The 144,179-nt window shown below is 35.0% G+C and overlaps 8 protein-coding genes, 1 long non-coding RNA gene and 1 pseudogene across 11 annotated transcripts; 3 read left to right on the forward strand and 7 right to left on the reverse strand.

The window, feature by feature from the left end:
* The first annotated feature begins 2,708 nt into the window (after positions 1–2,708).
* On the forward strand, positions 2,709–5,932 carry LOC132629218 (uncharacterized). 2 transcript variants are annotated; one of them, XR_009578151.1, is made up of 3 exons: positions 2,709–2,952; positions 3,845–4,054; positions 5,691–5,932. It is a non-coding gene; the product is annotated as an uncharacterized LOC132629218 (long non-coding RNA). The 2 variants fall into 2 exon arrangements; XR_009578149.1 differs by having other exon boundaries at positions 2,709–4,054.
* A 17,805-nt stretch (positions 5,933–23,737) lies between these two features.
* On the forward strand, positions 23,738–29,000 carry LOC132625876 (protein TIFY 6B-like). 2 transcript variants are annotated; one of them, XM_060340473.1, is made up of 7 exons: positions 23,738–24,048; positions 25,915–26,012; positions 26,568–26,674; positions 27,191–27,281; positions 27,603–27,915; positions 28,153–28,210; positions 28,573–29,000. In XM_060340473.1, exons 1-7 carry the CDS (start codon positions 23,964–23,966, stop codon positions 28,703–28,705), a joined length of 885 nt encoding a protein of 294 aa, XP_060196456.1. In that variant the 5' UTR covers positions 23,738–23,963; the 3' UTR covers positions 28,706–29,000. The 2 variants fall into 2 exon arrangements, with proteins under 2 accessions (XP_060196456.1, XP_060196455.1); XM_060340472.1 differs by having other exon boundaries at positions 23,742–24,048; positions 26,496–26,674.
* Positions 29,001–38,544: 9,544 nt separating this feature from the next.
* On the reverse strand, positions 38,545–42,191 carry LOC132625877 (F-box protein SKIP28). Its single transcript, XM_060340474.1, has 3 exons — positions 41,679–42,191; positions 40,166–40,524; positions 38,545–39,130 (listed from the first exon to the last, which is right to left on the reverse strand). The coding sequence occupies exons 1-3, from the start codon at positions 42,048–42,050 to the stop codon at positions 38,872–38,874; spliced, it is 990 nt and encodes a 329-aa protein (XP_060196457.1). The 5' UTR covers positions 42,051–42,191; the 3' UTR covers positions 38,545–38,871.
* Positions 42,192–42,980: 789 nt separating this feature from the next.
* Positions 42,981–47,990, reverse strand: LOC132625878 (uncharacterized). Its single transcript, XM_060340475.1, has 2 exons — positions 47,586–47,990; positions 42,981–43,282 (listed from the first exon to the last, which is right to left on the reverse strand). Exons 1-2 carry the CDS (start codon positions 47,823–47,825, stop codon positions 43,127–43,129), a joined length of 396 nt encoding a protein of 131 aa, XP_060196458.1. The 5' UTR covers positions 47,826–47,990; the 3' UTR covers positions 42,981–43,126.
* A 7,788-nt stretch (positions 47,991–55,778) lies between these two features.
* Positions 55,779–56,245, reverse strand: LOC132624500 (uncharacterized). Its single transcript, XM_060339271.1, has 2 exons — positions 56,126–56,245; positions 55,779–56,045 (listed from the first exon to the last, which is right to left on the reverse strand). The coding sequence occupies exons 1-2, from the start codon at positions 56,243–56,245 to the stop codon at positions 55,779–55,781; spliced, it is 387 nt and encodes a 128-aa protein (XP_060195254.1).
* A 4,453-nt stretch (positions 56,246–60,698) lies between these two features.
* On the reverse strand, positions 60,699–62,983 carry LOC132625880 (protein PLANT CADMIUM RESISTANCE 2-like). Its single transcript, XM_060340477.1, has 4 exons — positions 62,738–62,983; positions 62,077–62,148; positions 61,729–61,941; positions 60,699–60,973 (listed from the first exon to the last, which is right to left on the reverse strand). Exons 1-4 carry the CDS (start codon positions 62,877–62,879, stop codon positions 60,897–60,899), a joined length of 504 nt encoding a protein of 167 aa, XP_060196460.1. The 5' UTR covers positions 62,880–62,983; the 3' UTR covers positions 60,699–60,896.
* Positions 62,984–66,332: 3,349 nt separating this feature from the next.
* On the forward strand, positions 66,333–67,373 carry LOC132624510 (ras-related protein RABD2c-like). Its single transcript, XM_060339281.1, has 2 exons — positions 66,333–66,400; positions 67,025–67,373. Exons 1-2 carry the CDS (start codon positions 66,333–66,335, stop codon positions 67,371–67,373), a joined length of 417 nt encoding a protein of 138 aa, XP_060195264.1.
* A 15,836-nt stretch (positions 67,374–83,209) lies between these two features.
* Positions 83,210–84,378, reverse strand: LOC132629219 (uncharacterized). Its single transcript, XM_060344933.1, has 2 exons — positions 83,808–84,378; positions 83,210–83,715 (listed from the first exon to the last, which is right to left on the reverse strand). Exons 1-2 carry the CDS (start codon positions 83,925–83,927, stop codon positions 83,413–83,415), a joined length of 423 nt encoding a protein of 140 aa, XP_060200916.1. The 5' UTR covers positions 83,928–84,378; the 3' UTR covers positions 83,210–83,412.
* A 6,070-nt stretch (positions 84,379–90,448) lies between these two features.
* On the reverse strand, positions 90,449–93,934 carry LOC132625881 (protein PLANT CADMIUM RESISTANCE 2-like). Its single transcript, XM_060340478.1, has 4 exons — positions 93,779–93,934; positions 92,132–92,203; positions 91,206–91,418; positions 90,449–90,700 (listed from the first exon to the last, which is right to left on the reverse strand). The coding sequence occupies exons 1-4, from the start codon at positions 93,834–93,836 to the stop codon at positions 90,624–90,626; spliced, it is 420 nt and encodes a 139-aa protein (XP_060196461.1). The 5' UTR covers positions 93,837–93,934; the 3' UTR covers positions 90,449–90,623.
* Positions 93,935–113,898: 19,964 nt separating this feature from the next.
* On the reverse strand, positions 113,899–122,433 carry LOC132624522 (receptor-like protein 9DC1; annotated as a pseudogene).
* Positions 122,434–144,179: the final 21,746 nt, after the last annotated feature.

Raw genomic sequence — 144,179 nt, forward strand, 5'->3', positions numbered from 1 at the left:
AAAAATAAAAAAATTTAAGCCAATGACAACAAGTCCTCAAACAAAAATGGACGTCTATGTATATAGAACACTTAACCTAAAGTTTTCAAACAAAACTTACTTTTGGGCACCTTTTCAAGCCCTAAAATAACGATCCGAACGTTTAAGTATCTTTGATGTATTGAGCCCACATTATTGTACGCAAAAAAAAAATATCAGGTTCTATATAAAATATTAACTTTTCGGAGTCTTGACACACGACTAATCGTTGGTCAAAGTATGAAAAAAAAAACACTAAGTGTTGCAAAAAAAAAAAGTTGACCAAAATTTTTTTACCAGGTCCTATAACGCAGTATTTTACTGCGTTGAAGGACTTAACCGCGCCGTTACGGTTAAGTCCTTTAACGCAGTAAAATACTGCGTTAAAGGTATTTTTTGTCACAGTTTTTTTTCTTAGGGTATTTTGGTTCAACCCCATTTTTTTGGGGGTATTTTGGTTCTGGACTCATTTACTGTTCGCCTAACTTAATTACCAGTAGTAGCTTAAATATATAAAATTTGTACACTGATGCGTTTGTCATGTTGATTTTTTTTTCTATTTGCTTTGAAAGCTTTTATTTGAGTCGATGATCTATCAGAAACGGTTTCTCTATCTTCCTAGGTAGCGGTAAGGTCTGCGTACACACTATCCTCCTCAAACCCCACTTGTGGAATTTCACTAGGTATGTTATTGTTGTTGTACACCGATATGTATAAATAAGTATAGTATATCTATATTATATGTATGTTATATGTATATATAAGTATAAATATACAAAAAGCTATTTGATTATTGAGTATTTTATAAATTAAATCACCCAAAGATATTGAGCCGTAATTTTCCAATTCTCTAAAACAAAGAAGTGAAACTTGTCCTTTTGCTTCTCATCTTTTTTTCTCTAACTATCTAATGTTAATTTTTCTCTTTTCTATTAGATTTAGTGACATTCATGGCTTTGGTGCATAATAAAAGCAGGAGAGAGAAGAATAGAAGGATGAAGTACAATCTTTATACACTTGGTAGCCTGATTGTTCATAATTTATGATCTCGTTCTTGTGATTTTGAGATAAATATATTTAATTTTTAGATAATTAAAGTATGTGCACATATATTTTTAATCCATTCACCTGTAGGGGAGGAATTAGGGGATGAAAGGAGGTTCAGAGGAGCTAGGGAACGCAAGAGTGTTTGGACGAATCTCTTTGCCAGAAAATTATTTTTAATGTATAATAGATGATGAATTATTATTATTTTAATTTTTTTTTGTCTCTACCACTATTCGCCTATGACTTTGAATAATTTTAATGATTTAACAAATATACACTATTAAACTAGCTATGTGATTGTCCGCATGCCATATATATTAGGTGAGAATTATTGAAATACATTTATGTTATACGTTCTACATGTTTAAAATCATGTGTAGATAATTTGACTTTTTGTACTGCAAAGTCCAAATCATACATGAAGTGAAACGCAAGAAATAGTAAAGTTGAGGGACCAAAATATTCTTTTCATTTAATAAAAGAAAAAAACACCGGCACCTCAATCATGTATACAGATAATAATTGTTTGACCAACACGTGAAGAAAAGTTAATCAGTTAGGCATGTCTAATGAATGTTTCACAAATTGCGTGTAAAGCTCAACTTTCATAGCACTAAACGCCACGTTCTTTATTGTATTGGAGATAGTTAAGAGTAATAGACGACAGAACATGGATTGCATTGAATTCTAAATACCAAATATTTAAAGAAAAAATATAAAACAGCAACATTGATATAGATATTATCAAATATTGTGAATGTCTATCTTTAGGAGAAATTTTAGGCTGTGTGACTTTGATACCAAGTTAACTTTCTTCTATAAATAGAGATGTTCTCTTCATTGTATATAATCTCTGAAAAGAAATAAGAACTCTCTTCTCTCTTTCTCTACAAATATTCTTGCTTTAGTTTATTATTTTATAATACCAAGAAATATTTGAAGGCTAAGGTACTATTTTTATTCTCTTTATTTTATGGCTAACCTTACAAAACTTGAGTTTGTTGCCCTCGATATTTCGGGCAAGAACTATCAATCATGGGTGCTAGATGATACTGAAATCCATCTGGATGTTATGAGTCTTGATGACACCATTAAAGAAAAAAATAAAGCATCCAACCAAGAAAATGTCAAGGCTATGATATTCATGCTTCATCACCTTGATGAGGCCCTGAAGATCGAATATCTTACTATTAAGGATGTTATAGCCCGTATTTCGTACGTCCAGAAAATTCAAGGTAATGGGGAGAAGTTAAGAACAAGACTATGTTTTAAAAATAATTTTAATACACGAGTTGTTGAAAATATTATTTATGAATATTGTTAGAGTGGAAATATTGAGGAAGACCAAGGGCGGAAAGGAAATTGGCAAAATGGCATTATGGTAATTTTGTGGAAAGGCTAGGGGTAAAATGGTCATTTTACAAATGTTCAAGAAATCTCTTGAAAAAGGTCATGTGGCCGAAAAAAAAAGGGGAAAAGAAAAGGGATTAAGTCATCTTTGGAAATTTGGAGAAAAATCTAGAAAAAAAAAGGAGAAAAAGAAAGGAAAAATCTAGAGAGGGGGAAGCATGTACCCCTCACATGACCTATACAACTATATATATATATATATATGTGTGTGTGTGTGTGTGTGTGTGTGTGTGTGTAGTCATATTATTAAGAGAAAAAGAGTGGAAGAAAGAAGAAGAAAAAGGAGAGGAGAAAGAGGAAGTGCACGGCCAAGGGGCAAAAATTTGGCCCCTTGAAATAGTGATCAAAAAATTATTCTCTCCTAGAATTCCAACCAATTTGAAGGCCCTCTTCGACATGGTATAGTTGTTTCGGAAGATAGGTCGTTCGTTTCATCATTTCCGCACGTTGGTCAAGGGAAGAGGTTGAAGAGAAGAGGTAATATTTAATCCTTTTTATGATGTTATGAAGGCTTGTTTACATTGTAGTATGAAGGAAGGGATAGAATTCATGAAAATATGGGAGGGTTGTATGGTATAGCCGTGTGCATGCCTATGTTGTGGAGGCAAGATTAGTTAATTTTTATGTAGTATTTTAATTGTTGTTGTTATGGAATTTATATTGGAAATGAAAGTTTGGTAATTTTGGTTGAATTTGTGGGTGTTGGAAGGTGGCCGAATGTGTGTGTGTGTGTGGTATGAAATGTGAATCAAGTTTTATGTAATAATTTAATTGTTGTCGATATGTATTTTAGGATGCAAGTGAGATTATGACGATTCTAGTGAAGTTGAAATTGTCGGAAAGTTGTTGTAGAAGTTAATGGGAATCGAAGGTAGACTTCTTGCATTGATGGAAAATAATGTCGTTAGTATTTTGGTTGTCCTCGTTGTGAGTATTATGATAGAAAATGAAGTTTTAATAATCCAAGTTAAGATTATAATCGTGTGGGCCGCATTGGAAGGAAATGTAGTCTTGATGTGGTTTCTTGAATTTATGAAATGAAGTTGTAAATGTATGTATTGTGACATAATGTGTGAATTTGGAAGGAAAGAATGTGTTTGGTGTTGTTCTCGGGCTTGGGGACAATTTCGGGTGAGTTGGAACCTTGCTCGAGTCGTTTTGGAAAATTTTGTGAATTGTTGGAAATGTTATGGAATCATGTTTGAATGGTTTTGGATTGATTATATATCTTGATTTGAACGTAATTGGAATATCGTCGCATTATGCGAAAGAAGGTTGCTAATGTTAAAGTGTGTTTACATTAACGGTCGATGTTGTTAGAATGTTTGTTGTCATTGTTGTTGATATTGTGGCCGGGTCAAATTCCCAGATTGTTGTTGTTGTTGATTGGGAGCCGAGCCGTATTCTCGGGGTTGGTATATTTACAGGGGAGGTGCTGCCGAAATTCCGGCAGGATACAAGTGAATGTGTTTGAAAGGTTAAGGCAGGTATATGATAATGAAACTAACGAATGGATGGATTCTCCTGCATGTAGACAAACAAATTGGATGCATAAGCGTAGCTGGAGGTCGCGGCACAGGTATGTAAGGCTTACCCTTCCTTTCTTTTGGCATGTCCTAGTTGTAAATAAGCTATGATACGAGCCTCGAGGGAAACTCTATTCCTAGAAATCCGAGCTTGATTTGGACCCCTATTCATTCAGTGAAATTGAACTAAGAACCTTATGCTTTGATGGAAACATAGTTTGAACGTCCGTAACTTCTACAAATGAAACCGGATTGCCCTGAAACCTTCATGGATGACTCTATAAGGCTAAATGTTCATAGTTTATATACGCCACCTCGACTTAATCCGAGGTGGGCCCATAATTCCCGAACCCCATTTGTATTGCTCTATTGGACTCATTTCCGCATAGTAATTAAGAGAAACTTGGGCTATTGTTCTGGATTTGTTATGAACTGTATGTACTCTCTGATATAAGTATCTGGAAATTCTGATATGAGTATTCCTATATAGGCATTTGGATACAAGTATTTTCGATATGGATATTTTGACAAAAGTATTTTGACGTAAGTACTCCGATACAAGAAATTTGACGTAAACATTTTGATAGAAATATTTGGATATAAGTATTTTGGATATGAGAATCCTGACATACGTATTCTGTTATAACTACTCTGATATAAGTATTTTGATATAAGTATTCTGACCTAAGCATTCTGACATAAGTATTCTGATATGAGTACCCCGACATAAGTATTTTAATATAAGCATTCTGATATGGGTAACCTGCTATGATTATTCTGATGGCACGTTCGATCATTCTATCGAGTCTCGATTTATGTGCATTTAGTTGCTCACTACTCTGCTCGTGCATGTGCTATGATCCCTTTCACCGGATCCCGGGCCGGTATATATATATCGTGCGGATGGTTCGCCGAGTCCTCTGTTAAGGGTCGGGTTCCATATATGAATTCCGAAGTATGATGTGTCCGGTTCCGGGGTACTGTGTTATATGTCCGTCCCCGATTACCGAGGATATATTATGAAGTATGATGTGTCCGGGCTCGGGGTGCCGTGTTATCTGTCCGTCCCCGGGTACCGTGGTTATGTTATGATGTGTGACGGAGATCGGAGCAAATTTTCTGAAATATGATGTGTTGTGGCGCCAAAGGTAGGAGTGGCGACCACGTTCCTACGTTATCGTGCGCATCCCTTGGCATTGTTCACCGGTTCCTCGGCGTGTTATCTGTCCCCAAGGTTATCATGTATATGATAGGATGTGACCGGTCCCTCGGCGCGATATTTGTCCCCGAGGTTACCGTATGTATGATATGGTATTTGTCCCGGCGTGGTATATGTCCCCGGGGTTTCCGCGTATGTGATATGATATCCGATTCCGATATGCATGACTTGTGTTGGAGAGTAAGCATTCTGACCTTCCGTATATTCTGTATCCCGTTTGCTATATGACATCATTTGAGTAATTTGTACGTTCTGTAATCCGTCTGGCATACGAGATGAGTAAGTATGATTCGTGTCTAGAAAAGAAAAAAATAAATAATAATAAGTGTTTGGTATTCTGGATAGGCCATTTGTATGTTGTTCTATCTGTCTCAGTCATGGTTTCGTTTTCTGTACTCATGTCTTACATACTCAGTACATATTCCGTACTGACCCCCTCTTCTTCGGGGGCTGCATTTCATGCCGCGCAGGTACCCACAAGTGGATAGACGAGATTAGCTGAAGATGATCCAGTGGATTGGCGGGCTCCATTTCCTCCAGGAGTGCTGCCGAATCAGAGTATGTATGCTGTGAAGTCTGATCAGTATTAGAGACTTTGCAGACAGCGTCGTGGGTAATGATAGTCAGTCTGTAAGCGGCTACATCAGCCGATATGTCATTTTGTGTTATGTAGTAAATTTCATATAATTACAGATTTGTTAAATTCTGGAAATAGTAAGCAGAAAATTTTGAAAGCTCAACATGTATTTTATTTGTAATTGACTTTCAGAATTCAAAAAAAAAAAAACATTAGGTGTGTAATCAGGGTCTGCGGGTTCGCTCGGCTCTGTATGTGGGGTCGAGTGCCCATCACACCCTAATAAGGTTAGGGTGTGACAAAGGATCCGCTTGTTTTATGGAAAAACTTGAAAGAAAGGTATGACCACCTGAAGATGGTCTTCCTCCCAAAAGCACGACACGAATGGATCAATCTAAGGCTACAAGATTTCAAATTAGTTATGAAGTACAATTCCGCAATGTTCAGAATTACTTCTATATTAACACTATGTGGATGATTAGTGATCTGATAAACTGGAAACGACGTTCTCCACCTTTCATGCCTCGAATGTGCTCCTGCAGCAACAATATCGAGAAAAAGGTTTCACGAAGGATTGTGATTTGATTGCTCATCTTCTTGTGGCTAAACAAAACAATGATTTGCTGATCAAAAATCACGAGAATCGGAATACTGGCGCTGAACGACTCCTCGAAGTGAATGAGGTGTACGCCTACTACTCTTGGTGTTAATCATTCATCAAGAAAAATCACTACCAGACGGGGAAAAGGAAGGATGAGAGGCATGAAGTGCCAGAAGCACGTGGCTCAGAAAATAAATGTTATCGATGTGGTGGAAGTGGACACTAGGTCGTACCTATCGTATGGCAAAGCACTTGGTTGAGCTTTATCAGGCATCAATGAAAAGGCAAGAGAAAAATCTCGAAGCTAATTTTATCTCTAAAAATCAAGTTGACATCACACACTTGGATGTAGCAGATTTCTTTGAAGGAAAGATAGATCACTTGATTGGTGATGGATCCGTTGTTAGAGATGATTGAGTAGTTTTATTTTAATTTTAGCTAGTCGTAGTAGTTGATGAATAAAAGACCATGTAACAGTAGTTGTTTACATGAGTACTAGTTTTAATTAGTCTAGATTTAGTGATTGTGTTATAGTTTGTTATTAATAAAATTTTAATCTAGTTTGTCTTTGGTTAAATAATGATTCAATATTGGAGTTAGTTGATTGTTTACAAAGCAGAGGACATTTAAAGACCATTTAAATATAGTGCCCTTTTTCCCTATTATAAATGATGATATTTAATGAGGAGTCTGGATTTGCAATTTTCAATATGATTTTGTATTCGTAAAGCATATTGAAGCTAATTAGTTATTACTGTTATATCTTCATTGTAAATTAGTAGTACGAATCTTTTAGTACGATATTAGGTAGATTCATTTAATTTCAATAAAGAATGAACTATACTTAAAGGGTCATTTGATTTGAACACAAGTTATGATAGGATTAATTATGTTGGGGTAAGTTATACTGAGATTATTTATGTTGGGATTAGTTATCCTGATATTGTTTCTTATTGATTGTTTGGTTTGTTGTATTAAAAGTAGCATGCATTGCATAACTTTTAAGAAAAAGTTATTTGTTTACAAAAATACCCTCCACCTTATGTAGTAGAAAAAGAGTTTTGAGAACCTCAGGGCTATTTTAGTTAATTTCATTGTTTTATCATGGGATAAGTTATCTCAGGATTATTATTCCATCCTCTGATGAGTATAAGTTATTCCAGCACTATTCTTAATCCTGAGATAACTTATTCCACAATTAGTAACCAAACAAAGGATAAGATGGTACTAAATTTCATCACTATTTTTTGCTTATCCATCATACCAAACCATCCCAAAGAGTATTGAACTCCCTATCCAAGTTTAAAACCTGTTACATTTGAGATGAATTGAAATACTATTCACTAACTTCAATGAGTGCCGTGGCTATTTTTAATTGAACATGTCACGGTAACAGTACTATATTCTTTCTACTCTATCAAAAAATTTATTGCTGACCATTTTTCTAATGGCTTCAGGAGACCTCAATGGTTGAGTTGGATTAGAAGTTAACTATGCTATTCATTAGATATTTTAATATTTATCGTTCCGTCATTTATTGGGTTGCTACTAGAATAGTCTACTATCCCACGTATTTTGTTGAGAGCAGACAACAGTGAAATTTATGGATACCATTGAAATATCTTATTAAATTTGTTTATTGACCATATAAGTTAAGTGAATATCCTACACGAATATTGGTTTGGATTATTATATTGAAACATTGTATTGCTGTGAAGTTCCATTTGTTTGTACGACATTATTGGTCTGTATTTACTTTCACTTGAAGTACTAATATTTAATATTTATTTTGCTTTGTTTATGTCATTCCATTTGAAGATATGGATAACTCTCAAAGCAAGTTTGGATTAAAATTTAATTATGAAGATATTTGTTTGATTGATTCTACTACTACTCACACGATATTCAAAGACCAAAAATATTTTCTCATTTACTTATGGGTAAGGTAAATGTTAATACCATTTCTGGTAATACCAATTTGATTGAAGGCTTCGGAAGAGCCACCATAATTTTACCTAAGGGAACAAAACTCATTATAAACGATGTCATGTTCTTTCCTAAATCCCGAAGGAACTTATTAAGTTATAAAGATATCCGTAAAAATTGATACCATATTACAACAATGGATGAGATGAATCTTGAATATATTAGTATCACCAAGGATGTCTCTGGCCAGAAAGTTATTATAGAAAAGTTTCCTGCTGTGTCTTCTGGCTTATATTGGACAAAAATTGGTGTAATTGAGGCACATTCTGTCGTAAACCAGAAGTTTACTGACTCCAATATGTTTGTACTTTGGCATGATTTAATGTCCCTTTATTACTTTTCCGATCGGCGCCTCGGGTCGGTAGCTGGGCTCCGAGGCATTACTACCACGGCTACTATCGACCCGAGCCCAAAGAAGGAAAAGAAACAACTGGGACACCCTGGATCTATAATGATGAGACGAATTATAGAAAATCCAAATGGGCATCCATTAAAGAACATAAAGGTTCTTTTAAATAATGAACTTTCTTGTCCTTCTTGTTATCAAGGCAAGTTAATTATTAGGCTATCACCTACAAAGGTTGGATTTGAATCTCCTGAATTTCTGAAACGCATATATGGGATATTTGTGGACCTATTCACCCACCTAGTGGATCATTTAGATATTTTATGGTCCTAATAGATGCTTCTTTTAGATGGTCTAATGTGTGCCTGCTATTATCTCGCAACTGGCGTTTACGAAATTATTGGCACAAATAATTCGATTACGGGCACAATTTTCTGATAATCCGATAAAGTCTAATCGCCTTGATAATGCTGTAGAGTTTTCATCCCAAGCATTTAATGATTATTGTTTATCAATTGGGATAAGAGTTGAACATCCTATAGCTCTTGTGCACACTCAAAATGGCCTTGCAGAGTCATTAATTAAACGTCTGTAGTTGATTGCAAAACCATTACTTATGAAAATGAGGTTGCCCACATCTGTTTGGGGTCACACTATTTTGCATGCAGCAACACTTGTTCTTCTCAAACCGAAAAATTATCATAAATTTTCTCCGTTGCAATTGGTTTTGGGTCAAGAACCTAATATATCCCATTTAAGAATTTTTGAATTTGCCGTATATGTGCATGTAGCACCACCACATCGCACCAAGATGGGTCCCCAAAGAAGATTAGGAATATATGCTGGGTTTGAATCGGCCTCCATTATTCACTACCTTGAACCATTAACAGGAGATTTGATCACTGCTCGATTTGCTGATTGCCGATTTGATGAGACAATTTTCCCAAAATTAGGGGGAGAGAATAATGAAATAAAAGGGAAATTATGTGGAATAATCCATCATTGTCTCATCTTGATCCACGTGCTTTTATTTGTGAGCAAGAGGTCCAAAAGATTATTCACTTGCAGAATCAAATGCCAGTCGCATTTACAGATTTGAAAAGGATTACCAAATCACATATCCCTGCCGAGAATGTCCCAATTCGGATTGATGTCCCTGTAGGACCATCTATTAGTGTCATAGCAAATGAGTCCAAAGCACGCCTGAAGCGTGGTAAACCATTGGGTTCTAAGGATCGGAATCCTAGAAAAAAAAAAAGAAATGGTCAAGATGACACTACCAAAGAATCTCATAATGAAATGCAAGATTTAAACAATTCCGATGTTGTTGAAGAAATCAATGAGCCCGAGACTCGAGAAAATGAGGAAATATCAATAAATTCAATTGATGTTGGGACTAACTTGAATCGCTTGGAATAAATGTAGATTATGTCTTTGCTTATAATGTTGCAACTAGAATTATGTAAGATAGTGAGGATCTTGAACCCTAATCTGTTAAAGAATGCCGAGAAAGATATGATTAGCCAAAGTGGCAAGAGGCAATTCAATCAGAGTTAAACTCACTTATCAAACGGGAAGTTTTTGGACCTGTAGTCCAAACACATAATGGTATTAAACCTGTTGGTTATAAATGGGTTTTTGTGCGTAAAAGAAATTAGAAAAAAGAGATACAAAGATATAAGGCACGCCTTGTTGCACAAGGATTTTCACAAAGGCCGGGTGTCGATTATGAAAAGACATACGTACTCACCCGTTATGGATGCAATAATGTTACGTTATCTCATTAGTTTCGTTGTTCATGAGTGACTTGAGATGCATTTAATGGATATGGTTACAGCCTACCTCTATGGATCACTTGAAAAATGAAATATACACGAAAATTCTTGAAGGATTTAAGATGCCTGAAGCATATAGTTCAAGGTCTCGTGAAATGTATTCAATCAGATTGCAAAGATCATTGTATAGTTTGAATCAATTCGGGAACATGTGGTATAACCGCTTTAGTGAGTACTTGTTGAAGATGCCCATGTGTTTTTATAAAGAAAACAATATCGGAGTTTGTTGTACTTGTTGTATATATTGACGACATAAACCTCATTGGAACTCCTGCAGAGCTAAAAAAGGCAATTGATTATTTAAAGAAGGAATTTGAGATGAAAGATCTTGGAAAGACAAAATTATGCCTTGGCTTGCAAATTGAACATTTGATAAATGGTATCTTTGTTCATCAATCTGCCTATACAACAAAAGTACTGAAACGATTTTATATGGATGAAGTACATCCATTAAGTACTCCGATGGTTGTTCGATCATTGATGTGAATAAGGATCCGTTCCTACCTCAAGAAAAGGATGAGGAAATTCTTGACCCTGAAGTACCATACCTTAGTGCAATTGGTGCGCTAATATATCTTGTCAGTATCACAAGGCCTGATATAGCATTTTCAGTTAATGTGTTAGCAAGAAATAGTTGTGCTCCTACAAAGAGACACTGGAACGAAATTAAACACATATTGCGATATCAAAAAGGTACCATCGATTTGGGCTTATTTTATTCTAATAATTGTAGTCCCGATCTTGTTGATTATGCCAATGCAGGGTAATTATCTGACCCGCACAAAGCTATATCTCAAACAAGCTATATTCTAATATACGGGGGTGCTGTCATAGCTTCGCAATCTATAAAGTAGTCTATCGTAGCTACCTCTTCAAATCATGCTGAGATAATGACAATTCATAAAGCAAGACGAGAAGTTGTGTGGCTAAGGTCAATGATATGGTTTGAAATGTGACAAAATACTCATAATATTATATGAAGATAATGCAGCATGCATTGCTCTATTGAAGGGAGGATTCATAAAAGGAGATAGGACAAAACACATTTCACCAAAGTTATTCTTCACACACGACCTCTAAAAGAATGGTGATATCAACAGGCAACAGATTCGTTCAAGTGATACTATGGTTAATTTGTTCCCTAAGTCTCTACCAACTGCAACTTTCGAGAAGATGGTGCACAAGATTGGAGTGCGAAGACTCAAGCATTTGGACTGAAGTTCTCATTAGGGGGAGTTAATACATGTTGTAATATTTTTTCCGTACAAGGTTTTATCCCACTACGTTTTTTCTTGTAAGGTTTTTAATGAGGCAACTAAAATGTGTATTATTAGAAAATGTGTACTCTTTTTCCTTCACTAGAATTTTTTCCACTAGATTTTTTTTGGTAAGGTTTTAATGAGGCATATTTTCTATAAAAATAGACATCCAAGGGGGGAGTGTTATAGATATTATCAAATATTGTGGATGTCTATCTTTAGAAGAAACTTTAGGGTGTGTAACTTTGGGACCAAGTTAATTTTCTCTTATAAATAGAGATGTTCTCTTCATTGCATATAATCCCTGAAAAGAAATAAGAATTCTCTTCTGTCTTTCTCTACAAATATTCTTGCTTTAGTTTTATTGTTTTATAACACAGAATTATTGATTTCTCAACCTTTTCATTTTATTTTATTTTGTTTTTTCCGAGGTCTGGTATCTGCATTGGAGCCCGACTACATTCAGATTTGCACCGTGTAGGGCCTCATTTGGCGGGAATCACTCCCTACCAAGGATTTTTCCATACCCAAGGCTCAAACTCGAAACTTTTGATTAAAAAAAAAGCAGCCCCATCCACTGCACCACATCCGCGGTGGTTCTCAACCTTTTCATTGATCAAGCCTATCAAACCCCAAATTCGAAAAAGACAGCAAATTCTAATTTCAAAGGGTTAAGCACGTGGTTTTATTAAATATAATATACTAGAATTTGGTGCCACCCAATTCCCAACCAAAAGAAATTTGAAAAATAAAAAAGAAGACATAGAAAATTAAGTAAATGTATTGTTTGTATTGAGCTTAATACATAGTCAACCCTTCAAACTTGTCAGCATATTCCATTTATACATTCGAACTAAGCTCTATTCCAATTGAACACTTCTGCTCCTAATGAAGTGTTCCAATTAGACACTTTCAGTTCAAATTTTGAAAAAAAGTTTACACATGTTTTCATTAGTCTATTTAAGTTAACCACATAGATATGTCATTTCCTTTAATCCTACGCATCAACATCAAGTAGACAATGATTGGAGTTTTACGACCTATTATGGCATGCGTATAATTAAAGGAGATGACATATATTATGTCTTAACTTAATTACCTAATAAACGAATGAGAGGACACGCAAAAGAAGTTTCAAAAGTTGAATCAAAACTGTCTGCTTGGAACAATTTATTAATAGTTGAGGTGGTTCGAGTGTCTAAATGAAAAAGACTAACAATTTTAAGGGGTTGACTATGTATTAGGCCTTTACATTATGGTTATGATGTGAACTTTGCTCTTTGAGACTTTTGCCTTTTTTATTTAATTATTTTTGGCTTAATGCATATGTGGCCCTTATACCTGTACTTTTTTTAATTTTATTTTGACATCTCAACTAAGTGTTATTCCTATTAAACTCATGAACTCGTTCATAAGTGTGTCTATCAAACCCCATAAATCTAATTTTTATTAGTCGCGGAAATTAAATTGGCGAACTAAAGGTGGAGTAATATTTTAGACAAGTGGTAAGCTATTCTTTAGGTCATGGTTGCGTCGGTTTTTGCAGGTTCTGCTCTTCCACTGTCAGCTTAATTAAGAGCTACTTTTTTCCCCCTCTCAATTGCTGCTATTCTTAGCTAAAAGATGGCATAATTAAATTATAATATATATTAACTTGTCGCTACATTGAAGATCGAATACTATGTAAGTCGGATTGTGTTTGATAGATACACTTAAAGACTAGTCCATGAGTTCAATAGAAACAACACTTAGTTGAGATGCCAAAATGAAGAAAAAAAAAAGGGGCACATATGCATTAAACCATTATTTTTCTGGTTATGTGGGGATGGGTATGGAATTTGAGTGTGATGAAATGTCCAACAACCTTTAAATTAGGCTTTTTGGATTCGTTTTTTCAGTATTATTCTCATATCCAGTTATTAACACTCTTCTTCTATCTAAAGATAGATATATAAGCATGATTAAATTTGCAGAGTCTAAACTCTATCATGAACTGTAGTTAGGTTACATGTATTGGCCAGTTGACTAAGCTGAGGATAGTTGCTTATAAGGTCCAACTTTTTTGATAATTTACCTTAATTACCAACAAAAAAAAATTAAAAAAATAATGGCTTAGATTAGTGCCTAGCGAAATTGAATTAGCTCGATTTGACTAAAACTCAACTCATATTCATATTCAAGTGGACGCAATTTCAAAACTCTTCACCCAGATAACTATAGACCTAACTGTATCGGTTGATTCAATTAATAATTTAATAATACCGGGACATTGGATATCTCAAGAAGAAAATGTCAAAGTTTTTATTGAATTTCTCAAAGTTTTTATTGAATTTCTCAAGAGGTAGTTCCTCTGTTCGCTATTACTTATCTATTATATTAAAAATATATTTTCACTTTTACTTATTACTTTTAGCATATCAAGAGAGAAACATATTCTTTTTCATGTTTTACGCTTAGCATTTATTACTTAGTCCCCAAATCATTTGAAGGGACCAAGACTAAATATTAATTAATATGAGTATCGTGCTAAAATAGCCATATCAATTATTGTTTCTTAAAAGATGCGTAAAGTCTAAATTGAATAAGTAAAAGTGAACGAATGGATTAGCTTATAAGGTGTTGATTATCCAAAATTATATATTTAAAAAAACTAAAAAACACACTCACTCCTATAGTACTATGCGGGACGTCCACACTTCCCCTCTTATACTCTAGATAAATCAAGAATTGAGAAGAATCTAGCTCTAATATCATGATAAGAAAAATAAACATTGGACCTTGACTTAGCTATAACAACTAGCTATTAAGATAGAGACTATTCCAGATCTTATAACGCGACCAAATAACTCACCCCAACATATACGAAACTCTAACAATAATGACCCGTAAATTAATTTTAAAAAAATTCTTATTACCTAATATTCTAATAACTAAACTTTTTTTTATACTTCCCATCTAAGATGATTGACTATTAGCCAACTTGTTGTCAAACTGGGCTGATTATTTCATAAAATAACAACTATACCACATCTCTGTTTTTTTTTTTTTTTAAATTCGCACGTTTTTTTGTACGAAAGACAAATTGGTCAGTCGACCATGACACATGGGACGTGGTCCCCACCTATCCCCAATAGTTATCCACACATCTAATATCTCGTACCAACATCTCGAGAATATTGGCTTCTCTTTCCTGTTCGACAAGACGAATATTTAGACCGTATTTATAATACAAATATAGTTATAGTTTTAAAAAAATTAAGCAACGTTCATATTTTGAGTTTTGTAGCAAATACATAATAAACAAGCATAAATATTTGCGCTGATACAGTATGTATTGATACAACTCTTTCGCACGATTCCGTTGATACAATTGATACCCGCTTGATACTGGGCTGATAAAGCTGATACGCACCGCTTGATTAAGCTCTTTCTCCGATACATGCAGCCGATATTCGCCTGATACTGCTCTCCATCTGATATAATAATTATAGCTATATTTCATAAATATATAAATTGGAGCCACATTTTTATAATTATGCTCTAAACTATTGATTTTTATGAAATTTTCTCCGAAAGAGAAGTGTCATCTTCAATGGTGGCATGAAAACTTGGCGCCTCTAGTAGTGACTCTAGCCAATGCTCCCTTTTAATTTATGTAAATCTATTTCTTCATTACTTTATATAAAAAAAAGATCGTTTTTTATATTTAAAAATATTTATATTTATACAATGATGTATAGCCATTCAAAATATATCACTTATTTAACACTAAAGTTTCTTTTTTGTTAAACTTTATATCCAACTAAATAATTTCAGAAATGGAAAGAATAAAACTTTTTAGGAACAAGAAATATCGAATAAAATCCTAAAATACTTGAGTTGTCTTGGGCCACGTGAAACTCACGAGTTTGCTGAAAGTGAGTGTGAAACGTTTCGATCTCTAATTGGATGAAATCACATTATTTTGTGGTACCACTGACAATTGGAGGTTGAAATGATAAGTATATTTGGTAACATGTGTTTATCTAAACCCACCCACGTGGTACCTTACCGGTACGACTGGTTATTAACCGGTTCTTTAGGTTAACCCCACTAATTTAGTAGCATTCCATGAAAAAAAAAATAGTTCCATTATGAAATGTCAAAGATAGCCTTAGTCATTTTCTTTATAGCAAGCGTTAAAATTCGCTTCATCTTTAATTAGAGATTTCGGATATGAATCTAAAAATGAAAAAGATTCTACTGTATTAGATAACGTTTTATCCGAGTGTTGTCGTAGTTTTATGTGGGAGAGACAGGGAGCTAGTCTCCTCTCTTTTCATCTTCTTCTTATCTAGTAGAGTCCGGAACTATAATACCCCTAGAAAAAATATTTTGAACCAAAATACCCCAATAAAAAAAAGTTACAAAACTACCTATAGCGCAGTATTTTACTGCGCTATAACACTAACAGAGACGGAGCCGTTAACTGCTATAGCGTAGTAAATTACTGCGCTATAATGTCTACACGGACATGCTATAGCACAGTAAATTACTGCGCTATAGTGCGTTTTTTTTTTCCAGCCCTTTTAGTTAACCCTTCTTCCATTACACTTTTTAACGTATTTTGACCATAGATTAATCATGTTTCGCGACCCCGAAACATCAATATTTTATATAGAACCCTACTTATTTTTTGTGCAATTAATAAGGTAGGATCAATACATCAAGGATACGCAAAAGTTCGGATGGCCGTTTTAGTGGCTGAAAAGTGCTCGAACGCCATTTTCGTTTGAAGGTTCGGCGACATTATCTTGAAGTTCTTTGCGAATACTTAAATTTGTTCATCAATAATTAATCAAAAGTTTCTCAAAATGACAGCATTCATACAAAAAAAATAAACTTAATTAAATTGCACCATTCATTCATAACCTTGAGTAGATGAAAATACTTAACATACTAATATTCTTCAAAATAACAGCATAATCATAAATTAAACTTAAAACTAAAATCACAGCATTCTTAATCATCATCAGAGTACAAGTCCTCAATATCGTCCTCAGAAAAATATTGACGGTTTCTTAAGACACATCTTTTTTCAGTAGCAGTTAGTTCTCTACCAGTTGATGATGCTTGTTCTTCGGCCAACTTTAGCATGTAAAATCTACAACGTCTTGCCAGCATTCTGTTGTTTTCCTTTCTAATCCTTTGCACGACAAGCTCGCAACTTTCTGGACCTACTTGAGGCATGGTTAAGGAGTACCTTGTTGGGATTGGAGCGTTGAGATTTTCCAAGTCATGAACAAGACGTTTTGATTCGGCAAGCCAATGTGACCATTCTCGACGTAAACCGCAATAATATTCCCGCGGATCTGAATATTTCACATTGCAGAAATCATCATTACGCTTTATAAGAAGGTGGGGATGTAGCTCATCTAGTTTGAAATCACTGGTATCGCTCGAAAAACTGCTATGATTTGAACTTTCATCATCACTACTATTTGGTTCTTTTGGAAGGAGTAAAGACCAAGGTGAGTTTCTACTGCTTGACATTGAATAATATGGTTTAGTCTATTAACAAAAGAAAGGGCTACTTATATAGTTGCAAACCCCCAAGAACCCTCCGGGGGGGGGGGGGGTCTTAAAGGCATTGACATAGCACGTTTTTTTTAGCGTTTAAGCCCTACTGACGCTAACTTGTGCTCCAGTGCTTCAGCTTCCCTAACACGCCAATCCACTCCTCTCTCATTTTATTATTGTATTCTCGATTGAATCTGTCGTTAGGGTTATTTGAGTAATGAAAATCATCATCACCTAGTTCCCAGGTCCTACCCATTGCTTCAAAGATGTTTGCTGGAGTGAACGATATAACACGATTAATATCTCTAAATTGGTCAAAAAATGACATTTTAACTCAATTTTGTGTGGAATGTTGTGTTTGTAACAGTTATTCGTCAAATTACGTTATATAAAGTTTGATTCGAATTATTTTGGCAGGTGAGGTGATGTTGGTGCAGCCGCATAGCGCAGTAAAGTCATGCATTGTAGAGTATAACGCATGATTTTACTGCGTTATTCTGACTCAATGCCTCAATAACGCATTAATTTACTGCGTTATACTAGTATAACGCAGTAAATTAATGCGTTATGCTGTTCTCCATCCATTATTTGATTTGACGTAACACTGCAAAACACTGTAATTGCATGCATGCGTTAGTCCTATTAATACCGAGTTCGTATAAGGCAAAAAAAAGCATAAAATTCTAAGTTTCAACTAGTTTTATCATTCTGTATTCCTCCTCAGTTATTCAAAATATGACAGATGTTCCAAGAATTAAAGTTTCTTTATTCTGGGACGGACAAATTATATTCGAGGAAAATAATTTGCGCTACGATTCTCCCCCAAAATACCATGTTAAGTTTCCACTTGACTTAAAATTCTCAAAACTACTCCAAGCCTTGTATAATAGACTACAAGTTAGTAGAAGTGATTTTGATCTAAGTATAATTGAAAAATATCCAGTGTCATTTACGCCGCAAGGTGTAACTAGTTATGGACAGTGGTACATTCAAGACGATGATTCTTTGACTGATTATTTGAAGGCGCCGTATGATTATAGGCGATGCATAACTTTAAACGTCCTTGAAATGTATATAGAAAAGGTGCCCATTAATCGACTTGAATTCATGGCTAGGGCTCCTCAGGAAGCCCGAAATAGACCTCGTCGGGAAGCCCCGTCTATAATTCAGGCCGAAGTCACTCAAGCAGAACCTACTTATCAACACAATTACCCTGACATGAGTACCTATGAAAGCATCTTGACTAGCCAAATGCCTCTGGATAGATTAAGTCAGCAATTTGACGGGCAGTGGTAAATATTCATTTTTTACAATATTATTATTATTATTATTATTAATATTATTATTATTATTATTATTATTATTAATATTATTATTATTATTATTATTATTATTATTATTATTATTATTATTATTATTATTATTATTATTATTATTATTATGTGTAGTGGCACTTGAATGCTGCTAATGATGTCGATTATATTATTTAGGGGTTATACACCTGATATGGATCATATCGGACGGTCTCCTCAATCGGGATGGACGAATCAGGTTGGAACATCCTCAGCCTATCCAACAACTCAAAGCGATGAACCTTCCTCAAGTTTCGGTGCAGTTGATTACTATCGGTACGTCTATTTTTTTTAACATCAATAGTGTTATTTGATGTGTAGTAGTTAAAAAATCCTAATTTCTAATGTAGGGAGAATGTGGTGGTTGCACCAAATTATAGGCAAAGGATTGCTATGGATGGTCCGGATTATCCGAATTATATAGTGACATCACCCAGCGATAGTGAGGAAATACCTAATGCGGAGGAAAGTGACGATGAGCAAAGTGACGATGAGATTGAGGTTGGAATTAATCCTCAACATCAATTAGAACTGTTGCAAGACATGATGGACAGTCCGGCACACGAGGAGGAACTGAATTCACAGCAACCATTTGAACAGCAAGAGTCGACTCCGGTTCAGCCACAAAGCCAATTTCAACAGCAAGAGTCGACGCCGATTCAGTGGCATTCCGATGAGATCCCCTATCTTGATCATCTTCAAGATCGCCCAGATGCCTTTGTCTTTACTAGGGATGATGATCATATTCGGCGAAGTTTGTGGAAAGAGCCAGTGGATCTTTTAAAACATAAGGTTCATATTGAAAAGGGGATGATTTTCAGCTCAAAAAAATCATTGCAAAGGGCTATTAAGATTTATTGCATCCAGGGGATGAAGGAGTTTAAAGTTGACGATTCCACAAGAAAAGTTTGGCGATTGGTCTGTAAGCGAAAATATCTAGGCTGCGAATGGATGCTTCGTGGTAAGGAAACTGCTGAAAAGATGTGGACTATTTCAAAGTTCTACACAAAGCACACTTGTGATATAGGTGACCTCCCAGATGATCATTGCAATCTAGATACTAATTTGATTGCGTGTGTATTAGTTGCCGACATTGGAAAAAACCCAAGGTATCCCCTTCGCCTAAGTTTATTTTATTTTTGGTGTTAATATAATGTTCGTCGTTGTTAATTTCAACTTTTTCAGGTACCCTATTAAATATTGTATTACAGCCGTCCTGAAAGTATATAGTAAAACTGTTACTAGGAGGAAGGCGTATCTTGGGCGTAGGCGTGCACATGAGATAGTCTACGGCAATTGGGAGGGCTCTTTCAAGAAGTTGCCGAGATACATAGCGGCTCTACAACATTTCAATCATGGTACTGTTGTTGAATGGAAGCTCAAATCGAAACCTGGTGTGCCCGGTAATATTTTTGATTTTGTGTTTTGGGCATTCAAACCATGCATTGATGGTTTTGCTCATTGTCGGCCTGTAATATCAATAGATGGAACACATGTGTATGGGAAGTATGACATAAAGCTGCTAATAGCTGTTGGAATGGATGCAAATGGAGCTATATTCCCTCTAGCTTTTGTAATTGCAGCTAATGAGAGCATTAGTACGTGGGGTATGTTTCTGGACTACTTAAGGCAACACGTTATTAAGGATCGCATGGGAATCTGTGTGATATCAGACAGAAATGCTGGCATATTGCACAATATGTTCAATTTGCAGGGGTGGCAGCCACCCTTTGCCTACCATCATTATTGTTTAAGACATTTGAAGGCAAACTTCCAAAAGGCATATCGAATCCCAGCACTTTGCAATTGGATGTGGGCGGCTGCAACAGAGCATCAGGAGAAGAAGTTTAACCTGCAGATGGACATTATTAGGCGGGTGAATGAGGAAGCCTTCCACTGGTTGAATGCAATTGATAAAGACAAATGGACATTGCACCAGGATGAAGGTAGGCGATGGGGTATGCTGACAACAAATAGCTCTGAGTCATTCAATGGTTTGTTAAAATCTGCACGCGGACTACCTGTCACTGCAATGGTGAGAATGACATTTAAGCAGGTTGTGGAGCGGTTCGTCACTAGATCAAAAGAGGCCAAAGCATATGCAACAGAAGGTCTAAGATGGTTTCCAAAACCGTCAAAACTGTTCGAGCACCACAAATATAAGACTCAGAAACATGATCGGATGGAGTACAACCCTGCAGAGCGCATATTTGAACTCACAACAAGTGTACACCAAGGTAAATGAGGTAACGTCCACACAATTTGTGAGATTCCAAGAACATGCACATGCAGCAAGTGGCAATCATATCACATGCCATGTTCTCATGTCTTCAAGTGTTTCATCACAATGGGAAAGAACGCCTCCTCGTACATGGCTGAGGAATATACAGTTGAAAATTATGCAAGAACATATGCTGGAAGGTTCTACCCACTTGACAGTGAGAGTTATTGGCCACCGGATCCATTTTCAATGGTCGCAAATAAAGCATTTATCCGTAAATTCAGAAAGAATGCATACTCGCGTATTCATAATGAAATGGATGTTCCACCGGGGAGATACACTCGAAAATGCTCATTTTGCAATTATGTTGGTCATGATAAGCGCAAGTGTTCCTTATGACATGGTGGTCAAACTACATCTCGCGGTGGAAGTACCTTTCGTGGTGGAGGAAACTTTCGTGGTGGAAGTACCTCTAGTGGTGGTGGCACGTCTAGCGGTGGTGGGGGAAGATCAACTCAAGGGCATTAATTGATGAATGTTTTTTAAGATTTTTTCTTACTTTAATGATTGTATGATTATGCTGTTATTTTGAAGAATATTAGTATGTTAAGTATTTTCATCTACTCAAGGTTATGAATGAATGGTGCAATTTAATTAAGTTTTTTTTTTTTTTGTATGAATGCTGCCATTTTGAGAAACTTTTGATTAATTATTGATGAACAAGTTTAAGTATACTTCAAGATAATGTCGCCGAACCTTCAAACGAAAATGGCGTTCGAGCACTTTTCAGCCACTAAAACGGCCATCCGAACTTTTGCGTATCCTTGATGTATTGATCCTACCTTATTAATCGCACAAAAATAAGTAAGGTTCTATATAAAATATTGATGTTTCGGGGTCGCGAAACATGATTAATCTATGGTCAAAATACGTTAAAAAGTGTAATGGAAGAAGGTTTAACTAAAAGGGCTGGAAAAAAAAAAAAAAACGCACTATATTACTGCGCTATAGCATGTCCGTGTAGACATTATAGCGCAGTAATTTACTGCGCTATAGCAGTTAACGGATCCGTCTCCGTTAGTGCTATAGCGCAGTAAAATACTACGCTATAGGTAGTTTTGTAACTTTTTTTTTTATTGGGGTATTTTGGTTCAAAATATTTTTTCTAGGGGTATTATAGTTCCGGACTCTATCTAGTACTAGTATTATTTAGTAATCGCGTGATATCATATTCTTCATTTTGCACTATTACTCGCTGCTTCATTTGCTTTGTTTATCTTGTTGTTTTGTTATCGCTATTTTCGCGTCAATCTTGCTTTGATTTTACTTCTTTTGAGCTGAAGGTCCATTGGAAACAATCTCTTTAACTCACAAAGACATGGATAAAGTCTACGTACCTCATGTCCTCCTCAAACCTCACTTTATGAAATTACACTTGGCACATTGTTATTATTATTGTTGTTAGAGAACACTTTATCGAACACCGAATGAAAATCAAAAATACCTAATTATGTAGCAAGTTTTGTTGACCATAATATTGAAGTAATTTCTTTCGCATTAAAACTGTTATAGAACTAAGTTTACATAGTAAAATTGTTTTAATTTATTGACACATGTTAATGATTCAAATATGATAAATAGCTTATCCTAATTATACCAAATCCTATAAATCTACTTTAGTTAAATGATTTAATAATATAAAAATATATATTAATACACGATTAAGTGTTTTCTGTAATAAAAAAGCACCCCAGACATTTATTGACTTCACGTAAATATTGAGCGCCGAAAATTATTTAACCATAGCATATGGGGTGCAATTTTCAAATTTTTTAAATACATACGAATAGGTACTTTATTTTTGTTTTTTTAGGAGACATGGTAGAGTACAACTGACTTTTGGCCTCGAATTGGATGAAGAGGGAAGTCGTACTTTTGCTATTACTAATTTCTTTAACAGGATGCATCGAAAGGCTAAAAAGCACGTGATTGTAATTAACTAGGGCGTACTACTGAGTTACAGGGTAAAGATTCTATGAATCGTGCCCCTCAATTATCAATATTAATATTACAATAAAAGGTAATAAAGGTTGAAGGAAATTTAGAGGTCTTTTATAACGGTTGTGCATTGAATGACGTTTGATCGGTGAGTTTGCACGCTCCTTCAGATCCTTTATAGTTTCTGCTTTCGGAAGTGAGTTATCAAATTACTTATCCGAAACTTCATATGTTTTCTCGGAACCCTTCACTAGCTGACTCGGATCTGACCTATCGCCGCCGCCACGTGTCACCTTTTGATACATTCACTTGGTGTGTATGAATTTTCCCCCATGAAATAGTCGTAGCTATTATCTAAGCTTTAGTAGATAGATTTATATCAGTAGTTGTGGATAAAATTAATCAAGATATATACAAACTTACCCAACAACAACAATATACACAGTTAAATCCCACAATATGGAGTCTGAGGAGGATAAAATATACGCAGACCTTACTCTTATCTCGAAAGGTAGGGAAGTTATTTTCGAAAAACTCTCGGTTCAAGAGAAAATATGACAAAAAAAGTTATAGTGACAAACTGTTCAAAGCAGTATGAAAATGAAATTAAGAAAAGTATACACAAACTGACCCGGATGTCAGAATTATTAAAAAACTCATGATAAAAAAGAAATGAAAACGAACACACAAAAAGAAGTGCTTACGCACCCCAAAAACCAAAAAGGAAAAAAAATTAATTAAACCACTAATGATAAATAAAGGATTACAAAACTATAAAAAGAGAAAAAAGCCATCAACTTCCCCTATTTCCCTCTATTTGCTGCAGTTAGAAGCATTTAAGCTTTAAAAAAAAAAAAACAAACAAACTTTGCCATATTTCTCTATCTTTTATTCTCTCTTTCCTTTGCTTTTGGGTTTTGGGGTTTGTTTTTTTAAAACATTTTTGTGTTTGATCTGCTTAAAAATAATTGTAATTTTGAATTTTGGGTGGTTCTTGAAATTGTGAAAAATGGAGAGAGACTTTATGGGATTGAATATTAAAGATTCTCTACTTGTTGTTAAGGAAGAACCTGTTGAAAGCTGCAAAGAAACTGGTTTGTTTTCTTTTTCTTTGACTAAAATTGTGAATGAAATTGTTTTTTTTTAGCATACAAATCTGATTTTTAGTTGTTTTGGCTTTGTTGTGAGCATAAAAATTGGAATATTAGTTGTTTTATTGCCTTTGTTTTCTTTTTCTTTGACTAAAATTGTGAATTAAACTGAATTTTGGGTGGTTCTTGAAGTTTTTGTTTTGTTGTGAGCATAAAGAAATGATTTTTAGTTGTTCATTAAACTGAATATTGGTGTTTCTTGAAATTTTGGTTTTGTTGTGAGCATAAAAAACTGAATATTAGTTGTTATTTTGGCTTTGTTGTGAGCATAAAAAACTGGATTTTGGGTGTTTCTTGAAATTTTGTTTTTGTTGTGAGCATAAAGAAATGATTTTTAGTTGTTCAGTAAACTGAATATTGGTGCTTCTTGAAATTTTGGTTTTGTTGTGAGCATAAAAAACTGAATTTGAGTTGTTATTTTGGCTTTGTTGTGAGCATAAAAAACTGATTTTCAGTTGTTCTTTTGGCTTTGTTGTGAGCATAGAAAACTGATTTTCAGTTGTTCTTTTGGCTTTGTTGTGAGCATAGAAAACTGAATTTCAGTTGTTCTTTTGGCTTTGTTGTGAGTATAGAAAACTGATTTTCAGTTGTTCTTTTGGCTTTGTTGTGAGCATAAAAAACTGAATTTCAGTTGTTCTTTTGGCTTTGTTGTGAGCATAGAAAACTGAATTTGAGTTTTTGGCTTTGTTCTAAGCATAAAAATCTGATTTTTTGTTGTTCTTTTGCCTTTGTTGTGAGCATAAAAAATGATTTCGGGTGAGATTTTTAGTAGTTCGCTAAACTGAATATTGGGGTTTCTTGAAATTTTGGTTTTGTTGAGAGCATAAAAAAATGATTTTTAGTTGTTCACTAAACTGAATATTGGTGTTTCTTGAAATTTTGGTTTTGTTGTGAGCATAAAAATTTGATTTTTAGTTGTTCTTTTTGTTTTGGGTTTGGAAATTGGTTTGCCTTTGAATTTTCTGCTAAAAAAAGATTTGTGTAGTATTTTTTAAGTTCTTTAATGCATGAGTGTTGATTTGTGTTGAATTTAATGTGGACAGGTGAAAGAAAAATGTTTGTTTTGGCTCTATGTACTTATGTGTTGGCTAAATTTAGTATTTTGGTGGTGTTAAAGTTTCTTCTTTCCTCTTTTATGGGGATTTATATTTCTTAGTTTGTTGCTTGGTGTCTTTAGTTTTCCTGTTTAAGATGAAACTTTAGCTTAGACTTCTAATTGCTAAAAGCTAACTTCTGATTTGTAGTTTGTTAAATTTCCATAAGTTTGAGGTATAAAGCTTATGAATAAAGATTCTTTTTGCCTTAAAAGAAGATCCTTTTGATATAGAATATATAAGGAAGTTGATTTAATCTAAGGATGATTGTTGATTTGATCCATTTTCCGTGGCGAAAGATGTAAATATGACCTAAGTAGTTTTTGCTGAATTTTGCTTTTGGTAGTTAATGTTTCCTTAGTTATACTGAAGGAAACTACTCTTAATTATCGTTGGTTGAATTGGACAAAACGAAAGATTTTCTTCTGTCATTTGTATTCTGAGGTAATAAGCACTTTGAATTGATTGTGTAGTTTTTGCTGCGCCAGGATATGAACTGTATGGATGATAAATTCTAGGATAACAACATCTGGTGTCAGTAATTGGCATCTGAATTTAATTTCTGTACAATTTTAGTAGATTTCTTAATAAAAATACAAGATTTGGACTAGAATTACTAGTTTCGGCCGAATCCATACAAAATATTCTAGCTCTGTGCCTATTTTTGTTATTGTTTGTATGTGTTATGTTAAAATGAGGTCTCGCTTTGTATCAGGGTTTCGCTGGACCATGTCGAGCAAGGTAGGTGGACCCCATTTCATATCTTTGAACTCTTCTCAAGATGAAAAACCCTTCAAAGCTGGTGAAATCCAGGTTTGTCTTGTCCCTTTAATTGCACGAAGTCGATTTATATATATTGGTATTAGAACTGTACGACATGTGCAAATGAGAAAGCTCAAATTTCCATGTTTTGGTGAAACTATTTGTTGATTTATATATATTGGTATAAGAACTGTACGACATGTGCAAATGAGAAAGCTCAAATTTCCATGTTTTGGTGAAACTATTTGTTATTAATGCTTTGCCGAAGTTTTAGCTCAAGTAACAGAAGGAAGGTTAACCAAAAAGTAGCTTCCGTTTATCAGTTATCTCGACTTCTTGTGTAATTCATTTGCGAAATTACACTCCGAATTAATATCCAATTTCATTGAATTGTGAACAATCTCCTGCTTTTATTGTCTATATATTCCTTTCAAAATGAATTGCACCGCTTTTAATTCCATTTGGGAAGAAAAACTAAATCACCCCGGGTGACAAGGAACGTGTTTTCGCTTGACACCTATTAATCTGCAACAGAATGTGCATGCAATGCTTCCGTTTAACATGAGCAATCCCTCCTACAAGACTCATTTTGGTGGTACTGCCCAGAATTCTGCAGCTGCGACGATGAACCAGCAGCTTCTTGCTGGGATTCCCGTTACAGCTCCTCATTCAATACTTCCATCCCGTGGCTCTGTGGCTGGGACTACTGATTGGTAAGTTCATCATTTTGTGCACACAGAACAGACTGCATATAAGTCCCCATGGGTGTGGCCTAGTGGCCAATGAAGTGGGAGGAGAACCATGAGGTCTCAGGTTCAAATCCCAACAGAGACAAAAACGATTTCTTCCCATCTGTCTTAAGCCTTGGTGGACAAAGTTACCTGATACCTGTTGCTTGTGGGAGGTAGCAGGTATCCCGTGGAATTAGTCGAGGTGAGCGCAAGCTGGCCCCGACACCACGGTTATCAAAAAGTTAAAAAAATAATGATGACTGTTTTGCAGTTGCCTGAAATGCTAAAAGGGCTGGCCGGTGCACTAAGCTCCAGTTATGCGGGGGGTTTGGGGAAGGGCCGGACCACAAGGGTCTATTGTACGCAGTCTTACCCTGCATTGCTTGAAACACTACTAATTGAAAAACATACAAATTATGAGACAGCTTGGCTGAAAAACCCCAGTGAATTAGAACAGAAACTGAAACTTTGTCTAACATTTCGTACATCTTTTTGTAGGTTTAATTCCAAAGGATCTGCAGCACCTGCTCAACTGACCATCTTCTATGGTGGGACGGTCAATGTCTTCGACGATATTTCTCCTGAAAAGGTACTCCTCTTTCTCGCTCTCTCATGCACACAAACTGAAAACCTCTCTATAACAGCATCGTTTGTTTCGATTTTTTTGGCTGCTATAGTGAAACGCTATTATAGAGAACATATAATATAACATAGCATAACATGAAAGATCGGTTCCACAGCGAACATGGTTATTATGGTGAATTGTTGTTATAGAGGATTACTGTTATAGAAAGGTCTGACCATATAAAGAGAGGATACCATTAATCCAGAAATAATAATAATAAAAAAAAAGATGCGACGAGCTGAGAAGTTTCTCTGAGGTTTATATTTGCCTGGACATGTTACGCAGGCACAGGCTATTATGTTTTTGGCTGGAAGTGGTTGCCCTCCTAATGTGGTGCAACCAAGGTTTCAACTTCAGGCATCTGCACCCAAACCTGCTGCTGCAGATGGCGCTTGTGTGAACCAAGCTCCAAATATGCTGCCTGCCTCGGGTCTTTCCAGCCCTATGTCCGTTTCTTCCCATCCCATTGGTCAATCTGATGGCAGTTCTGGAAACAAAGATGACATGAAGATATCTAAAACTGCAAACACTTCAGTGGAGACTCCAAAGGTTGTGACATCACTAGGACCTGTTGGGGCGACTACCATAATGACAGCAGGTATGACATGCCGGATTGGAAACTCGGAACATATTTTTGATGTAAAAGCTTACCTTTTGAAACTCAGAACTTAAGTATCTTTCTGTTCCAGTTATTGCAATAACTATTTATGTTGCTCCAAAGTGGAAGTAATTACTTTCTTGAATTCTTTAGCTGTCCCTGGAGAATTTCATTAGTTTCAGTGCGACTCATTTAGCCCAAACTTTATTGCTTCTTATCATTTACTTTTTTGTGCAGCGGTTCCACAGGCTAGGAAAGCATCTCTTGCTCGGTTTCTGGAGAAGCGGAAGGAAAGGTAAACTGCTAAATCTTTCTTGTTTTTTGAGTTATTGTTTTTCTTTTATGCTTCAGTTTAGGTGTGCTTTTACTGGATCACTATCGTTAGCTAGCTTAGCTCTCTCTCTTAGCTTTCTAGAAACTATTGATGTGGACGCAAGTTTCTGGGTTAGTATAAAGGATCAATCTTTTGGATAGTAGATGAGAAGACCATCGAAAATGTAAAATTACTGCAAAACTAATTGTGGTCCAGAACCCATAAACTAAAAATTCTGGCTGCACCTCTGTATTCGAGACATATATAACTGAATCTATGTTTATTGGATTCTCGCAAACACAATGTAAGTAGTATTGAGATTTAAGTTCCGATCATGTTTGCAGGGTGATGAACTTAGCACCATACAGCCTCAACAAGAAATCACCCGAGTGCTCTACCCCGGAGTCCAACGGAGTTGGTTTCTCTGCAACTTCCAGTGTCGCTACTAGTCCTCTGTTACCCGGTAAGGAGATCTAGCTATGATCTCTGAAGGCTGTGTAACGCCGTAAATCAGTGAAGCATAATCTATTTTATTCAGCAAGTTATAAGCCGTGTAGCTATCAAGTTTTGTTGTTTTAATTGTAATGTCAACTTGATTTAGCTCTAGCCAAAGACTTCCTAGTGTCCAATTTGCTTGGTCTTTTGCTCTGTATTTAATTCTCTTTCTTCTGAACCTGATGGAATCCTCCCATCCAAATAACTTCTTCACTTTGTAACTGTTTATTCTGTTGTTACATCGTGTTCACAAGTATATATTAATATTATTTAGTCATTACGTGCTTATAGTTTTTATAATTATGTGTGGTTTGGGAGTAGTTCTAAATCTTTTTGAGGTGTCGAGGAAAACTATAAACCAATGACAAGGAGAGGAGTCTTGGTGCAATGGTAAAAATATCTTTGTATGACCTATGAGGGCTCGTCTTTACTCAATAATGGACCAAAAAATAGGGGGTCGTAGCATTGACCTCTTTGTTGCTCTTCTGTAACAGTTTGATGAGCTGAACCAACAAGAGATATTACGTTCTACCTTTTACTTTTCTTGATCTGCTAACTCCGTAAAAAAATGGCTGGTGGGAGCCAGTACGACTGCATTGTGCTTGAACAGTCGAAGGATTGCCTTACCTACACGGCATGGGAAAGATCAAGGTAGAGGAGGTATTCAAAGATGAACTAATTGCTTTTGGGTCCTATCACAACTAAGAGCATGTTTGGATGGGCTTATGCCTATAAGCTGCAAATTAGGGTAGTCTAATTTATTTTTTTAGAAACAGCTTATAAGTTGCTTTAGATAAGTTAAGTCAAATGAGTTCAATTATTTTTTTGAGTTTATTTTAAGCACAAAATGACTTTAAGCTGGCTAGGCAAATATTCAAAAAAATTGAAAACAGCTTATAAGCAACTTATAAGTCAATCCAAACAGACTCTAAAGACTAAATACTTGGCCTTATCCAAGTTTAATATTGTGGATTCGAGCGGTAAAATCACTCACTTATGCACTTGTTTATGAGTCAACATTTTGTGTACCAATGTTACAAATATTTCGACTATCTTAATACAAACAATATTCCTTCCTAGCAATAAATTGAAAAAGAATATTAATTTATTGGAAAGTGAAACAACAAACTATTCTATTTAAAGGTCCCTTTTTTTTTTTTTGGGACCAAATATGTTAAAATTGGATACTTTTTGTGGTGGAGATAGGAAGAGATTGATTTAATGTCACTACTAACAAGTTGTCCATACACAGCTTTCACGTGCAAAGGGGTCTAAATCATTAAATGCTTAACATAGGATCCAACCAATTCTTAGTGGCTGTCCTTTTATATCTTACATTTATATATTCCCTTTGTTTCTATGTAATTTTTTTTTTAGTTCGTGTTAAAATAGATGATCTTTTTTCTAATTTGAAAATAAATTCACTTTATGAAATGATTTGTAGCTACACAAATATTCAAGGCTTATTTTGAATCACAAGTTTCAAAAGTTTTCACTCTTTCTTAAATGTCGTGTTCAGTTAAATAGGTTCACATAAATTAAAACGATTAAAGTATATATATATTTATTTATTTATTTATTACTATATGGTAGTGGTTGAAAATCTTTATATAATTCCTTCCCCTCTATTGGTGGATATTGTTTTACAAATTTTAACACGTTTTAAATGTCTTTTGCTTTTATGGGCCCCCAAGTGTTTGGTGATTGCTTGCAAGTTGAGATATTTCCTGTCTGTCACTAATTGACCAAAGAACATGCTTTCATTGGTTGTCCACTTGTCCCCACTTCAAATAAGTGAAAAATAAAAGGGGAAAATCAAAGGCAATAAATCAGGTTTCTGAGTGCAATTCCCCTCTTTCTAGGCAATAAGGAAATAGACTGGTTTATATTTTTGAATGTAATTACTAACTACCCTGCATAGTGAGTAATTTTTTGTTTTTGGCCGAAAGAGAAACAGAACAAGAAAAAATCAACTTGAAATCAAGCATTGGAATGAGCCCAACATCTCCGTTGACATGCGAAGAAATGCTAGAACACGTGTACATGTTATTCAAAACGATACTCTTCGCTAAAGATTAATTGGTCAATCCATTAGCTATCGAATTAGCCTCTTTAGAGCTTGTAGGCATAGGCAATAAAGATTATCTAGTTCCTGACTTAGAGGTGATAAATACGGTTGATAATATTACTATTCCGATAACACACAGATCTTTCAGACCACAACATATGAACTACATCAGAATTATCAACTAGCAAACCAACTTGACGCCACCCTCAATCCCAGACTATAACATATATACCTAGTTCTTGACCTAACAAGCATTAGGAAGTCATCATACAAATAAAATTTTAATAACTTAATTTCTACAGAACTATACTGGATAAGGCATAGTTTCCATGTAACTTTGCCCGACAATGCCTTGAAATTAGGTCATAGATCTGATTTTTTTTTCCGATGCCAGGGATATTTTTAGCCACTTTTTGTTACTTAAAGTGCTGAAGGACAAAAATTAAAGACCAGTGATTTGACGGACAAAAATTAAAGACCAGCGATTTGAGGGGCAATATTAAAGACCAGCGCATTGGGGCGCATTCGTGCGAATTGCCCTCAAATTACCCTTTAATTTTGCTAACTAATCTTTTGTTAAACTGTTAATTAATCTAATTAGACAAGAATGAACCTTTAAGATCCAACTTTTAGACAACGAAGACCTTTTATACCAAAAGGCTTAATACCTAGATGGACCCTTAAACTTGGCATGTTTTGTAAGATAGGCATATAAACTTATAAGGTGACCAGATAAACACTTAAACTTACTCAAAGTGTATTTTTCAAGTTTTTCAGTTGTTTTGAAAACAAAAACTATATTTTTCAAACACTCACAATTTTCATGGCCAAACAAGCCCTAAATATATCACAAAATATTTTTTTTAAAATGCAAAAATAAGGCAAACGCATATACATGAGACTATAAATGTGCACTTAAACCAATAAATACTCGCTAATCGTAATTTTGCAGCTTTCAATTAACTCGGATTTTTTTTTTTACACTTGAATAATTAAAAAACAATAACTTTAACCAATAAAAATCCTTAAAAAAAGAAATTTCAAATTAAGAAATTTCTAAGTTCAGTATTTCAAGTGTAAAAGAAATTTCAAATTAAGAAAACTGTAAAGCCGAGAAGAAAATCCTTAAAAAAAAAGAAATTTCTTAATTTGAAATTTCTTTTTTTAAGGATTTTTATTGGTTAAAGTTATTATTTTTTAATTATTCAAGTGTAAAAAAAAATCCGAGTTAATTGAAAGCTGCAAAATTGCGATTAGCGAGTATTTATTGGTTTAAGTGCACATTTATAGTCTCATGTATATGCGTTTGCCTTATTTTTGCATTTTAAAAAAAATATTTTGTGATATATTTAGGGCTTGTTTGGCCATGAAAATTGTGAGTGTTTGAAAAATATAGTTTTTGTTTTCAAAACAACTGAAAAACTTGAAAAATACACTTTGAGTAAGTTTAAGTGTCTATCTGGTCACCTTATAAGTTTATATGCCTATCTTACAAAACATGTCAAGTTTAAGGGTCCATCTGGGTATTAAGCCATACCAAAAGATAACTGAGGACAAAACTGTTTGAGTCCGGAGCCAAAATGACTTATTTTTGCAGCCATTAGATCAAAATAGGCTGCCTTTTTTTTTATACCACAAAGGGTATTTCGTTGGATAACCAACGAAATACCCACACAACGCACTGTTCATAGCCGGATTTACTTGCATTTCGCTACACTTGTAGCGAAATGCAACAAATATATATATTTTTTTCCTTTGCATTTCATGAATCAATTCACGAAATAAGCATATCCTAATTTTTTTTTTCTTTGCATTTTGTGAATCAATTCACGAAATAGGTTTTTTTTTTTCTATTTCGTGAATTAAATGAACGAAACTGATTTATTATTTTTTTTTCTTTGCATTTCGTGAATCAATTCACAAAATAGGTTTTTTTTTTTCTATTTCGTGAATTAAATGAACGAAACTGATTTTTTTTTTTTTTGCATTTCGTGAATTAATTCACGAAATAGGTTTTTTTTTTTTTTTTTTTTTTTTTTTTTGTATTTCGTGATACAATCAACCGTATAATCATCCGTATCACAATTATGTGGCTCTGTATCACAATTAAATTGTAGGATGAATTATTAATTTGAGTATATTATCGCTATAATAAGTCATATATAAGTCTAATATACTCAAATTAATAATTCATCCCACAATTTAATTGTGATACAGAGCCACATAATTGTGACACGGATGGTTATACGGTTGATTGTATCACGAAATACAAAAAAAAAAAAAGATTAAATCAGTTTCGTTCATTTAATTCACGAAATGCAAAGAAAATAAATAAATAAATCAATTTCGTTCATTTAATTCACGAAATAGAAAAAAAAAACCTATTTCGTGATTTGATTCACGAAATGCAAAGAAAATAATAATAATAAATCAGTTTCGTTGATTTAATTCACGAAGAAGAAGAAGAAAAAAATAGGATATGCCTATTTCGTGAATTGATTCACGAAATGCAAAGGAAAAAAATATATATTTGTTGCATTTCGCTACAAGTGTAGCGAAATGCAAGTAAATCCGGCTATGAACAGTGCGTTGTGTGGGTATTACCCATTGTGGTATAAAAAAAAAGGTAGCCTATTTTAATCTAATGACTGCAAAAATAAGTCATTTTGACTCCGGACTCAAAACTGTTCTATTTTCAATAGTTAAAGGGTAATTTAAATCCTTTTCTGGTACAATTTTGCCAATTGTCAGCACCATAAATCTTGTTATTAACTAACTTCCTAGAGTCGTCAAAAGAAGAGTTAAGTTGAGACATAAATGGGTTTCCCAATCAATATCCAACTCAAACAATTTCTTGTTTCTTTTTCTTCTGAATAGCAACAACAAGTGGGGTCTGCGGAGAGTAGGATGTACGCAAATCTTATCTTTATCTTTGCGGGATAGAGAGACTGTTTCCGAATAGACCCTCGGCTCAAAAGAAACTTTCTTCTGAATAAAGGAGCTTAAATTAAAGCATGAAAGTAATTAATAAAAGGTTATTAACAAACATGGATTGATCTTGATGATGCATTTTCTTGTTGTACTTGATCAAAAATTCATCTCTATCCTTTTACCTCATTCTTTCTTTTTATTTTTTAGCTAGAGGACAAGTAGCATTTTATATACGTTACACTCTTTTAACTACTTCAGTCCAAAAATTCAGAGCGCGCAAATTTGGACTTAATCCATTGCAACCGATCATTAATTACTGATCATTAATTATCAGTAAGATCTTCAATTGTAGAGTAAATAAAAAACATTTTTTTTAAAAAAAAAATTGTATTTATTACATAGGGGGAAGGGGATTACAATGTGAGGATTCGAACCCTCACCAACAAGGTGAAATTTCAGGTAGTCAACCAACTTAGCTACTAGTCTTGACTATTTTTTTTTTATCAAGTTGATGAGAGCTTTTTGGTTTTAGTAAAAACATGAATTAGTGTGACATGGAGCTACAAAGCAATCATTTTTAGTATGGAGAATGTTATTACAAGCTAGATAAGCTGCAACAGATAATTGCCTACAAAAGACACGTTATGCTTTCCCTTAGTATGCATCATGCAATTGTTGCTATCTAGTACTATACTATGGTTACTTAACTTTGTTCACTATAACAGTACAATACGATTCTTATTACGTTAAAATAACTGAACTATGTGTAAATTGTTCAAAACTTACAAATAATTAGAAGGTTAGACTTTAGTGCTGGGCTATGACACATCACTTACTACGTCAGTGCTTTGTGGTTCCATTAATTCCACGATAAAAAATATCACCGTATCAAAATTTGACTGCACATACTTTATTAAAAAAACTAAAGAAACATTTAAATGAAACAAAAAGGGAGATTAAGAAGGATGAATTACCGTAAAATTGTCGTTCAATTTTAGAATTAAAATCTGAGAATCAGACTCCAGAAAATAGATTGAAAGCCTCCCATTTGGCTCCCCTTCGATTTAGCACTTTCTATTTCAACATCAATTTGGCGTATTAGTCCATAAAATTTGACAAAAAGACAGAATGAAATGAAAATGAGTCATTTAGGAAAATGTTATATATATAATCTAAAAATATAAAATATTAGCTAGTATTATTAAATCTTGACAAATATTAAACATATTAAGCGATCAAGAGCCATTTAGTTAAATGAATAAGGAGTATCTTTCTCCACCACCTTTATTTTGTGGGAGTTTCCTTTTGAAGATGGGATAAGGAGAGGATAAGATGGTACAAATCGTTTTAAATATTACTATAACTTTATAATTATGATAAAAGAAGAAAGTAATAAAACATGTAAAATAAAGATAACCGCAGAATAAAGATTAATATATATTTGAGAAGAAATTAAGTCATTTAATATACAGAGGAATGACTTAAAAAATGGGTAGAAATTCTAATAAAGCCTAAGCGTCAAGGTATAGGTAAAATTGATATGGAGCAATCTGCACCACTGACGCTATTTGCACCTGACATATATACCCTTAATTTAACCCTATATACAACGTTCTATCCCATACCTAAATGACAAAGGATGACAGACCTTCAAGTGATCAAAGATCTTCGGATGGTGGCCAAAGACTCTAAGTTGGCCTCTATAGCTCAGGTGGCTAAAAATTATTGCAGATTCATTCGAAGCATCAGAGAAATACGAACAATTGTTGTCTTGGATTGGATTAATGAAAATTTCACCTCGTGCTGACAAGGAAAAGAAAGTCCTACATGGTCTGTTGGACAAGTTGTTGCAATTTTATGATCTGGGAATCTGTCATGGGGACCTTAATCCAACCACTGTGTTGATTAATCGCGATGACATGAGGTGAAACTTATTAGTATGAAGTTTACTAAATATACCCAGCCATGTTTAGAGGAGGACTATAAAACATTGGCAAAATTACTTTCTCTATTTCATTACACTGGCAAGACAAACAATTTCAAATATGTGCCTCATCAGGTTAGTGGCGTTAAACTTAGGTTCATAAGAAAACCTATGTTCATATTCAATGTCGTATGAGTTTGCATGGTGGATGGATATTTATCAAATAAAATGAGTTGCAATTTTTTTGGACAAAGTCGCAAAATCATATCTAATGCTTCAAACAATGCATTGGGGGATAAAGTCTGTGATTGGTATGATCAAGTTTTCAAAAGTAGTAGCTTGTATTCGAGTTTGCCACCAATACAAGTAGATCGTCCAAAACTATGTATTATATAATTTATGTGAGATATGTGCACTCATCCGCCTACTCTTGGGGGGTGGGGTTCAACCAACTCTAACTGAAGTTATAGAAGCTTTTCATGCATTATTTCCTGATTTTTTTGTGTAGGCTGAAGGAGAAACTTACGGGAAAGCTGGGGATCCTATTGATACAAACTAGGTTGGCTCAAAATATTTTTGTTTGGGGTGAGAAGCTATTTCACCACTGTGTTGCTGCTTCTGAGAGCTTATCACTGAATTTGGGATGCTGCTGAAACTGTTGTGTTGTTTTTGGGATGTTGAAGCTGAACTCGAAATGTTGCTGAAAATCATGTTGTTTTAAGCTGGCTTTGGATGCTGATGTTATATTTTGGATATTGTTTTACTCTTTTTCAAGGATTTGAACTTGAATGTTGGTTTCTTTCTATATTTCAATCAGGATGGTGAAGCTGCAATAGGAAAGTTTTATTTTTTGTTTGTGTGTGTTTTTAGGATGTGCAAGAAATGTGATTCGAGATGTTGTCTTTTAGATACAGTTATGCAGTAGTTATATTGCTGTTTTGAAAGAAAAAAAAACTGAGGTATGTACAGCCCTTGCTATAGACTCTGCAAGAATATGTCGCAACATAGCAAAGAGATCACGGGTGAATACCTTTGAGTATATGCTCTCGTTTCCAGATTCAATGGCGTCGCATGCTCCCTCCATATCATATGGCTCCCTTAGAAGCTTGGACATTTCATACTTATCTACTGTCTTATTCACATTGACAACCTGTTAACACGTCGCAATCACCGATACATAAGTAGTTTACAAGTAACCTTATGATTGTACAAATCTAATTTTACCAGTCTATTTTTAAAACTTAGGAAAAAAGAATAATAACAAAGATTCAGCAATAGCTAGCATGCATTTCATACTGGATAATGTGCATTATAACTATGAATTGGATGGCAAGTAAATGAACCATGTTTATGAGATTTAGACAAAAATTAAATCATGTTATGACTTTGATAATATCATGAGGTGATGGCCAGCATATGCTATTTTAATATGCATCTAAAGGTTATAATAATACAACCTAAAGGAGTAATGTTAGGAAAGCCGTTAACCTTAATCTTAGTTATACTTTGGGCAAAAGAAAGACCATATCAAATGCATACACATTATGCTTGTGCCTGAGGCCGGTCCATTATAAAGCCTATTCTAAACGCCATCATAAGTGTGCAAAATGCCATATCATAAATGAGAATGATAAGGCCCAAAGTAATTTGAACTCATAAGGGTCAGAGAAACCATATGTCTATAGACAGGTCTAGAGCATTTGAGATACTTTACATAACGATATAACATGATAAGATTTCATAAGTGATAAAATAATGATAGATTCTTACGCTTATCCTAAAAATAACTCTATTTAAAAGCTCCCAAAATTAGTGGTCCCTTCAACACACACTGTTTAAAAGCCCAAAATGAAATTTATTTTATCAAAGGTTTTATGTGATAACCCATCATGTTCTAGTTAGACATGACCTTTAACTAATTCAAGTTAAACATGAGAAGTTAATTCTCCTATATAACTCCAAATGGTCATTTGGTGGGAGAAAGTGGGAGTTATGGAAGACATAAAATCACACTAAAATTATAAAGAAAAAGAATTGAGTTCAAATAAGTTTTCAAGAAAAAAATCCTTTTGAATTAAAGAATGTGCTTGCCGTGAAAAATTTAAATTGCCAAAGCAATTAATAATGGTAACACACAATTGATCCGAAGAAATTAAAGTATGTCTAATTTCACATTTATATTCAACTTAATTTCTCTAAAAACTGCATGTGTTCTGCCTCCCACACCTTATTTGCTGCAATTGTGATATGCCTTTGTCGTAGAACAGTTGCATAGGATATTGTTGATCATTTGATTCATAGGCAATTTATTTTCTATTTGCTTTTGAATTAGAGTGGTTTCTGCATTGTAGATTACAAGAACATTTCAGTTGTGTCATAAACTCGAAAAAATCCACGGCCCTTTTGTCCTCTAATTATACTTGCGCTAAATCTGTTGTTTTTCCTTCTACTTGATGTAACATTGTGGATAGATTTTCTACAAGGGATGTAGTGCAGAGTTATAGGTAATAAACAACCAATAGTAGAACGCAAGAATAACTATGATACTTACTCTGTTTTGACTCCATTTTATATGACACTTTTTTTTTTAGTTTGTTCTTAAAAGGACTAAAGGAGTGATACACTTTTATATGTATAGAAACAATTTAACTTCAACATGATTTTATAACCACACTTTAAACCTCACATTGACTCTTTGATTACATGAGATTTTACAACTATACAAATACAATGACTTGTTTTAGACCAAACACTACAAGTTTCAACAAGTATGTTTTTTTCTCTTAAAACTCTATGCCAAGTCTAGTGGTGAAGCCAAAATTCACTAAGAGAATTCCAAATATAAAATGAAAAAAACAAGGGATTCAATATGGTATATATAATAAGAGAAAAAATATATTTATTTACACAGTGTAATTTTTCCACCAAATATCCCTTGGACAAAGGTAGCTCTATCACTACTCAATCAAATACCGTCATATAAATTATAGACGGCGGAAGTAATACATTTGGATACCTATCTTAGCATTAGTAAGTTAACAATCTGAATAATGTGAACTTTCAGTTGCATGAAAACTACAGTCACTACACAGAAACCCTGAAAAGTCTACAGGATGTTGGGATTAGTAAGTTAACAATCTGAATAATGTGAACTTTCCGTTGCATGAAAACTACAGTCACTACACAGAAACCCTGAAAAGTCTGCATGAAGTTGGGATTAGTAAGTTAACAATCTGAATAATGTGAACTTTCTGTTGCATGAAAACTACAGTCACTACACAGAAACCCTGAGAAATCTGCAGGATGTTGGGACTGTTGCTGGTAAGCATGTTGGTTGCAATATGCCTTGTTGCAGTAATTGCATTTTGGAAGATGAAGCCAACAATTTAAGCATAATATATCTGCACAAGCTGATTCACCTAATTCTTCATCTTTGGTGCATACACCACACTCTTCACACCTTGGAACACAGAGGAAGCAGCCCCTGCATATAAAGGGTGACAAAATTAGTACATAAAAATATGATCTGTTTAATTCATTCAAGTTTGGAAGGGTAAATGATCCGTTCATTTATTAACTCTACCTGTTCTTTTTTATGAATGATATGTAATGATTTCTCTATTATTTGCTATGTCTGTTTTACTTATGTATTTTTTTAAATTTTTTTTTAAATGTTTTGATATGCATCATTTGAGCCGAGCGTCTTTCAGAAACACCCTCTCTACCTCCACAAGGTAGGGGTAAGGTCTGCGTGCACTCTACCCTCCCCAGACTCTACATGTCTGATTACACTAAGTATGTTGTTGTTTTGATCCGTTCAATTAAGCCCTTCTAAATTCCAGCCCTTCTAAAGTTGGCCAGGCTAAATATACAACCCAACTTGACCTACAAGAAATCTTGTCAATTTTTTAAAATAGATTTCTTTTTGTTATATATAGCTATAATCATAAACAAAATTAATAGGTAATTAAACAAATTATACAAAAACAAACAATAACTAAAACTTGATAAAAGTTGGGCAAGTTGAGCTATGATTCACTATTTAGCCATTTTGAGTCAAGTCTCAACCCATTTTGACGGGTAAAATTCACAAATAGCTACTTTTAAGCTCCGGTAATAATTGAAAAATAGACACTATCGTAGAGTTTCAAATTTCTTAAGTGAGAAACTACACGACATTGTCATGGTGCTTCACCTATGGAATTTGAAACTCTTTGAAAGTGGTTGTTTTTCAAAGATAGAACCAAAAAGTGGCTAGTGGTGTTACTTCGTCCATTTTGAAGAATAAAATTCAGAAATAGTAGCCACTTTCCAGTTCTTATAATTGAAAAATAGCTATTTGTCACGGAGCTTCTAATTGCACAAATGAAACTTCAAGACAATGTCCTGGAATCTCACATGTAGAACTTAAAACTCTATGACAGTGATTATTTTTCAAATATAGAGCTAAAAAAAAGGGTTAGTGAGCACCATTTCATTCATTTTGACCTGTCCTCACCACAATTATTGACACTCCTACCTGCACTTTATAAGAAGTTGTTGCTGCTGCTGCATTTTCCTCTTACAAGAATCTCTTGGACAATCAAAAACTTCCCTAATTTCGCCACATTTTGGACAGATATCTACGTCGATTGAAGGCTGAGAATCTTGTTTAAACGCTAATAATTCACCTCGCCTGTGGTAATAGTTCTTCTTTCCTGGTTTCATTTGCATCTGGTTTATTCCCATTAGATGACAGAGTGTTTCAAAGTCCTCTCGTTTCACATTATAGATGCCAGAAATACTTAAGTTGTTTAACCTGTGGTCAGCCTTGGTGAGCAACTTCACTACCCCAATGACTCCCTCAATGGTTAAGCCTGTGCACCCTGGTAAAAATAGCTGCAAAAAGAAGAGGAAAATAATATAGAAATCAGCCAATCAGGACACAAATCACACAATCTTATACTGGTAAAGGGCGCTTCCTCCTTTAATGAGTCTCACACAACATGAATTCATATAAGTCGAGGCCCCAAAGCAGGATAATTCAAGGTTCATATGCTCAGTCAGAAGCTCGAATTTGATGAAGATCATGAATTTATCTAGGGCAGTTTATGAGCTAATCAATAACGGATTTTTAGCTTCAAAACCCATTGGAAAGGGCAATACAAAGAGAAATTATGCAAATGATGGGATCTTCAGACACCCTGAAAAAGATACGAGGTGCTCGGAAATGATCGAAGGGGTAATTGAATAAGAGGATCACTATGACTATAGCCTTTGATAAGTTCACAAAGATGAAAATGATTCATTTGATACTATGGATAACTGGTTATGGGGGGACCCTTTCGTTTTTAGTCCATTGCTCTATCCTTATGCCTATTTTGCTATAAGGCGTCGGTTCACAGGTACGATCTTTATAACTACATCAGACGGGAAACCAAAAGTTATGTATATAATTTTTCCTTCTTCTATCTAGAAAATCTAGAGTTGACATCAATGAAGCACGGACATGGTTTCTAACTCATCAAACAAATTCAACTAGGGAAAAAATGAAAAAGTAAATCTTTTCTGTGCTTTAAGAACTTGAAATCATTCAAAAACGTCTAGATTGATAAAGTTTGACAATATAACAGAAATTGCAACTGAAAATCAAACCTATGGAATTCATTATTCGGCACAAAGGTGTAGATTGAGGATTTAACCCGATGAATTCAATCTTTTAAGGTTCTTAGAATTGAACTCATTGTGTCTTTAAAATTATGAGGTCGGGTCTAATATTTATTGAGGTTTGAGTAGGTTTATATTCCATGTCGAAAACACTGCATTCAGATGAATCCGTTGCAAAAGGACTAGATTCGCCCCTCATTCAGCACACTTGATTAGATATTATATTTTGTCAATAAGTTTCTCCTATTTGTCCTATGTATAAAGCTTTTTGCTTTTTGTATAAGGGGAAAAAATCATGGAAAGAAATTAAGAAAGACTCTACCAACCAACCATATCTTATCCATTAATACAATTTCATCATAAGCAAAAATCTACACCATACGTACCTTGTTAATATGAGGATTACTGGCAATAACTTGAAGAAGTCCTTCATCTGTTATCTTAAAGCAATTTTTCAGAGCAACAACTCTCAAACGACCCTTTGCCTTAGACGTTATTTTTACCAAAAAATCATCAGAAAAACGACTACTTAACGGCTTTTCGATGATGATATTCACCCATGGGAGTATGTCATCTTTTAGGGCATCTCTAAATGACTTGCAAACTTGAGTCATCGATAGAAGTTCAAATAAAGGGAGATAAGGCAAGATAAAGAACATAGATTCATGAGGTGGTCCTAATTGTGAAGGACTTTTTATGATTGTTGTGTTATGTTCTTCTCCCTGATCTGATATTGGTAGAGAAGTTTGCATGTTCATGCAATTTGTACTAAAATAATTGTTAAGTTTGAAGATAATGAAGTTCAAGTGAAAGGGGATAGAGGAATATAGAGGAAGCAAGTTTGTTGATATATTTGCTAGAATGAGAGAAGAAAAACGATTTCACACGTTAACTTGGATACTTTTTGTCATGTATATACCAATTGAAACTTTTATGTCGGCTTTGAATAGAAGGATATTTGGCTAATCTTACAAGTTGGTCAAACTAACTTTTAAGTACTATTTTGACTTTTTTACGGGTTTGATAAATATTAAAAGTGCTTATAAGCCAAAATAAACAAAGTGCATACTTATAAAATCGTACAAAACTAGCTTGCGTGCACATTAATTCATTGGTACCTACTATTTCCTGCCAGCTAAGATACATGATAACTCTATCTGCCAAAATTAAATCGCTTGAAAATGTTGTTTGTGTTGACCACTGTGAGTCCTAATTATGTCATACTTCCTAGCAAGTGTGGGAAACCAATTGTCCCTGTAGGTTTTGGAAAACCATTATCCTTGTAGGTTTGATAAATCATCGTCCTTGTAGAATTGGGAACTGCTTGGCATATATATAAAAGGGATGATTATAAATCTCTTGTACTATCCTTCTCAATCATAGTAAAAAAAATAAAAAATCTTAAGTACTATTAAGGACAACTTCAATTCTGGAACGGTAAACACATTAGTTGTGTGATACAACCCAGAAATAGGAAAGATAACCCTATTTGTGATAAGGCTTATGAGTGCACCACTCTATGGAACTCTAATTAAAAAACAGCTTATTTTTAGCTCGTAATTAGCATTTTTTGGATAATCTGTACCAAATCCGTCGTTAAATAGAATTAGCGATGGACTTTTGTTGTGTAGCAACAAAAATTGTCTATCGCTAATTCCAGTTTTTTTCTTTTTACTCGCTAAACAAAATAACAAAAAGAATAATGCATTTAACATGTGCATTTCCAGTTTTTTCAAGTAAAGCATTTCGTGATTGTACAATCCAACATACAAACTAAAACCTCTCATAAATTAACTTTTCAGATATTACAGAGTAGAAATCAAGAACTGTACTGTCAATGATCTAAAGGTTCAACAGCAGTCCTAAATAGAAGAACATAAACCTTATCAATTGAGAAGTACAAGAAACCTCCTATGGAATGTGTGACATATGAACCAAAGCTAGTTCCCACAATACAATGCCAAGCTGGTCCATATGTTGAGTCAAATTCCTGCAAAGTAAATAAAAAAAAAAAGTGAATGATTAGCATTCCATATTTAACACATATTGGTGCCAAGTGCCAACTATCTTACAAAGAAAAAAAATTTGGAAGTTCATTGACAGACATGAAGACTCAAAAAGAACTACTAGGATCGACCATCAATTAAGAATATATCGGTAACGAAAACTATAGAGGTTGTATTGGCAAGATCCTACAGTTAACAACTTCCTAAAAACAACCACGTACGAAAGTTCGAGGACATTTACTCCTGTATTCTACCCCCGATCCAGCAGCCTTCTTGCCAAGCAAGACCAGCACTATTCCCTTTCCTTTGTCCATTCTGCCTCCTTTTTAGCTTTGTTCCAATAGAGTCTAAGGCAAAGTGGTTCCTACGCATATTTTACTGGAAAATGCTTCTCCAAAGGTGACCCTCTTGAGTTTCCGGTTGTTTCCTAGATAGAAGAAGCTTTTTGTCTCCCTATCAAACGAAAGAAGTCACTATCAAACAACATGCTCTGTTGAAGTACCGAAGGTGTGCTGAACCCAGTGACTAGGAAATGGGTCTGCCCTCGTCTCACCACGCCAAGCATGTAGATCCACCAGATCGATAAACACTCAAACGAAACTCACACATCCTTTTAACTGGTGCAAGCAGATTTAAAAGATATAAACTCCTCATCTGGAAAGGAACAAAGTTTAAGGTTTTACATAAGCTTAAATGTTGCAAGTTTTGTTTTGTCTGCGCAGGTATACTTCTCATAAGATCAGAGCTCAGGCAGTCTTCTACTTGACTGTTCGTTATATACTTTCTAAGGAACAATAACCTTCCAACTCAGGGAGTAGAAAAACCTAAAAGCAACATGCGCTAAAGGAAGACGTTTCATACATAGTGGATAATCTAACGTTGGCTATAGAATCCTCACTACTTAACTCATTTCATCCTATCAAACTCTGAAATTTACTAACCACATAATAGAATTAACTTAAACGTAATCCTATCAAATTCATAGAATTCTCTAATGAAGTCGAAAACTCAGATAGCAAAGCTGGAGAAATCCTTGACGTAATACTTCTAGTATCAATTCTTTTCTTGGTCCTACCATATTCTTTTTCGTGTTTTACACTTACTTATCAAACTCACACAGTATGATCAAGGGATTTTTAGAGAAATATAAATGCTCCAAGTATCAGAATAGTATATCAGGTATAGTTTCAGCAAGATCTGACACTGAAGATCTTTATATTAAATTTTAAGAAAATGAACTGCAACCTGCTCTGACCCTTAAAAGATTATCATTTCTATTTATCACAGCAAACAAAACCCACAATGTAAAATCCAAGAAAAACCAAATTGAAAAGCATAAACAAGAAGCAACACCTCAGTATTACACAAATAACCAAACTAGAAATATTACCTTTTTGAGGGCCAGAGCAAGGTGTTTACTGTCAATTTTCCCACTAGACATAGCATCAAGATTATCTCTTGCACACTTAAAAGCATGATTTTGAACAGAAAATGACATATCTGAAGCTCTCACACGAACATTCAAATGCTCATGCTATTGTTTCTCCTCAACTGATTTCTTCTTCAGTATTAAACTGTTCAAGAAATTGGTTCTTCTCTCTAACTCTTTCTCTGCTTTCTCCATCGCCATTCCATTCACAGCCCCTAACTCATCATCATTCTCCTACTATAGTAGATTGACGTTTTCGTAGTATTTCTTGATTGTGGTGTTGACTATTACTAAACATTTTTATAGTTACTTACACATACCTAGTTTGGCATTAAGGGTAGTTTCTGTTGATGTTTTTGTAGTATTCCTTGATTGTAATGTTCCCCACCCCCACCCCACACACAACAATCAAAATGCAAGCATTGAACATAAGTCCAATAGAACTTAGCAAAACAAACAAAACCCAAAACTTAAAATCCAAAAAAACCACAAAACATTGCAACTAAAAATGCATAAACAAGTAGCAATAGCTTAGTATTACACGTATAACATCAAGATTGTACCTTTTTGAGAGCTAAAGCAAGGCGTTTACTGTCAAGTTTCCCACAAGCCATAGCATCAAGATTATCTCTTACATACTTAAAAGCATGATTTTACATAGAAAAACAAGACCATGGAGCAGCTTGAACAAGCATACAACCCCCCCCCCCCCCCCCCCCCACCAAATAACACAAACAAACACAACTATCAAAATGCAAACTTTGAACACACATCCAATAGAACTTAGCAAACCAAACAAAACCCAAAATGCAAAAATCCAAAAACCACAAACCTCAAGCATAAACAAAGAAGCAATAGCTTAGTTACACATAACATCAAGATTGTACCTTTTTAAGAGCCAGAGCAAAAAACTATCAAAATGCAAACTTTAAACATACATTCAATAGATATCAACAAAAAAAAAAAAAAAAAATCCAAGAAAACCACAAACCTCAGAATTAAGAAACATAAACAAGAAGCAACAACTCAGTATTACACAAATAACCAAGTAAAAGTATACCTTTTTGAGGGCCAAAGCAAGGTGTTTACTGTCAATTTTCCCACAACCCATAGTATCCAGAATATCTCTTGCACACTTAAAAGCATGATTTTGTATAGAAAATGACATATCTGAAGCTCTCACACGAACATTCAAATGTTCATGTTGTTGTTTCTCATCAACTGATTTCTTTTTCAATATTAAACTGTTCAAGAAATTAGTCCTTCTCTCTAACTCTTTCTCTGCTTTCTCCATCGCCATGCACAGCCCCTAACTCATCATCATTCTCCTACTATAGTAGATTGACGTTTTCGTAGTATTTCTTGATTGTGGTGTTGACTATTACTAAACATTTTTATAGGTACTTACACATACCTAGTTTGGCATTAAGGGTAGTTTCTGTTGATGTTTTTGTAGTAACTCTTGATTGTAATGTTCCCCCACCCCCCACCCCTACCCCCCACACACAACTATCAAAATGCAAACCTTAAACACACATACATTAGAAATCAGTAAATCAAACAAAACCCAGAATTTAAAATCCAAGAAAACCACAAACCTACTTCAGAAGCATACAAATAACCAAAGTACAAGTAGTACCTCACACACACACACACAAGTATCAAAAACCAAACTATGAACATACGTTCAACAGTTATTAGCACATCAAACAAAACCCAAAACTTCAAATTCAAGAAAACAACAAAACTCAGAATTAAGAAGCATAAACAAGAAGTACCTTTTTTAGAGCAAGAGCAAAGCGTTTACTGTCAATTTTCCCACAACCCATAGAATCAAGATTATCTCTTGCACACTTAAAAGCATGATTTTGAAGAGAAAATGACATATCTGAAGCTCTCACTCGAACATTCAAATGTTCATGTTGTTATTTCTCCTCAACTGATTTGTTCTTCAGTATCAAACTGTTCAAAAAATGGCCCTTCTCTCTAACTCTTTCTCTGTTTTCTCTATCGCCATTAAAAGCATGATTTTGCAGAGAAAAGCCAGAACCATAGAGCAACTTGAATGAGCCAGGTAGTTTTTATTGTTGTTTTTGTAGTATCTCTTGATTGTTGTGTTGACTTAATACTAAACATCATTATAGTTGCTTACAAATAAATAGTTTGGCTTTAAGGGTAGTTTTTGTAGTATTTCTTGATTGTAATGTCCTCCCACCCCCCCACACACAAATATCAAAATGGAAACTTTGAACATACATTCAACAGAAATCAGTGAATCAAACAAAACCCAAAACTTAGAATTCAAGAAAGCCACGAAACCTCAGAATTAAGAAGCACTAGCTCAGTATTACACATATTCAATAGATATTGGCAAATCAAACAAAACCAAAAATGCAAAAATCCAAGAAAACCACAGACATCAGAAATTGAGAGCCATAAACAAAACAAGAACCATCACCTTAGTATTACACATATAACAAAGTAGAGATACTTGCCCCCCGCCCCCACAAAAAAAAAAAAAAAAAAAAAAAAACAAACAAACAAACACACACACCAACTTCAAACATACATTCAACAGATATTAGCATAACAAACAAAACCCAGAATTTAAAATCCAGGAAACCACAAACCTCAAAATTGACAAGCATAAACAAGAAGCAATAAGCCTGTATTACACAAATAACCAAGTAGAAGTAGTACCTCCACAAACACAAACACAACTGTCAAAATGCTAACTTTGAACATACATCCAATAGAACTTAGCAAATCAAACAAAACCAAGAATGTAAAAATTCCAAGAAAACCATAAACAAGGAGCAACAACTCAGTATAACACAAATAACCAAGTAAAAGTATACCTTCTTGAGAGCCAAAGCAAGGTGTTTACTGTCAATTTTCCCACAGCCCATAGCATCAAGATTGTCTCTTGCACACTTAAAAGCATGATTTTGTAGTGAAAATGACATATCTGAAGCTCTCACACGAACATTCAAATGCTCATGTTGTTGTTTCTCATCAACTGATTTCTTTTTCAGTATCAAACTGTTCAAGAAATTAGTCCTTCTCTCCAACTCTTTCTCTGCTTTCTCCATAGCCATTCACACACAACTAACTCATATCATTCCTTCTCTTTTAGTCTCAACAGACAAACAAAAAAGGTGCTACTTTTTTCAAGAAAAAAGTAAGGAAAAAGAAAGGGGTGTTGGTTTTTTTTTTTTTTTTCTTTGGTCAAGTCAAGTGTCATTGTTTCTTTTAATGCACCAATTGAGAGTAGATTGTAGACCAGGAACAATATGTACGGCATTGGAGAACAAAATTTAAATGTTGTATATACTTGTATATGATTGATTATTAACTATTTTTGTCTTGAACTTGCCTCTATACTAGATTTCCTCAATTATAGCTCACTTGTACCAAAATAATAAGTGTTACCCTCTCTGTGTCAAATTATTTATCGCTTTTTTATTTTACACGACTCTTAAGAAATATTTTCTCTGTCTCAATTTATACAATACACTTTTCTTTTTAGTTCGTCTAAAAAAGAATGACATATTTCCTTATTTGACAACAATTTAACTTTGAACTTTATCTTTTACGCTAAATGAGATGATTTATAACCACACAAGCAGTGGCGGAGCCATACTATGCCGAGGGTGTTCATCCGAACCCCCTCGGTGAAAAAAAATACTGTTTTTACAAGGTTAAAATTATTTTTTATGTATATATAGTAGATGTTGAACCCCCTTAGGCTTCTTCGTATGTTTGCTTTTTTATATTTTGAACCCCCTCGGCGGAAATCCTGGCTCCGCCACTGCACACAAGTATCTGTGAGTTGTTTTAGACCACAATTCAAAAATCTTCTTTTATTTCTTAAACTCTGTGCCCAGTCAAACAACATCACATAAATTGGGACGGAGGGAGAACTATTTTTGTCTTGAACTTGTCTCCATTTTACTCCAGCTCATACTAGACTGCCTCAGTTATAGCTCCCTTGTACCAAAATAATAAGTTTTACTCCCTATCTCAAATTATTTATAGCTTTTTTGTTTTACAAGCTACTTAAGAAATATTAATTAAGAGAGATATTTGATTAATTTTATATTTATTTATGTTTAAGTTATAATCTCTCTCATTAAATATTTACTATATTTATGTGTGATCTTCATTAACGTTAGGTACGACCAAAAACGTTAGGTACGGCGTTGGAGAACAAAATTTAAATGTTGTATATACTTGTATATGATTGATTATTAACTATTTTGTCTTGAACTTGCCTCCATTTTACTCCAGCTCTTATAGCGCCTCAATTCAGTATGTACACTTATTTTCAATTTATGCAAGTGCCTTAAACGTGGCAGGGAGAATATTCAAATTTAATGAGTTATCAGATATTAGTTCTCCCTCCGTTTTAATTTATTTGTGTTGTTTTTGTTTTTAGCTTGCTTCAAGAAGAATTTTTCTTTTTTGGCAGCTTTTAGTTTCAATTTTCCATGTGACATACTTTAATCACAAGCTTAAATGGTACTTTGGTATATTTTACGTATCTTTAATTTAAAACAATAAGATTTAAATTTTTTTTTACTTTCTTAAATTTTGTGTCAAGTCAAAAAATGACAAATAAATTGAAACGAAAGAAGTGATTGAGTCAATGATTCTACTCCTTTGTCTAGAACTTGTCTACAGCTTACTCGAGCTCCTACTAGATTGGCTCAATTATTTGTATGTAGTATTGATTTGCCTTAGATGTCAAGGTTGATGATCAGTATAGTTTGGCCAAATTTTTGACAAGTTGAAATTGCTTGTAGGGCTGGGCATAAATATCGAAAATTGAAAAATTGAATCGAATCGAACTTCAAAAAATCGAAATCGAAAGAACCGAACTACTAGTTTGGTTCGGTGTTCGATGTCCACTTTCAAAAAACCGAAATAAAAATAGCCGAACCAAAATTTGATAAAACCGAACCGAAGAACCGAACGCTCACCGTAGTTTATTCTCTTCTTGACAAGTATATTCTCTCACATTTGGTGTTCTCTCACATTTGATGAGAGCTTGGAGAAATTAGGTACTATATTGATGTAAAGGCTACTCAAACCAATTTGTTTCCTAGTAATTTTTATTAGGGAAAAGGGCTTGATTTATCCCTCTACTTTGGAAAAAGGTTCATATTTACCCCCCCGTTATACTATCAGTCCATTTATACCCCTACCGTTACAATAGTTGAAACATTTGCCCCTATTTTTAACCCCCTGTCCACCGTGGCCAATGGCTTTTTAAATAAATGCCACGGTGGAAATTTTATGTCACATAAGAGGCCATGTCACCCATAAACTGACCCATTTCTCCACTAAATATAAGATATCCAACCCGTTTAATGACCCTATCAGTTCATTTGTTTTCAGTCGTTTGAGAGTGTTTGATGATGACGATTTAGGTAAAAAAAAAAATCACCAATTTCGGGTTTGAAAAATCTTCAAAGGTATGAAATTTTTCTTTGATTAAACCATGATTTCGTTTTCTTTTTAACATTTTTCCATCTTTATTTGACGTAGTGGTTTCTATTTTGTGTTTGTTGAAGTAGTGTTAGGGTTTTAGTTTTAGGTTCTTATGAAGAAGCATCTGTTAACTTATGGTTAATATGTTACTATCATGTGACTTTCTAATTTGTGAAGACATAGTTGGGTGTATTGTTCTATTTAGTTTAGGATTTCATGAGTTTTGAAGGGGTTTAGGGTTTTCTGTTCAGTTATTTTGGGCTAAAGGAGTTTAGGGTTTCACGATTTCTCTCTTTTGGGGAAAAGGGGTTTAGGGTTTGATTTGTATTTGACTCCGTTTGTGGCAAAGGATTTTAGGGTTTCATTTGGTGGTTTTGTTGGTGTTTGTTGTATATTTATTGGGGGGAAAGGGATAGAATTTTTTGTCAGCATTAAGGGTTCATGGACCCCAAATTGACAATTTGTGCTTTTAAGATGGTGGACAAGAAACACTTTATTGGATTCTTCATTGTTCATTTTTAATGTGGTCCCCCCTATCCTCAGTTTTTGATTTTTTTACGCATTTCTTTTGGACATTTCTGCTCCATGTGACTGCCTTTATTGCTCTCTACTTGTTTTGCTGATTGGGAGGGGTTAGTTGGTAGTTGTATGTTATTATTAAATACCGTGGTCCCACATAATATTATTTTTCACTCCTTAATATTATATTAGTTGTTTTATATTATAGGGATTGTTAATGTGGACCTGTTATTCCATCATAGAGGTGAATGAATTACTCACCCAGAAATTAAATACTCAAGAAAGCTGGTGCACACCTGGAAAGGGTATGATTCTGATCTTCTATCTTACATATACATTGTTGATGAATTTATCTCCAAGTTAGGATATGTTGGTGTTCAACAGTTGGTAGTATGTGGTCCTTCTGGTAAATATTATGAAGTAGAAGGTGATGTTGGTATTAGAACTTTGTTGGCATTGGTGTCTGACCAGTTTAATGTGATTAATGTCTTTGTTGTGGATGAAAATGAAATAGGATTTACTGTTCCTAATATTCTTGACCACCTAGAGTCAAACACAACCACTGCTGAAACTATTGAGGCTGTTTCTGATTGTAGCTCAGATGAAAATGATGAAAATGGTGATGGATATAATTATGGTTATGATTCTGAGGAGTTAGAGTCACTTCTTTTACAAAAAAAAAGGGAAATTTCTAAAAATTTGAATGATTATAAGGAACTGTATAAGGGTATGACTTTTAAAGATATTCCTGAAGCTAGAAAAGTCATAAACTTGTATTCCTTAGCCAACTGTAGGGGTTTAAGGCAAAAAAAAAAAAAAAAAGTGATACTAAGAGGCGTAGATATGTTTGTGAACTTGGGTGTCCTTTTGTTTGTCAAATTTCAAAGGATAAATATGGTCATGGGGTTAGTATCAAAACACTAAATCCAAAGCATAAGTTTAACCCTGCTTATGAGAGCATAAGAGTTGACTACCATACAGTAGCACATTATTTTAAGAACAAACTCCAGGAGAATCCAAAAATTACGGTTAAAGAGATGAGGAAAGAGCTGGATACTATATTCAACATCAATGTTGGTCATTCAAAATGTAAGAGGGCAAAGAGGATGATTCTAGAGAGTCTTGATGGTAGTTTTGTCGATGAGTATAACAAACTAGAGGCATATGCAAGTGAATTAAGACTGAGCAATCCAGGAAGTGATGTGGTCATTAACATATCAAAGAATGCACTTGAGGAAGGGAAGAGAAGATTCTCAAGGATGTATATTTGTTTTGATGCTTTGAAGAAGGGTTTTAAGAGTGGATTGAGGCCATTTATTGGCATGGATGGAACATTCTTAAAAGGAAAAGTCAAAGGTCAACTCTTAGTTGCTGCTGCTCTAGATACATCAAAACATTTTTATCCCATAGCTTGGGCTGTTGTGGATAAAGAAACAAAGGTCACATGGAGATGGTTCTTGACATTGCTAGAAAGATCTTTAGACCTCAAGAAAGGTGAAGGTATCACATTCATGTCAGACATGCAGAAGGTTAGTTAATCTTGGTCTTTTTTTGTTAATCTTATTTGTTGCTTGTTTTTACATTGCTGGTATATAAATCAAGTTTGTTGTTTTAAAGACTGCTGCTTGTTTTTACATTGAAGTGAAGGTTGCTGCTTGTTTTTACATTGCAGCTTTGTTTTTATTTGCTGATACACTTTAAAGATTGCTGCTTGTTTTTACATTGCAGCTTTGTTTTTATTTGCTGATACACTTTAAAGATTGCTGCACACTTTAAACATTGCAGCTTTGTTTTTATTTGTTGATACACTCTTTCCATTCCTTTGCAAGCCTGTAAAATAAGTGATTACTATATTAAAAGATAAAATCACCAACGTCACCGACATACTACATGTTTGAAGTGGTCTTTTTTACCTATTACTATTTCAAATGTTTTACCTATAATAAAGACACTTTTTTAATTCTTTTACAAGAACACTTGTCAAATACACATGCCAGTTGGGTAAAATGATCCCAGCTGGAATGAAGTCATTCATGGAAAATTTAAAATAGGCAAAAGGGTTAACAATAATTATGCTTATGCTCATATCTCCAATGATCCTCAAAGCATGATATTGCTGTCATTGACATGGATGTGAAACAACAATCCAGTTTCATTTTTTCACATTTTGATGTAATATCGCAAATTCTAATATACTGATAAATGTAAAAATATCTTTATATAGTGTATATAACTTGATATATTCAGCATGAAATATTTCAAGTGCTTGAGAAAATGTTTAAGATGGAAATTAAGTAGCATACTATAATCTGACTTCTTCTTGTTTAACTCATATGCAGGGCTTAATTGTATACATACTATAATCTATATGTATACATACTATAATCTGACTTCTTTTTTTTTAACTCATATGCAGGGCTTAATTGGGGCACTGTTGGATATTCTTCCCGAAGCACATCACAGATATTGTGTGAGGCACATAGAGGCTAATTGGTGCAAGAATTGGGGTGCTGGGGAGTTGAAGAAACACCTTTGGTGGTGTTCATGGTGTACTTACCAAGAAGAGTTTCAAGACCATTTGACTATGATGGGGGATGAGAATAAAGAAGCTGGTGAGGACTTGTTGAATAGGTACCCAGCTGAGTCATGGTGCAGGGCATACTTTGACACAGTGTGCAAGAATTGGCAAGTGGAGAACAATCTTGTAGAGTCATTCAATAAATGGGTGTTGGATGCTAGGTTCAAGCCCATTATAAAGATGTTGGAAGAAATAAGAGTTAAGGTGATGACTATGTTGGGTGAACATGAATCTGATGTGATGAACTGGACAGGAGAATTCAGTCCTCAAACCATGCTCTTGTATAACCAATTTCTGAAGATTGCACAAAAGTGTACTGTTTACTTCAATGGGGATGATGGATATGAGGTGGCTCATGGTGTGGATAGGCATAGTGTGAACATAGAACTCAAAAGATGCACTTGCAGGACATGGGACCTCACAGGGATCCCATGCCCTCATGCAATAAGGGCCCTACTGTACAGGAAGATCAACCCTTTGACTCGGATTCACTGGTGGTACTCCAAAGAAGCTGCTCTCTTAACTTATTCACATAAGTTACAACCAGTAAGAGGAGAAAATTTTTGGAAGATAGAACCAGCCCATGCAATGGAGCCTCCAAAGTTAGTTAAGTTGGCTGGAAGGCCAAGAATTAAGAGAGTTAGAGAAAAAAATGAGTGTGTGAATAGACAAGGAGTGTGGTCTGAATCTAGAAAGGGTAGGGTGATGACTTGTTCTACATGTGGAGAGTCTGGCCACAATGCAAGGGGGTGTCAAAAGGTAAGATACTTAACTTTATTATGCTAATTCATCACTTCATTAATTATTAACTATTAACATGCAATTTCACTATTTTGATAGGTAGCTAAAGGAAAGCAATCAAAGGGTGGAAGGAAGACAAAGAAGAGGACCAGATCCTTGATTGATGAAGATGATGAAGGTCTAGCCAGAAGTCCACAAGCTATAGGGCTCACACTTGAGGAAGAACTTCAATTGACAGCACCCCAGCCTACTCAAACAAGTCAAGCAAGCAGTAGTGCAACAACACTTCCAAGTCAGGCCAGCAGTAGTACAAGTGAATATAGATTTATGCCAACACCATCAGTGGCAAGGCAGCATCCCATCAACAATGCTTTTACTGCTGAACCAGACTTCGATTTTCTATCAAATGATGAAGCAGATCCACCTCTAATGCCAATGAGTATTTCAGAGGCCAAGACTAGATTCCTAAGGCAGATGCAAGTTGGAGAAGCAACTGGAACAAGGCGTATTGGTTTTGTTGGTGATGCTAGTGGTGTTAGTAAGCCAACAAACCTTCCATTCTCACCAAGGGGGCTTACATGGAAAGGAAACACTGCTGTAACTGGAAACAAGCTTCAGAAAATGGCCAAGTTGAAGACAAGGAAGGGGAATGGCAAGGAGCAGATTTAAACTTGTGAACTTGTGATAGTTTTTTGGGTTTAATATGATGTAATTACTGCATGTGACAGTACTTTAACTATTTAGGTATTTGTTTGGCTGTTGAAACTTGCAAGTGGATGTCATGTTATCACTTTGGTGGTGACAGTTTTTGGGGTTATAATATGGCATCCCCTTTGTCAATGTAACTGCACTTTGATAGTTTTTGGCAGTTTTATGTTAAAGTTAATGTTGGATTCCTTGTACAAGATGTTGGCTGCTTTGTGTTGTGGAAAAACAGCAAATGACTATCTTAAGTTCTCTACCTTTGAAGTAATGAATGAGTTTGGTTATAAGATGAGTTGTTCTCTTCTGTCGTTTTTGGTTTAAGGAAGAATTAGTAGTAGAACAAGAATTTCCTTTTTGTTGGACTATGAACTGTAATTCTGTAAACATGGATTCCAGCAGTCTTTGTGCTGAAGTTTTTCAATAATATTGTCATTTCCATCATTTTTGCTGTTGTTCCCTTTCCCTTTAACTTCTTCAGTAAATTGTTTTTAACTCATTATATGTTAGTGCCAATTATTCTTAACTGGAATGGGGAATAGTCATTGATCAAGTGTTTTATTTTCCTTCTACACAAGGTTTGGAATTATGACACGCTAGGCAATTCATGCTTCTTGCAATACTACTGCTTCCTCAAGTTTACTAACTTTGCTCCTTTCTTTGGGAGTCATAAGTGTTGTTCCACTTTGTAACAAGTATTTATGCCATTCAGACGATGAAAATTCCAACCACTTGCTCTTTCTAATAGTTCAATACTGCAAGAGATATATTAGCTGTAGCTATTGGAAGAAAATCCAACAATCTAAGACCAGATTCTATAGCAGCTCATGCATTTATTTTGTAAAAGTAAGACATTGCTTCATCTAAAAGAAGGTTTTACAATGGACATATTATAACAACAATTTATCCAAACGAGGGCATTACATTACATTCATCCAAACAAAGGCATTTAAAACAACTTCATGATAATATTTTTCAAGTTACACCAAAAACATAAATACTAGTCTCGTAAGGGCAATCACTTCATCATTGGAGCTGTAATGAAACCCACGAAAAGTGCCAATGAAACTATAATTACCATCCACATCTTTGTTACTTTGTCTTCCAAAGTTGACACTTTAATCACTTGAGAATGACTTATAGCCTCCAATTTGGCTACTTCTTTCCTCAAATTGTCTATTTCAACCTTAAGAGCATCCAAAGCAGCCACTAACCCTCTGACTTCAGTCAATGGAGTATCCGAAAATACTTCATCTTCCCATTTCCAATAACCACAAGAATTAATCTGTCCAAAAAATTAAAATTAAATTAACACCTAAATAATGCACTTTACCAATCAAAATATGAATAACAACAATAACTAACCTTAGGCTTAGGACACTTAAAGAACTTCCTTCCAGGGTTTGAAGGAGTTTTTGAAGTTAAATGGCTAGCTATCAAACCACAATGGCACTTCAACTGCGATGAGGAACTATTTTCTGACATTTTTCAAGACAAAAACGATGGAAGAGAGGAGAGAAGAATATAAGAGAGCAAAAAAAACCCTAGCTTTTGATGGTGAAGAAGAAGCATCGTTTGGTTCTGAAGATTGCACAGACCCATTTAATTATATGGGTGACATGGCCTCTTATGTGGCATAAAATTTCCACCGTGGCATTTATTTAAAAAGCCATTGGACACGGTGGACAGGGGGTTAAAAATAGGGGTAAATGTTTCAACTATTGTAACGGTAGGGGTATAAATGGACTGATAGTATAACGGGGGGTAAATATGAACCTTTTCCCAAAGTAGAGGGGTAAATCAGGCCCTTTTCCCTTTTTATTATTTTGCCATTACTTTGTAGGACCATATTCTGTGAAATCAACTTAGAGTTGAGATACTCTTAGGTTGATTATAGTTTTTTACTTTTGCAAAGCGTAGTTATTCATTTTGTAATTGATTTCGTTATTTTCATTATTAATGAAAATTTTCTAAGCTTGCTACTCAGTGGTATAATATTAGTTACTAAATTTTTTTTTCGAGCGAAGGTCTATCGGAATATTTCAACAAACTCGGGCACTTTAGAGTTCGGTTCTTCGGTGTTTCGATTTAAACCGAAATTTAATACATTGCCCCAAAAATAGGCGCATTGAGTTTAAGAAAAAAAAAATCCAAATAGTAACAAGCCCTCTTTTGCTTGTATCCCTAATTTTCCATTTCAGTTGAGAAAATCAAATATCCTTAACAAAGGAAAGTGACTAGGATGTGTCTTTAGGATTAATATATGTCCTTTATATTTTTTCTTAATTATTCTTACTGTATGTATATCACACATAGTAATCCTATATCATGGTTATTGTTTTCTGTTCTTGTGTATCCTGTTTGTTTGATTTTGATTTTGATTTCAATTTATCAGTTTTATGTTTTATTGCTTTTGAGAATATAAATTAGTGTAAATGGAATCGCTTCTAATATCATATCAAAAAAACAAATTGAAAAAAACGAAACCGAACTTCAAAAAACCGAAACCGAAAGAACCAAACCGAACTAGTTTGGTTCGGTGTTCGGTGTCCACCTTCAAAAAATCGAAAATGAAATAGCCGAACCAAAGTTTGATAAAATCGAACCGAAGAACCGAACACCCACCCCTAATTGCTTATTTTCTTGAAAAACTGCTTAGTTTAGAAAGCTGATGTGTTTGATTAAGTTTATAAAAAAAAGATAAGTGGCGTTGTGTATCGTGTGTTACCCTCCAATTTAGTGCAACTTATTATAGATAAGTAATTTTAACGATTAATATAATACATTAGTTAAACATAAGTGATAGTTGCGTATATTTCAAGATGTGTCATGCTTTCATTAGTCTTGTGTAAATACCCTATACTTACATGAGTAGTAGCGAAAACTTGTTCTTCACAAGCGAGAAAAAAAAGTAATTTTTCTTCCGAAGCACATTTAGAACCTTGGTCAAGCATAAATTGTTGTTCTAATTGACAACAGTATTTTTTTTAATTAACCAAATATAAAATTGCTACTCTCTATAAATATTTTTTCAAAAATTAGTCAAATAAAAAACACTTTTTCAAATATTTTAAAAAAAAAAATTGACCAAACAAACTAAGTTATTAAGCTTATTTTTTGCTCAAAATAGGTCACTTGTATAGCGTACGACGAGTTGACGATTAGCACCCAAGAGGCAGGACAGTTAAAATTTGGTCCTTCGGGGTCTATTTAGGCTTGAAATAAGTACTATTTTAATGAAATTTTTTATTTAGATATCAAACGAAATATTGAAACAGTGCTTTGAATTAATGTATATGTCTAGTGGGATACTTATATTTTACTTTCCACATCCTTACTTTTCATAACGACAAAACAAATTCTAGGGAGATTCGTGTTGAAACACGAGTTTAGTTTACGCATAACCTGTTTTCTTAAATTTTAATTTTAGATACTCTCATTCTCAACTTCAACTTAAATTTCTTTCAAGCGCCTACTGAATGTGGTGTTTTATATTAAATTTGAGTAGTTGTATAATTCGTGATGATACTTGATAATGATTCAAATTATTGAAGTCATAATTAGGTTATAAGACAAAGAATTCTATTATTTCTCATTGATTCCCACTTTACACCCTTAATTTGTTATAGCAAATGAAGAGAATGTCAAAAAAAAGTTTCATGCGCATACATATACAATATATAACTTCTATTTAAAAAAATTATTTGCAATATATATAATTGGAGTACATTTATTGTTTTTAAACATAATGTCACCTTCTCGGTTAAACTGAGAATATTACATGTTTCTTATACCAACTAATTTCATGAAAAGGAAAAGAACTTTTCTTATCTTACTAGAAATTAAATTAAGAGTTTAAGGATTATGCATAACCATCGGAACGGATTGCAAATTTATTGATTAAATAAACTGGTGCCACACCTTTCTACTTAATGACAGAGTTTAGATTAAGAGTTTAAAAATTGTTTAACTATGAAGTTAGGATACGTAGGTCAAAACTTATAAGGTTGTGGGTGTATGTTGAAATTTGAGAAAAAGCATGTGTCATAAAACTAAAAAGTAGAAACTAAATGGGCACACTTGAAGTTTTACCCTTTGAAAATTGTTTCTAGTCATTATGACGTGCTAGAAATGGAAACATAGAAAAGCTAGACTAATCATTATCAGTGATTAGCACGGTAGTTACCTTCAACCACTGCTACTACTGCACTAAGTTTGTTTAAATCTAAACAAGTAATAAATACGTCAGTTTTTAGATAACAGCCAAAAAAGATACAAAAAAGCTAAGATTGATCCTTTTTTTTTTTTTGATTTTTCATTCGGTGTTCGGTATCCGCGTTAAAGCCCGACTAAATTTAAATCGCGCAATACCTTAGGTTAAGGGTGGAGCGTGGAGGGACCTCAACCATCCCACCATGCCCCATATATGTTGGTAGGATTGATCATTATCATTTCAAATGGAAAGTGGAAAAATAATCCAAAGTTGGATAGATGAAAGGTCATTTCAATTTTCATACTAAGTCGTTGGAATATTCATGTAATATATGTAATGTCATCTAAATTGTTTTTAGAAACTATTTGTGATGCTAGATAAAGTGACCAAATTCTTTGGTGTATAAAGCCGCATTATCTCAATAGTTGGAATAATAGGCAACAAATGTCCTTTTGTACAATGTCTTTAATCAATTTTCTTTCTAATCGACATAGCACTATTTCATTGTAGAGATACAACGTTGGACAATCGATAACATATATAGGTTTACCTATTTGTATGTATCACATGAATACAAGAAAGGGAAGACAAAATTAAGTGGGGTAGCACTATAGTATATCACTATACTACAGAAAATGAAAAAAATGTCACTTATGTTTGGGATAAGTTCAAAATAATCCTTTGAATGTATTCTTGGGCAATTTTAGTTCTTTAAGTTTGTCAAAAATGGACATTTTTTATTTTTGGCAAATATTTTAATAAATTTGTCTGCTAGATCTGAGAAAAAAATGAAAAAACTTTAACCGGAATACCATAAAAAGTCCATTAAAACGTATTACAACACAAAAAACTACACTAAGCACAAAAAGTAAATTAAAAAATAACAAAAAGTTGTGTCAAAAATCTCCATTAGATCTACTCTAGAACAAAGATAAAAATACCAGAAGCTGCAAAAATAACACCTCTAAATATGAGTTCTCGCTAAATTACTTTTTGCATAATTCACGTAAAAAAATAGACATAGTTTATTAAATATTTAACTGAGATTAAATATTTAACTGAGACTTAAAGTGTTCATTTTTGAACAAACTTAACAAACTAAAATTGCTCAAAATTATATTTAAGAAATTACTCTGGACTTACCCCAGAACATAAGGAATCGTTTCTTACTTTCTTCAATAAAACTTATTAGTATCATTTTATGCGGGGAAGTTCTTTTATGAGACAAAAGGATAAAGACATTTTTTGACTTATGTTGGGTTTTGTCTACAACAAATTGTTTATAAGTTGAGCACTAATTAAAAGGAGTGATTACCAAGGATGTGGTGCAGCGGACGGGGCTGCTCCTTCCTTAACCAGAGGTCTCGGATTCGAGCTCTGAGTATGAAAAAATTCATGGTAGGGAGCGCTTCTCCCCTGAATGAGGCCCTACGCGACGCGAATTCGGATATAGTGGGACTCCAATGCGGGTACCAGACACGGGGTGGGAAACAAAAAAAAAAAAAAAAAAAAAAAAAAGAGTGATTACATGGAAAGATCCCCTCTGACTGTCTCATTTTTTCTTTGTTTAGTGACAATTTTTTTATATTAGGTGAACTACCAAAGCTACAATTACCACTCCAAAAGATAGGAAGAAATACAAGCCTTACAATTCTTCACTAAAAATGATTATCATTAGAAAGTGAAAAAAATTAAATTAAAAGGCATAAGGTTTAAGAAGAATAGTAAAGAAATTTTACTTATCATATACGTACATTCAATTCAGTCACTCAATAACCAATATTACATCTGGCAATGACAAAAACAATCAAGTGGCTGACAAGTCACAATTTCACCATTTCTCCCATTAAGTAAAAACATAAGAAAAGAAAAAAATGAGCCATACATATATCACACTGAACAAGTCAAAGTTTTATTATCCCTTTATCGAGTCATTCCTCCTTGAACTTGTGGAGCCATTGCGACCCCCCTGTTTTGGTTCTCCATATTTTCCTGCCAACCTATATGTTGTAAATCAAGATGATAAGTATCTCAACAATTTTAAATTTAAATAAGTTATGTTTTCCGTTTTACCTTATATGGCGGTATTTGATTAGATATACAATTTAAGAAAGAAAGACTTTTTGATACCTACTAAAAATATCCTTATCACTTATGTAGTCATGTATTAAACACGTGATGACGTTGTTGTTGATTCAAGAGCAGGTTATTAAATGTAAAATAAGAAGTTTAAAAATAATTTTTATAAAAAAATGTCATTTTTTAAATAAATTAAAAAAAATGTCTTATAAATGAAATAGAAAGATTATTTTTGGTTGGTTTTGTTGTTTGACCAAGGAATATTTTTCACCACTAAAGGTTGTGGTAGATGGAGGTGGATTCAGGACTTATACTCTACGGTTTCAACGTTTAAGATCCTTTGTATTGGATCCATTGTATTTTTAAAATTATGTGTTCAGACTTACTATTTATTGCAATTTTAGTAAATGTCACACATAATAACTTTATGTTCTGCATCGAAAGTACTGGGTTCAGATAAACCCGCAGCTAAGTAAGTAGCTGCATCCGTGCCTGATGGTTGGGTGCTAAGTACCATCCATTCCTAACTAGAGGTCTCAGATTTAAGTCCTGGAAATGAAATCGCATTTGGTAGGAAGGTGTTTACCCCTAAACTGACACTTTCCGGTGTGAATTAATGTAAATTAGTTGGACCCAAAACGGGTATCCGAAACAAACAAGAAAGAGGAATATTTACCAATTGACATGTCAAATCCACGGTGTTTGAGCTCACGATACTCTTGGCACAAAGCACAACTTTCACAGCAAAAATGAAGCAAACAGTCCCCACAAGAACTCTCAGGCAACATGTATTGTTTCCTCATTTTCGTACGATAAAAGCATGAATAAAGACATCCACACCCTGTAAATGCTGCTATTAAGCAATACAGAGCTCCACTCACCCCACAAGCTGCAATCAAAACAACACAATCATTTTTGTCAAAAAGAAAAAAGGTTACGTATTTTAATGAATTTCATTGTTAGCCGCAATTTATGTGTTATTATTTGACTGAATAAAGAGTTTAATTTAGTGTTGCGCTCTTACAAATAGTTCCTTTGTCCACGATCTCTGCAATCTGTCCAAATGTAATACATGGACACCAGCAAGTTATGCAACCTGCAGAAAATAAAAACAAGTTTGATAATCAGAAATTAAAGAAAAGATTTTCAATTATAACATCACTAAACATGGAAACAAAATCATGCAAAAAAAGCAAAAAGTTACTTCTTCCACTCTTGTATTGCATACTTCTATTCGAAAAGTTTTTTTTTTGTTTTTTTTAAAAAGGCTCTTAAATGCTAAAGTTTGTGACTTTAAACATATTATAACATTTGTGTGTGATTGTAAAAGCTTCTTTTCAAGCTTAAACCTAAATTTAAAGTTAAATCATTTAAAAATATTAGAAAGCTGACATTCTTTAATTTTTGAACGGATTAATAAGAAAATAAATGCAGTCCGGTGCACAAAGCATCTCGCATTCACATATGGTTCGGGAATAGATTGCATCCGGGGTATGATAACCTAGCATGACGCAAATATCAGTGGCTAATTATTCTACTGTTCAAACCTGTAACCTATAGGTCATATATACGTAGATAAATATATCATTAATTGCTCCGAAGCTCCCCTTTCACTAACAAAAATTAATATACCATATGTATAGACTAATAAAAAAATAGTGTCATGCATATAAAAAAACACGTACAGTTTGAGACATCGGAGAAACAATCACAGAGTCCAGTGGACCAAGTTCCGGGATGATTAGCTTGAACTTGGCCGTAGCTCGCCGGAGGCACAGGGAAGCCGGTCGTCGGTTTTTCATCGTAAAATGGAGCTGAGGGATTCATAATTAACTCAAAAACTTAGGGATTTTCTTTAAAATAATTAAAGAAACAAAAATGTTCAAGAAAGCAACGAGAGAAAATGAAATGAAAGACACAAAAAAGTATGTAGTTGTGAAAGATATGCAAATTATCGTTTGTATTTATAGTGAAATAAAACCAAGTACTATGTAGGAAGAGTCAACAAAGGATGTTATTGAATTGGTTCTGAGTCTCCAGTCAACAAATTTTATTGAATTACTTAGAACTGTTCTTTAGCGTGTTATTGTCCAATAGTTTTGACAGTTCTAAGCATCCACGCCACCTATTGTTACATGTGTGAAAATAACGTAATAATAACATATTCGGAAAAGGGCCAAAATTACCCCTGAACTTTGAAAAATAGTTCGTCCATGCCCTTCGTTATACTTTAGGGCCAATTATACCCTTACCGTTATACTATAGGGTCAATTATACCCTTTTGGCAAACGGTTGCCACGTGGTAGCATCCCAAGCGTTCAAAATTATTTTTTCCTCAAATAATTTTTTATCAACTAAAATAAACAACCCGACCCGACTTTATTATTTTCAGCCCAACTAATACTTACCCAGTACAATAACCAACCCGACCCGAACTTATTATTTTCAGTCAAACTAATACGACCTAACCCATTTACCCTAAAAAACTATTTCCCTCTCGAAACTCCCACTCTCTCTCTCTCTATCGTCTTCAACCTCCATAGCCGACTTCTCCATTAGAAACCCTAGGTTTTTCATGTTTCGAATTCAGTCCATTTAAAGGCTCAAGAAGGTACTGATTGTACATATATGCGTTTAACTGGTGTTGTTGTTATTGTTTCCTTTTCCATTTTAAATTCGGGTCCATTTCTTGGTTTGTTGATTAATATATTCCGATTTCAACTTTTTCGTTAGATTCCTTTTTGTCTTTGTGTTTCTGTCATGCCCTGAACCATGGCCTAGGCGAAACACGGCACTCGGTGCCATACTGCATGTGACGAGGGAACCACATGAATTGCTGAATCATCATGAGGCATACATGAACGGAAATATAGCATGAGCATGAAATGCATGATGAGCTTTTGTAAAACATGGTAAGTCATAATATTAACCATAAGTAGTTGGTTAAGTCATGAATGCGGACAATATCATAAATGAGCCAAACCGGCTAACCAACTCTGGAAGCCTAACATGACACTTGACTTGTCTATGAAACCTCTAACATGAGTCTGAAACACGTAACATACTTGCTGGGACAAGGCCCCCAGCATACCTTTAGATGTAAAACCAAATAAAGGAAGACAATGCCTAAACCCTGAATGAGATGGGGCTCACCAATAAGTTGGTACGTGCAAATCCTATTGAGCTGATGTGACGTCTTGTAAATCCGTACCTGCATCGTGAAATGCAGGCCCCCGAAAAATAAAAGGGGACATCAGCACATTGAATGTACTGGTATGTAAAGCAACTGAATGAAATAACATGGGACATGAAAATAACATAACAGAGACTGAGCTGAAACATGATCATGAACATGAGTACATATACATATATAACATGTGTAAAGTATTGTGAGTAGAGACAACAGTAAATATAACCGACAACATGGTCTGGTGCTTGCGTCCTACCAGCAGAACACTCATACCTTGCCAGGGACATGAGATTTAATAATATTATGAAAGGATCTAGTCATTATGAGTGATCGTCCTAAGCATGGGTGGAGCAATCCTCATCCTACGGTGACTACGTAGTTTCAGGCTGTTTGAAGCCTTCTCGGTAATTAATGCAGCTCCCAAAATCATGAACATGTAAAATAAGTGGCACTTGCTGCCCATGGTTTTCATGAATATAACTTGTTTGTACATGGATACCATGAATTATAGCTTGCTTGCATGAACTTGTAAAATATAGTATTTTCTTGAAAAATATCATAGCATATCATAACTTGCATGTAAGAACCCATGGAATGAGATATATGGGTTTTCATGGATTACGGACTGATTCTCAATAATCATATGGAGTTATTAAGAATATAATGATAGAATAATAGGAATTCATACGTAATATAATCATGGACATGGACCTAGGGTTGTTATGAGCATGGTATAGAAACCCTAGTTTTCTTAGAGAATCATAATTTATAGATTATGAGGCGTGGGTAAGAACAATGATGTTCCTACACGTAGATAGTAACTCTACATACCTGGTAATTCTCCAAACTTGAATTAAAGACTTTAACTTTGAAGAAGATTTCCAAAATCTTGAGTTCTTGAACCTTGAGATGGGTTTTCTTGAAAACCCTAGTTTAGGAATGATGATTTCTTGTTTAGATTACAAGGATATGTATTAGAATTGACTTGGAATAATTGGAGTAGGCTTACCTTGGTGTTCTTGATGATGGAAGAGGGTAGGAGGTCGTTCTAGGGCTTGAAGGAATGGAAAATAATGATTTGAACTAATATGGACGAATATATACTGTTCTGGGAAATTGAATTTTATGCCCAGTTAAATACTAGCCGTATTTTGAAAGACAGGCCGTATTTTGAAATACCGTCTCTTCAGTGAAATGGTCATAAATCTTTGCACAGATGTCCATTTGACCTCCATAATATACCTTTGGAAAGGTATTTCAAAGCTCTACAACTTTTATTGAGAAAGTTTTCCCAAATTCCAAATAAGTTTTGAAATACGGGCCGTATTTTGAAATATGGTCCGTATTTAACAATGTAACATTCAAATGCCAAATTCCAGAATGCTCAGAAATATTTGGTACCAGTTTACGACTTGAAATACGAGCCGTATATTGAAATACGTTCACTGTTCATGGGCGTAAATCACCATCTTACAACTGAAGAGGAAATTTTAAATTTTCACATTCTTTATCTGGTTTTGTAAGTCTAGGATCATGGTCAAAGCTTAGGTTAAAGGTACGGGGTGTTACACTTTCCATGTGTTTCCCTTTTGTGGGGTTATACAGAAAGTGCAATAGAATCTTATAAGCATAGTTCTTCTCTGTTGGGTTAGAGTCCTTATGTTTTTTTTAGCTTTACTTTTTTCTAGAAAGGTGTCCTGGCAGTTATTACAAACTTAAAGTTTGGTCTTACTTGCTTTCTTATATGTAGGGATTGCTTGATACAGTAAAGAATGTACTGCCTAAAGCACATCAAAGATTTTGTGTAAAGCACATTGAGGCAAATCGGTGCAAAAGGTGGAGTAAAGGTGAGTTGAAGAAGCTTCTGTGGTGGGGTGCATGGTCCTCCTATGCTGAGGAGTTTGGAGACCAACTTGAACAGATGACAGTTGGATGAACCTGTTGCAAAGGACTTAGTCAGTAGGTATCCTCCAGAAACATGGTGTAGAGCTTATCTTGATACGGTCTGTAAGAATCAAGGAGTGGACAACAATTTTACTGAGTCATTCAATTCTTGGATACTTGAAGTAAGGTATAAGCCTATCATTAGGATGTTGGAGGACATAAGGACTAAGGTGATGAATAGGTTGAGAGAAAATGATGAGTTTGTGAATAAGTGGTATGGTTTGGTCAGTCCTAATATAATGAAGTTGTATAGTGAGTATTTGAAAATAGCCCAAGTGTGCAAGGTCAATGGTAGAGGTGTTCATGGTCCGGTTTGACTCGGTTTTTGGCTAAAACCAAACCAAACCAATCAAGGCGGGTTTTTTTAATATTCAGTCCAAACCAAACCATTATAGTATAAATTCTATCGGTTTCGGTTTTATCGGTTTTGTCGGTTTTATCGGTTTGGTTCGGTTTTTACGGGTTGTAATAATATATTTTATAATGCAAAAAAATTGACAAACTTATTTACAAACTTGCACTTTTGAGTAGTTGTAGTTTCCATCTGAAAAAAAGTATCCAAAAATCTAAATAAATAGAGAAATTCAAAATCATTAGATAAAAACTAAATCAACAGAAAAAATCTAAATCAGTGGAGAAAATCTAAAATAACAGAGAAATAAAATAAAAAACACATACAAGATGAAAGACTAGAGAAGCAATTCATTCAAGTAAAACTTCAAAGACACAAAAATAATTACACAAACAAAGAGTAGGGAACATACAAAAAGTAACCAAAAAATAAAAGGGAAGAAAAAGTTACAGACTACAGGGATTAAAGCTTCTTGTACTATCGCAGTGCACACGGAATAATTGTGGTTTATGATGTAACCGACCAAGAGAGCTTCAACAATGTCAAGCAATGGTTGAGTGAAATAGACCGATATGCAAGTGATAATGTGAACAAACTTCTTGTTGGAAATAAGTGTGATCTCACAGCACAGAAGGTAGTTTCCACAGAGACAGCTCAGGCTTTTGCTGATGAAATTGGCATACCTTTCATGGAAACAAGTGCAAAAAGTGCCACTAATGTAGAAGAGGCTTTCATGGCTATGACCTATGGCTGCTTCAATCAAGAACAGAATGGCAAGCCAACCGGCAAGAGCGGTTGCTGTTCATCTCGAAAGGACGAAGCTCTGTTGCCTTGATGATGATTCTGATGTGGAGCTGTGATGAAGCTGACACGCAACAACACAAAGTACCACTTAACAAGCCTAGCCACAACAGACAAGAATGGACATCATGAAAAAGAGAAAAAAGGAACAAAAGATAGTGCATGGTGCACTCACAAAACATAACTTCTTTTTAGAATATTTAGCATGTGTTTGTATTAAAAAAAAAAAAAGATTACCAAAAAGTAGAATAAGAAAATTCAGCAGAGAAACCTCTTAACAGACAAATGTAATCATGCAAAGTTTATTTATGTTAACTATTCAGTAAGAGATTTTTATTTTACTTTAAACGTAAATGGGCTTGGGGAACATGGGCTAGACTTTTCTCTTGGAATGCTCCTAAATTATGAAGAAGTTAAAAAATAGATAAAGTTTAATTAACATATATAAATATTAACATATATAAATATATATAATATTTTAAATATGTACATATTTATCGGTTCGGTTCGGTTTAGTTCGGTTTTTTTATGGGTAACACCAAACCAAACCAAATGTTATCGGTTTTTAAAAATCTAAAACCAAACCGAGCCGGTTTTCGGTTTATTAAATCGGTTTGACTTGGTTTATCGGTTCGGATCGGTTTTTCGGTCTCGTTTGAACACCCCTAGTCAATGGCAATGGGGATAGTGGATATGAGGTAACAGAAGGACATGATAGAAATGCTGTGAATTTGAGGCGAAAGAGGTGTACTTGTAGGACATGGGACCTTACTGGAATCCCTTGTCCACATGCAATCAAGGTCATGATTCACAAGAAAATTAACCCTATTTCTGAGATACATTGGTATCATAGCAAGGAGACATTGAAGCTACCATACAAACACGACTAATGAAAGAATCTACGAAAGAAAATAAAATAATAAAAGTGACTAATCCACAACACGCCAACAAAACAAAATATTCAAAAGTTTGAGCAAGTTCCATTTGAAACAACGTCTTTTTACAGCCACACCAACAGTCACAAAACAAACCCGGCAAGGGCACACAATATCCATATATAAGATAAAAGCCCGGCAAGGCACAATTTATGCATATCCAAAATATAATGTGCTACCACATGCCACCCCTAACTACAAACATTGCAGTGTCCTCACTGCACATAATCAAAACAAAACATAAAGATTTTTTTTTTTTTACTTACTGTCACGACCTGCGACAGTACCCGCGATTCGCAGGCATGGCCTGCGATTCGCAGGTTATGTCACCCGATTTTTTTTGGTCTCTGTCACCATGTGCGACCCGACCTGCGATTCGCAGGTGAGACATGCGAATCGCATGTTATGACACCAGAAAACATTTTTTTGCAGCTTTTTCTGGTTTTGGGGGCTGTCCGGATATCCGATATGCTCAAAACAACTCCAAAAATTCTGAAACTTTGCAGTTTAGTCAAAAACCATAAACTAAACTATTCTAAAAAATAAAATTTCAAAAACGATTTAAAACTTTTAAAACGATGGGTTACCTTCCACCAAGCGCTTGATTTAACGTCGCGGCACGACGGTTACCTTTACCACTTTTCCTTCCATTTGGAAGATATGAATTTGCGCCCAACTTTGAATCAAGCTTATGATGACGCTCCTGGGGCGGTGGTAGTAAAGCAAATAGGCCAACTCTCGGGTGTCACATTTTGCACTTCTTGGCCCATAAGTGAGGCATGCCATTTTGTCTTCTTGGCATAGCAAACTTCAAAATGAAAACTCTTTGATCTTCATCTCCAAAATTCTCCATAGGCTCGGTTAGTTCAACTTCCATTTCACTAACCAAGCATAATGTTGAAAAATGGTTGGAATGAGGTCCAATGCGCTCAAATTCCAAATTTGCATGAGTTTTGACATCCTCACCCAAAAACGAACTAGAGTCTTCAAAAACCATTGTATGAACTTTTTTATGCAACTCTAGTATCATTTCTTCAACTTCGGCATCATTCACTATTTTTGGGTTGGTAGGTTGGCAATTTACCATTAGCTCATCAAAATCGATCTTGATCTCTTCTTCATTGGAAACCAACTCAAAACTACAATCCATAGCCCTTTGATATTGAGCATCACATGCCTCAATCTTTGCATTCAGTTCGGCCTCCAATGTTTGGATAACAATTTTAAGTAGCTCCACTTCTTGACTTTGCTCAACATGCATTTTCAGAAATTCTTCCATCATCCATGAAATTCCTTCACGGTGATCTCCATAGACTTTAAGTTGTTGAGCTTGATTCATTAGCCAATCTTGGCTCAAAATTTCCATTTTGTCAAGATTTTCTTCATTGTGAGAGTCGTCCAACTCTTGTAAAAATCTATCCATGGTGAGATACACCTTTTGGACAGTTTCATCATCTCCATGTTGAACTTCTTCCCACAATTGGGTCAAGACTTGCCCATATTGTTCATTCCTCCCCATTATGCTTTTCAAAATTTCCTCAACTTCTTCTTTTCGAGAATTGGAGATTTCTTCTTCCAGATTTTGCTCTTCTTCTTCTTCTTCTTCTTCTTCTTCTTCTTCTTCTTCTTCTTCTTCTTCTTCTTCTTCTTCTTCTTCTTCAAGTTGAACCACTTCTTCAATTTCACAACTTTCGTTGTGGTCACACGAATTTTCGGGCTCATCTTGTAAACTTGAAATCTCTTCTTTAACCATTTCATTTTAAGGAGTCGACACTTCCATGACAATTGAGGAATTGGCATCCTCAAATGAATCATTCATTCTTGTCATAGCTTCTCCATTTTCTAAAATGGATTGTTGGACGAGTTTTCGCTCTTCCTCCATTTTAGCTTCTCGATCTAAGTATGTTTGGGGCATTGCCATGATGCCTTCATATTCGGCACTTTGTCCTTCATTTGTCATGTCGTTGTCCCTGTCATACTCAAAAGCACAACTAGCATTTTCGTTAGAACAACTTGGGGGAGGGGAAGCAAAATAATTGGGACAATCACCCCAATGTCCACCTTGACCACCACATATATTACAAATACTCTCATCATAGGATTGAGACGGTGCACACATCTCTCTCCCGGGAGCATATTCACAATCTTACCAAAAGTGGGGTCCTTCACAATATGGACATGGGTCATCAAAATATGGATTGCAACCATCAAACCCATTTTCATTCCAAGATGCCATGTTTTTTTTTGTTTTTTTAGTAAAAGCAAAAACTGGACAGTTTTGCAGAAGCAAAAACTAGACAGTTTTGCAGAAGCAAAAACTGGACAGTTTTTCAGAAACTGGACAGTTTTGCAAAAACTGGACAGTTTTTTATTTTATTTGTTTTTTTATTTTTATAAAGCAAAGAAAGTTTGGACCAAAGCAAGTTAGCTTAAATCCCAAACTAACCCAAATACGCCAAATTGTTCCCCGGCAACGGCGCCATTTTTGATAACGTCCAAATCCACCCTATTAATTAGAATGGGCACGGTCGTATGCAAATATATTTACCCAACTATGAGTCGGGGTCGAATCCCACAGAGAACAATATGTAGGCGATTAGGAAAAGTAGAAATTTTCACCAACTACGCTAAAGCCAAACGATGGATAATATTTTGGTTTTGTTTGAGAAAATTATAGCTAATGCAAAAAATGTAAACTAACCTAAAAAGCAAGTAAAATGATCAATGGCCACAAGCATGGATACAAGGGAAACTACGCTCAAGTAACGATCCAATGTCTTTCATGATTTACAAATAATGGTGAGTTTATATTACTTAGCCTCGGATAATGACTCTAGATTAGCTTCTTCCGAAGACTAACTAGACTACCTAATTGAATATCCCTAAAGCAATTAGGAGCATTAAGAACACCCGAATATGGCTACAAGTGGTGTCGCCTATCCCTAGGTCGATTTCCATTAGATGAGGGTTAACGCCCCAAATTCTTGTTAATTAATCTTTCCCAATCTCGAGTTTGCCTCTTCCAAGTTTAAACCGAAATAAATGGGCAAGTCTTAGGGTTAGCTACTCCCTTAAGAATCATTCAAAATGAGATTAATTAAAGAAACAATAACTAATTTCATTAGGAATAAAATCATTCAACACATAAGCAAAACAAGAGATTCAATCCAAACTTAAACAAGGTATACTTCCATAAACAAGGTTCAAGTATTGAAATGAAATATTACTGTCACGACCCAACCCCGTGGGCCGTGACTGGTGCCCGAGCTGGGCACCCGTACCTACCTATTTACCCAATCGGTGTAGCCATATATTATTCACATTCAACATATAATAATTAACACAGATGTTTTTTTTTTAAACGGGCGCATGTATCATATATAGCATACCGAAGCAGGAATACATACAAGCCGTTGAGGCTGTCATAGCAAACAGGATCACTTAAACGCAAACCACAAACGTAACCGAACAACAGCGACCCACGACCCACATATATGTCTACAGGCCTCTTGCAAACATAACAGGATCATATGACGGGACAGGGCCCCGCCGTACCCCTGAATATACATACATATATACATAACAGAAGAGTATGTACCAAATATGGGCTCCAGGACAAAGGAGCACTTCAATTAGCAGAATGTGTATCCTAGGCTGGCAGATCACCTCAGTAAACGTCTGTACCTGTGGGCTTGAAACGCAGCCCCCGAAGAAAGGGGGTCAGTACGAAATATGTACTGAGTATGTAAGGCATAGAATACGGAAAATAGAAACGTAACCGGAACAACGGTGCAAGAAAGTAAGTGCAATAGTCAGAATACCAAGATGCTTATTTTCCGAACGTACATCATACTTACCGGTGCCATATGTTGGAAAAGTACCAAAAACGAATAAATCATCTAGAGTGCCGAAATACTTACTTCCCAAACACAGACCTTACGTGCTGGCGTTATATGTCTCCATATACATATTCATATAACCAATCCATATATATATACATATCATATACTGTCGTGGAACGTACGGCCCGATCCATATATACATATCATATTGCCGTGGAACGTACGGCCCGGTCCATAATATACATATCATATTGTCGTGGAACATACGGCCCGGTCCATAATATAGAATACACTGCCGAGGAACGTTCGACCCGATCCATAATATAATATATACTGTCGTGGAATGTACGGCCCGATCCATATATACATATCATATAATGCTGCGGAACGTGCAGCCCGATCCATATAGTATACACATAACATGTAACATATATATCATACTCATAACATACATATTGGGACCAAACTTAACATAGTACGGATAATAACATACGACCGGGACTTGGCAAATGACATAATAAGGTACGCATGAGCAGAGTAGTGCGAAACCATATACATCATAAAATATTTACAAATACTCAATAGGATAATCCGGACGGTAGATCATTCGGAGGAGGTATCAAACAGTAGTCATAGTACATACCTTCCAGATATCGTAACAGATTATGTTAAGGCAAAACTTTTGAGATCATCCGTACAGACCACAATATATCATAGGAGTCAATGGATTAGTTAAAATAACTGTTGTTTAGTAGTCGGAATGATAACCAAAAGTTTCCTTTATTTATAGTGCGGGAATAAGTCAAATGGAACAATAGGAGAGAATTCGGGAATAGTGGACCCACCTCGGGTCAACATAGGCGGCGTACACAAATCACGTACATTAAGCTTTATGGAGTCACTTATGGAAGTCTTAGTGTCATTTGGTTCCATTTGGGCAAGTTATAGAGGTTTACACACTTGTTTCAACAAGGCATACAAAACTTAATTTAATTCTATTGAATAGAAAGGGGTCGAATTCAAACTCGGATTTCTAGGAATAAAATCGCCCTCGAGGCTCATATCCAAGCCTAATAGGTCTAAGACATGCCAAAAGAAGGAGAAGTAAAGCCTTACATACCTTATTCGCCTTTTACGTTTGTCTAAATTCAAATCTAGTTTCGTCCAAAATCTACAATTGGTCACATTTACCAAATATTAGTCATAAGGCTTTAAGAGTTCAATCTTAACGAATATTTGTCTTACAGAAATTTGGGCAGCATCTCCCCTGTATATACAACATCCCCGAGATTTAACTCGGCCAAAATAATTCAACAACAACCCAACAACAACACCAGCAACAACAACAATCACTACACAACACAATATAGCATAACTAGTCCTCTTTCCAACATAGTGCAATAACTTTCATTCCAACTTCACATTTCCAAACCAATCTCAATGTTTTTACATTCATTACTAATCAAGATCATTACAATATAATTCGGAAGTATTTCATATCATTTCTACAAATATTCACAAGATATACAAAATATACAAACTTTCCACCAAAACCATAATCCATCCAAAACTGCTAATCTTCAATCTACATATTCATAACATATTTCCATCTTCCAATTTCATCAACCATAATCATAATTTGCACCTTAACAATTTCAGTTTCATAATTACATAAATCTACCATAAAATCACAAAACTTCTCATAACCACTTAACAACCAATCTTTCATGCCAATATGGACTATTATCCTTCCAAATTCACCAACTAACATAATAATTCTCATTTAGAACTCCACTTCCATAATTACATAAAAACTTCATTAAAATCACATAATTTCCTATAACTATTTCCAATAATTTTCCATGCCAACTTGAACCATTTTCTTCCATTTCCAATATAAGGTCCACAACAACTACAACTAGAATACAACATAAAATTCAACTCATCTTATTTATACAACCTTACATACACATGCACACATGCAAACCCACTTTGTAAACTTCCATATTTCCATAAATTCTACTCATTTCTACATACTACAACGTAAACCAACCTTCATAACATAATAAAAAGGAATTAATTCTTACCTTTTTCTACAATCTTCTTCACTTGACCAAGTTGTCAACTTGAAGAAACAAGTGCTCTTTCTTCCAAAATAATTACACCAAGTTGTAAAGGACCCTTGAATTAGTGGGAATACCACAAAACAATTTTTGGGAGAAGATTTCAAAGGGGCAAAAATTCCATGGCATGGACGGATGGCCTTCTTCTTTTTTGCTCTTCTTTCTTTTGTTTTTCTCTTACCAAGTTTTCTTGAATGTTCTAAGTGTTGGATGACTACTAAATGGTCCCTTTTTATTTATTTAGCACATGAAAATTAATTAATTTTGTGGGCTTGGGCCATGTATGGCCGGCCACCCCTCTCTATTGGGCCTAAATTTTCTCTTCTTTTTTTTGGGCCTAACCCGGTTGGTCCCGAGTTGGGCCTAGCCCACTGACCTTTCGACCTTAAAACGTCCATATCTCCTTGTACCGACGTCACCTGGGAACCCACGACCTATGGTTGGAAAGCTAATTCAATTATCTACAACTTTTATTTATTGGTATTTTTCCAAATTCCAAACTTATAATACCGTTTTTGCCCCCCAAAGTCAGGTCACCCGAAAACGTTTTCTTAAAAATATTCGTTTGGAGGACTTCCACTTTGATTTGGCTCAAGGGTCCTTCTTGAGTTGTGTTTAACTTCACATATGTGATTCATATAATCTGTCACATGTCCCAAAAAAAAATCTTGACGTGTGGGCCCCACCTCCACTTATAAATAATCCGACGTTCAAAAATACGGGATATAACATCCTCCCCCCCTTTAGAACATTCATCCTCGAATGTTAGATTAGTCTTATAGGATCTGAAAGCACTTCGGGGGAGTTTCTTTTCATGGTCAGCACATATGATACACATTCATTATTGAATATAACCAAGTAAGGAATTTCGATTACCTGTAGGCATAGGGAACAAGTGAAGATACTTTTTCTTCATTTCCTCTTCAGCTTCCCAGATTATCTCCTCCTGTTATTGTTCCGCCACAACCTTTCTAACCGAAACCACGTAATTGGCGCATAACTTTTCCTTTCACATTACATTCCAATTCCTTTTTGCAAATAATTTCGTGCTTTGCCCGTCAACTCTTTTAGAGGCTCTGCTTAATTATGTTTCTTACTTTTCACCTTCCCGACACTTTAATTTCCTTATTTTCTACTCAATTACTTTCCTTTCTTTCCAATTGTCGTTGTATTAGAATCTTCCAGTCCCAACCGGTAACAAAATCAATATCAGTTTATCTCGTAACATCTGTACCATACCTTTCTCTTTGTTTCATAAATTCTGTTCAGTTAATGTCTCCGATATATTACAACACTGGCTATTAGGGTTCACCTGTCGATCGGCATAATCATAAATGGGGCTATCTCTTGAACTTTAATCCAACATAATAGATTTACCCTATCGGTATCGACTTTCAAGACATATTAAGAATTTATATCTTATTCTCCTTTTTGTATTTCTGGAAAAATTTGGGCAGAGGTTCCTCTGTATTTCTTACTATCCCAAAGCCTGCACGCAGGAAATACCAACCATGCCTCACAGGGCCAACACACATACGTATATACACATCATATCACATTGTATCATAGCCACACAGGGCTAACAATTTCAAATAAAAGTATGAAATGTCGAGACTTACCTCACATGCCTAACTCAAACGGCATCGGAGGCACTTTCCTGTTTACTTTCCCTTTCAATTTTCAACTTTATGTTTCAATCGTACTTCAAAATACCTTACCCAGCATACATCTTTCATACCATTGCTTACCTGTGTACTGTGTAGCTTCCAATATCATCAGTCACTATCTTACGTCGATACCGTTCTTCAGCTGAAATCAGGGGTTAGTAAAAAGGAATTTCATTTCTTATGGCTGGGCTCTATCGCACGATCTAAGATCCAAAGAAAGGTAACACCCTAAATGTCCTGTAGCCTCCTGTTTATAGATGTGGTGCACAACACACCGATAAACAAGACTCTACTAGACACGGCCTGTAGACATTCCGAGGACAAACCGCTCTGATACCACTTCAGTCACGACCCAACCCCGTGGGCCGTGACTGGTGCCCGAGTTAGGCACCCGTACCTACCTATTTACCCAATCGGTGTAGCCATATCTTATTCACATTCAACATATAATAATTAACACAAATCTTTTTTTTTTGAAACGGGCGCATGTATCATACATAACATACCGAAGCAAGAATACATACAAGCCGTTGAGGCCGTCATAGCAAACAGGATCACTTAAATGCAAACCACAAACGTAACCGAACAACAGCGACCCACGACCCACATATATGTCTACAGGCCTCTAGCAAACATAACAGAATCATATGACGGGACAGGGCCCCGCCGTACCCCTGAATATACATACATATATACATAACGGAAGAGTATGTACCAAATATTGGCTCCAGGACAAAGGAGCACTTCAATCAGCAGAATGTGTATCCTAGGCTGGCAGATCACCTCAGTAAACGTCTGTACCTGCGGGCATGAAGCGCAGCCCCCGAAGAAAGGGGGTCAGTACGGAATATGTACTGAGTATGTAAGACATAGAATACGGAAAATAGAAACGTAACCGGAATAACGGTGCAAGAAAGTAAGTGCAATAGTCAGAATACCAAGATGCTTATTTTCCGAACGTACATCATACTTACCGGTGCCATATGTTGGAAAAGTACCAAAAACGAATAAATAATCTAGAGTGCCGAAATACTTACTTCCCAAACACAGACCTTACGTGCTGGCGTTATATGTCTCCATATACATATTCATATAACCAATCCATATATATATATACATATCATATACTGCCGTGGAACGTACGGCCCGATCCATATATACATATCATATTGCCGTGGAACGTACGGCCCGGTCCATAATATACATATCATATTGCCGTGGAACATACGGCCCGGTCCATAATATAGAATACACTGCCGAGGAACGTTCGGCCCGATCCATAATATAATATATACTGCCGTGGAACGTACGGCCCGATCCATATATACATATCATATAATGCTACGGAATGTGCAGCCCGATCCATATAGTATACACATAACATGTAACATATATATCATACTCATAACATACATATTGGGACCAGACTTAACATAGTACGGATAATAACATACGGCCGGGACTTGGCAAATGACATAATAAGGTACGCACGAGCAGAGTAGTGCGAAACCATATACATCATAAAATATTTACAAAGACTCAATAGGATAATCCAGACGGTAGATCATTCGGAGGAGGTATCAAACAGTAGTCATAGTACATACCTTCCAAATATCGTAACAGATTATGTTAAGGCAAAACTTTTGAGATCATCCGTACAGACCACAATATATCATAGGAGTCAATGGATTAGTTAAAATAACTGTTGTTTAGTAGTCGGAATGATAACCAAAAGTTTCCTTTAGTTATAGTGCGGGAATAAGTCAAATGGAACAATAGGAGAGAATTCGGGAATAGTGGACCCACCTCGGGTCAACAGAGGTGGCGTACACAAATCACGTACATTAAGCTTTATGGAGTCACTTATAGAGTCTTAGTGTCATTTGGTTCCATATGGGCAAGTTATAGAGGTTTACACACTTGTTTCAACAAGGCATACAAAACTTAATTCAATTTTATTGAATAGAAAGGGGTCGAATTCAAACTCGGATTTCTAGGAATAGAATCGCCCCCGAGGCTCATATCCAAGCCTAATAGGTCTAAGACATGCCAAAATAAGGAGAAGTAAAGCCTTACATACCTTGTTCGCCTTTTACGTTTGTCTAAATTCAAATCTCGTTTCGTCCAAAATCTACAATTAGTCACATTTACCAAATATTAGTCATAAGGCTTTAAGAGTTCAATCTTAACCAATACTTGTCTTACAGAAATTTGGGCAGCATCTCCCCTGTATATACAACATCCCCGAGATTTAACTCGGCCAAAATAATTCAACAACAACCCAACAACAACACCAGCAACAACAACAATCACTACACAACACAATATAACATAACTAGTCCTCTTTCTAACATAGTGCAATAACTTTCATTCCAACTTCACATTTTCAAACCAATCTCAATGTTTTTACATTCATTACTAATCAAGATCATTACAATATAATTCGGAAGCATTTCATATCATTTCTACAAATATTCACAAGATATACAAAATATACAAACATTCCACCAAAATCATAATCCATCCAAAACTGCTAATCTTCAATCTACATATTTATAACATATTTCCATCTTCCAATTTCATCAACCATAATCATAATTTGCACCTTAACAATTTCAGTTTCATAATTACATAAATCTACCATAAAATCACAAAACTTCTCATAACCACTTAACAACCAATCTTTCATGCCAATATGGACTATTATCCTTCCAAATTCACCAACTAACATAATAATTCTCATTTAGAACTCCACTTCCATAATTACATAAAAACTTCATTAAAATCACATAATTTCCTATAACTATTTCCAATAATTTTCCATGCCAACTTGAACCATTTTCTTCCATTTCCAATATAAGGTCCACCACAACTACAACTAGAATACAACATAAAATTCAACTCATCTTATTTATACAACCTTACATACACATGCACACATGCAAACCCACTTTGTAAACTTCCATATTTCCATAAATTCTACTCATTTCTACATACTACAACGTAAACCAACCTTCATAACATAATAAAAAGGAATTAATTCTTACCTTTTTCTACAATCTTCTTCACTTGACCAAGTTGTCAACTTGAAGAAACAAGTGCTCTTTCTTCCAAAATAATTACACTAAGTTGTAAAGGACCCTTGAATTAGTGGGAATACCACAAGAAAACAATTTTTGGGAGAAGATTTCAAAGGGTAAAAAATTCCATGGCATGGACGGATGGCCTTCTTTTTTTTTTGCTCTTCTTTCTTTTGTTTTTCTCTTACCAAGTTTTCTTGAATGTTCTAAGTGTTGGATGACTACTAAATGGTCCCTTTTTATTTATTTAGCACATGAAAATTAATTAATTTTGTGGGCTTGGGCCATGTATGGCCGGCCACCCCTCTCTATTGGGCCTAAAGTTTCTCTTCTTTTTTTTGGGCCTAACCCGGTTGGTCCCGAGTTGGGCCTAGCCCACTGACCTTTCGACCTTAAAACGTCCATATCTCCTTGTACCGACGTCACCGGGGAACCCATGACCTATGGTTGGAAAGCTAATTCAATTATCTACAACTTTTATTGATTGGTATTTTTCCAAATTCCAAACTTATAATACCGTTTTTGCCCCCCAAAGTCAGGTCACCCGAAAACGTTTTCTTAAAAATATTCGTTTGGAGGACTTCCACTTTGATTTGGCCCAAGGGTCCTTCTTGAGTTGTGTTTAACTTCACATATGTGATTCATATAATTTGTCACATGTCCCAAAAAAAAAAATCTTGACGTGTGGGCCCCACCTCAGCTTATAAATAATCCAACGTTCAAAAATACGGGATATAACAATTACACACATAAATATTCAATAAATAGCAAGAGATGAGGAAATGGGTAAAGAAATTCTCATTGGGTGCCTCCAAATCTTCTCTTCCAAGGTGTTGGTGATGAAACCCTAGCCTCCAATTTTTGTGTTATGCCAAAAGATCCTCATATTTTCTCACAAGTTATCATCTTATAGTAACCTAATTTTATTCAAGTTCAAAGAATGACAAATACCCACTGAATTTCGGAATTGCAAAACTGTCCCATTTGACCTCTTTTTGACTTAATTTTCACTTGGTTTCATCTGATCACTTCTAAATCACATAAGACCTGTAAAATAGATGTAAATGATATTAAATACACTATTTTCTCAAGCAAATATAGCAAAAATATAAGATTAAAGAAGAGATAAGTTGGTAAAATACCAACTTATCAGTGGGGTTACACAGAAAGTGCAATAGAATCTTATAAGCATAGTTCTTCTCTGTTGGGTTAGAGTCCCTATGTTTTTTTTAGTTTTACTTTTTTCTAGAAAGGTGTCCTGGCAGTTATTACAAACTTAAAGTTTGGTCTTACTTGCTTTCTTATATGTAGGGATTGCTTGATACAGTAAAGAATGTACTACCTAAAGCACATCAAAGATTTTGTGTAAAGCACATTGAGGCAAATTGGTGCAAAAGGTGGAGTAAAGGTGAGTTGAAGAAGCTTCTGTGGTGGGGTGCATGGTCCTCCTATGCTGAGGAGTTTGGAGACCAACTTGAACAGATGAAAGTTGGATGAACCTGTTGCAAAGGACTTAGTCAGTAGGTATCCTCCAGAAACATGGTGTAGAGCTTATCTTGATACGGTCTGTAAGAATCAAGGAGTGGACAACAATTTTACTGAGTCATTCAATTCTTGGATACTTGAAGTAAGGTATAAGCCTATCATTAGGATGTTGGAGGACATAAGGACTAAGGTGATGAATAGGTTGAGAGAAAATGATGAGTTTGTGAATAAGTGGTATGGTTTGGTCAGTCCTAATATAATGAAGTTGTATAGTGAGTATTTGAAAATATCCCAAGTGTGCAAGGTTAATGGCAATGGGGATAGTGGATATTAGGTAACAGAAGGACATGATAGAAATGTTATGAATTTGAGGCGAAAGAGGTGTACTTGTAGGACATGGGACCTTACTGGAATCCCTTGTCCACATGCAATCAAGGTCATGATTCACAAGAAAATTAACCCTATTTCTGAGATACATTGGTATCATAGCAAGGAGACATTGAAGCTAGCATACAAACACAAGTTGTAGCCGGTTAGGGGTGTACGGTTTTGGAATGTTGACCCTTCTCAGGCCATGGAACCACCAGCTTTGGTCAAACTTGCCGACAGACCCAGGATTAAGAGGGATGGAGGGAAAGATGAGGCCCTTAAGAGGCAAGGTGAATGGAAGCTTTCAAGGAACGGTAGAGTGATGACTTGTAGCAATTGTAGAGAGCCAAATCATAATGTTAGGGGCTTTGGCAAGGTAAATTAACACATCTATTAACTATTGTGTATCTAATATTAGTATAATTAACTGTTTTCTAATGATTTTTTTTTTCCTTTTTGTAGCCAAAGAAAGACAAGCAACAAGCTAAGAAAAGGCAGCCTGCTAGGGGCAAAATAGGCAGACTGGAGGCTTAGTTGATGAAGATGAAAATTCCCAAGTTGAAGAAGAAATCAACTTAACAGCTCTCCCAACCAACCCAAGACCATGCCTTGTGAATTCATGCCTACTCCAGTGCATTACGAGCATGCTTCTAGTAGCAGCACCCCATTTCCTAACTTTGAATATCCTTCAGTTGAGGAAGATGATAAAGACCCTTTTCTAAGGCCCAAAGTGATTTCTGAATTTTCCACAAGACTTCAAATGAGGCAGAAAGCACAAAAACCAACAGGAAGAAGGGCAATAAGCTTTAGAGGTGACCACAATGGTATTAGTGAGGCAACCAATCTTCCAGTCTTATTAACAAGCTTAACTTGGCAAGCGAATGATGCAGTTACTACCAACCAGTTGCAGGCTAAAGCTCAAGAGGGGATTGGGAAGTTGAATCCAAGAAGAGGACCTAACAGTTAGCTTTGTGAAATGTTACTGTTTTTGGTGAATTATGGTGATGTATTTACTGCTTAAGATAGTACTCTTAATTTTCTAATTATGTAATGGTCAAACTAAATGGATGCCACATCATGACTTAGGGAATATTAGTTTTTGGGGTTATAGTGTGGCATCCATACAACTATTGGCTTATTTTGTGTTGTGGTTGACAGTTTCTTTACCATATTTATGGTTTATGAAATGTCCAGTTGTTTCGTTGAATTGAATTATGTTTAGTTTGATTGAAATGTTGATGAATGTCCATTTGTGTTGTTAAGTTGAATTGAGATGTGCAGAAACTGTGTTCTTTCTGCTGGATTTGCTAATTAGCAGCAGAAACTGTGTTCTTTCTGCAGAAACTGAGATGTGCAAAAGTCTATCTACCATATTTTGTATGTTTCTTGACTGTCGCGAGCTAGTAGCCTAGCCTATGATTCAAAAGTGATATCCAGGAGATGAAATATGCAGTGTGTAAGTATGCAGGAATTTTTTTTATATTTTGTATCAGTGTTTGTTTACACGTCTGCATGCTTCATATATCCATATGCACTTCTTTTTCTTTATCTCTTTCAGCGTCTTTGCCTGATACAATGCAATTTATGAATGTATTTGGTGTTGATTCCCAAGGTTTAATTTTCTTTTGAGTGTGTAAGTATACGTGTAGTGCAATAATTTTGTGGCTGTTTCTATTTTAGAGTACTGAAACTTGTTCAAGAACCAAATTAATATGCAGAATTTGTCAAGAGACTATTTGGTATAATTTGCACGATAAAAGCCCTTCCAATGCAATTGGTCATATTTACTCTTGTTAGTTATAATGGTGTACTCCTCGTGTAGTGAAACTCTTAAAGTAATTTCAAGGCTAGTGCTTGTATTAACTCCTGTAGACAATCCTACACTTGTAGATTATTTACTCATAGATTAGTGCTTATTCCAATTCAAATGCAGATGCACACACACCTGCTTTACGTACATGCCATTTGGTGTAGAGAAGTTACATTTACTGGTTTAGTAATGGACCAAATTCATCTTGATAAGGTAGAGAATATGACAAGTTACCATTTAATGATTAAGTACTAATCCAAATTCATCTTAACGGTTGCAAGTTATACATATGAAAAGTCATTCTTCAGTGCTTATATATACGAACTTAGTTGCAAGTTCAAACAAATGCTCCATGGGATAGATAGATACAGAAGCAAAGAATACATAGAAAAAGAGATCAGTTAGCTGACAGCGGTGGCAACAAAACATTAGGAAATAATTGCGTAATGATGAAGAAGTTGGATCTAACAACAGAGAAAATAGCTAGAGGTGACTGTTATTAGAAAAATAAATAGTCAACACTAAATAAGCAACCTCATGCATATGTAAACTCATTGAGTACCAACAAATGTGAATTCACATAATATTAGCAACACTAAGTAAGCAAGTTTACACATACAATAACAACAACAAACTAGCTTTCAAACCAACACTTCAACTCCTAAACAAACACTTCTACTCCTAAACATCCTCATCTACCAAAACAAGCATGATCATCTACCTAAACAAGTCTTTCACTTCTATTACTAGACCAAGCATAATTCATCCCAAATTAGCGATAAAAAATCCAACTAATACGGCCAATGAAATTATAAACAACATCTTCAACTTCAACATCTTCTCTTCCAATTCCCCTGATTTGTTCAGTTGAGAGTTATTTATAGCCTCCAAGTCATACACTTTTTTCTTCAAGTTGTCTCTTTCAAGCTTAACTGCATCCAACGACTCTCTTAAATTGTCCATTTTCACCGTAGCCACTTCCAATTTACCTTTCAGATCACTTATTTCCAACAAAGTATTGTCCGGAAAATTATCTTTCCACTCCCAAAAACCACAATTTTCAGCCTGTTCAAGCCAATAAAAATATGAAAAAATGATCAACACTTTAATGAAGTAACAAACTAAGACTGGACAAATAATTCAATAATAACACTTACCTTAGGTTTAGGACACTTATAGAATATCCTACCAGGATTTGAAGATGTTTTCGAAGTGAAGCAACGAGCAATTTCACTACAGTGACAGTTCTTCGTTGAATTACAACTAAGTTCGGACATTGTAAGGCTTAAATTCACTGAAAATCGCAAAAAGGTTGAAGTTGGGATTAGAGTAACTGAGATAACTACACAAAATTCAACATAGATTAACTTTGTGCAAAACCCCAGATTTTCAAAATAATAAACGTGCAACAATCCAGACCTAACAATCCCCAACAAACTTTAGAAAAACTGAAAATACAAGAAGATTACAATAGTAGCACACAATGGACGAAGATTAGTGATGACCACCAACCCCACATCAATATCAGGTCCACAAGCCTACAAAAGCAGAAACCAACCCTAAAACCACTAAAACATAACTCCAAAAGCAAACCTTATTTAACCATATTCACCCATTTCGGAACCACATTAAAAAGCATATGCCAAACATATTAAACACAAAAAAAGAAAAAAAACAACTAACAAAACAGAGAATCCGCAACAAACCTTAGAAAACTAAAAATACAAGAAGATAACAATAGTAGCAGACAATGGACGAAGTTTAGTCATGACAACAGAAATCATGACATAAACGAAGTTAGGTTTGATGTAGAGAGAGGTAAGGCGGTGATTTACTCTAGAAGAGGTGGTCTGCGTTTTTTTAGAGAGAGAGAGAGAGAGTAGTGTTAGCTTTAGGTTTATTTTGGGTATGATATGTTATTTACGGGTTGGGTACTAATTTGATTGGGTCGGATCTATATTAGTTGGGCTGAAAATAATAAAGTCGGGTCGGGTTGTTTATTTTAGTGGATAAAAAATTATTTGAGGAAAAAATAATTTTGAACCCTTGGGATGCTGCCACGTGGCAACCGTTTGCCATAAGGGTATAATTGACCCTATAGTATAATGGTAAGGGCATAATTGGCCCTAAAGTATAACGAAGGGCACGGATGAATTATTTCTCAAAGTTCAGGTGTAATTTTGGCCCTTTTCCGTAACATATTTGAGATTAATAATTACGAGTATATTTCTCTATCAAACTAACCTTTGTTTGAAACTTCATTATATTAATCTAGAATTTGAAGTTTATGTGTTTATAAAACGAGGTCAAGTTAATATATAAGAATAAGTGCGTTCACAGTTAAATACATATAAATATTTAGTGAATTTCTTAATACATATATACTATTTGAATAAAAGCTATTAGGTTCACGTATACTCATATTAACAATTGTAGATTTGTGTATGTTATTAATATTAGCCAAAAATTCAACATAAGTTCAATATTTAATTGTGAAGTCCAGCATTAGAATTTGTGTTATTTTATTGAGAGCAACAGTAAATTCAGTTGGATGACGTCAGCCTTGCCTTCCATGGGAAAGGGAACAAAGTTGACGAATCTGCCGGAAAACAGTCAACCAAAGGAGGGGATGAAGGGATCTAAGCAAAGGGAAAACTCAGTTAGTGGTACAGGACCAACAACTGCAAATATGCGAATAAGAGCTATTAGTGAAGTTCTATAATTAGGGCAAACAAAAGGGGGAGGAGTCACAGGAATTCCAACGGTGAGTACGCCGACGTCCAAATGGGGAAACACAACAAAACAATTGAGTACAGTTAAGAGCAAAGCACAACAAGTAAAGGATCAAATTAGGGGGTAGCAACTGGCTACTCGGGCCCTCACGACTATGAGAAGTCAGTCATGGGCAGAAGAGGTTGAGCAAATCCAACAAGAGGGTGATGAAATCCATAATCCAGGTACGAACACTGATTGTAAGGCATCTGTGTGGGACAACTTTGATAGATCTAAGGTAACAAATGCGGGTTTCAAATTGGAGTATGTTAGCTCGGAGACACAGGGAGACCAATTAATTGTGGAAATAGAGGAGGAGGACTATGTCACTAAGATTGAATTCTGCAAAACATGCAATTGTTTGTTATGTATTGGTTGTGCATCCTCATTTTACTGTGCTAAATGGTTATATCCAATGAATGTGGGGGAAATATGGGATAAACAAAGGGTAATGATGCAAAATGGAATCCTCATGATTAGGTTTGACAATGTAGAAGGAAAGACTGAAGTGATCCAAGGGGGCATTTATCATTTTGATAATAAGCCTCTGATTGTGAAATCATGGGATACAGATATGGAGTTTACTAGGGGAGAATTATACTCGGTGCCTATTTGGATCAAACTCCCTAGATTAGACTTTAAATATTGGAGCCCCAAAGATCTAAGTAAACTTGGGAGTTTGGTAGGGAAGCCACTGATGGTTGATAAAAACACAGAGAAGAAAATAGGGTTGAATTTTTCTAGGCTGCTAATGGAAGTGCAGATTGATACTCCACTTCCATATGTTATTTTAGTCAAAAATGAAAGAGGGAATGTTATTTAACAAAAGGTAAGTTACGATCGGAAGCCATCTCTGTGCAAGGATTGCCAAAAGCATGGTCATATTGAGGAAGTTTGTAGGAAGAATAAGAAGGCCGCACCAGAAGCAACTCAACAAGCAGAACCGGCACCAGAGGAGACACAAACAAATGAAATACCACCAGATGTAGTAAAAGATAAGGGACCAAGTAAGATGCCAGGGGAAAATGGTGCAGGGGTACCTTATGCAGCTGGTAGAGGGGGTGGTTGGAGAAGGCCATATAACCAAGGAGGAAGGGTTGGGGGTTGGAAGAGACCACAAAATGGTATTACATGGCAAGCACAAAAGGATAATGCAGCCAGTAAAGGGGAAAGTACTAGTGGAACCTCAGGGGATGGGCAGGAAGGAGTAGTAGTTCCTGTCACTAATGCTTTCCAATCACTTGGCGAGGAGGGAGAGATGCAAAACCCTGAATTAACTGAAGTTGGGAGGGGTAGTCAAAAGACTTCTCCTGGGGATGGTTAATCTCATGAGCTGGAATGTAAGAGGCCTTAATGGCCTCAATAAGCAGAGGGAAATAAAAATCCTCTGTAAGGAGTTGGAGTTAGGAATAATGTATTTTATTGAAATTAGAGTTAAAATGCAAAAAGTGAGTATTGTTGTGGAAGGGATGTTTGGGGGATGGGAGTATAAAAGTAATCATGCCTCTCACTACAATAGCAGATTAGTTTTAGTATGGAGGAAAGATTGATTTGATATAGTGGTCCAGAGTGAAATAGCTCAGGCCATGACTTGTCAAATAACCTGTATTTCCTTGCAACTTACTTTTGTTGCTACTTTTGTTTATGCATTTAATCTGAAGGAAGATAGGAAGGAGTTATGGAGTTACGGAGTTACTTAATGTAGTTAAATATGAGTTCATGTCCATATGTGGTTATGGGAGATTTCAATATTGTGCTCCATGCTGAGGATAGAATTGGAGGCAACCAGGTCACACATGCAGAAATAGTGGATTTTCAGGATTGCTTAGATGCCTGTGGACTTGTGGAAATGCCATCTAATGGGTATAAGTACACCTGGACAGACAAATAGGATGATAGGATTTTTTCCAAGATTGATTGGGTTTTTATAAATAGGGATTGGATAGATGGAATGCCAGACTGTAAAGCAAACATTTTGCCAGAAGGTGTGAGTGATCATTGTCCCATTGTAATACACATGGTGCAGCAGCCCACAAAGCAGACACAAGCTTTTAAGTATTGTAATGTTTGGGGTAAACACCCAGAATTCCAGAAGATAGTTGAAGTTGGATGGAATATAGAAGTAGAGAGGTATAAAGTGTTTCAAGTAGCTAGAAAGCTGAAGTTGCTAAAGAGGCAGCTTAACCTGTTGCACAAATAGCACTTTAATAGTATTGTTAAGGAAGCACAAGATGATAGGTTTGCTATGCTTGAGTGTCAGGTGAGACTGTAGCAAGATCCTACTGATGTGATTGTGCAACAAGAAGGAGAAGTACAGAAGATTGAAGTATAGGGAGTCTGCAAAGATAGCAGAGATGTTTTTAGTCCAAAGAAGCAAATCCACTAGGATAAAGCTAGGGGATGATAATACCAAGTATTTTTTTCTCTATAATCAAATAGAGGAAGTTTGTCCAATCAATATGCCAAATTAAGATGAGTAGAACCAAGTACAGACTAAGCTTGAGAAAATAGCAGAGGTGTTTGTGAGGTATTATAAGCAGTTATTAGGGAAGACTGGGGGTATCAGAAGGAAGGCCCATCTAGGATTTTTTGAACAGGGTCCAAGACTATTTATAGAGGAACAATGTGGGCTGTTGAGAAATTTGACTTAGGAATAGATCAAAGATGCTATGTTTGGTATTAACATAAACAAGTGCCCAAGACCTGATGGTTATGAGGGTGGTTTCTTTAAGGAAGCTTGGAATTTGGTGGGAAAGGATATATGTGTTATAGTTTGGGAGTTTATGTGGAGTGGCAAATTATTGAAGCAGCTGAATGCCACCTTAATATCACTTATTCCTAAAGTAAGTAATCATGTCAATGCAAGTCAATTTAGACCCATATCATGCTGTAATGTCCTTTATAAGTGCATATCCAAACTGCTTTGTATGAGACTGTCTACAATACTACCTAGCTTGGTGAATGAGGCACAGGAAGCTTTTCTCAAGGGAAGGTCTTTGGTGCATAATGTGCTAATGTGTCATAATATACTTAGACACTACAATAGAAAGACTTCAACTAGGTGTTTGATGAAGATAGACTCTTAGGAAAGCATATGATATGGTGCATTGGGAGTTTGTGCAGGAAATGATGGAAGGATATGGGTTTCCTCCCAAGTTCACTCAGCTAACTATGTCCTGTGTAACTACTACTAATTTTTTCAGTCAAGGTGAATGGGGCTAGTTGTGGGTATTTTGTGGGCAAAAGAGGTTTGAAGCAAGGGGATCCCATCTCTCCCTTTTTGTTTGTGTTAGTAATGGGGTACTTAAGCAGAATTTTGAGACATCTGAGTAATTTGCTTGATTTTAGGTATCCTCCTATGTGCAAGGAGGTGCAACTTACACACCTCACCTTTGCAGATGATCTTATGATCTTTTGCAAAGGGAATGAATCTTCAGTTACTAGGATTATGGAGGCTTTGCAGCATTTCTCTGTTGTAACAGGATTGAGTGCCAACTCAGAGAAATCTAGTATTTACTTGGCTGGAGTGGATGAGGAGACAAGAAATAGGTTGCTGGAAATCACAGGTTTCAGTGTCGGTGTCTTTCCTATGAAATATTTAGGCTTACCTCTTTCTCCTAAAAAATATGTATGTGTGTGAGCTCATGGTAAATATTTATTTGCATTGAATGTTTGCTATCAACCCCATTTTATTCTTCTTTATAAATCTTTTTAACTCCTTTTACGTATATACTTTATTCATTTCTCTCACCTTTCAATCGAAGGGAATTTGTGTCATCCTCATCATCCCCTAGTAGCCACTCTTGTCATTTCCTTGGGTGGCTTACGCTAATGTTTTTAACATTCATAATTTCACCTGTGTGAGCTTGCTCACATTGCCGGTCCCAAGCCCGGATAAAGGAGGAGGGTTGCCGAGGGTCAATCGGAAACAGCCTCCCTACCCAGGTAGGGGTAAGGCTGCGTACATCTTACCCTCCCCAGACCCCACTATTGTGGGATTACACTGGGTAGTGACCAGACCATAATTTCACAATTATGCCCAATTCGTAGACATGTTGCACTGCTGAAAATTGAATTTGGGTCAATTCGTATCCATGGCTAAATATATAAATATATATGACTTATATGTTATTATTATAATATTAATAGTAAAGAAAGGAGAAGACTCACAGCTGTTGGGAAAGTTTCTGAATAGTTGTTTCACTTTTAAGATAATAAATAGGTTTCTATTAGAAGAAACCTCACGTTAATTTTGTTAACTTTTTCTCCTCTTAACGCTTCCCTTTCTCTCCAATTCCGACAAAGAAAACTCTCTCTTCTAGTCTTCTTTGGTGAAGAACTTTTATGGAATCGTTGTTCGTTGGAGCAATTAATTATGTAACTCAGGCACAATTTTAGATTGTGAACTTTATACGGTGTAGTTCGTTTTTGTATGTGATTACGTTGATGGATCTTGAGGGAACTGTGTGTTCTTGATCATATTTTCCTTCATCAATATTTCAGCTTCCAATCATAAACTACCTCTTGATCACATATTCTCCCACTAAGTTCATGTACCTTCACCCTCTTAGATGACCTTGTAATAACCATTTCAATAAAGATTCGAGCAAAAGATATACGAACAATTGATGTAGTGCATTCATCTGTATACAGTGGGATGCCCAGTCCGCTACCAATGTGATTCAGTGTTTTTATGCTCCAACAGTTTAATGTTAGATTTGGCAACTTTTCTTACATTGGCACCATTCGTACTTAGTACTTCATCATAAATTTAAGGGTCGATGGCTTCATTATCACAGGTCTATTAGTGGGTAAGCAAGTATTGATTATTTTTATTAGATGGAGTATATTCTTAATTTGAGATTTTCTCGTACAATTGCTTCGTTTAGTGAGAATTGTTTTGGATCCAACTACCAAAGCTACAACCTACCGGGAAAGTGTTTGTTCATTCACTCCAAGTTAAAGATTACAAGTCTTACAATTCTTCACTAAAGAAGATTATCATAGAAGGTGAAGGTTTAAGAAGAATAGTAAATAGATTATACATATCATATATATTAAATCAAATCAACAACCAATATTACATCTTGCAAGGACGACAAGAACAATCCAGTGGTTAAGAAAACCACCATTTCAATTTTAAATACAAAAAGAGAGCAATACATATATCGCACCCACTAAACAAGTGAAAATTTGTGCATTTATCGAGTCATTCCTCCTTGAACTTCTGGAGCGATTCCAATCCCTTGGTTTTGGTTCTCCATATTTGCTTGCCAGCCTATGGGTAGTAAAACAAGTACTATAAGTATCTCAACAATTTTAGATAAAAAAATATATTGTCTATAGGCGCTTGATTGAATCTACAGTTTAGGAATATATAAACATATCCTTAAAACTTACGGTCAAGGAATATTTATACCACTAAAGGTTGTGGTTCACAGATCTAGGGTTTAAGCTTTATGCTTTTAATATGTAAGATTTTCAGTACTGAACCCGTTGTACTTCTAAATTATGGGTTTAGACTTACTATTTATTGCAATTTTAGTGAACTTTATACAAAAATTTATGTTCCACATCGAAAGTATACATTGAGTTCAGACGAACTCGCAGCTAAACAGTTGCATCTGCCCCTAGTGTATGGGGTGGCAAGACTCCTCATTTTTAACCAAGATCTTGAGTTCGAGTCAATCGTCTTGGTAGGCAGCGCTTCAACACCCCACACCCACCCACCCACACACAGGGTATCCGGTGAGAAACAAACAAAAAAGAGAAATATTATTTACCAATTGACATGTCATATCCACGGTGTTTGAGCTCACGATACTCTTGGCACAAGGCACACCATTCACAGCAGAAATGAAGCAAACAGTCCCCACAAGGACTCTCAGGCAAATTGTATTGTTTCCTGATCTTTGTACGATAGAAACATGAATACATACATCCACAGCCTGTTAATACTTCTAATAACAAATACAAAGCTCCACTTGCCCCACAAGCTGCGAATAAATTCACAAGTCACTATCATTTTTGTGGGAATAAAATAAGTATAAAGAAAATATCACAAAATATAACTCGAGGACTATACAATCAGAGGCGAAACCTGGAAATTAATGACTTTCATATGATAGCGACATCAAGTATTAGTACTTGGATTCTAAATTTAATTTTTAGACATATAGTGAATTTTTAATACAAATATAAAGTTTCAACTAATAAAACTAGCTACTGAGTTCGTCCAAACCCGTACGTAAGATCTCTAATATAATACTATAAAGTAAGGCAAATAAATTAATGAATTTTAGTGCTATACAATAAAAGAACAAACATGCATGCTACATGAATTGAGAAGTGAAGCACATAATGAGTATAATTTAAGAGAACTTAAGTTATAAGAACCGATACATAAATAATTCTTACGGTGTAGTGTAATGTGGATATATGATAGTAGATAATTTGTCCTCCTTTAAGTTATCAATCGATGAATTTTATAGAAGGACCTGTAATTGTCTTTCAATTAACTTTGTTGCGAAACTATTGTACTCTTGGAGCATAGAATTTAAATATTAATTTTTAAAATATAACCGAAGAAACTTGGAAATTAATAATAATGACATAGGATAAATTCATATTTTCCAATTAAAAACCGTTAAAGAAGATAATTAAGTTACTACTATATGTTCATGAGCTGGTTAAATTTAGTGTTGCTTACAAACAGCTCCTTTGTCCACAATCTCTGAAATCTGTCCAAATGTAATACATGGACACCAGCAAGTTATGCAACCTGCAAAAAAAATAAAAAAGAAGGTTAATAAACCAAAATTACAGAAAATAATTCCAGTAATAACATCATCATACATGGAACAAATTATGTATTTGGAGCAATTTCCAATTAATCGGAACCAAAGTCGGAACTAAATACTAAGGACTCGTTTGGTATGATGGATAGAGAAAAATAGCCTTGGGATAAAAATTAGTACCGCCTTATCTCACGTTTGGTTGAAAAAAAACAACTCGGGATAACTAATCCCGAGATTAGAGTGTTTTTTTATCCCACCTTGAGGGTGGAATAACTAATCCCGGGATAAGTTGTTTCCAACCAAACGAGCCCTAAGTGGTTGTTTGGTAGGTAGCCAAAATTATCCCGAGATTATAATCCCGGGACTAATTTATCCCACCTCTTGGGATAAGGTGGGATATCCCACCCTTAGGATTAGGCTTCATTTTGTACCGTGTTTATTAGGAGGTATAAATTTATCCCAAGATAAATTTATACCTTCTATCAAACACGGTACAAAAAATTAGTGCTGGGATATCCCAGCCTATACCATGCAAAACGATTAAAACCAAAAAAAAAAAAAAAAAGGAAAGAAGAAATAAATTATGCAAAAGGACAAAAAATAATGCCACTCGAAATAAAGTGTGAGAAATAAAAAAGACTAATAAAACCCGAAGTTTCTCTTTAAAGATAAAATGTGAATATATATATATATATATATATATATATATATATATATATATATATATATATATATATAAATGTAAAATGTAACATCTTTTCAGAACGGACTTATATAAAAGGATAACCAGATGCACGAAGCAAGCATGCATCCTGGCACTTAGCAAGGTGCGTCGGAGGACCACATCTCACGGAACCATGATGTAAACAATCTACTCTAACGCAAGTATCGACAACTAATGCTATGATTCAAACCTGTAACATATAAATCACGTTGAAACACCTTTAGCAGCGCTATTCCAAAACTCTCATTCATTAATAAATAAATAGTGTTATATAAATTGAAGCAGATCTCCCTCACTTTTTTAAGGGGGCGGACAAACTGGGAAAAATGGGCGTCTCCAATTTTAGAATAAGATCGAACAAGAAAGGTATAGGGCAAGGAAGTTGAACCTATAAGGATTCTGATCTTCTTTAGAATCCTGTTTTGGTAACACCTCCTTTTCTTTGGGAGGTAAGATTTTATGTTGTATTTTCTACCTGAACTATTCGTTATGAGAGTTTCCACCGAAACTATCATGAACTAGTTTGTAAAACACACCTCAACTATCACTTGTTCACTTTTTCTACCTGAACTATCACCAACTAGTTTGCAAAACACACTTCAACTATTAGTTTTGAGGTGTGTTTTGAAAACTGTTTGGTTATAGTTTAGGTAGGAAACTCTCACAACTGATAGTTGAGGTGTGTTTTGCAAAGTAGTTGGTGATAGTTTAGGTAGGAAATTCTCACACTGATAGTTTAAGTAGGAAACTCAAAAAAGAATTATACTTGAGATGTATTTTTATCCATTATCTCATATATAAATTGAAGTAGAGTGGAGTAAGAGAAACAACGTACAGTTTGTGACATCGGAGAAACAATCACAAAATCCAGTAGACCAAGTTCCGGGATTCATAACTTAAAAATGAAATTTGAGAGACACAAAAAAGTATGTATGAAGTTATGAAAGATATGCAAATCATTCGTTGTATTTATAGTGGGAAAAAAAAATAAGTATATTAAGAGGCAACAAAGGATGTCAAGTGACTTGGTTTTGGGTCTACGGGCAATAAATGAATTATTTATTATTTGTGCAACTTGTTCTTTTTTTATTTTATATATTTTAGTAATTTGGGGCAACTTGTTTGAGTGTATAGTTTTGACATTTCAAAGCAGCCACGCAGCCTATTATTACACTGAGTCCGGAACTAAAATGTCTAAAAAAAAAACATTTTGAACCAAAATACCAAAAAAAAAAAAGTTACTAAAGTACCTATAGCGCAGTATTTTACTGCGCTATAGCACTAACAGAGACGGACTCGTTAAGTCCTATAACGCAGTAAAATACTGCGCTATACGAAATACGATCTGACCTATAACGTATTATTTTACTACGTTATAGGAGTTTGCCTCTCTCCTATAACGCAGTAAAATCATGCGTTATAGGAGTCTCCCATTACCATTCACTCCTTTTTACGTAATTTATCTTTTTTACGTAGTTTAGCCGTATATTAATCATGCTTTGAGACTCCGAAACTTCAATATTTTATATAGAACTCTAGTTATATTTGTACAATTAATAAAACAGGCTCAACACATCAAGAATACGTGATACTTTGAATTGTCGTTTTAATAGTTGAAAAGTGCTCGAAGTCCTTTTTTGTTTGAAGACTTGTAGTCATTAGCTTTAAGTTATTTATCTTTTAGGGTTTCGTCTTATTTTTAAATTAATGCTTAACTTTATTTCGAATGTATCACATTTTTTTTATTATCAATAATAAAGACTAATGATAATATTATAAATATGCAAAAAATATATAATATTTACGATAAATTGTACAACACTAATGTATATACACTATCGAGGATGGGTCCCACATATAGTATGCCGGAGACTATCCCTAGGCCTAAGGCTCATACCATCCTCACCGCCCTCGCCATCGTCTCCGTCGCCCTTTTTCCTCTTAATAATCGGGCGCTCCAAGTGGTGATCATCTCCTCTTCCCCTAGCCCTTTCGCCCTTAACTAGAACGTGCTTCTTCTTGGGATCTTGTCCCGCTAGCACGCTCAGAACCTCAGGCTTAGCTGGGTCTGGAAACTCGACCTCTTCCTCGTCGGGAGTCGCCACCGCAGGCGCCGAAGGATGAACCTGAAAAATATATAAATATTAGTACCATTTCTTATTTATGTTGAATACATTAACGTTATTTATTTAATCAAACCTGTGTGTCAACGGGCGCCTGAGAAGGCTCTTGAGATGGGTCTGTAGCCTCCTGAAATGGGTGTGATAGTGAATATGAGGTAGTCTCCTGGACGAGATGTTGTTCGAAGTCCAAGTAAAGGTTATAAAAATTAAATAAACATTTACCTTATATTGAATAAAATTAGTTTTAAGTAAAAAACTTACATGCGCCTCGGTAGTCTCATGAGAAGACACCTCTGCCTCGGCAGGCTGATGAGAATGCTCTGGAATGGGCAGCTCCTGTGGACCCACTGGCGCCGAATCCTAAAATATGAAAAAAATGAAATAATAAGTACTTTAAATGATAAAATATGTATATTAAATATTGACCTTATATTGAATAAAATAAATTTTAATAAAAAGCTTACCTGTGGTTCGGTAGTCATATGGAAGACACTGCTGGCTCGGCAGACCCATGAGAAAATACCTGAGTGGGTGGCTCTGATGGACCCGCTGGCGCCGAATCCTAAAATATGAAAAAAAAAAAAAAAATAAATATTGACCTTATATTGAATAAAATTAGTTTTAAGTAAAAAACTAACATGCGCCTCGGTAGTCTCATGAGAAGACACCTCTGCCTCGGCAGGCTGAGTGGGTGGCTCTGATGGACCCGCTGGCGCCGAATCCTAAAATATAAAATATTACTAAATAATGAATAACATATATATATATATATATATATATATATATATATATATATATATATATATATATATTTAAAATAAATAATTTAAATGAACAAATAAGTATTTTAAATACTAACCGGGATCAAAAACTTATCAAAGTCAAGAATCCGGGCTCCCTCTAAATTCCTCACAGGCCGCTCATCAGCTAATGAAGCGCGTAACGCCGCCCAATCAACGTTATCACGCTCCTCCATGTATGCATTATGGCTCGGCTGTGATGAAGACCCGGGTATCTCAGCAAGTAAGAGCGCCGGCGTAAAAGTAGGTGAGTCTCCAGGTGAGCTGCCACCGGCCTGGAAGGGCTGCGGATGGACTAGACCGTGAACGCCCTCTGGAATGGGATCGGCCTCATCCGCCTCATCTACCAGTCCTCCACCACCAGGTCCTCTAGCAGCAGCGCCGCGTCCTCTACGCGCATGGTGTCCTCCGGTAGCACGGCGTCCTCTGCCAGCACGACCTCTTCCTCTGGGAGCCCCCGGTGCTGCCTGATACTCAGCCTCCGGAACAGGCTCCGCCATGCGCCTAATCTCGCCTGCCTGGCGGATACCATCCTCGGAAATCCTAACCATCTCCGCGGCAAGCCCCGCAAGCCTAGGGTAAGGCATATGCTCTAACCCCAAGATGCGTAAACGCTGTACGGCCACCAGCTGTATTTGTGTTTAATAGAAACAAAAAAAGTTTATTTTTAAAACGTAACAATTAATGAAATTAGATAAATCTAATTACGATAAACGTACCAATGCCTCGTACTACCCCGCGAGTGCTGAATATCCTACATCCCTAGGGGGACGCAAAGCTGGGTTGCCGATCAATCGGCGTGTGATCTGATGATACCAGCGCATATAATGTTCAATGGGAGTCAAATGGCCGACCACCGCTAAAGTGCCCAACCTGTTCTCCCAACGGTGGAGCTGGACATCCATGAAAGCCAAAAAATTATCATCAATGGCAGCCCAATCGTCCCGCTGGTAGTGTCGGAGCTCATGACGGACATCAGAGGGTATACTCTGTGTATGCCCAAACTGTCGTCAGACACGCTCGGGCATGTGATCTCTACGATGTCCAGGTGTATCAATGGACACCGCGACCTCCAAACCCCCTGACCTGCCCTACAGAAGGGGGGCAAACCATCTAATATAGCAGCGTACGACGTCCATATAAATAGCTGCATAACATATAAATACGAATCAGTGATCACCATGTAGAAAAGACGTTTAATTAAATTATTAATGTAAATTTAAATAGATTTACCGCATCATCCGTCATGTGATCAAGCTGGTCCTGGAATGGAAGAATACTGTGGTGCGTATCGACATCCCGGTCAAAACCCGTTGTCCACCTCCTCGCATAAGGCATGTCAATCTCGAGGTGATGCCTAGGTACGAGCTGAAAAGGCAGCATCCTCTCCCACGCCCATAACTGTAAGCGATATTAGAAAATACGATTTTTTAGTCGCCCTTTCAAGAGGTTTGTTGACATTAAAGGAATGCACACTTAAATATTACCAGGAGAAGAGCAAAAAATCCACACACATCTCTGACAGCACCAATAGACGTTCGGCACAGGCATCTGTAAAGATACGCCAAAACAGCACCGCCCCAGCTGTAGTCTCCCAAGCGGTCCAGATGCTCCAAAAAAACCAAGTAACGTAAACTGACAAAGGCACCCGATGAATTCGGGAACAAGATGCCCCCGAATATAATAAGCACGTACAAACGGGCATGACGATCAACATCGTCCTGTGGGGTGCCGTCGTCAACCGGATCCAGACCCTTCAAATAAGTGCAGAGTGCACTAAGCTGAACCCGACTCTGTCCAGATATCTGGGCCGCGGCATCAGGCACGAAGTGGGGAGCCTAGTCAATTCTGTCACCCACGTCCGACCAGAAGGAGGCTCGTACCGAGTGTACAGTGGCTCTCCATCAACCCGCAATCCAAAGAGGACCTCTACATCCTCAAGTGTAATCGTGGCCTCACCAGTGCGAAGATGGAAGGTATGTGTCTCTGGCCTCCACCGCTCAACCATGGCCGTGATGAGCGCCCAATCATGCTGTACCCGACCAACGGACACGCAACGGTAGATGCCGCCCCGGAACAATATCTCCAACACGCGAGGGTGTGGGGGGTGCTCGCGTAAAAGAGTCCACGCTCTCTACAGCCTACGGGGACGGAGCCTAGTAGATATCCCTATAGTACCGGCCCATAATAACTCTGACCTATGATTGTCTTGCAAAGACAATACTGATCTATCAGCGGGCCCCGGGTGAACAGCGGGTCCCGGGTGATCATCGGCCCCAGGGGGAACATTCGGATCCATGAAAGAGTTCGGTCTGTACAAACTAAATTAGTCATTATTCTTGAGATGAAAGATAAATTATATTAACTAATCGAAATTTAGCAGTAATATTTGTTTTGAACTCTATTTTGAATATGTGATATATTTTTAGTTGACCAAATAGCCAACACAACTACGATAAAATTAAACTAAGAGTTCATATTCGTCGACCACATATTTTCCTATAAACTTTACATTTTTATCGTTAGCTTATGTATTTATGAAAAGAAGAACTTTAACTATTCTTTTTAAGATAATTTTTTTTTATTTAACATATAGATTCATGCTTTAAAAATTGTATAGATTAACATTTCATAATCGTTTACAACTTGTTTGGATGGTTGTTACCTATTGTATTATATTATGTTGTTAGTATAAATAAAATGTTTGCTTTGATGGCTACTTTAATTTTATTGTTATGTAACGACGAAAGGTTCTATTTTATGTAACCACTGATTTGGTCCTATATAATACAACACAATACGATAAATATCAAAACAATACATAACAATCATCCAAACAAAATGTTAACAATATAATAATTCATTACCAATCAACTTCTTTCAATTCATAAAGAATATTTAACAAATACTCAATTAACAAAATAATAATTCATTAACAATTCATAAATAATTAACCAAATTCAACTCATTAAACATATAACAAATTAACAATGTTAACAATTCATAAATAATTAACCAAATTAACAACTCATAAACATATAACAAATTAACAATGCATAAACATTTAACAAATTAACAATTCATAAACATTTAACAAATAATGAATTAAACCAAAAAAAAAAAAAAAAAAAAACGGAACAGTGGCCTAAGCCACTGCCCAGCCGATCAAACCCAAAAAAAAAAAAATGAAATTTGATTTTTTTTTTAAAATTAATGACGATTAAATGTTAAATATGCATGCAATATAATGTATATAACAAAATACTAACCAAAGTTCATAGTAGAAAACCTTAATCGAAGATGTTTTGTAGAGTTATTTTAATCGAGTTGTACGCCGCTTTTTCTCAAAATTTGAACTTAGAATCTTGCTCCTTGACTTGAATATACTGAGAATCTAAACTTTTCGGATGAAATTTAATAGAAAACGACGTTTTTAATGCGTGGGGACCACCTTGGCTCGCCTCCAATGGCGTTTTTAATTTTTTTTTGCCATTGGAGGGGCCAGTGGTGGAACCCGATCGGGTTATAGTTTCGCCCCTGTCCCATATTGGACGTTTTCCATCTCAAGAGTAATGGAGATGTGATTTTTGATGTTGGAGACAGCCAAAGCTGGGTGGAAGAAGGACTTGGTAGAGTTATGAGGAGGAATCAGTCACAGTGGCTGATTGTAGGAGAAAGATGATGATTTTGACGCAGAGATGGAGGAAGAGAGAGGAGCAGAATCGTGCCCTAGTCTGATACCATGTAAGAAGGTAATAATCTGCTTGCATTCATCTTTGTTAGCATGTGCTTATATACAAAGATCCTAGGCTATAATGAAGGTAACTAAATATACACCTAACCATAATGGTAACTAAATATTCTTCTAATATATTTACATCAATAAAGATGGTAACTAAATATTTACATAATATTCTAACAGTGACGTCCACCTTTAGAATTTGTAGTATTTTATTGAGTTGAGAGCAATATTAAATTTAATTTAGAAGAGATAAACAAACTAAGCAAAAAAAAAAAGGAAAAAGAAGACTTAGAAATAATTAGGAGAAAACGTGTAACATTTTCTAAAAATCTCCCTTGATCCGATTACCTTAATTTTAGGAACTTCTTTCTACTCTATTTGTATACCTTTTAATTATGGTGAGATGAATAATATCCCTCCACCTTTAATCCAAGGCTTCAGTTTCGAGTCTTGAAATGAAAATAATCTTGGTAATATGTATTTCTTTTTCTAATGGACTTTAAGCAGTATGAATTCATATCAATCGTAGCTTTAAAATGGATATCGAACAATGGCCAAGAAACTTAAAAAAAAAAAAAAAATGCCTTCCTATGTACAGTCGAACATCTCTATAGTGGCAGCGTTTGTCCGAAAATTTCATGGCTACTATAGTGAGCAGAGGCAAATTTAGGATTTTTGGAATATGGGTTAACCACTAAAAAAAAATGAGTTTAGTAGGAATTGATCCTTAGTCCTCTTGATAAACAACTCAACCTTCAACCAAGTGCACCATTTAGCCTTCTTGTAGTATGTGTTCCAGCAGGTAATAATATACCAATTTTAGAAAATATATACATAAAATATCTAGTTTTACGAAGAGACCATGTGCTCACGTGCCCCAAAATTACTTACTAAATTCGCCCTGATAGTGAGGTGTTGTTATGCATGTATACTGACATTCGATATTTAGATCTCATTTAGCTGTTATAAATAAAAGTACGCAAACAATTAACTTTTTGTACTTTTTATGTTATACACCAAAACAATATACTTGTAAATTTTAAAATCTCAATTGATTTTCATATCTGATAAATTAAAATTTGAAAAGACTAATAAATTACTAATAGCTAAATGAAACATTATTAGCCCAGTAGCTAGTATACTAAAAAAGAGGGGGCATAAAGATCGATATGAGGCAAAAAATAGGTTTATCAAACTTTGATTATACTAATATATTAAAAATATTAAGGCAATGGATTTAGACTTAATTAATCAGTGCGATGAGTCTGATGATTCATAGTCAAAACTCAAAACGATCTAAATAGATAATTAGTATGAACTCATTCGCACATCGGTACATGGCCAAAATCTACATTTCAATTAATAGAATATTAAATATAGTTAGTCAAACGTACTTAGGACTTATGCATTAAAAATCCAACATCTTTATATTACTAAATTTGTTTCTAAATTCAGTATGCGTGGCTGCTGAATTGCAGGGTTGCCAAAGCGTGTTGAGAATGTGGATAAGGTTGCTAAGCTTTTATATATAGTTATGTTGTTATATGTGTAGAAATATGTTGTCTCACATGCGGATTTGATTATTTTTCATGTTCAAGTAAGTAGAAATTATTACTTACGAGGACAGTAAGATTCAAATTCATGATTATCAGGGGAGGATCTATAAGCCCAATTACGAGTTCACTTGAACCCAGTAACTTTTACCTATATCTTGTATATAGATTAAGAAATGTACCAAATATTTGATTGTGAAGTTAATTATTATTGTAGAATTAACTTGAGGTTGTTGTATGAACTCATAAACTTTAAATCTTGGATCTGCCTTTGACAAGTGACAACCGCTACCTAATTTGACATTATGTTAAAATAAGTGATCATCTCATCTTAAATAAACTTTTAAAGAGAGCGCGTTTTTATTTATTTAGTTATATTTCCATGCCTATGACATATTACAATTTGAAGAATCAAGTAAATTAAAGTAGACCATCGTATTTTATGAAATATATACTAATTAAATCCTATCAAATGCATGGAATACTGAGATGATCACTAAAACAAGGCTAATTATCTATCTTTCAACCAAGTATATTTGTGATATAGGATTCTAAATCTAACACTACAGTTTTATAGTTAATTCATTGTGAAATCTTAAAATTAAAATAATGACGTAAATTTGCAAGTAGCATGGATATTTGCACCTTGAAATAAATAGGATATAAATTACGTGCGGTGGCTGGGACAGGATGGCTAGAGAAAAGGAGACATTATATTATAATCATACAGCGAATATTAGCTAATATGTTTAAAATAATATAATAATTGCCAGCTAGTTAGCCACTGTGAATGTCTCTTCCACCACAGACCCCTTACAATGAATGAAGATGCATTAGCCGCCTCTTTTTTAATTTCTGTTCGAGGTTTGGTATCCGTTTTTGGGTTCGACTAATTTAAGTGTGTGTGCAGAAATCTCATTTTGACAATACACGCTTCTTACTAAAGGTAACTTCATTTTCAGAACTCGAATCCAACCTTAAGAGACAATTACCACCCTACCACAATTTTTGATGATATACATTAGCCGCCTCTTTTTTATTTATTAGTCAAAATACAATATTCGCTTTGTGCTTGATTAATTTGGATTTGCGCCGAAAAGCCTCACTTTTGGGATAAAACGCTTAGATGTCATTTCCAGAAATTGAATCTGAAACCTTTATTTAAAAAGGAAAGATATTTACCATCTTGATGATACATTAGCCGGCTCTCCCACTTGTTCAAACAATACATGGAACTTTTACAAGTTGTAAGATATAACCTACCTACCACTCTAAAAGTCCCAATTATTAGAAACCAAACTATCGAGGTGAATGGATTATAGGATTCACAAAAAGTTTGTAATTTAATGATAACTAACAGTGCTGAACATCAATACCATTCTTATAATAATGCCTGAACAAGCTGAACCTTCGAAGGAATTTGGTGACCCCATAAAATCAGCATTAAATCAAACGTAATAATAAAAATCATTACTATTGAAAATAAAAGAAGCTCATGTCTGATTGCATGTCCTTATGGTTTTTCATTTGATGTTTAGTAGTCATAATGGAGTTCCGACTAATTTAAATTTTCGTTGCGTAAGACTAATTAGAGAGGGAAGTGTTTTTTCAAATAAAATAAAATAAAATAAAATAAAAAAGAAAAAGAGGGAAGTTCACTTCCCTACCAAGACAGAGAGACATATCCATCCCACCAGTCTATAGGCAAAGCCGCGATTTTTAAATAATTATGTTAACACAAATACATGATTTCAGTCAAAGTTATTAATTCTACCGAACCCGTAACTACTACGACCATGCCTCTAAGCACCACGACCCTTAAATGATACATGTTCATACTTCTGACAGCCTTTTCCATTTCATTGAAAATATTATGTACAAGACTTATTAGGACTTCATTAAACTCCTCAAAAAGGTGTTAGAAGAAGAATCAAAGAATACTGGTGAAAATAAACTTTCAGGCGTGAAAGATTACTTTCAAGAGATATTGCCAGCATATTCTAAGGAGAATACAAGCAATTCTCTGCCAGGAATCTCACTATTAATGAGAAAAAATGTAAAACTTTCAAAGAAGCTACCTAAGAAAGAGGGAAGGGGATGTATTTTTTTTTTCTGTTTTAAGAAAAGGAAAATCTTATTTCTCAAATCATGATATATTTCAATTTGAATAAGAAATTTTGTGTCCAACTCTAAGCAGTCACGCCCTCTATTCTTGAAATACTACCTAGTGGAAAGTTTCTGAGTTTGGTTATAATCAACTTCCTTCCCCTAGACCCGTATGCCCTAGGCGACACACGTGCTACAATGACCGATTACTACGTAATGTTTTGAATATGCCTATATCTATTGCTTTTTCTTCATTGAATTGAATCTTTCAATATAGATACCAAGAATCAGATTCTTGGTGGTGCTTTCCTTCCTTTGTGGAGAGAAGACAGAAAAAGGATGTTCCCCGCCTTCCATCCGTTGTTATTCCCCTTATGTCATCTGTAACACGCATATTTCTTGCTCGTTATCATACGACAATCATCACCTCATGAGTACATTCGCAAGAATGAAACTAAAAAATAAGAAGGATTTTGATCCTTAGAATTTAAGCAATTAATCTAAGCCCGATTGAGAATTTCACAAGCTACAATAGAAAATGACTTTGCACGTTATTAGAGGAAATTTGATTTTACACTATATAATTAGAGGCAGACCTAAGTTATTATCTTACGAAATCCTTTAGTAAAAAATTCTATACCTTACTCTAATTCCTACAAATCCTTTTCATTGTCTTTTCTATTTGTCGTCATACGTAATACGTTGATATATTTTTCTATTCTTTTTTCCTTTTCCTTTTTCTTCTTCTCTTCCTACTCTTCTAAACTACCCTTCATCAACCCCATTCCTTTCTCTATTTTTTTTTATCCACAAATCGATTTTTTTTTATTAGTTGATAGTTTTTATCATATAATAATATTATGCACCATTAATCAGTCGTTGTCGAACAAACAATTTGGCATTTCTCTTTTTGACTTGGGGAATTGAAATTTGCCTCAAGAAGAAGACAAAACGACACATATTGTGCAATTTTAAGAGAGGTTAATTGTGTAAATAATTTATTTTTGAGGTTATGACTCATTTGGACTAAGAATATTAGATTAGAATTTCACTAATTTTTCACCATGCCTTAGGTAGTCTTTCCATGTATACCGTAAACTGAAAGAAAAATTTGAATAATAGTGGTTAAATCATTGCTCTAGCTATCGAAGGATCAAAACCAAATAAATTGAGCTAAATTAACTTTAACAGTATCAAAACTCTAAACTGAATTTAGTACTAAATCAATTGAACCTAGCAAGTACAAATCCTATTTAGACTCTAATGTCAGTGTTAGGTTTACTTAGAGAAAAAGGCTGAACACCACTACTTGTCCCGTTTTGAAATCCCGGCCCTTTAGTCATCTAACAAGTATTTAAAATCTCTCTGACCATTGATCAGTCTTATGGGGACGATATAATGATGTTAGTAATGATTACTAGGTAAATAGTGACTATTCAAAAATTGGATAAAAATAATATAATGAAGGAAAATCTATCATATAAGTAAACCAACAAACTATAGTAATACAAAGCAGAAAATAGCTCACAATTATGCTAAATAACCAGCTGTCAGGATTGTCTTGGATAAAGCATAAACAAAGAAATGAACATTATGTTGTAGGTATATTGAATAGTACTCTGACAATTGGCCAAATAATTTCTTGATTCCACACAATTTGATAACTTACTAACCAGTCTACCATGGGTAATCAAAAGAGTAGCTAGAAGATCTACCAAAATAACCAACAAGCATCCTTCGCTGCAATGGCCGAGAAAAGCCCGATTGTCCCTTCAGTTTGGGTTTAGATTCAAAGTCATCCCTTAAATATATATTGGTGTACTAGTAATCCTCTAAAAGTATATAAAAAAAACATCCCCTTGAATGTCTTTCCTTACATAGAGAGTCAGTCATGACAAGTGTCCTACTGATTAAAAGGTTGTCAATTTCAGAATTATTCTAGCTAGTTCCAAAATATCACTGTCCCGAGATGTTGTTTGGCATCGTATCTGAGAGTAAGGGGATCCTCTCCGCCAACGACAGATTTAAGATATACAAAACTGGTCCAAAGACTTTCTTCCATGGCTCAGCTTGTCCAAATTTTGGGTCACAGTGAGCACTGACAAATATCTGTAAATGAAATTTTGAGAGACAAATAAGAATCAAAGAAGAAAAAGAAAGGAGTGCCTTGTGAGAAGGTTTAAGTTATATGTATGAAACTACACAAAAATTTTACTGCATTAGCTCATAAGAGTCTTACTTTAACACCAAACTGCTAAGAACCTCCTGCGGCAACCAAATTGAAAATTACTAAAATCACTAATCAATTACTCAAAGAAATTCAAGATGATGCCATTATTTTTCCTGTCAAACAATAATACTGGGACTAAAACAGCTATTGGGCTACAACTGTTAGAAGAAAAAAAAAAGTGAGGAAGAAAGGCTAATTTGCAAAACTTGGAATGTTAAGAGAATTGATCATTTAATACACATCTCCTAATCCATCCTTAAAGTCAAAAGATGTCCAATGCATTAGTATAGAAAAAGTCTATATTATATTCATAATCCAGCCAAAATTGAAATAGACAAATAAAAAGGTTACCTTCCTTTCAACCAATTTTGAAGTCCAGAAAATTAGAAACTTTTGTAAAAGAAGACAAGCTTTGAAAAAAACAAAGATACTGTCCATAAATTGGCACTGTCATGAACCTCAACATAAACCGGAGAAAACATTCCTGAAATTGCATTTTTAATTAGAATAGAAGACATAAAATCATTACAAAGACAGCACCACCAAGCGTGCGGACCACATAGAAGGCAAAACTATCATGAACAGGCAGTAGTAGAGTTCAATTAAAGACCAACATTTTATCCACACAAGAGCAGATGTTGATCTTTTTAACCGCCGCTAAGCATGCTCTAAATTAGCATAGAAGACATAAATTTGCTTTTTACAAAAACCTTAACTTGTGATGTGTAATCTGAAGCGGCTGAAGATTTTGGGCCATCAGTTAATGTGCCTTTGCTGGGTCATAAACAATGAAATAAGTGTTTTTTCCAGAAGCTGTCAACATCAGATAGAACTACAACATGCTTGCATCTAGAGATAACCTTCCGGAACAATGCTATCATTGATGGCAATGCCAATCGCTGGGAAGAAAGCCTACAGCGTTACATTTTTCATATACAAGTTTGAGCGAATTTTTCAAGACTTGAGCGAAAATTTTCGTATATATTTTGTAAGAAATCTATTGATATGTTTTTTAAACTGAAAAATATGGTCATATTTTGTAAATGTACCCTATTGTTATGTATATATAAGTAATTCTCCCAATTTTTTTTTTACTATCAATTAAAAACAAAAGTTAACTAATGAATCTTCATCTCGGAACCAGCAAATCAACACCAGCTTCTTGACTGTTTGCTAGAGGTGCAAAATGTGGTAAGAATATAGTACTCTAAGCAGCATTAGAATACATACACCAGGGGGAACAAACGAGAAAGAAGAAAAGAGGGTTGTGATTATGATGTCAAACATTTGCTAATGGACAACTAAAGCTAGGAAGGAAATACAGAAAAAAGTGATTAATGAAACTTTAATTATCAAGAAAACAGTTGGGGACCGGTTCAGCATTTAAATAACGTCATTAACAGATCACCGACGTCGCGAGGAGATCAGAATTCATCAGTGGAGCAAAAAGAGAATATTTTGCTAATTCTATGGTTTAATATGCTTGTCTAATTTCTGTTTATCAGTGGAATAGACCATAGGAGATAGTTAAAAAATAATTAGGCTGAATTTATTTCTACAAACTATGTTTAATCTGTTGGGATGCTGAACCCGAAAAAACCAGAACATATGCTTCAACTTCTTCAGCATTTCATCAAACATTCAAATCAAATCAAACAAATACATTCACTTAAATATGGATTTAGCAATTTTGGTCCTTTAAGTTTGCCAAAAGTTAACACTTTTAGTTTTTGTAAAATATTTACCGAACTCTGTCTGTTAGATTTGACGGAAAATTAAAAAAAAAAGATTTAACTATAAACACCGAGAAAGTCCCATCAAATTCTAAAGTATGTAACACAAAAAACTAAACTATTTTTTTTTAAATTTAAAAAAGCAGAAAATTACACCTCAAAAAGTTGCACAAAACTATAGAAATAAATTTAAAGTAGTAGAAACTACAAAAATTTAAAGCATGTAAATTACTCCCTCCGTCCCAAAAAGATTGTCCTCTTTTGACTTGACACAAAGTTTAAGAAATAAAGGAAAACTTTTGAAATGTGTGATCCAAAACAACCTTAGATATTTGTGTGGCTGTTAATCATCTGATAAAGTTAAATTGTTTCTAAATATAGAAAGGGGACAATCTTTTTGAGACAGACTAAAAAAGAAAGGAGGACAATCTTTTTGGGACAGAGGGAGTAGTTCATAGACATAGAAAGTCTTTGCTGTCCAAGCTCTGTATTTTTTTCTCATCTCAACATTCAATTTGCAATGGGCATTGACGTGTTTTAATAGATATTGTAGATATAAATAGATCATAAATGTACTATTCTCTAGCTAAACCAGATTTATTCCATGTATGGGCTAAACAACATTCATGATTCATCACCAATGCAACCTCGGGAAGAAATTTAAGTAACTTGATTTTGATTAGAATGAGAAACTTAATTTCCAATTACATAATGGAGATGCTTCAGGATTTCACTGGATTATTCATTTCAAGTAATCTGAGAGAGAAAGTCATTACGTGCTTTCTTCTTCCTCTATTTAACTCACTTACAACCTTTCACCCAGATATAAATCAGAAAACAAATATGTATTCTAATACACACATCAAGTATCTTTCCGAAAAACCCTAAGCAAAAGGGGCACAAATACTGACCTGCATGTAAGAATTCACCAAAAGAAAATCAAATTAAGTCAGATCGGTGAAAATGCCATCACTAAGAAATGGGTGCGACAAAGAAGAAAGAAAGAGAATAAATAAAACTCACCAGACATCACAAGTACAACAAAGATAAAAAAATTACATACCCGTCAACAAAAGAATTTCAAAGTGAAAGATTGAAGTACAGAGACAACAAAAGAAGGAAGTTGAGATACTCACAGACAGAGATGCGTCTTCGAGTTAATGGGAGCATTGTGTGTTCAGAAGTTGAGCAGACTGAATTACCGGAGGAAGATACACGTGTTGAGTTAGGCCTAACCCTATAGTACAATTGTTGACACCCAATTTTGTCCCTCCTTTATTTTAATTTATTTATTTGAGCTTCTAAATTTATTGACGAGCTAAACACTTTATTTTCACTATTACTAATTTTCACTACTTTACTATTAACATTACTAGTATTACTTTATCACAAATTTTAAATGGTTCGTCATCATTTTATTTCTGGATTTTTGTATTTGCTAAATTAATTATACTTTATCGAGTCTTTTATTTTCTACATATTAATCATTAATTAACATAATATATATATTGTACTAGTTATTAAATTAGAAGCCCAAGAATAATTAAGATAGAGGAGGAAGGATCAACAATTTTCAGCCAAACTATTAACCCATATTCTAATTAATTCAACCAGTCCATTACCCTTAAACTACCCAAACGGACCAGCCCATTACCAGTATTTTTAACCAGCCCACGTTACCTTTCACCCGATCCGGCTCAAAAATGATCCGACCCGGCCCAATTTTGTTTCCTAAACCCTAAATCCCTCACTCTCTTCTCTTTCTCTTTCTTTTTCCCTTTTCTCCGCCTCCCTCACCTCTCTCTCTCCACGCTCCTCTACCCTACACTCCCACTCACCGCCGCTACCCCACTCTCACACCCGCTCCTCTCCACTCACCGCCGCACTCCGCTCCCCTTTATCATTTCTTCATCCCCACCACCTACGCTCCTCCGCTCCTCCCTCACTCTCTTTCTTAAACCAAACGAAACCCTATAAATCGGGGCGGGAATTGAATCTTAAGAGGGGATTATTCAGTCTTAGAGGAGAGGGAGATTGTTTCAGAAAGGGGATTCAGTGTTTCAGAGATATTCAACTATTTTTCAAACTGCTTTTTCCTTTTTTTTTCCGGTGAACTTTAGCCGCGAAAGGATACTTTACTACCCTCAATTTTTTTCATCTTTCATCACTACTCTAAATCGGGGATTCAACACTGATTGGGGGTTTTCTTTTGGGTTAATAGCTTACCCCAAATTTCATACGATTTGAGAAGCCACTTTAGCTTACTTTTGAACACTTCTGATTAAAGAAGAATTTCTGGTTTGTTTCGATCTGAGTTGCGAAATCGTTCGCGAGTTTAAGAGAGTAGATTCGAAACCCCGACGACCTCAATTCACTGCACCGACAAAAGGTCAGTGCAATCCCTTTCTTCCACTTTTTGGTTCGCTTTGATTTCTGATGTGTGTGTTTGGATTCTCTGTTCGCATATTTAAAGTAATTTTAATTTCAAGTTGGTGCTGTGATAAAGTTTGTATATCCGATGTCGTAAAATAGGAAATTATATTTATCTTTTGATAATGGTTGATGCTCATTTAGTATATTCAGTGTTTCATTGAAAATATGGCTTAAGATCTTTATTTGATGTTCATATGAATTATTTTCAATGGTTAGTTAAGCTTAATTTAATTCTAATCAGTGTAACCCCTTTTCCTTTTATTTATTTTGGTACTTTGCTGGTTTTAGTTTAACTGGTACTTGTGTGTTAGTTAATACCTATGTTAGTGTTTGTTCAGTTTAGATGAGCCTAATCTTAATTAATATGGTATAGCATCGATTAATTATGTAGTTAGCTTAAGAATCACATATGTTAAATTTGTTCATCTATTAGCTTATTCTAGGTGTTAATATAGCCTTAAGTATAGTTAGTAGTTGTCAAACATGTGGAATGAGTTTTATCGAGTCATTAGCAAGGCTATAAGATGGTTAGTTTGAATACTAACAGATCATTGCTGGTTTAAATGTTTGCTAATTCGTCTGGATGCTTAGTATGGTTCAATACAATCATGGCTAGCTATAGTTTTGTTAGTTTGATCTGGTCATGCCTTTCTCATATTAGTTAAGCGGTTGTTTTGGTATTTGGTAGTGTAAGCTCACCTTAAGCACGTATATTTCAGTATGCTGTCCAATAGAAAGAACATTTCAAATGATGTTTGGCCTCAAGAAGTTTAAAATTTGTGGTGTGTTGAACCTTCTTCATGATAAGCTGCACACTAGTTTGTATGCATCCCAGGAATCATTTCATCTATGCATTATTATTAGCTTTGTTTGCATTGCCTATGTCATGTTGTCTAAGCAGGATTGTTGCTGTGTTTGATAAGTTCATTGTTGTGACACGTCGTTTCGGTTGCTGAACTTTAAAGAAAGAGCAAAATTTAACAGAGATGTGGGTCTGAATCTTAAATTCATTGGTGTGAACCATCTGATCGCTAGGATTATTTAAAATCTTTGCATGTCGAAAGCATAACCAGTTTCCTGTCCTTTGCCATATCTTTTGATTTATAGCAGGTGCAGGTTTTGCATTTACCTATGCATTTCTTGGTATCATTTTGAACCCAGTTAAGACTTGATGTTTGTTCTTGTATCACATCTGAATAATTGAACTTGTCTGCCTTCTGTCCATCCTGTACCATGTTTGTTTTATTTAAGAGGTCCTACACTGGGTGTTTGATTTTGTTTGATTGAGGAGACCAAGTCTTTACTAGTTCCTTCCCTGTTAAATGTGAATCCAGTGTGCAAATTTGGTGGTTTTCTGCTGAATGTTATGCTCCTTTTGTGGAATGCCTATATCAAATTTGAAGGACCGTATATCTAACTTGATGGATTTGTTTTGATCTAGTCTATGTTTATTCCAAAACTGTATAGAGCATGTTTTGATTAAGAATAATGTTCATCATGTGTTACTCTTTCATTTGAAAGTATGAGTTTTTGTGTGTTGGTCTAAATGTGCTTGAGCCAACTGAATCTTGATAAATCTGTGCACTGTAATATCTCAACTTGTCTTTGTCGTTAGTTCATTATCTTGTGAGCTTTGGGATTCTAATGAACAAAGGTTGTGTTTGCATGGATTAGCCATGAGAAAAACAGTTATAGGTTTGAGAGCCCTAAGGCAATTGTGCTATGCTTCCTTTCATTTAAATTGATTTGAGCCATCTGAGAACTTAAGGGGGTGATACGCTTAATGTATACTTGACTGTTGTTGTGTGCTTCTATGGGCAATTATATGATTCATGAATGCACTCGCATTCTGTAAACCTCTGTTCGCTGCCGCTGTTGTGCATAATCTTTTCCTTAGTACATTGCGTAACTGGTTTACTTGCTTGACTGCTTTGCTGTTGCATCTTCCCATACTTGCTGCATTTTGAGATTGGATCTGTTACATTCTAAAGGACTGGTGGCTGCTTTTGGTGGATAAGCAATCGATGGTTACACTTGTCTTTGGAAAAAATGGATACTAGGATTGTTGTAGTTCTGAGTCAATTTACTATAGTACTCTTGGGCTACCACATTCTTGTTGTATCTGCCACAACAGCTACTGCTTATGGCTACCTACAGTGTTCTTTGCTACTTCATTTTTTGCTGCTATCTAGCAGTTGCTTCTGGACTAAATTCACTACGTTTTTTTTCAAACTGAATATATTCTTTCATGATATGATCCTTGTTTGTTATTCTCTTCCCGTCATTTGGTTTAAGAGATTTTAAAATACAAGCATGAATTGGCTTAGTTCATCTCGCAGCTTTGCTTTTCAATTCTGTCCAAAGTTCAGTATAAAAGTTTTAGTTTTGTTTTGTTTTGAATTGGATACTTGGCCCTTTTCGTATCTGAAACATGATTTATGTGAGAGTTGCTGGTTCTATTTCCCCTTCACTAGAATTAAATTGAACTATTTCATTCTGATAATTAGGAATTCGATTCTTGTCATTTTTTTTACCTATTTGCGAATCTTGAAGCAAGTTATTACATTTTCAAGGAATAGAACATCTTGTCTGACTCTTTCTTATTAAAATTCTTTGAATTGTATACTAATCCTTTTTTTTTTTTTTGTGCATGAACATCGCATACGGTTCCGAGGGACTCGTCTCCTCCCGCAGTCGGTGTTGGGCCAAAGCCCAACGAAACTGTCTTCTCGAGTCAGCCTATCAGTTCTGTCCGCAGCAGCAAAATAAAAAATTTGGGCCAAAGCCCAATAGACAGGAACAGCATTCAGCAGCAGTATATGAAAAATGATTCTGGGCCGAAGCCCAATAGCAAGCAAAATGCAGCAGTTTCCATTAAATGGGCTGAGCCCACTTAATCATCTTTGCTCCTTTATTTTTCTCCCCTTTAATTTGTATTATTTGACTAACACTTTTTCTTATTTTGTTTTTCCTTAGCTAGAATGAACCTTATTGGCGTTAAGGGGTTTAGTTTAGTAATGGGTAGTTAACTCACAAATTACATTCTCTTCTATTTATGTTCTAAACTATTTATAGTATCTGTAATATTTATTTTGAGTAATTGATTTTCAAATAGCATGCCTACACATTCTTGGGTTTAAGGAATCATTTTTCATTCTCACCATCTTAGGATTTTCAAAACATCATAAATGATACACTAATGTCAGCTTATTTTTGAGAAATAAAAGGCAAGCTAGTTATGTGGATAACTTATTCACTTTAGTTCTTTTTTCACGCTTGAAACATATATTTGCTAAAATAATCCTTACGTGGTCCATATTGAACTAATAGTCTTTTGTAAGTCTTACTTTTAAATAGCACTCAAAATCTTCTTTTAGACAAATAATTGTTTTCTACGAGTCCTCTTTTAAATAGCATTTTTACAGATCTATCTATAACTTTAGCCACATTTATAAAGCTTACAATATTCACACTTAGCCTAACTAATCATAAGTCCGGTCAGTTAACCATTGTTAATGGGTCTTAAAGGGTGCCTAATACCTTCCCTTTAGACTAATTGAACCCTTACTCAGCTCTTTTGGTTTCGTAGACTTTAAAATAAAATCAACTTTAGATAATTACTTTAGTTAACTTTAGTGTCCTAATTCACCATAAATAATTAGGTGGCGACTCCTTAACAACAAACACAAAAAATAGGAATCTCCAATATGTCGTACTTCTAATTTAACTCCGGTTAAAATGGGGTATGACAACAATTTGTACTGCTTGTTGTACAATCTTTGAGTGTTGTGTTCGTCCCACCAAACTGTGGCTTCTAATATATAGAGATACCAAAGGTCCAGATAACCTCAATTATTTATTAACTGACTGTATGCTTGAGCCCAATTACTCAATTAATTGTACTGAGGATGAATTGTACAAGTTGAGGCCATGAATTCTGCTAATAATCTAAAACTTTAAATAAATGAAAATAAATTTGGCTGAGTCTCGAAGGAAAAAAACAAATGTCTTTATTCATAGGGTAACAAACACTTCAGAAAAATCACAAACTATGAAGATAAAGGATTATATTTGCAACACCAGCAACATATTAGACTTGAATCCTGCAATTTTCAAAAATGAAGAACTAAAGTTAATTAAGAGCTTTAAGGATGAAGGAGGTAGAAAATACATTGATATATATACAATAATCTTTTGAAAGATAAAGATAAAGTTGAATACCTGGAGGTTCCACACTAATTTCTTTTCTTGTGTCTTTTCATTCTCGTAATAATTATGTGTTCCAATTCTTCAACCATCCTAGAAAACCATGCTAGATTTTGAGTTGACAACATTATGTATATTATAGATAGTCCAATAATTAGACCACAACCGTAACCCATGAGAACTGCCTGCCAACTGATCATTGCTGAATCTCCTTCTTCTCCTTGATCTAGCTCAAATAGAGTTGTCCCTTGTGGTACCCCATCATCACTGCCACAAGCTTTTTGTTATATCCCGCATTTTTGTGCAATCGGATAATTCAAGACAATCGCGGGAAGACAACAAGCAAGGCCTTATTTTCATTTTGTTTGGCATATGAGTTGCTTATGAAGAATTTAGAAGCGGAATTATTAAAAGAGTCTAGGGGTAAAATCGGAACTTTGGAAAATAGTTTTATGAATTACAACTAGTCATGAAAAATAGAATTGGGCTTGAAATTTTAAAAAGAAAAAGAGGGCCCAACCGGCCATGGCATGGGCTAAGCCCATGTGGGGGTTTAATTCACAAAAATAAAAGATGACTAAGTCATCTTTTTCATTGAACACTCTAGAAATTTCAAGAAAGAAAAGAACAAGAAAAAGAAGGAGAAAAGTTGAAGGCCATTCGGCCAACTTCAACTTCCACAAGAAACCTTGGAAAAATTTCTCCAAAAATTGTGTTCTACTAATTGAAGGGCCCCTAGCAAGGTGGAGTGGTTTTTGGAGCAAGAGGAATCCATATTCATGCAAGTTGAAATTTCTAGCTAAGTGAAGAATTGAAGAAATAGGTAAGGTTTAATCCTTTCTTATATGTATGGATGATTTTGTGTGTTGTAGCATGTAAAAGTGGATGAAATTCATGAAAGAGAAAAACCATGTTGTGGCCGTGTACCTATGGGTGTGTGTAGGAATGATGATTTAACTATTTTATCTAATATTTGGTTGTTGTGGTTTTGGATGCTATGTTAATAATGGAAGTCGGATGATGTTAGTGAAGTTGTAGCCATGTGTGTATGATGTTGGCCGTGAGTTGTATATCACATGTATAGCCGTGTATATTTGCTGAATCATGAAGGAATGGTGAGTATGTTTTATTTAGTATGTTGGTTGTTGTGTTGTGAATTTTATGTTGCAAATAAAAGCCTAATGAGCTTAGTGGAGTATGAGTAGTTGGAGGCTTGTTTTGGAAGATTATATAAATTAAATATGATGGTTATGCATGTGTGGAATATAATGTTGTTAGTGTGAAGTTGTTAGTGTGTAAATTATTAAGTTGGTATTGTTTTTATTGGAGTTGGAAGGCTTTGAAGGAAGTAGTATATTGATTGAGTTGTGATAATGTATCTTGGATTGAATATGGAAATTGTTAGTATGGTTGTTGACATTATGTTGATAGTTTGGCCGGGTTGAATTCCCGGATTGTTGTTGATTAAAAATTGGCTAAGTTGAATTTTGGGGATGGTGTATTTACAGGGGAAGTGCTGCCGAAATTTCTGTAGACAAGTGTTATCTTAAGATTCAACTTCTAAATGCTCTAATCAATGTTTGGTAAATGTGACCAAATTGTAGATTTTGGCGGATTTGCAACTTGAATTTGGAATAGCATAAAGAGCAGAAAAAGGTATGTAAGGTTTTACTCTTTCTTCCTTGGCATGTCTTAGGCATATGTCACGACCCAACTAGGGGCCGTGACGGGTACCCGATACTTGTACCGAGCACCCCTTATCTCGTATCGTACTTTTACTACTAGGTGGGCCGTATAGACTATACCGTATTTTTTTTTTCTGTTGCTTAACGCTAACATTAATGGCATAATTGTAGACATGGACTTATAAACTTTGCTAGCACATTATACAACGACGAGGACCACAAAAGTACAAAACATCTGACTGTACATATCTGTCTACGAGCCTCTAAACAAAGTACATCTACATATACAAGAAGGACCGGTTCTACCGTGCCCGAATATGTACACAAAAGTAGTACCAAGAAACTGAGGCTCCGGAACAACTGGAGCGCTGCCACAGTACTGCTGATGGAGCTTCTAAGAGTCAAATCTGTCTACCTGTTGACCTGCGCGGCATGAAACGCAGCGTCCACAAGAAGGGACGTCAGTACGAGTAATGTACCGAGTATGTAAGGCATGAATAATAACATAAAAGAGATATAGCGCATGTCATGAAGTAGAAACACAACCTGTACATATAAGTGCACGTTGGCGGATACCATGCATGCTTAGCGCTGCGGAACGTGCAGCCCGATCCATATGTGCATATACTATAACGTATTGCTGCGGCACGTGCAGCCCGATCCATATACATATAATACTTGCTTTCTTGGAAAACATTTCTTTTCATATATATATATAACATAGAACATATCATATTGCCGAGGCGTCGGCTCCGATCCATTTAACCATATATCCCGCGTTCGGGCATCCCGCGTCCGGGACGATATCATGTACCATACTCCAACTGATCAGGTGGCTATGCGTCTATAGCGCCTTCTCTTTCCCAATCTTCCCCATATACATGTACATATACTTATCGTTCGATAAACGAAACAATTAAGAAAATCCGGGAATAACGGGCCCACCTCGGGTCAAATGAGGTGGCGTACACGATTTACATACGTTACATTTCATGACGTCACTTGTGAGAGTTTTAAGGTAGTCGGGTCCTATTTGTGCAAGTTCTAGATGTTTAGGCAATTTTTCAACATTTCATACAATATTTAATTCAATTCTACTGAATGAAAAAGGGGAAACTTTGGGTGCGGATTTCGGAGAATAGAGTTGTCCCCGAGGCTCGTATCCAACTTATTACGTTTAAGACATGCCATAGAAGGAAGGGTGAATCCTTACATACCTTTTCCGATTCATACACGTCTCCAAAATCAAGTTTCAAGTTCGCCAAAATCTACAATTTGGTCACAATTACCAAATGTTAATTGTAAAGCTTTAAGATTTCAATCTTAACCAATACTTGTCTACAAAAATTTGGGCAGCATCTCCCCTATAAATACACCATCCCCAAAATTCAACTTAGCCAATTTTTTAATCAATATCAATCCGGGAATTCAACCCGGCCAAACTATCAACACAATGACAACAACCATGACTACAAAACACAATATAACACAACTAGTCTTCTTTCCAACATAATGCAATAGTTTTCATTCCAACTTCACATTTCCAAATCAATCTCAATGCTTTTACATTCATTACTAATCAAGATCATTACAATATAATTCGGAAGCATTTCATATCATTTCTACCAAATATTCACAAGATATACAAACTTTCCACCAAAACCATAATCCATCCAAAACTTCAAATCTTCAATCTACATATTCATAACATATTTCCATCTTCCAATTTCATCAACCATAATCATAATTTGCACCTTAATAATTTCATTTTCATAATTACATAAATCTACCATAAAATCACAAAACTTCTCATAACCACTTAACAACCAATCTTTCATGCCAATATGGACTATTATCCTTCCAAATTCACCAACTAACATAATAATTCACATTTAAAACTCCACTTCTATAATTACATAAAAACTTCATTAAAATCATATAATTTCCTATAACTATTCCCAATAATTTTCCATGCCAACTTGAACCATTTTCTTCCATTTCCAATATAAATTTCACCATAACCACAACTAGAATACAACATAAAATTCAACTCATATTATTTATACAACAATATACATATATGTCCACTTACATATATGCACACCCACTTTGTAAACTTCCATATTTCCATAAATTCTACTCATTTCTACATACTACAACATAAACCAACCTTCATAACATAATAAAAAGGGATTAATTCTTACCTTTTTCTACAATCTTCTTCACTTGACCAAGTTGTCAACTTGAAGAAACAAGTGTTCTTCCTTCCAAAATAATTACACCAAGTTGTAAAGGACCCTTTAATTGGTAGAAAATGATTTTTGAATTTTTTTTTTTTTTTTTTTTTTGGTCTAGAGCTTGGCCGAAAATGGCCTTCTTATTCTTGCTCTTCTTTCTCTTGTTTCTCTCTTTCTCAATTGTCTTGAAACTTCTAAATGTTTCAAGACAATTTAATGATCCTTTATATTAATTATCACATGGGAAATTTATTAATTTTGTGGGCTTGGGCCATAAGATGGCCGGCCACCCCTCTCCTTTGGGCCTTAATTCGTTTTTTATTTTTTTGGGCCAACTCGGTTGATCCCGAGTTGGGCTTAGCCCACTGACCTTTCGACCTTAAAACGTCCATATCTCCTTGTACCGATGTCACCTGGGAACCCACGACCTATGGTTGGAAAGCTAATTCAATTATCTACAACTTCTATTTCTTGGTATTTTCCAAATTCCAAACTTATAATACCGTGTTTGCCCCTAGAAGTCAGATCACCCGAAAACGTTTTCTTAAAAATATTCGTTTGGAGGACTTCCACTTTGATTTGGCCCAAGGGTCCTTCTTGAGTTGTGTTTAACTTCACATATGTGATTCATATGACTTTTCAGATGTCCCAAAAAAATCTCGATGTGTGGGCCCCACCTCAGCAAATAATCTGACGTTCAAAAATACGGGATATAACAGCATACTAGGTTGGATACGAGCCTCGGGGACAACTCTATTCTCCAGAATCCGCACCTAAAGTTACCCCTTTTTCATTCAGTAGAATTGAATTAGAAATTGTGTGAAATGTTGGAAAAACTTCCTAAACATCTAGAACTTGCATAAATAGGACCCGACTACCTTAAAACTCTCACAAGTGACGTCATGAAATGTAATATACGTAAATTTTGTACGCCGCCTCATTTGATCCGAGGTGGGCCCATTGTTCCCGGATTTTCCTTATTGTTCCGTTTGACTTATTTTGGAGTAGAATCCAAAGGAAACTTTTGATCCTTGTTCCGTTTATCAAACGATAAGTACTGTAACTATTCTAATGGAAATATGTCTATGATGACAATGATAACGATGATGCTAAGAAAGAGAATATGTCTATGATGAGTATGACAAAAGTGATTCCATGACCAAGAGTCTTAAGTTAAGGATTCAAAATGAGTATGAAAGTGTCAAACTAGTTCTTGAATTTTTATTCTATTTCTTGGTTACGACTCTATTTTTCTCAAAGACTCTAAAGTATATGAATGAATGTTCTATGAGACTCGTGATCTTATTCTATGTTTTCTCTTAAAGCTATTCCTTATTGATAGTCTCGCCTTATAATGCTAGTACCTTCAAGGTGAGACAAAGTCATGGTGATTGTTCCATAATGTAATCGGAGGTTACCGACCTTACGTCACTCCGATGGACACACGATCTTCCTTGGGCTCCCCTGCATGCTTACATGATATATGTATATGATATGTATATGTACATTGGGGGAGGGACATATGTTTCATTGCCACCTGGTCAGCTGGCGTTATTATCCCGGACGCGGGATGCCCGGACGCGGGATATATGGGCGAGCTGACGTATTTCGGCGCTATGTGGGCGAGCCGACGTCGTTCGGTTCTATGCTATGACATGATATGATATGACTTGATATAATATGATATGAATTGATATGACATGATATGATACGACATGATACGATACGGCATGATATGATACGATACGATATGAAAAAGAAGAGACATGATATGGTATAAACTCTATTTTCTATGACTATGAAAAAGAAATGTTTTTTTTATATAAGGGAAAGACAAGCATGCATGGTATCCGGCCTGAAAGGGAATTCCTACGTACAGGTTAGTTTCTTATCTCATTACATGCCCTATGATTCCATGATATCGTTATTCATACTTTATGTTTCTGTTTGTATTATTTTCCATGCCTTACATACTCGTACTGACGTCCCTTCTTGTGGACATTGCGTTTCATGCCGCGCAGGTCAGCAGATAGACGAATTTAATCCCTAGGAGCTCCACCAGTTGCTCATTGAGAGTGCTCCAGTTGATCCGGAGCTTCAGTCTATTGGTACTACTTTTGTGTATATATTCGGGCACGGCAGAACCCGGCCCATCTTGTAGAGATATGTGTGCTATGTTTAGAGGCTCGTAGACAGATATGTACAGTCAGATGCTTTGTACTTTTGTTCGTTTTGGGGTTGTATAACATGCTAGCAGATTTTATTAACGCCTGATTATGGTTATGCTATTAATGATAGGAATAAGTAAAGAAACAACGGTATTACCAATCTGGCCCACTTAGTAATAAGAATGAGATATGAGTTAGGGGGGTGCTCGGTACAAGTATCGGGTATCCGTCGCGGCCCCTAGTTGGGTCGTGACACTTTTGAAAGTGAAAATCCATATAACCCATCATTTCCTTGGTATGAACTGTTCTCAAATGTATCAAATTGGTTTCCTTTAGGGATGCATCCAGCAAAATGATTGTGAGAGAGATTTAACACTGCAAGTGATGTGAGAGACGCAAGCTGTTGGGGAATTTCTCCTCCAATTTTGTTGAATGAGAGATCCAACGATTCAAGTACAGATAAATATTGCAGTGTTGTTGGTATAACGTTCCAAGCCATTATGAGATAAGTTCAACGTACGAAGTCCAATGAGATCTCCAAAAATGCTTGGAATATGACCTTCAAATCTAATTCTTTGAGAGATCGATAACTATGTTTGAGGTTGAAACTCGAACAAATTCAAGATACGATCCTTTTGTTGTAATTATCAAAGAACAATCATAGTAAATATTTCCATCTGCTACATATCTTGGGGTTCCGTTTTTCTCATCAATTAATTTCATAGCTTCAAAATTCACAAAAAGGTTCACGAGTAAATTCCCGCTAAATCCATTGGAAGAGAGATCTATGACTCGAAGTTGAGCAAAATAATTTTTCATTCCTTGAAGCTTGAATGAAGCCATGCAACCTATTTGATCTCAAGCTTAGAATCTGCAAATGAGGTAGGGCTCCCAACCATTTTGGAAATGTGTCATTCAACTCATTATTACCTAAATCAAGGAGTTTCAAATCTTTGTAATTGATCAAAGATGGCGGAACTTTCCCTTCTAGCTTATTCCCCTCCAATTTAATGACTTCGAGTTGGTTTTCAACACTAAAATTTGTATTAATTGTCCCACTAAGACTATTGTTTCTTAAATCCAAAACCCCAAGCCCACTCATATCACCCAAACATTGTGGGATTGATCCGTCTAAATTATTACTTCCCAAATCTAGCACTTCCACTGTTTTCTGATTGCAGATAGCTAACGCAATCTGTCCACTGAGGTTATTTTGAGAAAGGAGAAGATAAGATAGGATCTTCTGGTTTAGGAGTGACTTTGGAATAGGACCTTGCAGCTGATTTTGTCTTAAAATAACTGCTACCAATCTTTTGGACTTGAAATTCTGAATTTTGCCAGTGAAACTGTTATTGCTCAAGTCTAACCTATAGAGTGAAGGAAGGGAGAATATACAAGAAGGTATTAGACCAGTTAGGGAATTGTTTGAAAAATCTAGTGTATCAAGTTGTGTCCAGCTTTGATTACAAGATAAGCACTCAATTTGGCCATTCAACTTGTTTCTCCCAAGATATAACCATTCTATGTTGGTGAGATTCCATATAGGTTTAGGAAAGAGCCCTGTGAGATTGGAAGAACTCATGTCCAATGTTTGCAGTGAAGTTAGATAGCTAAATGATTTAGGTATCCTACCCGTAAAATTCACACCACTAAGATGTAACTCCATGAGAGATGCACTGCTATTCCATTTGGTTGTGGGAAACCCAACAGTGAGCAGGAGATTGAATGATAAAAAAAAAAGATATTTCAAGTCAGAAAGGTGGAAAACTCTTTCAGGCAATATACCAAATAACTGTGTGTTATAAAGATCTAGAATTGTTAAAAAAGAAGAGAAATTTAGCGGAATGGTGGAAGAGATGTTCACATAGCTAAGTTCAAGCGCTTCCAATTGGGTCAAGTTCTTAAGGAGCAGTTCAAAATTGTGAGGTCCTAATCTAAGATCATAATTAAACTCGAGACAAAGAAAGTATAATTTAGAAAGATGAGAGATTTCAGAAGGAATTTGACCAGAAAAATCTGAATTCGACAAATCAAGATATGTCAAACTAGCAAAATCACCAAATTTAGGTGAAATGAGTGACCCGGAAAAATCATTATAAGACAAATCAAGCCGTCTGAGATTGGAGAGTTGGAAGAGGCTACTGTTAGAATCAAACTTGGCTTGAAGTTGGCTGCAAAAGAGGTCAAGCTCAATCACTTGTCCAGTCGTCGCCTCACAGTGAACTCCACCCCATGAGCAACAATCTGTGCTCTTGTTCCATGAAAGTACTTTTGACTGATAAGAAGGATTACAAGAAATTGAAGCATTTATAGTAAACATGTACTTGAATTGAAGAAGAGCAAAGGCTTGATCTTTGGGGCACAAATGAGGTAAGGATGAAGAAGAAACAAGTTGACTGAGAAAGGCTATATATAGCAGGAACAATGCAAGTTTTTGATAACCCATTTCTGTACTAAAAATTATAAAAATTAAGTTGGTAGAGAAGAAATCAAGAATTTTTTGCTCTGCTCCTCTATTCAATAATATTGAGTTATATATAGCAGAAAGCAAAGAACATTTACTACTGTAGCTTTGGAGTAGTCAATACGAGGAAGGTCACCTAGTCATTTTCGGGTTTAAAATTTTGACTGGTAAGGATGAGAGTGTAACTTGGGGTAAAAACCTTGACTTACAGTATAACATATTTTTCCTTTACTCTGCTTTCTCTATACAATCAAGAATCTCAATCAAGTTCAGAGAAGGTTCCTAATATTTTCCATCAGCACACAATATTATTGCAAGGTTCCATTTAAATCAAAGTAGAAACCATCTACAATTCAAATACAGTGCTAAACAAAGAAAATTGTGTGGAGAATTGAAACAAACAAAAATAAATAATAGAGAGATAAAAGAGAAGAGAGAACGTACTTTGTTAGACCCATTTTCGCGTATATGTACGATTTACTGTTGTAAGTTGAAAAAACAGTAAATTTGCAAAATCAAGCCCCTCTCTGATCAAGGTAATTGTTATCTTGTTCATCTTGTTGATTTTAATCTCAGATCACCTTATTACTTTAATTTGTTTGGTTGATTAATGGGTTTTTCAGCTTGCTGGGTTAAGCTTTTGTTTTGCTGCTTATGGTAAAAGTTTCCCAACTTCTTTATGTGGGTCTGTTGACTTCGTCAAATATTAGGGAGATGTTAAACTTTCTTTTCATTTAATTGCACGGTTTGCCCTTCAAATGGCTAGACTTTGATTTTTACCCTTCAAATGGGCTGGACTTTGATTTTTAAGTCTTATCTACTTTTTTAGTAGACTTATTTTTTTTAAAGCCACGACGTAATTTTTTTTCTAATGGTCGGGTTTGATTCATTTTAAAAAACAGGTAGACTTATTTTTGTTTAAAGCCAAGCAAATATTTTTTTTAAACGAACGAGACAACCCACTAGCAAAAAAAAAAAATTGTCTCGTGGCTTTAAAAAATAAGTCCAATATAAAAATAGATAGACTTATTTTTTTAAAGTCACGTGACAATTTCTAAATTAAATGAAAAGCTAAATGATTTCTTTTTTTAAAATCTGGCAGCAAAATGGGTATTGCACCATTTGTGTAACGACATGGGTATATATGCACTATTTTCTTAACGAGGGTATATTTGCTCTAAATCACAAGTGAAACTCGGAAAAAGTGATAGTTCTTGATACGTTTTTGAACATTAAATATGTTGAAATAATTTAATTCATAACGAGAACCCACAAACTCAAAATCTTAACTCCGCCCTTGCAAACCACCTGTTTTAACACTGACCTGAAACAAAAAGAATTGAGTCAACTATAAATTTCATATGAAACAAAAGCATCAAGCAAAGAACAAACACAAAAACTGTGGTGAATTTAAACAAGCAAAGCGGCACAAAAAAATAAATAAAACAAACAGAGAGATAAAAGAGGAGAGAGAACATACTTTGTAGAAAAGTATTGATTTAGTTAAGTGGGCCTGTGTTTCATTCAAAGAATTGATAATTGATTTCAATTTAACTAAGTTGAAAAAAGATAAGAATTTATTTGATCAAATAAACACAATACCTAGACCCCTTTTTTTCGGATATGGGGCAAAGTAACGGGTGGGTTGTGTGGATATTGGACAAATGTTTTAAGAAATGCGAAACTGGTCCTTAATATATTGGGGTTGACTTTTGGTCCTTGATATACATTTTTTTGCATGGATTTTCCTTCAAAGGCGCTGATCTTTAATGTTTGCCCCTCAAATTACTGGTCTTAATTTTTGTCCTTCGCTTAAAAAAGTGGCAGAAAATATCCCGAGAATCTGAGTTCGAACCCTCGCTCAGTCAGAAGAATATAATTTCCTAAGGCAAGGCTTCACAAAAAGTCTGCCTTAATTTTGGGTTTGCCTTAAGAAAAAAAAAACTCTGCTTGAATTGTTCGAATTGGCCTAATTTTGCAACGAAACTCCGCCTTGCATTTTTTTTTACTGAGCTGGGGTTCGTACCCAGAACCTCGATGTATTTTAGGCGAAATGCAAAAATTAAAGTTAGACCCCTTTTTTGAAGAGATTTTTTGTGGGTCCACCTAATCTCAGCTAGCTTTCTTTTTAATTTCTTTTTTTATTCTTCAAAAACATTTTTTTTATCTGTCTCCACGGCCCCTCCCTCAAACCAAGTTATATTGTATTTGACTTTCTTCTATGGGGGTCATTAGATACTGCTTATTAATTATTAAATTTAGTAGAAACTTTAGTTTGGGTGTTTAGTTGTATGAAATATAAAATAATATTTCAAAAAAGTTTCTACCAAAAGAACTAGAAGAAAACGTTAAATGCAATTACATATACCATTATATTTTCATTCCCTCCCTAATTAGGTTATTAGGAGGTTTGGACCAAAAAAAGTTAATAAGGGGTTAATTTCTTCCATAGTTTTATAGGGGAATCGGGAGAACTAATTGAGATTTGAAACTTTTGATTAGAACTCTCACACACTCTATCAAAACATAAGAAATTTAACATACATCCATTAAAATTAAGTAGCAAAATCCATAGATTGAAAAAAACTTTAAATTTAAGCTAAAATCTATAAATCAATGTAATATGTGTGATATGTTCAGTAAGAATCTCGATCCCTCCACTATAAAACTATTATTTTAGTTTATACAATTTATACCCAAACTGAAAAAAAATAGACGCTTTGTATCTGGTGGAAAATAAATTATTGACGTCGTTTATGATAAAGTCGCTAGGTTACGTTGAGCAAGATGGATGTGAACCCACTCAATGAATTTTTTTGTTGGTTGCTTCTTTAAATCTTGCAAACCCTTCACAAAATATTTGGCTCCGCCACTAGTAATGACCTTGAGTAAAACATTTGAAGTAAATTTTTTTTTTTAAAAAAAGTATTGATTGGTGTATCTTGACTAGAATATTACAAGTAAAAATTTCATTAAAATCTTGATTGGTTAGCATAAGAGTGTTATTTGGTATATAGACCTTGACTTACAAGCCAAAAATTGATAGAAGTTTTGATTAGCTAGGACAAAAAGGAAAAAAGAAAATATTTATACAATGAAAATATTATATCCCAACAACTTGATGTCTCTTTCAACCATTTTTTTTTTTTTTTTGCAATTTTACAATTTCAAAGAAGAAAAAAAGTTGATTTTGAAAATACTAAAAGCCAAATATTATTCAGAACATGTACAAGAAAAGTCTACAAGAGTATTAATTGATGTAGAGACCTTAATGAAAACATTTCACATCAAAAAATCAAGAAGAGTTCGATTAGTTAGGATAAGAGTAGTGATTGATTTATAGACCTAGACAACAACATTTCAAGTTGAAAATCCTAAAATGATGATATCAGAGTACTTAGTGGAAAAAGATATCAAGAATTTTTTGCTTTGTTCCTCTATTAGATAACGGAAAAGGGCCTAAAATACTCTCAAACTATTAGGATTGGTGCAAAAATACCCTCCATCCACCTTTGAGCCCCCAAATACCCCTGTCATTCACCTTTGATCCCCCAAATACCCCTGACATCCACCTATGGGGTCTAATATGTACCCTTATTTCTAACAGTCCCATGTTGACGCCCAATTTTGTCTATCCTTTCGTTCAATTTACATCGTCGAGCTTCTATTGGATTAGAATATTAATTATATTTTTTTATCACAACCTATAGTTAAATTTCTTGATGATCTCTATTACTATTATTATTATTATTAATATTATTATTATTATTATTATTATTATTATTATTATTATTATTATTATTATTATTGTTATTGTTATTATTATTACTACAACCTTTTCGTTTTACTAGGAAAAAAAAATCACTCATGCATTTATTCTCCTTCTGGCTTAATTTTTTATGACTTTACTGTTATAGTGGATGAAGTGCAGTGACCATTCTTGTAATTGATCCTATGTTTTGAAAGTATGTTTTGGATAAATTCATTTTAAGAAAAATGAAGATTTTCACGACTTTATTGATTTGATTAGGAAAAAAGAGGTTTATTTTTTATTTTATGATGAAACTTCTGAGGTCATATAAACTTGTTCATGAAATGCACGAAAATCAAAGCAAGCTATATCTGAGAGAAATAATTGAATTCCAAAGATCCTCGAAAACTTTATAGAGGGTTCTATGTGCTTAGAATCAACACAAGTAGACACAGCTTTCAGCACGATCGTGGGTCTTATTCGTACAAAGGTCATTTAAAAAAAATGAAGTAAATATTGCTATTGACTTCTTTCACTCTTAAATTAAGTTTTTATAACCAATAAAAGCATATAAACGGACTATTCTGTCTATTCTATTTCTGCGTCATAGTTCGGATTTTGGGAGTCAGACTTCTTAATTTTAACCTTGAATTCGAACATAAAATCTTTCAGTTTTTTTTTTAAAATTAAATTTACATATGTGTTAAATTTACAGTTCAGAAGATGAATGCGGCGGCGTTGAGGATGCTTAGATGGATGTGTGGGCCTATTAGGAGGGATATTATTAGGAACGAAGTTATACGAGGTAAGGTGGGAGTGATCCCTATGACGGACAAGAGGAGGAAAACGAGGTTGAGATAGTTCAGACATGTAAAGAAGAGGTGTGAGAGGTTGGTTATAGCAGGAGTTAGGAGAGGTAGAGGTAGGACGAAGAAACATTGGGAAAGGTGATTAGACAGGACATGACAGTGCTCCAGTTGACTGAGGACATGACCTTGGATAGAAAGGTGTGGAGGTCGAGAATTAGGGTATTATCCTACTTTTAGTCGTATGTTTTAGGTTAGTCATGTAGTTTCTTTTCCGCTAATGTGTATTGATATATGTTACTACATTTTTGTACATTTACTATTTTGCTGTCCCTTTTTCTTTCCTACGTTTCTACATCGGTTACAATTCAAAAATATTTAGAAGGCATATGAATTCAAAGATATACTCGTTTGACTCCTAAAATTTGAAATCCACCCTATAAATTGGGACTGATTGAGTTCAAATTAATACTCCCTCTGTCCTTATTTATTTGACACACTTTTTTTTTTTTTAAAGTCTATCAAAAAAAATGACATCTTTTTATATTTAAAAATAATTTAACTTTATGAAATGATTCACAGCCACTCAAATATCTAGAGGTTGTTTTGGACTATAAATTTCAAAAATCTTTCTTTCTTTCTTAAATTCTGTGTCTAATCAAATGTTTCCACATAAATTAGAATGGAAGGAGTAGAATTTATTGTTAATTTTTTAAAATTATATAGGAAAAAACAATTTATCTCTTCAAATAAAAATTACTTATAGATATTGAAGGGAACAAACTTCAACATAAAGAAAAGGTTAGGGACCAAATCAGCATTTAAATTACAATCACAAACAGATTATTTCCCAATTACCGGATTGAATATTGAAGCCCTAATTCATCACTCAAATCAGTGGACCAAAAAAAGGGATTTTTTTTTTGTTTTTTAGTGTCAAAAGCATAGTAGAGAAACCCCATTTGGTTAAAATTCAACAATTTGCAGCTTAAAAGGTAAATATTTTTTTTCCTTGCTTCATTCTTTACTTATAAATGAGTTAATTTCTTTGACAGTATAATGAGATATTGGTTTTATTGCTCTTTTTGCTTCAAAGTTTGGAACTTTTTGCTTTCTTGATGAAATTTTATGGCTTTTTGTCTTGTTTGCTAATTTCATGTTTCACAGCAAAAAATAGCTAATAGTATCATTAAAAAAAAAAATAAGCCATTCATCAGTGAAATCAGAGGAGAAAAAAGGTTTTTTTTTTTTTTTTTTTTTTTTTTTTGTAGTTTAAAAAGCATAGTAGAGAAACCCCATTTGGTTAAAATTCAAGAACTTGCAGCTTAAAGGTAAGTATTGTTTTTCGTTGTTCCATTTCTCTACTTACAAAGTGAAAAGGCTGAATCTTGATACTTCAAAATTTGGAACTTTTTGCTTTGCTGGGGTTTCTGTTTTGACCCTTTTGGATTTGATGGAATTCTTTGCTAATTTGATGCTTCACAAACAAAAATAGCTGACTTTCCCATGAAATTTGTCATGGGGTAATTTTATTCTTTGAGCCCATTTTGAAAAATTCTGGTTGCTAAAGTTTGGAACTTTTTGTTCTGGAGGATTATGTTTTTTTTTTTTTTTAATCTTTTGCATTTGATGAAATTTTAGGGCTTAATATGCTTGTTTTGTTTGCTTATTCCATGTTTCACAGAAAATATAACTAATATTCTCATGAGTTATGTAAAGTTTTTTTTACCCTTTTTGTAGTTTCTTACTCTTTGTTAAAGTTTGAAACTGTTTGGTTTGTTGGGATTCTGTTTTGACACCCTATTGTATTTGTTAAAGTCCTATGTCTTACACGATGGTCATATGTTTATTTTATGTTTGGTAGTGATATGACAGAAACTGGAGACGGGATTTACCTATGTAGGCGGTTTTCATTTTTTGCTGACATATTTAGATAAAGCTATTGTTCCAACGAACAAACAATTTTCATTATCCTGGTTTTGTGGTACTGGTTGTTGATTTGTATCCTGTATCTAGAATATGAAGTGTCAATATCAGCTATACTCAATGCCACCGGTAATTAACCAATCTAGACACAGCTTCTCTTTTTTTTTTTTTTTTGATTGAAACTGGTACTGTAATCTAGACACAGGTTTTCGTTACTCAGGGACAGAAAATGCGCAAGTTAGAAAATAAAGAAATGAATAATCCAACCCGTGATGCCCACCATCCACACCTTGAGTGAATCAGTAGTAATAGTCACAGGGTTAACTCAGATTCATATTATCAGAGTAAATCCAAAATTTAGAGTCAACGAATTGGAGTAGGTATAGTCTATTATATATACAAATTTCCTTTCTTCTTCATTTTTTGGCTAATGTAAACATGGTCCGGTCTGAATGTAGTGCATTCAGTTAACTGCTAGAAGAGCTAGATTTGCCTTTGGATATCGGGGGTCATTTGGTGGGAAGTATTAGAAAAAAAAAAAGTGGTATTAGCTTTGGTATTATTTAATCCCTTGTTTGGTAGTGTTTTCAACCTATGTATAACCAATACAGGCATAGTAAACCATGGCATTAACAATACCAGTATTGTTCCTATTCTAATACACCCTATTCAGTATTATTTCAAATTATACAATGCATGTTATTTTATACAACAAACCGAACAGTCAAAGAAAACAACAACAACATACTCAAGTTGGTCTGGGGTGGGTAGAGCGTTTGCGGACCTTCCCCTACCTCGTGGAGGTAGAGAGACTCTTTCCGAGAGACCCTCGACTCAAGTGCAGCAGATCACAACAAACCAAATAGTCGATAAAAAATGATCCCAACATAACTATTCTCAACGTCACTAATACACCCTATTCTCTACTATTCTTATACACCCTACCGAATGACCCCTTACAACTTTAAAATGAAGAATTGAAGTACTGAATCAAAATAAAGAACAAAACAAAGGTTGTAGTTACTAGTATATAAGAGATAATATTACAATAGGCTGATTCTAATAAACGAACCTGTAGTTAGACCTCTCGTCAAGCATGTGTTTACGCTCAGCCTCCTCCCTCAAAACCTTCAACTCTTTCCTCTGCCGCCTCACTATCTGCCTAAGCCTTTCCAACTCTTTCTCAGCCAATTCCCTCTCTTGCAAAGCAAATTCTCTACTACTCCCACTATCCAAACCACTAGAACACGACTCCAAACCACCACTACTCTCCTTCCTCCTAACATTTCCATTTCCATTATCTAATAATTCTATTTTATCGTTTAACATACTTTTTTATAATAGCTCTACCTTATGCCTTACTTTTTTGGTAGGTTTAATCTTCAAATTACTGGTGCGCGATATTATATAACAACAGAAAACGATACAATCTATCAAAACATTGTATGCATAAAAAAAAGTACAGTACAATACAACACAACACAATTTAATATAATATGATACATTATGAAACAATATCTAACAACTATCCAAACAAAGTGTATTAACGAACCTGTGGTTAGACCTCTTGTCAAGTATGCATTTAGGCTCACCCTCTATATTAACTCTACCCCCTACCTACTTTTCTTTATAATATTGTAGGTTCATCATTTAGATTGTTAATGTGTGACACTATGTAACAACGGAAAATGATACAATTTACCCAAATATTGTATTCATTAAAACAATACAACACAATATATTATGAAACAATACGTAGCAACGAAGTGTATTAACGAACCTGTAGTTAGACCTCTCGTCAAGCATGCGTTTACGCTCAGCCTCCTCCCTGGACACCTCCAACATCCTCGCCTTGAACTCTTTCCTTTGTCGCTTCACTATCTGCCTAAGCCTTTCCACTTCTTTCTCTGCTAAATCCCTCTCTTGCAAAGCAACTTCCCTACCATTGGACGACGCCCACAAACCCGAACTACCACTCTCCTTCCTCCCAACATTTCCATTATCGTCATGACCGTGTAGGAGGATATTACGGTGGACTTTTTCAACAATTTCTCATATTTAACTCTAGTTAAGAGGAAATTCCATATAGGTATCATGTTACCACGGCAAATTTTGCATAACGAATCGATAGTAGGCATTGTTGCTTTGCTTGAAACTGTGTATAAACCTAATGGTTGGTATGCCATTTCCTTTTGTAGCCATTCTAATATAGCTTCACCTGCCATAGGGTTTCCAATAAATAGCAACTAATGTAGGGACGAATTTGTATGAAATTAGGAGTAAGTGATTGATAGACCCAAAACGAAATGGGAGACGACACATGTGAAGTTTGCAACCATTTTTATTTTTGTTGGGGGGGGGGGGGGGGGGGTTGACACCTCATTGTGAAAATTTGGTGAAATCCTATGTCTTACTCAGTCGTCGTACGTTTCAATCTTATGTTTCATAATGACATGACGGGGATTGGCTATTCTGCTTGTAATAACCTGCATAGGTGGTCTTCTTTTTTGGCCGAATCACATTTAGAAAGGCTTTTTTTTGGCTACGAACTAAAGTTTTGTTGTTTGCCAAGGTCTTTTATGTGTCAACATGCCTGTTACAGTATAATTTGATTTAAAAAAAAAAGTGTCTTTTATATGTAAATTTCTTCTTTTAACTTTCTCAATTGCTACAAAAAATTACTGCATTCCAAGTTGTAAGACAAAATATTTGATAAATCCCTAAAAGCTCATTATCTTGTTATAGCATATTCGAACTGCCACAATACAAAAGGCCATAACTTAGCTATGCTAGACTAATACATTTTAGTTAACTTTCTCAATTGCTACAAAAAATTACTGCATTCCAAGTTGTAAGACAAAATATTTGATAAATCCCTAAAAGCTCATTATCTTGTTACAGCATATTCGAACTGCCACAATACAAAAGGCCATAACTTAGCTATGCTAGACTAATACATTTTAGTTTAATCAAAACTGTTACATTGTAGAACTATAATTTTCATTAATATTTCACACCAGTAACAGCTAACTCAAAAGACAATAAGTTGAAAATCAGATGGAATGTCCAAAAACAATGCTAGACTAACAGAAATCCCGAATAATCAAGCAACCACTATCAAACAAAAGAAACTTAAACAGAGACAAGTTGCACAACAGAATACGCACCCGTTCTTCATGTACCCATGAATCATAGTAGTCCACAAATAAATATCTCTATACAGCATGTGGGAAAACATCGAAAATCCCAAACCCATATCCCTGTTCTTCCCACAAGCTTCAAGCATCACATTATACGAGACAACACACCGTTCAGGAACTTCATCGAACACGTTATGTGCACACCCAGGCTAACTCGCGTGCCAGTACAACCCGATAAAAGACGTACACACATACGGGTCACTCAAGAACCCTCTTCTCAAGACTTGAGAATGGTGCCTATATATGCAGTGTGACCAGGTATTCAACTTGTTCTCTATGTACTTTTTTTTGGTTTGACTTAGCTATTAGAATTTTTATTTAATCATTTCTCGTTATACTATCTACTAACATATGCTATAGTCTCCACAAAGCATTTTCTTCAATCAATTTTGGTGAACTGTTGAAGCCTTGACTAACCATTATTTTATTTTTCTATGAAAAGGGACGTCGATGTTTTATAATCTATCCATTTCATTATTCAGAATATTTTCTTTTACAAGTATTTATTATCTCATTCAGCTCTTCCTAAATTCTTCATTTTTGAGAAATGCAGGTTTCAAGTCTAATAAGTTGTCGGCGATGCAAATATAAGCCTTTATCTTTCATAGTTTGTCAGGTTTCAGAAGTGTTCATTACCCTATTAATAAGGGCATGCGTTATCTTCAGTTCCCATCATGAAGTAGTGCATGACTACAAAGTCAAAAAGGGCAACAAACTATCTCTTTCTTTCTATTTTTGGTTTGTTGGGATTCTGTTAGGACTTCATCAAATGCAATAGTGTGTCAAAACAGAATCCCAACAAACCAAAAAGTTCCCAGCTTTAATGAAGAATCAGAAATTTCAAAATGAATTCAAAGAAAACTTTATACAACCCCTTTTCATGATATTATTAGTTATTTTTGCTGTGAAACATGAAATAGGGGGAAAAAGCATTTCTAAATATGAGTGGGCAAAAAAAAAAAAGAGAATACCACTTATGCAGGTTATTTCAGGAAGAATAGTCAATCCCCGCCATATCATTATGAAACATAAAATTGAAACATACATAGGATTTCATTTCATCAAATGAAAAAGGATAAAAACATAATCCTTAAGAAAACAAAAAGTTCCAATATTTAACAATCAGAGATTTTCAAAATATTAGCTATTTTTGTTGGTGAAACATGAAATTAGCAAAGAAGACGAGCTTATTAAACCATAGAAATCCTACAAGTGCAAACGAAAAAAAACTGAAACCCCAGAGAAAAGGGCTTGATTTACCCCTCTACTTTGGAAAAAGGTTCATATTTATCCCCCGTTATACTATCAGTCCATTTATACCCCTACCGTTACAATAGTTGAAACATTTGCCCCTATTTTTAACCCCCTGTCCACCGTGGCCAATGGCTTTTTAAATAAATGCCACAGTGGAAATTTTATGCCACATAAGAGGCCATGTCACCTGTTGACACCCAATTTTGTCCCTCCTTTATTTAATTCTATTCATTCAGACGTCTAAATTTATTAACGAGCTAGATAATTTATTTTTCACTGCTATTTATATTCACTACTTTTATTTTTCACATTACAAATATTAATTTATCACAAATTTTAAATGTTCATCGTCATTTCACTTTCGGGTTTAGAATCGTTAAATTAATTACAAGACAACACTTTATAAATCCTTACTTTCTATATGCTGTTGACACCTAATTTTGTCCCGCATCTCCTCCGAAATACCTATTTATACTTCTGGTATTTCGAGAAATTAAAAAATATGCATTTTAAGTTTTTGCTATAATTATTAGTCTTTTATTAACACTCACGTTTTATTTATTCTTCTGCAGTTTATTATTATCATTATTATTATTATTATTATTTCCATTATCATTATTATTTATTATTATTAGTATTATTATTATTAATTACTAATCATTATTATCATCGTTATTTTATTATTAATTATTATTATTATTTTATCAATAATTGTTATTTATCGTTATTATTTTTATTTTTTTATTAATTTCTATCATCTTTATTATTATTATTATTATTATTATTATTATTATTATTTATTATCAATGTTTGTTATTTACCATTATTATTATATCTATTATTATTTTTTATCACCATTATCATCAACATTATCATTATTACCATTATCATTGTTATTTAGCAGTATGGCTACCGCTATTTATTTACTACTATTATTCAGTATTATTGAAATTTGCATTTCTCAAACGTTTCTACCAACTTCCGCACACACATCGCATTTATTTCGCACATTTAAATGAGAGCGTTTGTTATTAAATATTATTGCACGGTCATTTGCGACATCATATAATTTTTACCCGGGTCTTTTTATAATTACATATTTCCGTATTAGGTGATATTCTGGCATCCTTAGTACATCGTTAATCAAAATGTGTCTCTTATTCAAATTTAGAAGCCAAACTATTTCTTGTACTCAGTCCGTATTTTGACTTACCGGACCCCAAATCAAAGTCCGATTAATTCCTAATATTTTTGGACTAGACCATATTTTTTATCTCAATTTTTAGATCAGTCCATGTTTAATTTACTAGTCCATTCTTTTAAATACCCAGTCTAAAATTTGACCCGGTCCAAATTCATTTTTTTCAGCAAATTAAGGGAAACCCTTTTAGGGTTTCCCCTTCATTTTCCGCCTCTTTCTTTTCCTCTTCTTTTCTTTTCCCTTTTTCTCTCCTTGTTCTCCGCCTCATCGCCTCCATTCCCGCCTCTCCTCCGCCGCACTTCCACTTCCTCCTTTTCCTCCTTCTTCTCCGCTCCCCACTCGCCCCTGTCCCCCACTTGTCTCTCTCTCCCGCTCCTCTTTTTTTCAATACAAAAAGAAACGAAAACAAAACCTATAAAGGGAGAGGAACGACAACAGAAATGGAGGAAAAGGACAACAACAAAAGGGGAAAAAGAGAGGGGATAGAAGAAAGGATCTGGAATCTACAAAATTCCCTTACAAAATACAAGTTCTAATCCCCTCAATTTTTTTCCAGAAATCCTTAGATTTTACGACTTTCATTCGTTCGATTATCGTCCTAACTTTAAGAACGTTAAACATTCGTTCTGTCTTGGTAGACTTTGGCCGCGACAGAGATTTTCTGATTCATTTGTGTCGAGTTCTAATCTGTTCCCAACGAGAGTAGATTCGAGACCCCGACGCCTCAGTTCATTGCACACAAAAAAGACTTTGGCCGCGACAGAGATTTTCGGATTCATTTGTGTCGAGTTCTAATCTGTTCCCAACGAGAGTAGATTCGAGACCCCGACGCCTCAGTTCATTGCACACAAAAAAGGTGAACCTCGATATACTTATCGCTTTAGTCGTTAGTTTCTGTTTTTTGGTTAAAATCTCAGCTTATTTCTGCCATTTTCCGGTGGTCGTGTAGTTTCCTTGTTATCTTGCTGTTTGTTTGATGTTTGGGACTGTTAGGATAGGGTGTTAATTGCTAAAAAATGAATTTGAAAGATGTATACTGTAGATTGGATGTTTAGACTAATTTTCCAGGACTTAGAATTTATTTTAAAACCGAATATACATTCGACATACATTTGATATACACACCGTGTTGTGTATATCTCAAGTATATCGCGTATATGGTTAAAACAGGCCGTAACACATAAGGTTTATTTTCTAAGCGAGTAAAAAATGAGATTTGCGGAATTGAGGGTGTGAGAGTGATTTCGAATTCAGAATAGACAGTAATCTGTTTCTACGTATTTTGACCAAGTTTAGTTTGTTTGTTTGCTGCATGTTTTTCCAGAACTCCTCTTGTATCTACCTTACCACATGAACCTAGCTTTGTGTTTAGTTTGTTATTGTATTTGGGGTTTTGAACGCTGCTTGAGGTCGACTCAGTTATCACCAGCTCCCAACAAGTATTTATTCCTTAGCTGGGTCGATCCTCTGTCTCAGTATTTATTCAAAGAAAGGTTGCTGCCCGCGTTTGCTTTACTATCACATTACGCTGTTGCTTATATTATTTTCCCTTGATTGCATGAACAACCAAATCTGCGTTGGTATGTGTACTGTCGGATTTTTCCTTTTTCGCGTATTATGTGGTTCTATCCCTTGAATCGGCTAGTCTTCGTACTTTCAATCAGTTTGGTGTGTGGTTGGGTCCTGTTTGATAGATCTACTATCAATAGATGACTTTAAGTCTAAGTATTTTACCTTGTTTTGGTCGTTGAGTCTCGGCCTACCAAAATAAATTATCCCGGTCCTTCTGTGTTGTTCCTATTGTCCTTTAAACTACCACAGTGTCATGATTCGAGTCGATAGCTATTGCTGTACTGCCTATCTGTTAAGTTGTTATGTTGAATGTTAGGAAGCATAGTCATGCTCATAGAATTCTCTAGGCTTAGCCGTCGGTTGTAGCATTTCTTTGAACTAAAGTTTGGTTGATTTTGAGGCCGAATACTGTCATTCTTTGAATGCGTGCTGCTATTGTGTTTGAAATTGCCCCTCTGCTGGTCCTGTTTTAGTTTGTTCCAAGTCGAAAACCAGCTGGTTGATTTCGTGGATAGTTAATTCACTAGCTGGTCCTTGTCACTGTTTTGGACAGCTGTTAAAACTTCCCTTTACCTTCTCCCCTTAGGATTAGACTCGAAAAGTTAAGACCTGGTCCCATACATATCTACTTGCATCAGGCCAATCCTATTTGAAGACTGCTGATTCTGTTTGTCTCATTTGTGTCATGCCGCGACCCCTTTTTCTCCCTTATATGTTCTGCAGTTTCAGGTAGCTAGCGTATGCCCAGTTGAATATGAATTTAGTATGTGTCCCGGGCTGATATTTGCAGAATGTCGTGTTCTCTTTATTTGGAGTGTGTTTACATGTTCGAAATGAGGTCTTAAATATGTTAACAAATCGGAAATGTGCTGCTGTTAGAGCATTCTGTGACATTATGAAATAAGATACTACTAAAAGTCCCTTAGTTATTTAATAAGAGTATTGGTATCACTGCTTTTCCTTGCTTGAAATTTCCATGACTGGGCGGTACCTAATTTTCCTCCTTTCAGGTAGGCTAGGAGACATAAAGACCCTTAATTATTTTGCTTAATTGGTGCCATCTCGAGTTAATGCGTTATTGCATCCATCCATTAGGCTTGGCTTGTCATTTTGTTTATTTTTCTCTTTGTCCATTACTTTCCATATTAAATCAGTCATTTCCTAATCCCTTTTCCTTTCATTTTTATGCATGAACATCGCATACGAGTCAAAGGGGACTCGTCCTCCTCCACGTTCGATGTTGGGCTAAAGGCCCAACGTAATTTCTCTATCAAATCAGCCCCCACAGTAACGGACAGCAGCAATACATAAAGATCTGGGCCTAAAGCTCACTAGCAAAATGGACGCGGCAGCAATCCAAATGGGCCAAGCCCATTTACATTATATCTATCCCTTCATTTTTGTTTTCTGTGTGCATTTAACATGTCTGTATGACTAACATTTATGCTTGTTAATTAAGATAAACTTTAGTAACATTAAGGTTTTAGTTTAGTTATGGGTAGTTAATTCCACAAATTATATTCACTTCTATTTTCTAAATTATTTATAGTATCTATAACATTTATTCGAGTAATTGATTTTCAAATAATATGACTACATATTTTTGAGTTCAAGAAATCATTTTTTATTCTTACTATCTTATGAATTTCAAAACGTCATTAAATAGGAATCCGATTATATTTTATAAACATTTTCAAGATTTATCCAATTATACATATTCTTAGTCGAGATTTGGTTAAATAAAAGAAAATAGAAAGAAACTTATGGACCTTTCATCTTATTTAAGAGTATAAGTCTAGGCACTTCTACACCATAATATTCAATTAACATCACATTTTTTATCTAAAGATAACATTTGACAAATCATTTTTTTTTAAGACTATTATTCATAGGCAAATCATTCTTTTTTTTTACAAATCTTGTTTTTGGATGGCATTGCTATATTTTTCATTTAAGGCCTTAGCAATATCTTTAAGTATCATTTAACATTTAAAATCTTCTTTTACGCAAATTATTATGTTTTCTACAAGCATTATTTTAAACAACATTATCATACTTTCGTTTAAAATCTTAATAATATTTATAAAGTTGCATTTCAAAATAGCATTAAAAGTACTCTTTTATACAAATTATTATTTTCTACAAGTTCTATTTTTAATAGCATTCTTACGTGTCTATCTATAACTTTAGCCATACTTACAAAGCTGCTTTCTTTTTCCATAACACTATATTTACACTTAGCCTAATTAATTTTAAGTCCGGTCGGTTAACCATTGTTAATGGGTCTTAAAGGATGCCTAATACCTTTCCTTTAGACTAATAGAACCCTTACCTAGAATCTTAAGTTTCGCAGACCTTAAACAGAGTTAACTTTAAACATAACTTTAATAAACTTTAGGTGTCCTAATTCACCGTAAATAATTAGGTGGCGACTCCTTAAAACAAACAAAAAAAAAAAACAGGAATCACCAATACGTCATATTTCTAACTTTAACTCTCCGGGGTTAAAATGGGGTGTGACATCACCCATAAACCGACCCATTTCTCCACTAAATATAAGATATCCAACCCGTTTAATGACCCTATCAGTTCATTTGTTTTCAGTCGTTTGAGAGTGTTTGATGATGACGATTTAGGTCCAAAAAAAATCACCAATTTCGGGTTTGAAAAATCTTCAAAGGTATGAAATTTTTCTTTGATTAAACCATGATTTCGTTTTCTTTTTAACATTTTTCCATCTTTATTTGACGTAGTGGTTTCTATTTTGTGTTTGTTGAAGTAGTGTTAGGGTTTTAGTTTTAGGTTCTTATGAAGAAGCATCTGTTAACTTATGGTTAATATGTTACTATCATGTGACTTTCTAATTTGTGAAGACATAGTTGGGTGTATTGTTCTATCTAGTTTAGGATTTCATGAGTTTTGAAGGGGTTTAGGGTTTTCTGTTCAGTTATTTTGGGCTAAAGGAGTTTAGGGTTTCACGATTTCTCTCTTTTGGGGAAAAGGGGTTTAGGGTTTGATTTGTATTTGACTCCGTTTGTGGCAAAGGATTTTAGGGTTTCTTTTGGTGGTTTTGTTGGTGTTTGTTGTATATTTATTGGGGGGAAGGGATAGAATTTTTTGTCAGCATTAAGGGTTCATGGACCCCAAATTGACAATTTGTGCTTTTAAGATGGTGGACAAGAAACACTTTATTGGATTCTTCATTGTTCATTTTTAATGTGGTCCCCCCTATCCTCAGTTTTTGATTTTTTTACGCATTTCTTTTGGACATTTCTGCTCCATGTGACTGCCTTTATTGCTCTCTACTTGTTTTGCTGGTTGGGAGGGGTTAGTTGGTAGTTGTATGTTATTATTAAATACCGTGGTCCCACATAATATTATTTTTCACTCCTTAATATTATATTAGTTGTTTTATATTATAGGGATTGTTAATGTGGACTTGTTATTCCATCATAGAGGTGAATGAATTACTCACCCAAAAATTAAATACTCAAGAAAGCTGGTGCACACCTGGAAAGGGTATGATTCTGATCTTCTATCTTACATATACATAGTTGATGAATTTATCTCCAAGTTAGGATATGTTGGTGTTCAACAGTTGGTAGTATGTGGTCCTTCTGGTAAATATTATGAAGTAGAAGGTGATGTTGGTATTAGAACTTTGTTGGCGTTGGTGTCTGACCAGTTTAATGTGATTAATGTCTTTGCTGTGGATGAAAATGAAATAGGATTTACTGTTCCTAATATTCTTGACCACCTAGAGTCAAACACAACCCATGCTGAAACTATTGATTGTAGCTCAGATGAAAATGATGAAAATGGTGATGGATATAATTATGGTTATGATTCTGAGGAGTTAGAGTCACTTCTTTTACAAAAAAAAAAGGGAAATTTCTAAAAATTTGAATGATTATAAGGAACTATATAAGGGTATGACTTTTAAAGATATTCCTGAAGCTAGAAAAGTCATAAACTTGTATTCCTTAGCCAACTGTAGGGGTTTAAGGCAAAAAAAAAAGTGATACTAAGAGGCTTAGATATGTTTGTGAACTTGGGTGTCCTTTTGTTTGTCAAATTTCAAAGGATAAATATGGTCATGGGGTTAGTATCAAAACACTAAATCCAAAGCATAAGTTTAACCCTGCTTATGAGAGCATAAGAGTTGACTACCATACAGTAGCACAGTATTTTAAGAACAAACTCCAGGAGAATCCAAAAATTACGGTTAAAGAGATGAGGAAAGAGCTGGATACTATATTCAACATCAATGTTAGTCATTCAAAATGTAAGAGGGCAGAGAGGATGATTCCAGAGAGTCTTGATGGTAGTTTTGTCGATGAGTATAACAAACTAGAGGCATATGCAAGTGAATTAAGACTGAGCAATCCAGGAAGTGATGTGGTCATTAACATATCAAAGAATGCACTTGAGAAAGGGAAGAGAAGATTCTCAAGGATGTATGCTTGTTTTGATGCTTTGAAGAAGGGTTTTAAGAGTGGATTGAGGCCATTTATTGGCCTGGATGAAACATTCTTAAAAGGAAAAGTCAAAGGTCAACTCTTAGTTGCTGCTGCTCTAGATACATCAAAACATTTTTATCCCATAGCTTGGGCTGTTGTGGATAAAGAAACAAAGGTCACATGGAGATGGTTCTTGACATTGCTAGAAAGATCTTTAGACCTCAAGAAAGGTGAAGGTATCACATTCATGTCAGACATGCAGAAGGTTAGTTAATCTTGGTCTTTTTTGGTTAATCTTATTTGTTGCTTGTTTTTACATTGCTGGTATATAAATCAAGTTTGTTGTTTTAAAGACTGCTGCTTGTTTTTACATTGAAGTGAAGGTTGCTGCTTGTTTTTACATTGCAGCTTTGTTTTTATTTGCTGATACACTTTAAAGATTGCTGCTTGTTTTTACATTGAAGTGAAGGTTGCTGCTTGTTTTTACATTGAAGTGAAGGTTGCTGCTTGTTTTTACATTGCAGCTTTGTTTTTATTTGCTGATACACTTTAAAGATTGCTGCTTGTTTTTACATTGCAGCTTTGTTTTTATTTGCTGATACACTTTAAACATTGCTGCACACTTTAAACATTGCAGCTTTGTTTTTATTTGTTGATACACTCTTTCCATTCCTTTGCAAGCCTGTAAAATAAGTGATTACTATATTAAAAGATAAAATCATCAACGTCACCGACATACTACATGTTTGAAGTGGTCTTTTTTACCTATTACTATTTCAAATGTTTTACCTATAATAAAGACACTTTTTTAATTCTTTTACAAGAACACTTGTCAAGTACACATGCCGGTTGGGTAAAATGATCCCAGCTGGAATGAAGTCATTCATGGAAGATTTAAAATAGGCAAAAGGGTTAACAATAATTATGCTTATGCTCATATCTCCAATGATCCTCAAAGAATGATATTGCTGTCATTGACATGGATGTGAAACAACAATCCAGTTTCATTTTTTCACATTTTGATGTAATATCGCAAATTCTACTATACTGATAAATGTAAAAATATCTTTATATAGTGTATATAACTTGATATATTCAGCATGAAATATTTCAAGTGCTTGAGAAAATGTTTAAGATGGAAATTAAGTAGCATACTATAATCTGACTTCTTCTTTTTTAACTCATATGCAGGGCTTAATTGTATACATACTATAATCTGAATTCTTCTTTTTTAACTCATATGCAGGGCTTAATTGGGGCACTGTTGGATATTCTTCCCGAAGCACATCACAGATATTGTGTGAGGCACATAGAGGCTAATTGGTGCAAGAATTGGGGTGCTGGGGAGTTGAAGAAACACCTTTGGTAGTGTTCATGGTGTACTTACCAAGAAGAGTTTCAAGACCATTTGACTATGATGGGGGAGGAGAATAAAGAAGCTGGTGAGGACTTGTTGAATAGGTACCCAGCTGAGTCATGGTGCAGGGCATACTTTGACACAGTGTGCAAGAATTGGCAAGTGGAGAACAATCTTGTAGAGTCATTCAATAAATGGGTGTTGGATGCTAGGTTCAAGCCCATTATAAAGATGTTGGAAGAAATAAGAGTTAAGGTGATGACTATGTTGGGTGAACATGAATCTGATGTGATGAACTGGACACGAGAATTCAGTCCTCAAACCATGCTCTTGTATAACCAATTTCTGAAGATTGCACAAAAGTGTATTGTTTACTTCAATGGGGATGATGGATATGAGGTGGCTCATGGTGTGGATAGGCATAGTGTGAACATAGAACTCAAAAGATGCACTTGCAGGACATGGGACCTCACAGGGATCCCATGCCCTCATGTAATAAGGGCCCTACTGTACAGGAAGATCAACCCTTTGACTCGGATTCACTGGTGGTACTCCAAAGAAGCTGCTCTCTTAACTTATTCACATAAGTTACAACCAGTAAGAGGAGAAATTTTTTGGAAGATAGAACCAGCCCATGCAATGGACCCTCCAAAGTTAGTTAAGTTGGCTGGAAGGCCAAGAATTAAGAGAGTTAGAGAAAAAAATGAGTGTGTGAATAGACAAGGAGTGTGGTCTGAATCTAGAAAGGGTAGGGTGATGACTTGTTCTACATGTGGAGAGCCTGGCCACAATGCAAGGGGGTGTCAAAAGGTAAGATACTTAACTTTATTATGCTAATTCATCACTTCATTAATTATTAACTATTAACATGCAATTTCACTATTTTGATAGGTAGCTAAAGGAAAGCAATCAAAGGGTGGAAGGAAGACAAAGAAGAGGACCAGATCCTTGATTGATGAAGATGATGAAGGTCTAGCCAGAAGTCCACAAGCTATAGGGCTCACACTTGAGGAAGAGCTTCAATTGACAACACCCCAGCCTACTCAAACAAGTCAAGCAAGCAGTAGTGCAACAACACTTCCAAGTCAGGCCAGCAGTAGTACAAGTGAATATAGATTTATGCCAACACCATCAGTGGCAAGGCAGCAGCCCATCAACAATGCTTTTACTGCTGAACCAGACTTCGATTTTCTATCAAATGATGAAGCAGATCCACCTCTAATGCCAATGAGTATTTCAGAGGCCAAGACTAGATTCCTAAGGCAGATGCAAGTTGGAGAAGCAACTGGAACAAGGCGTATTGGTTTTGTTGGTGATGCTAGTGGTGTTAGTAAGCCAACAAACCTTCCATTCTCACCAAGGGGGCTTACATGGCAAGGAAACACTGCTGTAACTGGAAACAAGCTTCAGAAAATGGCCAAGTTGAAGACAAGGAAGGGGAATGGCAAGGAGCAGATTTAAACTTGTGAACTTGTGATAGTTTTTTGGGTTTAATATGATGTAATTACTGCATGTGACAATACTTTAACTATTTAGGTGTTTGTTTGGCTGTTGAAACTTGCAAGTGGATGTCATGTTATCACTTTGGTGGTGACAGTTTTTGGGGTTATAATATGGCATCCCCTTTGTCAATGTAACTGCACTTTGATAGTTTTTGGCAGTTTTATGTTAAAGTTAATGTTGGATTCCTTGTACAAGATGTTGGTTGCTTTGTGTTGTGGAAAAACAGCAAATGACTATCTTAAGTTCTCTACCTTTGAAGTAATGAATGAGTTTGGTTATAAGATGAGTTGTTCTCTTCTGTCGTTTTTGGTTTAAGGAAGAATTAGTAGTAGAACAAGAATTTCCTTTTTGTTGGACTATGAACTGTAATTCTGTAAACATGGATTCCAGCAGTCTTTGTGCTGAAGTTTTTCAATAATATTGTCATTTCCATCATTTTTGCTGTTGTTCCCTTTCCCTTTAACTTCTTCAGTAAATTGTTTTTAACTCATTATATGTTAGTGCCAATTATTCTTAACTGGAATGGGGAATAGTCATTGATCAAGGGTTTTCTTTTCCTTCTACACAAGGTTTGGAATTATGACACGCTAGGCAATTCATGCTTCTTGTAATACTACTGCTTCCTCAAGTTTACTAACTTTGCTCCTTTCTTTGGGAGTCATAAGTGTTGTTCCACTTTGTAACAAGTATTTATGCCATTCAGACGATGAAAATTCCAACCACTTG

The sequence above is a fragment of the Lycium barbarum genome, chromosome 2 (assembly GCF_019175385.1).
Source record: "Lycium barbarum isolate Lr01 chromosome 2, ASM1917538v2, whole genome shotgun sequence".
Taxonomy (NCBI): Eukaryota; Viridiplantae; Streptophyta; class Magnoliopsida; order Solanales; family Solanaceae; genus Lycium; species Lycium barbarum.

What these genes read in the sequence shown, in the direction of transcription:
- LOC132625878 (XM_060340475.1), bottom strand. Translation starts at nt 47,825, where the DNA reads ATGGCTATGGAGAAAGCAGAGAAAGAGTTGGAGAGAAGGACTAATTTC. An exon ending in TTGCTTTGGCTCTCAAGAAG is followed by an intron (nt 43,283 to 47,585) that starts GTATACTTTTAC and finishes TTTACTTTGCAG; the next exon opens with GAATTTGACTCAACATATGG.
- LOC132625877 (XM_060340474.1), bottom strand. Translation starts at nt 42,050, where the DNA reads ATGAACATGCAAACTTCTCTACCAATATCAGATCAGGGAGAAGAACAT. An exon ending in GTAATCCTCATATTAACAAG is followed by an intron (nt 40,525 to 41,678) that starts GTACGTATGGTG and finishes TTCTTTTTGCAG; the next exon opens with CTATTTTTACCAGGGTGCAC. An exon ending in CAACTTCTTATAAAGTGCAG is followed by an intron (nt 39,131 to 40,165) that starts GTAGGAGTGTCA and finishes CTTTATATGCAG; the next exon opens with GGGCTGCTTCCTCTGTGTTC.
- LOC132625880 (XM_060340477.1), bottom strand. Translation starts at nt 62,879, where the DNA reads ATGAATCCCTCAGCTCCATTTTACGATGAAAAACCGACGACCGGCTTC. An exon ending in CGTGGACAAAGGAACTATTT is followed by an intron (nt 61,942 to 62,076) that starts GTAAGAGCGCAA and finishes TTTTGATTGCAG; the next exon opens with CTTGTGGGGTGAGTGGAGCT. An exon ending in TGGATTTGACATGTCAATTG is followed by an intron (nt 60,974 to 61,728) that starts GTAAATATTCCT and finishes TACAACATATAG; the next exon opens with GTTGGCAGGAAAATATGGAG.
- LOC132625876 (XM_060340472.1), top strand. Translation starts at nt 23,964, where the DNA reads ATGGAGAGAGACTTTATGGGATTGAATATTAAAGATTCTCTACTTGTT. An exon ending in TCAAAGCTGGTGAAATCCAG is followed by an intron (nt 26,013 to 26,495) that starts GTTTGTCTTGTC and finishes AATCTGCAACAG; the next exon opens with AATGTGCATGCAATGCTTCC. An exon ending in ACGATATTTCTCCTGAAAAG is followed by an intron (nt 27,282 to 27,602) that starts GTACTCCTCTTT and finishes CATGTTACGCAG; the next exon opens with GCACAGGCTATTATGTTTTT.
- LOC132629219 (XM_060344933.1), bottom strand. Translation starts at nt 83,927, where the DNA reads ATGTCCGAACTTAGTTGTAATTCAACGAAGAACTGTCACTGTAGTGAA. An exon ending in ATAAGTGTCCTAAACCTAAG is followed by an intron (nt 83,716 to 83,807) that starts GTAAGTGTTATT and finishes TGGCTTGAACAG; the next exon opens with GCTGAAAATTGTGGTTTTTG.
- LOC132624510 (XM_060339281.1), top strand. Translation starts at nt 66,333, where the DNA reads ATGTTGGAGGACATAAGGACTAAGGTGATGAATAGGTTGAGAGAAAAT. An exon ending in GATGAGTTTGTGAATAAGTG is followed by an intron (nt 66,401 to 67,024) that starts GTATGGTTTGGT and finishes GTACTATCGCAG; the next exon opens with TGCACACGGAATAATTGTGG.
- LOC132624500 (XM_060339271.1), bottom strand. Translation starts at nt 56,245, where the DNA reads ATGTCAGAAAATAGTTCCTCATCGCAGTTGAAGTGCCATTGTGGTTTG. An exon ending in TTAAGTGTCCTAAGCCTAAG is followed by an intron (nt 56,046 to 56,125) that starts GTTAGTTATTGT and finishes TTTTTTGGACAG; the next exon opens with ATTAATTCTTGTGGTTATTG.
- LOC132625881 (XM_060340478.1), bottom strand. Translation starts at nt 93,836, where the DNA reads ATGAATCCCGGAACTTGGTCTACTGGATTTTGTGATTGTTTCTCCGAT. An exon ending in TGTGGACAAAGGAGCTGTTT is followed by an intron (nt 91,419 to 92,131) that starts GTAAGCAACACT and finishes ATTTATTCGCAG; the next exon opens with CTTGTGGGGCAAGTGGAGCT. An exon ending in TGGATATGACATGTCAATTG is followed by an intron (nt 90,701 to 91,205) that starts GTAAATAATATT and finishes TACTACCCATAG; the next exon opens with GCTGGCAAGCAAATATGGAG.